This window comes from Scyliorhinus canicula, chromosome 23 (genome assembly GCF_902713615.1).
Source record: "Scyliorhinus canicula chromosome 23, sScyCan1.1, whole genome shotgun sequence".
Classification (NCBI taxonomy): Eukaryota; Metazoa; Chordata; class Chondrichthyes; order Carcharhiniformes; family Scyliorhinidae; genus Scyliorhinus; species Scyliorhinus canicula.
The window spans coordinates 16,869,749-17,013,927 of NC_052168.1; the positions used below are offsets into that span (position 1 = coordinate 16,869,749).

General features: G+C 50.4%; 1 protein-coding gene across 3 annotated transcripts; it reads right to left on the reverse strand.

The window, feature by feature from the left end:
• Positions 1-25,898: 25,898 nt before the first annotated feature.
• On the reverse strand, positions 25,899-87,209 carry LOC119956521 (suppressor of cytokine signaling 1-like). 3 transcript variants are annotated; one of them, XM_038783806.1, is made up of 3 exons: positions 86,935-87,209; positions 65,306-65,379; positions 25,899-27,472 (listed from the first exon to the last, which is right to left on the reverse strand). In XM_038783806.1, the coding sequence occupies exon 3, from the start codon at positions 27,410-27,412 to the stop codon at positions 26,828-26,830; it is 585 nt and encodes a 194-aa protein (XP_038639734.1). In that variant the 5' UTR covers positions 27,413-27,472; positions 65,306-65,379; positions 86,935-87,209; the 3' UTR covers positions 25,899-26,827. The 3 variants fall into 3 exon arrangements, with proteins under 3 accessions (XP_038639734.1, XP_038639735.1, XP_038639732.1); XM_038783807.1 differs by lacking the exons at positions 65,306-65,379; positions 86,935-87,209 and adding an exon at positions 42,421-42,689; XM_038783804.1 differs by lacking the exon at positions 65,306-65,379 and having other exon boundaries at positions 25,900-27,472; positions 86,935-87,205.
• Positions 87,210-144,179: the final 56,970 nt, after the last annotated feature.

Below are 144,179 nucleotides of genomic sequence, written 5' to 3' on the forward strand. Positions count from 1 at the left end.
GAGAGGCAAGAACCCCCCAACCCATTGAAAAGGTGAGTGGATGTGCACAGCTGAACTGGCATCAGCTGCAGGCCAATTGCTGGAAAGTGGGATTAGGATGGTGGGAGGGGGCACAGCTGGCACAGACGCCATGGGCCGAATGGCCTCTCCCGTGCCGTAAACCTGCTGCGAGTGTGAAGCAAGAAGATGTCAACGTGTAAAATCAGAAATCGGAGTCACTTTGTTTATTTTGCCATCGATATTTTCTTATCAGATCGTCACTTCGATGGAAATGACTTTATCGAGTCAACAGGAATCGATGCGTATTGGCGGCAGATAGGAAATGGCTGTGGTTTTCGATTTCGATTCGCTTAACAGAAATCTGCTCGTTATCAGGTTGGAACAGCAGCAGGTGAGGAGGAGATACTCACATATCAACTACCCCCCCCCCTCAGAGAAACAAACACATTGATTGCAACGAGAGGCAGGGGCAGAGACCGTCCCTTCTTTGCTGGGGGTCCAATTCTTTCCCCTGGTGTAAGCGATCGAGTTAAACCAAAGACTTCCTCTGCCCGCCTGAAATCTAGGTGAAAGGTCAAAGGCTAAATGTCAACGCCAATTAGGAATGCAGCACAGAGTGCAGTAACAGGTTAGCGTCCCAATGGCCTATCACTCCAGTTCCTTCAGAGCTTCGTCCCTCCCCCGTTTCTTCTCCCCCCCCCCCCCCTCCAACCCGGCGTCCCCCTCCTCCCCATCTCAGTAACTTCCTCCAGACCTCCAACCTTCCATAATCGCTTCGCTCCTCCAATCCTGGCCTCCTGCTTTGGGCCAAATTGTTGGCCGACATCCTAAAATCTCCTCCTCGTGTTCAGCGTCACATTCTGGTTGATAACGCACCGCAAGAGTTAGGACGCTGGACAGGTTTTCTTCACTGTGTCAAAAGGTGCCATTTTCCTAGTGCAAGTTGGAGTTTAGAAAGTCTGACAGTTCTAGAGGGTGGGAAGGCGAGAGGAAGAGGGGGAAGGAGGGAGGAAGGGAGGGAGGGCGACAGGGAGAGGGGGAAGGAGGGAGGGAGGGAGGGAGGGAAGTGAATCCCCAGTTGGGAGATGTTGAAGAGTGAGCGATTTTGAGGAAAAGGTGGAACGAATCTCAAAGTTGAGGGAAGGTGAAAGACCACGGACTGGATTCTCTGGTCGCCGACACCGAAATCGTGTTCGGCGATCGGCCGGAGAATCCCTGTTGACGCCGGAATCAGGGGCTTGTGCCATTTTTTTGATGCTCCGCCCCCTCAAAAACGGTATACTTCGGGAATACGTCGCACACCGTATAGGGGCCTCAGGACGTCCCCGAGGACCCTCCCCCGATGCCCCCCCCCCCCCCCCCCGGTGGGCCGAGTCCCCGACGGCGTGGCTTGCGTGTGTTCACGGCGTGGCTTGCGTGTGCTCATGGGGTGGCTTGCGTGTGCTCACGGCGTGGCTTGCACGTGCTCACGGCGTGGCTTGCGTGTGTTCACGGCGTGGCTTGCGTGTGCTCACGGGGTGGCTTGCGTGTGCTCACGGCGTGGCTTGCATGTGCTCACGGGGTAGCTTGCGTGTGCTCACGGCATGGCTTGCGTGTGCTCACGGCGTGGCTCGCGTGTGTTCACGGCGTGGCTTGCGTGTGCTCACGGGGTGGCTTGCGTGTGCTCACGGGGTGGCTTGCGTGTGTTCACGGCGTGGCTTCTGTGTGCTCACGGGGTGGCTTGCGTGTGCTCACGGGGTGGCTTGCGTGTGTTCACGGGGTGGCTTGCATGTGCTCACGGCGTGGCTTGCGTGTGCTCACGGCGTGGCTTGCGTGTGCTCACGGCGTGGCTTGTGTGTGCTCACGGGGTGGCTTGCGTGTGCTCACGGGGTGGCTTGCGTGTGCTCACGGCGTGGCTTGCGTGTGCTCACGCCGCTCGGGGACCTCGGGTTGTGGCTGAGGACTGTGGCCAGTGCCGCCCACGTTTGGGGGGTGGGATCCATTCCGCTAGCAGGGGGACTTCAGCAGGGGCTAGGGGGACTGTTGGGGGCTGGTCCAGGGGTGGCAAGGGTGGTTACAAGGGAGCAGCTTTTGGCAGACCGGGTCCGCGCTCCTTTTTACACGGCGTAGCCGCCACAGGCCACCGCTGAGCACGTGCGCGGCCATTCTGCGGGTAAAGAGGCTTTACGCTGCGCGGGCTGCTAGCCCCCCACCGGGCCGGAACATCGGTGCGTGGCCGGCGCCGACTTTCTGCTCGTAGGACCAGACGGATCCTGAGGACATAGCCGCAGGATCAGGGAATCCAGCCCCACATTTCCGAGGAGCGATCATAGCGAGAAGAAGAATAAGGCAGCTTACATTGGCTAGGAGGAGCTTGGAAAATGATTGCCCGTAAATTGTCAGTCCTTTTGTCATTGCTCTCCAAGTGCCAGCAGGGCGGCTCCCGAGTTCACAGGATGGAGGCGTCGCCAGCTGGACCTGCATGTGTTGCCCGTCCCTAATTTCCCTCAAACTGAGGGGCTTTCTCGGCCATTTTGAGAGGTCATTGCTGTGGGTCTGGAGTCACATGTAGGCCAGACCGGGTAAGGACGGCAGATTTCAATGCCGGCGGAAACAGAGTCCCAACAGCCGGAGAACAGAGTCCCAACGGGGGGAGGGGGGGGATGAAAATCCCGCCTCCCCCAGTCTGGGAATACTCTGAATCAATCCCGAGGGATTAAGAAGAGGTTTCTACCGCCCGCTTCCCAACTCCTTACTCTTCAAACTTGTGCAGCAAAACAAAGATGTATGATCCCTATTCACAGAATCCCTACAGGGCAGGAGGAGGCCATTCAGCCCATCGAGTCTGCAGCGACCCTTTGAAAAGACCACCCTACCCAGGCCCAATCCCCTAACCTACTAGGGCAGCAGGGTAGCATGGTGGTTAGCATAAATGCTTCACAGCTCCAGGGTCCCAGGTTCGATTCCTGGCTGGGTCACTGTCTGTGTGGAGTCTGCACGTCCTCCCCCTGTGTGCGTGGGTTTCCTCCGGGTGCTCCGGTTTCCTCCCACAGTCCAAAGATGTGCGGGTTAGGTGGATTGGCCATGCTAAATTGCCCATAGTGTCCTAATAAAAGTAAGGTTAAGGGGGGGGTTGTTGGGTTACGGGTATAGGGTGGATACGTGGGTTTGAGTAGGGTGATCATGGCTTGGCACAACATTGAGGGCCGAAGGGCCTGTTCTGTGCTGTACTGTTCTATGTTCTATGTACTCTTGCAACTCTACCCTAAGGGACTATTTAGCACGGCCAATCCACCTGACCTGCTCATCTTCAGACTGTGGGAGGAAACCGGAGCACCCGGAGGAAACCCACGCAGACACGGGGAGAACGTGCAAACTCCGCACAGTCACCCGAGGTTGGAATTGAACTTGGGTCCCCGGCGCTGGGAGGCGGCAGTGCTAACCACTGCACCACCCTATCAAACCAGTAAACCAGTACCACAAAGAAGCTGCGCGGAGCCGGCACTAAATTGGCGATTCTTCGATCTGGGAATTGCCTCCGCCATCATTGTCCAAATTGGATGTCTCGTTCTAGAATAAATTCTCACCGGGCCATTCAGAATGGCGTTAATAACGCACCCTCATCAACGAAACGTTGCCCCAGCTCTTTGTATCTGTCATAGCGAGCAAGGGGTTTCTGTAGTTACACCTCCAGCACCACAGCGGACAATAATCCCGTTTCCCTGACTGAACGCGAATCCTGAGAAATGAACTCTTCTGCATGAGGATAAACACCATTTCTCACGTCAATTGTGATTACCTTGACACCTAAATGCCAAGCATTTGAGGTTTAAATTATCGTGCATACTTTAAAGCGCATCAGTCTTTCAGAATTATTCCATTTTTTTCTGATCTCCACAGAGATATGACTAACATATACAATAGCAACGCTTCATTTGCATGTGGTTTCAATGTTCACATTTCATGCAAATAACCTTGCAGTCATGATGAATTCACCCTTAAAACCAATAGTCAATGAATTGAAGAGTGTAAAAATTGAGCCTATTTCAGCTCCCTAGTGAAAGAAGGTAGTGGAAAAAAACAGAAGGGCTTTGTTTATTTTTGTTACGATGTCCTTAATAAAATCATGATGTGGCGGTGCCGGCGTTGGACTGGGGTGGGCACAGTAAGAAGCCTTACAACACCAGGTTAAAGTCCAACAGGTTTGTTTCGAATCACTAGCCTTTGGAGCGTGTGGTGAATTTGTAGCCGCTATAATTCACACTGTACATTACTGTGTCCCTGTGGGCTCCATCTGTGAGCCGTTGCGCGGCTCTGCCCACAGGGGGAGATGAGGAGCATGTACAGGGCTCCACCCTTGGCTCCGCCCCTTCAGGAAGTATAAGTGCTGCGGCCCTGCGAGTCCGTCCTCAGTTCAGCATAGTCGCAGGCGGGCTCAGTTGTAAGCCGATTAAAGCCACAGTTTACCCAACTCGTGTCTCTGTGTGAATTGATGGTCGCATCAGAGGGTGAGGGAAGTGAGGGAAGGAGGAAGGAGCAGTGCTCTGTAAGCTCGAGATTCGAAACAAACCTTGTTGGACTTTAACCTGGTGTTAAAGGGGCTGGTTTAGCTCATCAGGCTAAATCGCTGGCTTTTAAAGCAGACCAAGGCAGGCCAGCAGCACGGTTCGATTCCCGTACCAGCCTCCCCGGACAGGCGCCGGAATGTGGTGACTAGGGGCTTTTCACAGTAACTTCATTGAAGCCTACTCGTGACAATAAGCGATTTTCATTGTAAGACCTCTTACTTTAGAAAATCCACAGTGGTAAACGGTTCGGTTTCAATGTTAAGCTTGTCGTCGTCGTCACAAACTCTGAATTATGAATTTTGCCGGACGATTAGGTTGTAAATGTGGCCCTTTTAGCTCGAGGCACGGCAAAACGTTCTGGAAAGGAGGAAAAGGGGGATTCCCGATAGGTGCTTCAGTTCGGAGAAGCGCCCATGTTGCCATGGGGAGAGAGACTCAAGTGGAAACGCGTTGAAGTGTCAATTGGCAGTTTTAGCACCTTTCGCTGCATCGCATAGAAACAAATAAAATGGACATACACGGCTGGGATTCAGGGAAAATAAAGAAGCTGCTTTTGTCTTCAGGGGCAAAGCTGCTTGTTTGGTTTCTGTTCAACACAGAAGCAGTGCGTGAAGATTTAAGGAATGGCAAGTCATCGAGGTGTGCCTTGCTGATGAAAATCGGACCAATGAAAACTCAGGTGGAGTGGAATGATTATCGAAGGACATGGGAAGTTTTGACCGAGCGTGGTGGGGTGATATGCGCTACTCTGGGGCGCTGTGAGTGGCTTTATACCATAAGACCATGAGAAACAGGAACATGAGGAGGCCATTCAGCCTGCTCCGCCATTCGATAAGATCGTGGCTGATCTAACACTCACTGAGTCCACTATCCTGCCTTATCTCCCAAACCCTCAATTCTCCGACTGATTATTATTATTAATAATAATCTTTCTTATTGGGCTGGTTTAGCACACTGGGCTAAATCGCTGGCTTTTAAAGCAGACAAAGCAGGCCAGCAGCACGGTTCAATTCCCGTACCAGCCTCCCCGGACAGGCGCCGGAATGTGGCGACTCGGGGCTTTTCACAGTAACTTCATTGAAGCCTACTCGTGACAATAAGCGATTTTCATTTCATTTCATTTCAGTAGGCTGACATTAACACTGCAATGAAGTTACTGTGAAAAGCCCCTCATCGCCACACTCCGGCGTCTGGTCGGGTACACGGAGGGAGAATTCAGAATGTCCAATTCACCCAACAAGCGCGTCTTTCGGGGCTTGTGGGAGGAAACCGGAGCACCCGGAGGAAACCCACGCAGCCACAGGGGAGAGAGTGCAGACTCCGACACAGACAGTGACCCAAGATGGGAATCGAACCGGGGACTCTGTCGCTGTGAAGCAACAGTGCTAACCACTGTGCTATTGCGAGACCTCCATGGAGGTTGACTACCTCCAGCCAACAAAGCAACAGTGATAACCACTGTGCTACCCAAATAGCAAGGAAAGGATGATGATTGGCACTTGAAGAAATAGATGATTTCCAAAAGTCATTGAAAGTGTGGCAAGTGCGAGTACAAAACAAAAACTGTTACATGTTCCCCACACAGCTACGGCATGTCGAAGGAAACAGCGTTAGTCAGGGCACTGTCAACAGACTGACTAGCCGTATTCAATCACATCTGGTTGCACTGATCAACAGTTTCTGTGGCTACTTTCCAGATAAGAAGTTTCAGATTTTAAATGAAAACAGGATTAAAAACCTATCGATCGCAGCCTTGAAAATGCTCGAGGACTCGGCCTCCATATCTTCCTGGAGTAAAGAATTCCAAAGATTCACCACTCTTTGAAGGAAGTTATTCTTCCTCAAATCCATCTGAAATCATAGAATTCTTACAATTCTTAGGCCCTTACAAAGAGCACTCCACTCAAGCGCACCCTATCCCCGTAACCCAGTAACCCCCACTTAACCTTTTTTGGACACTAAGGGCAATTTAGCACGGCCAATCCACCTAACCCGCACATCTTTGGACTGTGGGAGGAAACCGGAGCAACCGGACGAAACCCACGCAGACACGGGGAGGATGTGCAGATTCCGCACAGACAGTGACCCAAGCCGGGAATCGAACCTGGGATCCTGGAGCTGTGAAGCGACTGTGCTAACCACTGTGCTACCGTGCTGCCGTGTAGGATGAGCACCCCCTTATTCTGAGACTGTGCTCTCTGGTCCTACATGAGTGGAAACATCCTCCCAACATCTACCCTGTCTGTACGTTTCAGTTCTATCACCTCACATTCTTCTGAGCTCCCAGGAGCACAGAGAAATGAAAAATGAAAATGGAAAATGAAATGAAATGAAAAATGAATGAAATGAAAAATGAAAAAATGAAAAATGAAAATGAAATGAAAATGAGCCAACCTATTTAATCTTTCCTGATATGGCAGTCCCTCCAAACCTGGAACTGTTCCTTCAATGCCACGTATCTGTCATAAGGTTTTGTAACTAATACTTCATTCCATATTTTTTTCATAAAAGATATATAGATATCCTCATTTCTAAAATAAATAAAAAACTGGACAAAAGAATTTTTAAACATTTTTAAAAATAGGAGCCAATATGGCAATATCGTAAAAACCTGCGCCTCGCTATCTCTGAAGAGACACAAACCAGTCCTGTAGGCTGCAGAAACCAATTCAAATGGAACTGTACAAAGACCATCTTTACTTCAAATGGCAGGCCTGGCCAACAGGAGCCTGTCTGTCTGTCTGCTCGGACAAAGTACTCCGCAAACTCTCTTGCAAGTTGGAATATGAACCATCTCAGGAACCCAGACAAAGGGACAGACACCCTGGGCTGGATTCTCTCAGCCCCTGGCCGGGCCGGAGAATCGTCGCGAATCGAGCCACGCCTCCCTGATGCCGTTCCACCGAATCTCCGGGGAGCAGAGAATTGGCGCCATTAGCTCCGACGCGGTCTACGCGCCCCCCCCCCCCCCCCCGGAGATTCTCCGCCCGTGATGGGCTGAATGGCTACACAAAAAAAGCTGAGTTCCGCTGGCACGGTTCACACCTGCTCTTACCCGGTGGGACTTCGGCGTGGATCCATCCGGGGGTGGCCTGTGGGGGGTGGGGGGGGGGGAGCATGTGGTCCCAGGGGGCCTCCGCTGTGGCCTGGCCCGTGATCTGGGCCCACCGATAGGCGGGCCGGCCTCTCGGGCTGGGGGCCTCTTTTGCGCCGCGCCAGCCCCTGTAGCCCTACACCATGTTGCGTCGGGGCCGGCGCGGAGAAGGGAGCCACTGCGCATTCACGCATTGGCGCCGGTCCCACTGCGCATGCGCAGGCCCGTGGCACCCATCTGACGCCGGGGACCGGCGGCTGGAGCGGCGTGGGTCACTCCAGTGCCGTGCTAGCCCCCTGTAGGGGTCAGAATCGCTGCACCTGAGGCCATGTTGACACCGTTGAGAAACGCAACGGCATTTATGACAGCGTCAGGATCAGAGAATCCCGCCCCCCTTTGTCGAAGACAGAGTGGAGATTTGGGAGTCATGTGACATGAACCACTAGCTGGTGGAACTTTTGGTACTGAAAAACCTGTCTGCCATTTTACCATCCCAAAAGCAGCAGCACAGCGAAGGTGCTTTACCCAGGCTGAGTACCTATCTCATCTATATGTTTCTCTGGAACCTCTGCACCATTGTGCATGAGACATTCATATCAACATGCCCACCACCTTGTGTGGTCAAATTGCCCTTTGTATCTAAATTGCCCTTAGTGTTAGGTGGGGTTACTGCGTTATGGGGATAGGGTGGAGGTGTTAACCTTGGGTAGGGTGCTCTTTCCAAGAGCCGGTGCAGACTCGATGGGCTGAATGGCCTCCATCTGCACTGTAAATTCTATGAAATACACATTTACTATTTCTGTAATCAGTGAAGAGTCAACCTGGTTACCATGGTAGCATGTCCCCTTAAGGGTACGAGTTCCCAAAGTGTCATGTGACCCAATTGCCCAATAGAGCCGGAGCACACAAGCTTGTGGAGGAAGGGGGCGGGGGTCTGGGGCTAGCAGAGCGCGAATCCCCCAATCAGTTTGGAGTCTTGGAACATAGTAGCTTTTATCTCACACTCTGTATATAGTATTTTACTTTAATATACCTGCCTTTGTTAATCTACCTGGCAGTCGCACACCTGTTAGGATATTACATTGGCGACGAGGATCAACAGGAGTGCCTTCCTGCTGTTCCAGAAATCAAGAGAGCAGAGCTTGTGTGAAGTGACAGAATGGCCCCCCTTTGGCAAACTACAATGATTCGACCCTAAATGGAGCAACGGGCACTAAACAGTGAATGCCTCTGTTATCTTTTCCAAGGCCAATTAAATAGAGGGGGGGAAGCAATGGGTAATCCTACTAACGACCTGCGGGACTCCCACTTACAACCTGATTAGGAGGCTGACTTCCACCGATGCCCCGCCTCAAAATATTCAAGGAGCTGGTGGAGTTGGCAAGGGACATTATCACCCAAAGTTCTCAATAATAATGCAGCGTTACAAATTTAATTCGATGACAAGGGCCAGAGGAGAGACGATTGCAGAATTTGTGATCTGCCTGAAACAAACGGCTGAATAACACAAGTTCGGATCACCACTAGACGACATGTTGAGAGACAGGCTGGTCTGTGGTGTTAACGACACGGCCATACAAACAGAATTATTAGCTGAGGCAGAGATTACCCTAAAGAAGGCATTAGAGGTCGCCCAGGCTATGGAATTGCAGAGCGCGCAAGCAGGCAAGATCCACCAGGTGTGGCGGATACAGTTGTAGGTGAACAAACATATTGTAGTCTGCAAAGTGGGGTACAGAGGCCGAGGCTAAAGTTCTGGGGACATGGGTTCATATCCCACCAGGGCAGCTGGTGGTATGTTAAAGCCAGTTAGTAAATCTGGAATGTGAAACTGGTCCCAATAATGATGACTATGAAATTATCGTCAGTTGCTCAAAAACCCCATCTGGTTTATTAATGCCCCCTTGGGAAGGAAATCTGCCATCCTTACCCAGCCTGGCCTAAATGTGGCTGTGGCGGTGATGTAGCAATATTGTGACTGGATTAGTGACACAGAGCAAGATCTGAGCACTCGGGTTCAAATCGCGTCATGACAAATGGTGAAATTTTTAATTTAAAAAAAAAAAATCTGGAATTAAAAGTCTGATGATGACCATAAAATCGATTGTCGTAAAAACCCATCTGGTTCACTGACGTCCTTTCAAGGAAGGAAATCTGCCGTCCTTGCCTGCCCTGGCCCACATGGGGGCAGCAGGGTAGCATGGTGGTTAGCATAAATGCTTCACAGCTCCAGGGTCCCAGGTTCGATTCCCAGCTGGGTCACTGTCTGTGCGGAGCCTGCACGTCCTCCCCCTGTGTGCGTGGGTTTCCTCCGGGTGCTCCGGTTTCCTCCCACAGTCCAAAGATGTGCGGGTTAGGTGGATTGGCCATGCTAAATTGCCCGTAGTGTCCTAATAAGGGTAAGGTTAGGGGGGGGGTTGTTGGGTTACGGGTATAGGGTGGATGCGTGGGTTTGAGTGGGGTGATCGTGGCTCGGCACAGCATTGAGGGCCGAGGGGCCTGTTCTGTGCTGTACTGTTCTATGTTCTATGCGACTCCATTTCCATAGTAAAGTACCCAGCTTTTCCTTTTGTTCAAGAACCGTTTAACTCATAATTGTAAAGCTATTTCTTTGATGTTAATGTGGTCAATTCTGTGTGTAAATTAAAGTGTTTTTTAAAGGGCGGCTCGGTGGCGCAGCAGTTAGCACTGCTGCCTCTCGGCTCCGAGGACCCGGGTTCGATCCCGGCCGCGGGTCACTGTCCGTGTGGAGTCTGCATATTCTCCCCGTGTCTGCGTGGGTCTCACTCCCACAACCCAAAGATGTGCAGGTTAGGTGGATTGGCCACGCTAAATTGCCCCTTAATGGGATAGTTTATTTAAATGTTTGTTTTAACATAAAAGATACCGATTGGTCAGGGTCATCACGCCTGGGCTGAAGCATCCTTTCCTCACAGTTTTACATTTAAAAAATTGTTTTCCATTCTCGTCTGGTATCCTAACAAGTGTTGGGATCTAGTCCCTTATCCTAACACTTTTATAAATTCTCAAGATTATAGGAGCAGAATTAGGCCATTCGGAACATTGAGTCTGCCCCGCCATTCTATCTTGGCTGATATGCTCCTCATCTGCCACCTACAATGTTACAGGCCAAGAGCTGGATTGCGAAATCAGCCAGAGCATCTCTTCCCCAGAACACCTAGGAGCAGGAATAGGCAATTTAGCCTCCCAAGCTCTCAATGTCATTAAGGCTAATTCCATCCTGGCTTCAACTCCACTGTCCTGCCCGTTCTGCATAACCCTTCAATCCATTGCCAATTAAAAATGTGTCCAACTCCTTAAATTTACTCACTGCCCCAGCATCCACCGCGATCTGGGTTAGCGAGTTTCACAGTTACACGACCCTTTGGGGAGAAGTAGTTTTTCCTCAAATTTGATTTAAATTTGCTGCATCTTATTCTAAGATTATGGCCTCTTGTTTCAGAATGCCCCAGTTTTCAGTTACTCTCAACTTGGTGTTTGGTAAGTGGTGTAGGTCATTGAAGGTTCGACAAGACTTTAAAGAGGTGCTTCCACTGGAAGAATTTAACAAGAGTGTCCCTTTGGGAATAAGGTGCCACCTGGAAGACAATAAGGTTTCGAAGATAAGGGAGGCTGCCGTAATGGCAGATCGCCACAAGTTGCCTCACAAGGTTTATAAGCTCACATGGGTAACTGGGGGGATACGGAAACTGATTATAATGAGGAAAATGGCCAAGAGAAAGAAACAGGCATTCTCCGAAGTCGTAGCAAAGAGAGCGAGAGTGATTCAAGGAGATGTTGACTGGAATCTCCCCGACATCCACCGCCCTCCCCTCAAGGCATGGTCGGTGAACCATTGAAATCCCCGTTCACATTGGTGGGCCTGGAAGACCCTGTCGGCGTGAAGGGCTGGAAAACTCCAGCCATTATCTTTGTTGTAAAAAGGTCATCTGAAGGCTGAATGTTGGAAGTTAGAAAGCAAAACTGTAGCAATCGTGAAGTTGCACATTGCTTCTCTGGAAAATACTGTCACACTGTAAAGCCCCAAGCTGGTAGGTTCTCAGTGTGCAGGAAATTATGGAAGTTTTCTGCTTAAAGGTGAATGTTTTCACTTTTGTCTACTGAGTCGAGCAAGTCACTGGTATTCCTAGAGATATGGGATCAGCACAGTTCCTGATGTTGGCAGGTAATGGGATTTTCTCTCCAAAACGTTTACTAAACAGAAACATATTGATGGAAATAATTTACCCGTTCCTTTATACAGGGTTAATTTAGAATGGCATTTAATTAGCGGTCCTGTAATTGTCAGTGTTGCTCCTGATTTGTCTATTGATGTTGTGGATTTCTCATTTGGAAATGACTTGGCAGGGGATCAGATGTTGCTGTCGCTGATCGCCCAGCGAAATCCAAGCCATTTAAAAGAATCTATGGGTTCTGCAGGAGTTAATGTGTTCAACAAGAATGCAAAACTCAGTGCGCTCATTTTAAACGGACATTATCTAAATTAAAAATGCAGGAAATGCATCAGCAAGGTGTAGCAAAGCAGATTGCAACAGTACTCAAAGTGAATGAAGAACCAAAAGGAAGGAATGCTTTGAAGGAGGATAGAAAAGCCGAATCTCGTGCCGAGACTGCAGAGCTGTTCGGAAGGATAAGCGTTCTTGAATATAAATTAAAACTTCAAATACTCTCGCTAGAACACAAGTAAACAAAACTTGAATTCAGCAGGAACACAAAAAGCAAAAATAAATTAAGAAAATTTATGAACCTAATTTTAAAAAAAAGAGCATCAGGCTTTCTTAGCAGAGCATTGTAATTTAACCTTAAGAAGGTTCTTAAAGAACGAAGGAGGATTTTACTCAACAGAAAAATGAACTGCTTACACAGAAGGTGGCAGGGTTAAACCTGCATTTCCTGGAAAAGAACACTAAAGGGTTAAATCATGCAAGCGAACTTGAAATTAAAATCGATCCTGAATTTAAATGGCAGGGGGTGAATTCAATCATTGTAAACAATAATTCAGATGTCAGGCTGATTGAAACTTCGTTTGAAGACTTGATCATTAAAAACCTTGCAGGCATGGGGAGGAAATATGGATTTCAGTGTGGTTTGGACAAGCTGAGTGGGAAAATGAATGGCAAATGCAGTATAATTTGGAGAAATGCGAGGTTATCCACGTTGGTAGCATGGTAGCATAGTGGTTAGCACAATTTCTTCACAGCTCCAGAGTCCCAGGTTCGATTCCTGATGTACCATCAATTCGACTCAAGACACATTTAGGATCCGAACTGTGGCTTTAATCAGCTAGTTGTTAGCCCGGTGGTCGACTACAGAGAATGGCTGACCGCCGGGAACTCTGGGTACTTATACCCCGCCTCGGAGGCGGGGCCTACTTGCCTCTCGACCAATTGGAGAGCAGTCACATGACTAGTCCCAACCAATCGGACAAGAGGCACATGACCAGCCAGAGCCAATGAGAAGCCAGTGCTCTGCACCAATGGCAGTGCTCATATCCATACCACCACAATTCCCGACTTGGGTCACGGTATGTGCGGAGTCTGCACGTTCTCCCCGTGGGTTTCCTCCCTCACTCCAAAGATGTGCAGGGTAGGTGGATTGGTCATGCTAAATTTCCCTTAGGGTCCAAAATTGCTCTTAGTGTTGGGTGGGGTTACTGGGTTATGGGGATAGGGTGGAGGTTTGGGCTTGGGTAGGGTGCTCTTTCCAAGAGCCGGTGCAGACTCGATGGACTGAATGGCCTCCTTCTGCACTGTGAATTCTATGATCCTATGGTAAGCAAAAATGAGGAGGCAGACTATTATCTGAATGGCCATAAATTAGGAGGGGGGATTGTGCAACAAGACCTGGATGTCCTCAGACACGAGTCACTGAAGGTAAGCGTGCAGGTGCAGCAAGCTGTAAAGAGGGCAAATGGTATGTTGGCCTTCATAGAGAGAGGATTCGTGCAGTTTTGGTCTCCTTATTTGAGGAGTGATGCTCTTGCTCTAGAGGGAGTGCATCAAAGGTCTACCGGACTGAATCCCGGGATGGCGGGACTGATGTATGAGGAGAGATTGAATCGGTTCGGATTGTATTCGCTGGAGTTCGGGGGGGGGATCTCAAATTAATCTATAAAATTCTAACAGGGTTGGACAGGGTAGATGCAGGAAGGATGTTCCTGATGGCAGAGGGTGTCCGGAAGCAGGGGCCACGGTCTGAGGATTCAGGGTAGACCATGTAGGACAGAGATGAGGATAGATTTCTTCACCAAGAACATAAGAACATAAGAACTAGGAGCAGGAGTAGGCCATCTGGCCCCTCGAGCCTGCTCCGCCATTCAATTAGATCATGGCTGATCTTTTGTGGACTCAGCTCCACTTTCCGGCCCGAACACCATAACCCTTAATCCCTTTATTCTTCAAAAAACTATCTATCTTTACCTTAAAAACATGTAATGAAGGAGCCTCAACTGCTTCACTGGGCAAGGAATTCCATAGATTCACAACCCTTTGGGTGAAGAAGTTCCTCCTAAACTCAGTCCTAAATCTACTTCCCCTTATTTTGTGGTCGGCCTGTGGAATCCGTTACCACAGGAAGCAGTTGAGGCTGAAACATTGTAAGCTTTCAAGAAGCAGTTAGGGGCAGCACGGTAGCATGGTGGTTAGCATAAATGCTTCACAGCTCCAGGGTCCCAGGTTCGATTCCCGGCTGTCTGTGTGGAGTCTGCACGTCCTCCCCGTGTGTGTGTGGGTTTCCTCCGGGTGCTCCGGTTTCCTCCCACAGTCCAAAGATGTGCGGGTTAGGTGGATTGGCTATGCTAAATTGCCCGTAGTGTAAGGTTAATGGGGGGATTGTTGGGTTACGGGTATAGGGTGGATACGTGGGTTTGAGTAGGGTGATCATTGCTCGGCACAACATCGAGGGCCGAAGGGCCTGTTCTGTGCTGTACTGTTCTATGTTCTATGTTGCACTTGGGGCAAAGTGGATCAAAGGATATGGGGGGGGGGGGGGGGGGGAAGCGGGTGAGGCTATTGAGTTGGATGATCAACCATGATAGTGATGAATGGCGGAGCAGGCTCGAATTGCCAAATGGGCCTCCTCCTACTCCTATTTTCTATGTTTCTATAGAATAGAGGTCGGGGGTTAACGGTGAACATTCAGTTTTTAAAAAAAATGAAAACTCTTGATAATTTAGCGTCAGGCTTTCAATACGAACAAAGGAATAGGCCGGATTGAAATTCAGAGCCACCAGACGGGGTGCCAGAAATCAGCAACGTTGTTTTTCACAACAAAAAACTAACCAGACCAAACAATTTGTAAAAACAAAACTGGGCCCATCGTGAATGCCATCCAAGTGCACAATCTAATACAGATTTTAAAAAGCAACATAAAGAAAGCAAAGCCAAAGTTCAATCTATTCACCAAGGACATGAAAACACTGTGTAGACACGCAAAATGAAGAAAGTGGCTTAACCAACGGTAAAACAAACTATAATTCGCAAATTCTTTCAACAGGGAAAGACAGGATAGATAAAGATAAACTATTCCCAATGCTTGGCGATTCTAAACCTGGAGGCTCAGTCGACAAATTAGGGCTCGACTTTTCAGGAGACATGTTCGGAAGAACTTCTTCACTCTTTCTTCACCCTTTCTTCACTCAAAGGGTGGGAGATGTTTGGAACTCTCTCCCACACACAGCAATTGAAGCTAGATCAGTTCATTTTAAATCTGAGATCGATGGATTTTTGTTTAGCAAATATACGAAGGGATTTGGGCCAAAGGCAGGCCTATGGACTTAGGCCACAGATCAGCCTTGATCTCATTGAATGGCGGGACAGGCTCAAGGGGGTGAATGGCCCACTCCTGTTCCTACGTTGGGACTCTGAGAACTCACAAACTGGACTTTAAAGCCCAATTGTCACTTTAGGTTGATTTTTGGTGTGGGTTAAGCCTCTCGGTGTTGCCTTTGTGAGATGGTTAATGGTGAAATGTGACTAAAGAAGAAATAATATGAAATGAAATGAAATGAAAATCGCTTATTGTCACGAGTAGGCTTCAAATGAAGCTACTGTGAAAAGCCCCTAGTCGCCACATTCCGGCGCCTGTTCGGGGAGGCTGTTACGGCTGTTATATAATAATAATAATAATAATAAAGAGCGCAAGGAGAGCGGCGGGGACACAGTGAGAGTGAGGAGAGCGGCGGGGACACAGTGAGAGCGAGGGGAGAGCGGCGGGGACACAGTGAGAGTGAGGAGAGCGGCGGGGACACAGTGAGAGTGAGGAGAGCGGCGGGGACACAGTGAGAGCGAGGGGGGACACAGTGAGAGCGAGGGGAGAGCGGCGGAGACACAGCTGCCAGAGAAGCGGCCTTCAGATTTTCGTCCGGGGCAGTGGCCAGGGGTCTGTCCAGAAGAGTGACATCAGAGCAAAGCAGTGACCTGATTGGCTGGTAAGGAAAGCGCTCCGATTAGCAGTGGCTGGGAGAAATTCAACTCTTTGTGTGTTGGCAAGTAAAATCTTTATCCCTTTCACTTATTCATTATTTGATATTATATTTGTACTCAGCTAAGGTAAAGTGTAAAAATAGCAGGAGGTCCCAGACCCGTGTTATGCTCCTCGTGCTCAATGTGGGAGTTCAGGGACGCGGCCGATGCCCCTGACTCCTTCATGTGCGGGAAGTGTGTCCAGCTGCAGCTCCTGTTGGACCGCATGACGGCTCTGGAGCTGCGGATAGACTCACTTTGGAGTATCTGTGAAGCTGAGGAGGTCGTGGTTAGCACGTTCAATGAGTTGGTCACACCGCAGATTAGGATTTGTGAGGGAGACAGGGAATGGGTGACCAAAAGGCAGAGAAAGAGCAGGAAGGCAGTGCAGGTGTCCCCTGCAGTCCTCTCCCTCCAAAACAGGTATACCGTTTTGGATACTGATGGGAGAGATGTCTCACCAGGGGAAGGCAGTAGTAGCCAGGCTCATGGCACCGTGGCTGGCTCTGCTGCACAGAAGGGCGAGAAAAAGACTGGCAGGGCTATAGTCATAGGGGATTCAATCATAAGGGGAGTAGACAGGCGTTTCTGTGGTCGAAAACGAGACACCCAAATGGTATGTTGCCTCCCAGGTGCACAGGTCAGGGATGTCTCAGATCGACTGCAGGACATACTGAAGGGGGAGGGTGAACAGCCAGTTGTCGTGGTGCATACAGGCACCAACGATATAGGTAAAAAACAGGATGAGGTCCTACAATCAGAATTTAGGGAGTTAGGAGATAAGTTAAAAAGTAGGACCTCAAAGATAGTAATCTCAGGATTGCTACCTGTGCCACGAGAGAGTCAGAGTAGAAATTCAAGAATAGTCAGAATTAATACGTGGCTTGAGAGATGGTGCAGGAGGGAGGGGTTCAGATTTTTGGGACATTGGAACCGGTTCTGGGGGCGGTGGGACCATTGCAAATTGGACGGTCTACACCTGGGCAGGACTGGAACCAATGTCCTAGGGGGTGCTTTTGCTAACACTGTTGGGGAGGTTTTAAACTAATGTGGCATGGGATGGGAACCAGATTAGGAAGTTAGAGGTCAGTAAAGAGGCAGCAACTAAAGCCAGTAAGGTACTAGATAATAAACTCAATGTGACTAAGGGTAACTGTAGACAGGGAAGAGATGGTGAACGCAAATGGACAGATGGTCTGAGGTGCATTTGTTTTAATATGAGAAGTGTAGCAGGTAAGGCAGATGAATTTAGGGCTTAGATTAGTACCTGGGAATATGATGTTATTGGTATTACTGAGACTTGGTTGAGGGAAGGGCAAGACTGGCAACTAAATATCCCAGGGTATAGATGCTTCAGGAGGGAAAGAGAGGGAGGTAAAAGGGGTGGAGGAGTTGCATTACTGGTTAGAGATGATATCACAGCTGTGATTAAGGAGGGCACGATGGAGGATTCGAGCACTGAGGCAATATGGGTAGAGCTAAGAAATAGGAAGGGTTCAGTAACATTGTTGGGACTTTACTACAGGCCTCCCAAAAGCGAGCGTGAAGTAGAGGTACAAATATGTAGACAGATTATTGAAAAATGTAGGAGCAATAGGGTGGTCGTGATGGGAGATTTTAACTTCCCCAAAATTGAATGGGACTCTTGTAGTGTTGGAGGTGTAGATGGAGCAGAGTTTGTAAGGAGCATCCCGGAGAGTTTGTTAGAGCAGTATGTAAATAGTCCAACTCGGGAAGGGGCCATACTGGACCTGGTATTGGGGAATGATCCCGGCCAGGTGTTTAAAGTTTCAGTCGGTGATTACTTTGGGAATAGCGATCACAATTCTGTAAGTTTTAGAATACTCATGGACAAAGATGATAGTGGTCCTAAAGGAAGAGTGCTAAATTGGGGAAAGGCCAACTATAACAAAATTCGGCAGGAGCTCGGGAATGTGAATTGGGAGCAGCTGTTTAAGGGTAAATCCACATTTGAAATGTGGGAGTCTTTTAAGGAAAGGTTGATTAGAGTGCAGGACAGACATGTCCCTGTGAAAAGGAGGGATAGAAATGGCAAGAATAGGGAACCATGGATGACGGGTGAAATTGTGAGACTAGCTAAGATGAAAAAGGAAGCATACATAAGATCAAGGGGACTTAAAACTGATGAAGCTTTGGAGGAATATCGGGAAAGTAGGACAAATCTCAAACGCACAATAAAGATGGCTAAAAGGGGTCATGAAATATCTTTGGCTAACAGGGTTAAGGAAAATCCCAAAGCCTTTTATTCGTATATAAGGAGCAAGAGGGTAAGTAGAGAAAGGATTGGCCCACTCAAAGACAAAAGAGGGAATTTATGCGTGGAGTCAGAGGAAATGGGTGAGATTCTTAATGAGTACTTTGCATCAGTATTCACCAAGGAGAGGGACATGACGGATGTTGAGGCTAGGGATGGATGTTTAAATACTCTAGGTCAAGTCGGCATAAGGAATGGGGAGGTTTTGGGTATTCTAAAAGGCATTAAGGTGGACAAGTCCCCAGGTCCAGATGGGATCCATCCCAGGTTACTGAGGGAAGCGAGGGACGAAATAGCTGGGGCCTTAACAGATATCTTTGCAGCATCCTTGAGCACGGGTGAGGTCCTGGAGGACTGGAGAATTGCTAATGTTGTCCGTCTGTTTAAGAATGGCAGCAGGGATAATCCAGGGAATTATAGACCTGTGAGCTTGACGTCAGTGGTAGGCAAAGTGTTGGAGAAGATACTGAGGGATAGGATCTATTCCCATTTGGAAGAAAGTGGGCTTATCAGTGATAGGCAGCATGGTTTTGTGCAGGGAAGGTCATGTCTTACAAACCTAATAGAATTCTTTGAGGAAGTGACAAAGTTAATTGATGAGGGAAGGGCTGTTGATGTCATATAAATGGACTTCAGTAAGGCGTTTGATAAAGTTTCCCGTGGCAGGTTGATAGAAAAAGTGAAGTTGTATGGGGTTCAGTGTGTACTAGCTAGATGGATAAAGAACTGGCTGGGCATCAGGAGACAGAGAGTAGTGGTGGAAGGGAGTGTCTCAAAATGGAGAAAGGTGACTTATGGTGTTCCACAGGGATCTGTGCTCGGACCACTGTTGTTTGTGATATACATAAATGATCTGGAGGAAGGTATAGGTGGTCTGATTAGCAAGTTTGCAGATGATACTAAGATTGGTGGAGTTGCAGATAGCGAGGAGGACTGTCAGAAAATACAGCAAAATATAGATAGATTGGAGAGTTGGGCAGAGAAATGACAGATGGAGTTCAATCCAGGCAAATGCGAGGTGATGCATTTTGCAAGATCTAATTCAAGAGCAGACTATACGGTCAATGGAAGAGTCCTGGGGAAAATTGATATACAGAGAGATCTGGGAGTTCAGGTCCATTGTACCCTGACGGTGGCAACGCAGGTTGATAGAGTGGTCAAGAAGGCATACAGCATGCTTGCCTTTATTGGACGGGGTATTGAGTACAAGAGTCGGCAGGTCATGTTACAGTTGTATAGGACTTTGGTTAGGCCACATTTGGAATACTGCGTGCAGTTCTGGTCGCCACATTACCAGAATGATGTGGATGCTTTAGAGAGGGTGCAGAGGAGGCGGGCACGATAGCATCATTTAAGATGCATCAAGACAGATATATGAACGGGCGAGGAACAGAAGGAAGTAGATCCTTGGAAAATAGGCGACAGGTTTAGATAAAGGATCTGGATCGGCGCAGGCTGGGAGGGCCGAAGGGACTGATCCTGTGCTGTAATTTTCTTTGTTTGTTCTTTGTTCTTATTATTGTCACAAGTAGGCTTACATTAACACTGCAATGAAGTTACTGTGAAAATCCCCTCGTCGCCACATTCCGGCGCCTGTTCGGGTACACAGAGACAGAATTCAGAATGTCCAATTCACCCAACAAGCACATCTTTCGGGACTTGTGGGAGGAAACCGGAGCACCCGGAGGAAACTCACGCAGACACGGGAAGAATGTACAGACTCACACAAAGTGATTATCTGTATTGTCTGTAATAACCTTAGTTAAAATGTTTATAAATGATGTATTTTGATAGTGTTATGGGAAAAAAAATCATTACGATGGTAATATTATTTTCATTTGTGGGTGAGGAGGGGGTGTGTGATTGTGCTATGAATGCTGAATTTTCCATGGCAATTATATTTGAAAAGTATTTCCTTTAACGTAATAATAATAATAGCTTATTGTCACAAGTAGGCTTCAATTAAGTTATTGTGAAAAAACCCTAGTCTCCACATTCCGGCGCCTGTTCGGGGAGGCCGGTACGGGAATTGAACCCACACTGCTGGTCTTGTTCTGCATTACAAGCCAGCTGTTTAGCCTACTGTGCTAAACCCGCCCAAGGTAAGACAGATTTATTTTTGAAAAGTGAAAGAGGACGAAAAATGCCCATGTGAACTGGAGGGGGGGGGGGGGGGGGTCAAACTCGAATAGAATCTCAAGTGTCAAGTGGTTGTTTGTACACCCCTCGCAGTATCTCACTTTAAAAGGACACAGGGAAAAAGGGAGAAGCTTGTGCGCAGTTGCGGGAAGAACTGTTTTGCGTTCACAGTTGTGCAGGACGCTTTTAGGAGTGTGGTTTCTGTTCAGAAGAAAGGGAACAGAACGGGGCAGGGATTCTTCCAGATGTGAGGAATGAGAAGCAATTGAAAGGTGCCACGCTGGTGATCCTTGCATCAGAAGGACTTGGGCCGAGTGGAACAACTATCGAACGACATCAGAAGTTTCGACCCAGTATGGCAGAGAGAAGTTAACTTCTGTAGAGTTGGGAATGACTTGTTCCTTAAATAGTACATGTTTGCCAGAAGCGTGGGTGCGTTTTGGTTTTGTTATTTAATGTGAAAAGACCTTTTCTTCGGTTTGATATATTCTTTGCCCGTTCATTAATATTCAGTCGATTGGATCGAGCTCATCAGCCATGCAATAACCCATGACCAGTAGAAGGAAGTTTCTTCGGTGGACAGTCTTACTCGTTAATGAGCGATGGCCAAAAAAGATTGCAATTTTGCTCATTTGCTACGGCAAAAGTCTTAAAAAGGGACATTTGTGGCATTCGGTTCTTCCCATCGATTCCCAACATGTATCCGTCCCTATGGGGATCGAAACATGATCAAGAAGGGTGACATTGCTGAATGACAAGAACCTTTGTGTCCTTAAACAGCAATACCAAAGGAATAAGTCGCTTCATCACGTCAAATTTGCCAAGTGCTCCTTTGTCTTCTAGTGGGTGCAGGCCCAAACTGTCCAACCATTCCTCACAAGGCAACCCCTTCATCCCACGAATCAGTCATGGAATTATAGAACCACTACAGTGCAGGAGGAGGCCACACAGACACGGGGAGTTCAGGTGCCCACACTAAATCCCTTTTAAAATGGCACCATGCTAACGAACAACCGTCTGAGGCAATCAATGCTCCGGTAAAGTTAGACGAAGGCAGCGAAAAGTCGACCCTCTTGTAGGAGGTTCGAACCCTGACTTTCTAACTCAGGAGGAGAACGCGTTTCCCACTGAGGAAAACTGACCCGGGTTTTACCTGAATGCAGATGTTTCGAGTCCGTGTGACTCTTCTTCAGAGCTGAAGAGAGGGAGAAACACGGTTGGTTTTGTGCTGTTGATAAAATGGGTGGGGAGCCAAAAACAGGTCAGGGAGAGGTTGGAGACGGGGAGAGTTAAAAGACGATGTTTTCATGGACATAAGACAAAGGGAGTGGCCATGGCAAGTGTTAAAGAGCAAAGCAGGTGTCAATAGCGGCGGAAAAGGTCAGCCCTCCCTGAAAGCAAGAGAGCAGAATGTGTTCGTAGCAGAATAAGAGTCAACACTCTCTGACAACAAAAGGTGAGCACAAGATGCAAACTGGCACCTGGGGGGAAATCAAAATGGAGGATAAGAGTTCATGGTCTGAAGTCAATGCCAAGGCCAGAAGGCTGTAATGTGCCGAATCGGAAGATGAAATGCCTGTGGAACTGGTGTAGACCAATTCACCTTCTTTTAAATTGTCCACCATCCCCTTCAGCTGCCCGAAGTGCGTCTGTACATGGCACAGAAAATAAAAAGCAGCATCACCACATCAGATGAATGTAAATATTTTTATTTTGTTCACGATAAACATTCTGTGCGTGTGTTGAATGATACAGTGAACCTCAGCAGCTAAGGTGAACTTGGTGCAAATGGAAAAGTCAATTTGTCAGGAGTTACAAATAGGTATCAAAGAAACCAAAGTAGGGCATTAAAATGTTCCTGTTGTTGTTTCGAAAAGCAGTGGCTGGTTTACAGGAGAGACTCTTAGTGTCTTTTTTTTCTGGGATATGTGACGGTTCGACTCCGGAAGAGAATGGGATTATGCTCTCATTCACTGTACTAACGAACACACACACACACACACACACACTCGCTAGAGCAATGCGCAGCAATAACGTGCCCGTTTGTGTGTGTAATTATCGGAGATTTGTTCAGGATATTTTCGTACCACATCATCAGTGAACCGGTCACTAGGGGGCATCAGATTAAGCCGAGCTCTTCATCAGCAGAATCACGAGAGGGGTTACGGAAAACCTGATCCCAAAACCAGTTGTTTGTTAGGACTCAGAATGCCTGGTCAGAAATACTGGAGGAAGGAGAGCCTGTAACAGTGGGCAGAAGTGGAGCTGGCTCTGATGAAGAAAGAGAATAAGTCTGGAGAGAGGACAAGGAGAATGGAACTCCCTCCGATAGTTGACATAGACACAATGGTCCAAAGGGCCTCCCTACCCCCCCCCCCCCTCCCCTACCCCCCCCCTCCCCTACCCCCCACCCCCTCCCCTACCCCCCACCCCTCCCCTACCCCCCACCCCCTCACCCTCCCCCCCCACCACCACCTTCTAAGCTTCTTTCTATTTTAGGGTCATTCAGTCCCAATGACTTTCACAGGATCATAGAATCCCTACTTTGCAGGAGGCCATTCGGTCTATCGAGTATTCATAGAATTTTACAATGCAGAATGAGGCCATTCAGCCCATCGAGTCTGCACCGGCCCTTGGAAAGAACACCCTCCTTAAGCCCCCACACCTCCACCCGATGCCCTTTATCCCTGGAACCCCACCTAACCTTTTCTTTTGGACACGAAGAGCAATTGAGAATGGCTACTCCACCTAACCTGTACATCTTTGGACTGTGGGAGGAAACCGGAGCACCCGGAGGAAACCCACGCACACATGGGGAGAACGTGCAGACCCCGCACAGACAGTGATCCAAGACGGGAATCAAACCTGGGACCCTGGAGCAGTGAAGCAACAGTGCTAACCACTATGCTACCGTGCTTCACCGACCCTCTGAAAGAACACCTACCTGGGCCCGTCTCCCCCCCCCCCCCCCCCCCCCCTCCCCCTCCCCCCCCTATCACTGCAACCCCACTTAGCCTGTACATCACTGGACACGAAGGGGCAAATTTATCATGGCCCAACCAACCCACCTTTGGGTAATTTCAACAGTTCTTTCCTGGCTCTTCCCCCACTGTACCGTTGTCCCACTTCTAATGGTCTTCCTGCAATGGCATCAGCAAGCACCATTGGTGAGGTGTTCAAACCAAACCAAAAGCTTCAGAATGACAGCATTGGCGCAGGTCCTAGGCATCGGAGAGAGGTTTTCTTTTTTCCAATTAAGGGGCAATTTAGTGTGACCGATCCACCTACCCTGCCCATCGTTTGAGTTATGGGGGTGAGACCCACACAGCCACGGGGAGAATGTGCAAAATCCACATGGACAGTGACCCAGGGCCGGGATCGAACCCTGGTCCTCAGCGCCGTGAGGCAGCAGTGCTCACCACCGTGTCGCCTCAGGGGAGAGATATTAAGGAAATAGCTGGAGGCCGGCATTGGCTCTCGTGACCAGATTGGTTGGATATCAGAAGGGGCCTTCTGTATTGTAGCTAATCCACTCTGGAGGTGGCCAGCATTGTTGGCTGGAGGTAGCCAAGCTACGTGGAAGTCTCACAATAGCACAGTGGTTAGCACTGTTGCTTCAGACGACAGAGTCCCCGGTTCGATTCCCATCTTGGGTCACTGCCTGTGCGGAGTCTGCACTCTCTCCCCCATGGGTTTCCGCCGGGTGCTCCAGTTTCCTCCCACAAGTCCCAAAAGACGTGCTGGTTAGGTGAATTGGACATTCTGAATTCTCCCTCTGTGTACCCAAGTAGGCGCCAGAGTGTGACGACTGGGGGATTTTCACAGTAACTTCCTTGTGGTGTTAATGTAAGCCTACTTGTGACACTAATAAAGATTATTATTAAAAGGAAAAGAGGAGGGGGGAGGGAACCACTCTGTAAGCCAGACACTGCCCTTAAGATATATAAATCTTTTTAGCCAAGTTGCAATAAATGGGTACGGATGTCTACAGTATCAAAGCACATTGTTGAAGAGAAATCCAACAAGCTTTACTTTTATGCTTTTGTGGAACGTGAACATTGCTGACCAGCCAGAATTGGTCAATAGTTATCCTTGGGCCTTGATCCCAATCGCCTACAGGCGCCAGGCATTCTCTCTTAGGATTGCCGCCTGCTCAGCAGCAAAGCAGAGGCCTTGCGTCTTTGCAGTGTGCCCCCAGTGGTGTAAAAAAGTTTCTCCAAGTTTGAAATAGTTCGTCGGATTCGTTCAATTTAGTCCGGTGGGTTTTTGTTTTTTTTGGAGTCGTGGCAGCCACCGGTTGTTAAGGTTTTGGTGACTTCCCACCCAGGAGACTTTGGGCCCTAAACTCTAGCCCTTTCCCTCCACCCAGATTTTGAAAGTGGAAGAAGTTCGGTAACCCTTATATTCATGGACCAAAGAGTGGAGCATTCCAACGATCTTACGAGTGTCACATGGCCTGCACCCTGGAGCATCACATGACGTAGGCCGTCAGAGGTCAACTTTGTTCCTATTCCGTCCAGGATTCTCCCCCCCTCCCCCAAGGTTGCAATTTGAATTCCCATTAATAACCCTGACGCACAATAAAATGATTTTTCTTCAAAAACTTCATAGAAAACCATCTACTTTCTTTATTGAGAAAACTGCTGATAGCTGATTGGCTACAAGTGGGCTCACCTCCACCTGAAGCGATAGAGCAGAATTTAGCATCAATATTCTGCAAATCTTTGAAAGCAGACCAAGGCAGGCCAGCAGCACGGTTCGATTCCCGTACCAGCCTCCCCGAACAGGCGCCGGAATGTGGCGACTAGGGGCTTTTCACAGTAATTTCATTTAAGCCTACGCGTGACAATAAGCGATTTTCATTTTCATTCAGGATTGACCTCGCCCGAGGATTGAAGATATCGAAATGAGTTGATGTGTAAAACCCAAAAAGGTTCATCACACCGTAATAAATAAACCAGATACGTGGGGCACACAGTAAGTTACAAGGTGGAATCGAACTAGGATGCTCCACCTCTTAACTACGTAACGGAGAGAGTCACAGGCTGGAATCCAATCGAAGAGATTGAATAGTGGTTAAACGATGCTCAGATTGGATTGAACTATTTTTACTTTAGCTGCAAGATCATTGATTCGGCCTTTCTGAATAATGGATCCAGCACCAACTGAACAATGATTTACGTCATTGCCACTACTCCATTTTCAAAAGGGCAGATTCGTGCTGGAGTAGGGGGCAGAGGAAGGGTTACACTTCCTTGCTCAGATCATGAAAATGAAAAATGAAAATCGCTTATTGTCACGAGTAGGCTTCAATGAAGTTACTGTGAAAAGCCCCTAGTCACCACATTCCGGCGCCTGTCCGAGCAGGCTGGTGCGGGAATCGAACCGTGCTGCTGTCCTGCCTTGGTCTGCTTTAAAAGCCAGCGATTTAGCCCAGTGAGCTAAACCAGCCAAATCCTAATGTATGCGATTGAGCGACGGTGGAGGAGGGTTCTTTTGCCAATGGGCAGGCTGCACACCAGGGTGAGCTAATGGAACACCAGACACCGTTCAAGGCGCATCAAGAGCCAAAGAATGGCCGGTCACCCTCCTCCACCCTCAGAAAGACACTTGAAGCCCTCGAAATGCAATTCCACTCCGCCAACTCAATGGGCCATTTTCGCTCTAACCAGCCTGTCCTTGACTAAATGTGTCCGTACCAGGGCTTTGAGCATCGAAAACCCACACCCCAGCCAATCAGTTCGATTTTTATAGTTTTTAAATTATGTATTAAAATAAATGTATATATATATAAAAAATATAAAATAAAAATATTTGATAAAAAATTCACTTTGATACAGTAGTGCTTTTTTTTGTTGCAAAATTAATCTAAATATTTCTTAGTGCTGACTTTGGATGGAAGCACAATTACACAGTCATGCGCAAGAGAATGACAATTATCCCTCCCTGCGTACCCTGCAGAACTCTTGACCAGAAATGTTCTTCCGTCCCGGCCGCCTTGCTCGCCCGGCGAGTACACCGGCGTTGGCGAGCTGGCCGAAATTGCACGCCCTTCCCCGCCTGACCGCAAAACACGACTGGTCAACGACGCCTCCGACGGGGGTCTCGGAGCCCCCCCCCCTTGACCAGGCTGCGTCGCCAATGGCAGGGGGCAGGGAGTGAGGGCGACGATGATGGCTACATCCCAGACTCCTCCTCGCACTTCTTGCCGAGCGGGTGGTCGATTCCAGAGCTGCTGCCCCACCAAAAAAATGAACTGGAAAGACGCAAACGATCCTCGCGGCTGGAGTCACATCTTGAAGGGAAATTCCTCAATGTATGTTTGGAGGCGGGACACTAAGTGGAATCTCCTGACACGTTCTACCCCGTAGTGGCGGATTATGCTCTTTCTGCATAACTGTTGCAGTTTTGGGATGGGCTGCTTCCGCAAGGGTTTGCGAAAGACAACAGATATATTGCAGTCAAACATGAAGGGTTTTATCTGGGTGCTGTCCACGCAGTACTCCAGGAGCTTCACAATGCAGTCAAAGCAAGCATTATTGAACCAGAAGTGTTCCTTGTCAAACAGGATCCGCATGCTGACCGGCCCCTTGTCGGCCCGGACACTCAGGCTGAACAAGTGGTTGGCTTGAGTACTGTCCCGGACGAGGAAAGTGCCCACGGGCTCCGCAGCCAGCTTGGCGTGAGCCTGGTCCACGGGGAGCGGCCCCCAGTAAAATCCACTCTCGTCCAGGAAGTGCAGGGTCCGGTCGACGATCTGCCGCTCCGTGTTCCGGAACGTCCGGTAGTGCGTGGGCTGATCGGGCTGGAGTCTCGGAGGATCAGGGCGTCGCACATCGGCCAGAGCATCCAGCTGCGAGCTCCCTCCAACCATCTCAGAGAGTCCGCCAACTCCAGAAGGACTCCATCTTTAACCTCCGTCTGGATAAAGGCCCTGCAGAGAGAGGGGGAAAGACAAGTGGTTCAATATAAATTGTGCTTGGAACATTGCCAAATAGGCAGACACCAGATCGACAACGAGACATTTCAAAATGCAGACTGATGGTCCGAGGCCAACACCCTGGCTACAAGAGCAGGTCAGCAGCTGAGAATCCTGCCTCAAGTATCTCAGTAACTCACCCCCCCAAAGACCGTCCACCAGCTACATGGGAAAATAGATTAGCTGATCATTGTCTCATTGATTTGGTAAACATTTTGCTGGATCTTGCTGTGCACATGTTAGCATTTCCCATATTACAACGGTGATGTCAGTTCAAAAATACTGTACTGGCTGTTCAGTGTCATAGATGTTTACAGCATGGAAACAGGCCCTTCGGCCCATCTTGTCCATGCCGCCCAGTTTCTATCACTAAGCTAGTCCCACTTGCCCGCAGTTGGCCCATATCCCCCTATGTAACTACTTTTTAAAGGACAAAATTGTACCTGCCTCTACCACTGCCTCTGGCAGCTCGTTCCAATTGCTCACCAGCTCCGTGTGAAGAAATTTCCCCTCTGGTCTCTTTTCTATCTCTCCCCTCTCACTTTAACCTTTGCCCTCTAATTCTAGACTCCTCCACTTTGACTAGCCAAGGTTAGGAGGGGTTATTGGGTTACAGGGATAGGGTGGAAGTGAGGGACAGGGATAGGGTGGAAGTGAGGGCTTAAGTGGGTCGGTGAAGACTCGATGGGCCAAATGGCCTCCTTCTGCCCTGCATGTTCTATATTTATTTTATAGATCTCTACAAGATCATCCCTAAGCCTCCTACGCTCCAGGGAGAAAAGTCCCAGCCTATCCAGCCTCTCCTTATAACTCAGACCATTAAGTCCTGGTAACATCCTCGTAGTGATGTATCAATATCAGGCCTCTATTTAGAACCATGTAACACGAACCACTGTTACGTCGATAGGATATCAACGTGGCAAAACTAACATCGAGTCCTGCTCATTGCCCGTCCTTCCCGAAGGTGTGCCCAATACTTTTTCCTGAATCAGTCTCTCGCGCCCCCAGTTTTCTCTCAACTTGATTAGGAACAGGAATTAACTTCAACAAACCGCTGGCCTTTGCAAGGTCTCGGGCCCAGTTCCTCCCCTTCCAACCGCGCTCTCCCCCTCTCCAGTTCAGTTACAACATTCATTCCAAGGTCTATCTCAAGGCCCACTGATTGCACGTTTCCCAACGACATCGGCCAGTAAAATGATTCCCCATTCCGGGCTTCCTGAATTTTTAACCTTGTATTCCCCGTTTTTTTCAAAATCTTCACAATGAAGTGCTGCCCAGCTCTTCTTTATGAATCCTTTTGAAAGGGTCCCCGTTTCGGGCAGCACAAGTGGATAGCACTGTGGCTTCACAGCGCCTGGGTCCCAGGTTCGATTCCCCGCTGGGCGACTGTCTGTGAGGAGTCTGCACATTCTCCCCGTGTCTGCGTGGGTTTCCTCCGGGTGCTCCGGTTTCCTCCCACAGTCCAAAGATGTGCAGGTTAGGTGGATTGGCCGTGCTAAATTGCCCTTAGTGACCAAAAAAGGTTTTGGGGGGGGTTATTAGGTTATGGGGATAGGATGGAAATAAGGGCTTAAGTGGGTCAGTGCAGGCTCGATGGGCCGAATGGTCTCCTTCTGCACTGTATGTACTATGCTGTACGTTTTAAATGGAAAACAAGTCCCCCATTCCGCCATTATAACTGAAAAAGATACTTCCTGAATACACCGGTGTTGAGAGATCTTTCTTATTTGAAAATGAAATGAAAAATGAAAATCGCTTTACTGTCACGAGTAGGCTTCAATGAAGTTACTGTGAAAAGCCCCTAGTCACCACATTTCGGCACCTGTCCGGGGAGGCTGGTACGGGAATGAACCGTGCTGCTGGCCTGCTTTAAAAGCCAGCGATTTAGCCTAGTGAGCTAAACCAGCCCCTGACAATATGACCAGAATTGCTCTCTTCAGTCCGATCAACAGAGAAGGTTCACGAGGTTGACCCTGGGTGTGGAGGGATTTTGTCATGAGGGGAAGTTGAGTAGGTTGGGCCTGTCCTCATTGGAGTTTAGAGGAATGAGAGGCGACCTTATTGAGACATACAAGGTTCTCAGGGGGGGTTTGACAGGGTCGATGCTGAGAGGTTGTTTCCCCTTGTGGAAGAGTCCAGGACCAGAGGGCAGAATCTCAGAGCAAAGGGGGTCACCCATTGAAGACAGAGACGAGGAGGAATTTCTTCTCTCGGACGGGAGTGAATCTGTGGAATTCTTTACCGCAGAGAGCTGTAGAGGCTGGGTCGTTAAGTATGTTCAAGGCTGTGGCAAGACGGATTTGAGGGTTATCACATCAGATCAGTCATGATCTCATTGAATGGCACAGCAAACTCGATGGGCTGAATGGCCTTCTTCTGTTCCTACGTCTTATGGTCTTAGGATAGTAAATCTAACAATAAATAAATAAAACAATCTTCATTGTCACAAGTAGGCTTACATTAACACTGCAATGAAGTTACTGTGAAAAGCCCCTAGTCGCCACTTTCCGGCGCCTGTTCGGGTACACGGAGGGAGAATTGAGAATTCTCAGCTGGTACGGGAATTGAACCTGCGCTGCTGTCCTTGTTCTGCATCACAGACCAGCTGTCTAGCCCACTGAGCTAAACCAGCTCCGGGATCCATCTTCACTGCCGCTAGGTCATATGGCACTGTTTAATATATTTCATATGGCTCCAGTTAATATATTTCTTTTGTCCCTTGTGAATAAAAAAATATATATCTCGCCAAATGAAGTATTTAGATGAGCGCTTGAAATGTTATAGAATTTCCAGAGGTCCGACATCAATCTCTGCACCCCACCCTACCCTCCCTCATCGTCCACCCAATCCCCCACAATCCCCCAAATCCCACGTTGAAGCCCCCCCCCCCCTCACGTCCCTCCCAATCCCACATCGAAAAGAGTTGCAGAGGCAGATCCCGATTGTGAATTCATCGGGTCAGCAAAGGAGAAATCAGGACTCCGCCGAATACCCCCCCCCCCTCCACCCTCTTGATCCATTGGAACACAAAACAGGTGACCCCCGGAGCCGCCGATCTGCTCTGGCATCCCGGGGGGGGTGCAGGGGTAGCGCCGGGGCCCTGTGCGTTATACCAAGGTGCAGAATGACAAACACGGAGGCCACTACCAGCCTAGAACAATCTGAAGTGGTTTACCCGGCCACAATATCACAAAGCCGAGGGTTGCCAAAGAGCTGTAATGTAAATAGGCAGCGTGGGGAGCGTGTGGCGGGCGGGTGTGAAATAAACAAGATAAAAGCAAATGATGTCATGTGAAGGTCACCACACGTCATTCAGTATTTCCAAATCCGAACTGATCGACACATTTGGCAAAATTTGTGGGTGTTTCTTGCACATTTCTTGCGCAGCAGTCGCTGGGATCTGGAGGCCGCAGCTCTCTGCGTTCCCTTTGACACTTGTGTTAACGTTCGAAACCCGGACACGGTGAATTTGGGATCTTCGCGGTGCAGAATACCGTCCTTTCCTCGAGGAGTGGGGTGGGCGTCTGTAGTACCCTCAATAACGACACGAGAGAGTGTGGAATGGTAAATGAAGGCTTTGTGGACGGGAGGGGTCCTTTGAAGTCCACGCTTAGTCGCTCAAAGGGCCTCCCCGAGGCCTTTACAAGGCGAGCCTTGTCTGGCCGGTAGAAGCGCGGTTTGCATTCCGCCCAGATCTGGCAAGGCCTGGTCTTGGCCTTGACCTCCTTGGTGGAGTAAGGTAGGTTGCGGGACTTGGTAAAGTGGGCGAGCCGGGTAACCCCCGGGTGACAGAGGTCATCGCGGATAGCCCGCAGGCGATTCTCCTGCGCGTTGGCGCATGTGCCACGGGACAGGGCACCTGGGGGCTCATACCATGACGATACTTGATATCGTACGTGTAGGTGGAGAGTTCAATCCTCCACCTCAAGATTTTATCATTTTTAATTTTGCCCCGTTGTGCGATATCAAACATGAAGGCTACCGACCGTTGGTCAGTAACGAGGGTGAACCTTCTACCGGCTAGGTAGTGCCTCCAGTGCCGCACGGCCTCCACAATGGCTTGTGACTCCTTTTCGACTGCAGAGTGCCGAATCTCGGAGGTGGTGAGGGTCCGGGAGAAGAATGCTACTGGTCTGCCCGCCTGGTTGAGGGTAGCAGCCAGGGCGATGTCTGACGCATCGCTCTCTACCTGGAAAGGGATGGTTTCGTCCACCGCGTGCATAGCAGCCTTGATGATGTCGGCTTGATGCGACTGAAGGCCGACAGGGCCTCAGCCATCAGGGGAAATGTTGTGGTCTTTATGAGTGGGCGGGCTTTGTCCACATATTTGAGGACCCACTGGGCGTAATAGGATAAAAGCCCCAAGCACCGTTTTGAGGTCCTTGAGGCTACGGGGAAGGGGAAATTCCTTAAGGGGTCACATGCGGTCGGGGTCAGGACCTAGGATCCCGTTTTCCACGACGTAGCCGAGGATGGCTAATCGGGTTGTGTGGAAAACACATTTTTCCTTGTTGTAGGTCAGGTTGAGGGCCCCGGGCGGTCTGGAGGAACTTTTCAAGGTTCGCGTCGTGGTCCTGCTGGTCACGGCCGCAGATGGTGACATTGTCCAAGTACGGGTAAGCAGCCCACAGGCCGTACTGATCCACCATTTCGTCCATCACCCTCTGGAAGACGGAGACCCCATTTGTGACGCCGAAGGGGACCCTGAGGAAGTGGAAGAGCCGGTCAGCTACTTCGAAAGCAGTATAGGGGCTGTCTTTCGGTCGGATAGGGAGCTGGTGGTAGGCGGATTTGAGGTCGACAGTAGAGAATTCACGATATTGAGTGATCCGATTGACCCTGCTATGCAGGGAAGGGGGTACGCATCGAGCTGCGTGAAGCAGTTTATGGTCTGGCTGTAGTCCATGACCATCCTTTCTTGTTCCCGGACCGTACTACCACCACTTGTGGTCTCTAGGGGCTGTTGCTAGCCTCGATGACCTCCTCTGCCAGTAAACGCTGGACCTCAGACTTGATAAAAGTCATATCTTGGGCACTGTACCTGGTGGCGACGGGTTACAGTCAGGGGTGAGGTCCGCGAATAGAGAGGGGGGTGCAATTTTCAGTGTTGCAAGGCTGCATACCATGAGGGGGGGAGGGGGCAAGGGTTCGCTGAACTTCAGGGTCAGGCTTCGGTGGCTGCATTGGAAATCCAAGCAGCAGGACGATGCAGAGGTGAGGGAGGATACAGAGCTTGAAATGAGCGTATTCGGTGCCCAGGATCGCGAGATCCACAATAACCCTTGATTTGGACCGAGTGGGACCCGGAGGCGAGGGCTATAATTTGGGACGCGGGAGAGGTGCGCAAGGAGCAGTGCCTTACCGTTTCTGGGTGGATAAAGCTCTCCGTGCTCCTGGAGTCAAAGAGGCAGGGAGTGTCACGCCCGCTGATCTGGACATGATCATGGAATTCTACAGGTGCTTTGGCCGCGATTGGCCGAGGGTGATCGCTCCCAATTGCGGGTAGTCAGAGTCTTCAGCAGAGTAGGATTCACAAAATGGCCGCCGCCGTTGGTCGCACGTGTCGGGTCTAGAAGATGACCGCGGCCAAGATAGCCGCCCCCATGACTTGCACGAGGCCGATGACGCGTCAGAAAGGGGCATGTACGGCCGGTGCGCAGCCGCGTTGCAAGGCCTGCGGGCCTGTGAGCTCGATTTTCGGGCCTGGTGATCTTTTTGTTTCTGGGCCTAGGGCCTGGCCAGGCAGACCCTCGCGAAATGCCCCTTCTTTCCGCAGTCGCTGCAGATGGTGGAGCGGGCTGGGCAGCGTTGACGTGGGTGCTGGCCCTGCCCACAGAAATAGCACAGTATGCCCCCGGTCTGGGGCGGGTCGCCGGGCGGCGCAGGCCCGAGTCTGGGGAAGCCCGAGGGGGGCTCGCAGGGTCCGCGGAGTACTTGCCTAGGTTGTGGCGGGCCACTTCCAGTGAGGTGGCGAGCGTTACCGTGTACTGAAGGTCTTTAGCTCCATTTTCGAGGAGCCGCTGCCTGATGTAGGCCGAACGGATGCCAGACACGAAGGCGTCTCGGATGTGCAGGTTCACGTGGACTTCCCCCGTCACGTCCTGATGGTTGCAGTTCCTGGCGAGCGCGGTGAGCTTTTCCACTAGCGTTTTCATCTAGCGTTTCCCCTGCGCGCTGCCGGCAGGTAGAGAGCAGGTACCGTGCATGTACCTCATTTATGGGTTTGACTCGTAATCGAGTCTCGATTGCCTCGTGGTAAGTGGTCGCCTTCTCGATCATGGCGGAGATTCTGTGGCTCACCTGGGCATGGAGTAGGCGCAGCTTGAGAGGCCCTAGGCCGGGAGTTTCCGAGGATTCCAGGTAGGCCTCGAAGCAGCGGAGCCAGTATTAAAAATGTCTTTGGCCTCCGTGCTTCCAGGTTGAGCCTTTCTGGCTCGAGACCGACGTCCATCCTAACGTAATCTGCTTATTAAATTGCAGCACCCTCAATAACGACACGAGTGTGGAATGGTAAACGAGGGCTTTAATAAGCTGAGTTACCGAGATGTGTGCTTACTGAGTGCCGCCTACAGGGCATCACCTTATATACGGCTCCCTGGTGGGCGGAGTCGGAGGCGGAGTCCCCCAGGGTTCCAAACCCTGTCTTAAAGGGGTATCACCTACATGGTGTTAAGGGTACAGTAACCATTCATCACATCATCATTGTGTTGTAATTTAACGCAAGGCTGACGAAAGCCACGAGGACCCGGGATGGGCCAAGACACAGACAGGACACAGAGGCGAGCAGATGGATAGAATCATGGAATTTACAGTGCAGAACCAGGGGCTGGTTTAGCTCTCTCAGCTAAATCGCTGGCTTATAAAGCCGACCCAGCAGGCCAGCAGCACGATTCGGTTCCCGTACCAGCCTCCCCGGACAGGCGCCGGAATGTGGCGACTAGGGGCTTTTCACAGTAACTTCATTGAAAGCCTACTCGTGACAATAAGTGATTTTCATTTCATTTTTCAGAAGGAAGCCATTCGGCCCATCGAGTCTCCACCAGCCCTTTGAATGAGCACACTACCCAACCCCATACCTAACCCTAACCCCATCCCCACAACCCATTAACCCCACCCAACCCCTTTGGACACCGAGTGCAATTTAGCACGGCTAATCTACCTAACCTGTGCATCTTTGGACTGTGGGAGGAAACCAGAGTACCTGGTGCATGTCAGCAACAAGCCCCCAACCGCCCTCTCCCCTTACCCCCCCCATCCTCCATCAAGGGCAGTAGGGAAGTGATGTATTATCTGTGTTGGGCTAACATCGACTGCAACTGGATGCAGTAAAACGAGAAACAGGCTTCCAGCAGAGGAGATGGTCCAACACTGTTTTATTGAACCTGTTGATTGCTGTACATAATCTGCTGTGGGTTGACACTCTATTAACCTAACTGATAACCTCCTACTGGCTTGACCAGGCTAGCTCTCTCACATGTGATGATATTCACTGGCTTGTGCACTGAGAGTATCTCCTTAGCCGTGTCCTGTGAGAGAGAGAGAGCCTTAATGCCTTGTGGGCTTTATAGTGGTGGTGTCCTGTCTGGTGATTGGTTGTTCTGTGTCGTGTGTGTTCATTGGTTATCCTCTGTGTCAATCGCTGCCTGTCTGCATCGCATGATATACATGAGTGGATATTATGACAGGTAGCACAGTGGTTAGCACAGTTGCTTCACAGCTCCAGAGTCCCAGGTTCGATTCCCGGCTTGGGTCACTGTCTGCGCGGAGTCTGCACGTTGTCCCCGTGTCTGCGTGGGTTTCCTCCGGGTGCTCCGGTTCCCTCCCACAGTCCAAAGACGTGCAGGTTAGGTGGATTGGCCGTGATAAATTGCCTCTTAGTGTCCAAAAAGGTTAGGTGGGGTTACTGGGATAGGGTAGAAGCGTGGGCTTAATAGGGTGCTCTTTCCAAGAGCCGATGCAGACTCGCTGGGCCGAATGGCCTCCTTCTGCACTGTAAATTCTATGAAATGGTCAAACAACCTGCCGACATTCAATGCCTGGCCCTGTGCACCACCTGAACGGCAAGGCCCCAGAAGGTGGAGGGGACCCTAGCTCGATAAAAGCCAGCCAGCAAACTGAACAGATACACAGAAGAGAGGAGCTTCCAAAGACTTGAGCACAGAACCGCTCGCCGTTCCTCATTGTTAAATACATATTTCCCAACGCCGAAGTACGAGCTGAGCAAGGGAGATAGGACTGTGCTCAAGGGGATTAAAACGAGTCTTATCTTATTTTGTTGCTGCACTCGCACATGATCATACCGCCCCGCCCTGACCAGGGGGCTCTGTAGATAGCACGTTCCACCAAAAGCAGTTACGCAATTCAGGAGAATGTGTTTACCCCCTCCCCCCACTGCCCCAAGGCCTCTCCTGGAAAAGCTGTAGGTTCCAAAATATAGCCCTCGATCGAACCATCGCTATTCTTCTTGTGGAGGCTCGCCGCCTTAGTCCAAACGTACCCAGAATTCCGAGCGACAAGAGTTCCTTAAAGCCTCCAGTAGGCCTCGATTGATGTGAGAACATCCTGTGACAAGGACAGCGGCAGAGGCCCCACCCAGCCCGTTCGTCAATATTTATCCCTCAATCACCATCATGAGACATAGATCACCTGCTCATTTATTGTGCGCCATTGAGATGGATCGCACTCCCCCAAGAGACTGTGGGTGCCAGGGTGGGTGGGGCCATTTTTGTAGGGATGCTATTAATACATTTTAATTGGGTAGGGGTGTAATCAACGGATACGAGTCAAAGGCGGGTAAGTACAGTTGTGACGCGGGTCATCCATGATCAGACCTGAACAGCAGAAACATGTGGAAGGGCTGAATGGTCTCTTCCAGTTCTCATTACACACAAGAGTGTGTGGCCATCAAACATGAAGGTGGGGGGTTGGGGGGGGGGGTGGGGGGAGGGGGAGATGTGCAAGTGATATATTCTTACAATAATCTTCTTTATTGTCACAAGTAGGCTTACATTAACACTGCAATGAAGTTACTGTGAAAATCCCCTAGTCGCCACTCTCCGGCGCCTGTTCAGGTACACCGAGGGAGAATTCAGAATGTCCAATTCACCCAACAAGCATGTCTTTCGGGACTTGGGGGAGGAGACCGGAGCACCCGGAGGAACCCACGCAGACACGGGGAGAACGTGCAGACCCCTCACAGGCAGTGACCCAAGCCGGGAATCGAACCTGGCACCCTGGCATTTATTAGAGATATGAAGAGGAGCTTTGTTACACAAAAAGAGAGGGGAAAACGCTGGCAGAGGGTCTGGTCGCGGGTGAGGAAAATTGTGCGCTAGACCTGTTCGAGGGCTCTGGTTTACTGGGCAGAATGCTTCTTTCCAATGAAGAACACAAGGAATTGATGAGTGGCCAATCAGGCCTGATCTGCCACTCAATACCATCATAGCTGACTCCAGTTTCCTGCCCTCTCCCCATATCCATGGACTGTCTCGGTCACAAAGCTGCCCATTTCACCCTTAAATGTATTCAACAATGGAGCGTCCTCTGGAGTAGAGGGTTTCAAATCACAACCCTTTGAGTGAGGGATTTTCTCATCTCAATCTTAAATCCATAGAATCTACAGAATCTCCAGAGTGTAGCAGGCCATTCAGCCCATCGACTCTGCGCCCACCCTCCTGAAAGAATACCCCATCCAGGCTCACGCCCCCGCTCTATCCCCATACCTCGCCTAACCTGCGCATCTTTGGATTGTGGGAGGGAACCGGAGCACCCGACGGGAACCCACGGGGAGAATGTGCAGACTCCACACACAGTCACCCAAGGCTGGAATCAAACCCAGGTCCCTGCGCAGAGTGCTGACCAATGTGCCAACGTGCAGCCCTGATTTAAGCCCACTCTTTGCCTCATGCCCCTTAACCAATCCTCTATCCTCGCTAATATATTACCCCAATTCCAGGCACCCATATTTTGACACATTAGCCTTTTGCGTCGCACTTTATCGAATGTCTGTTTGAAATCCAGGTATATTACATCTACTGGTTCACCATCGTCTACCAATTTACATCCTCAATAAACTCTAATCATTTATCAAACAAGGTTTGCCCTTGGTAAAATCATGTTGATTTGTTCTCATACTATATTTTTCCAAGAACATTGATAAGACTTCCTTAATGAAGAATTGTCGGCAGCATGGTGGCGCAGTGGTTAGCACTGCTGCCCAACAGCATCGAGGTCCCAGGTTCGATCCCAGCTCTGGGTCACTGTCCGTGTGGAGTTTGCACATTCTCCCAGTGTTTGCGTGGGTTTCACCCCCCACAACCCAAAAGATGTGCAGGGTAGGTGGATTGGCCAGGCTAAATTGCCCCTTAATTGGAAAAATGAATTGGGTACTCTAAATTAAAAAATAAATAGATAAATAAATTGCAGCATTTTCCAAATGTGCAAGGTTAGGTAATGAGCCGACAGCTTGTTTTATTTTTTCTTTCTTTCTTGAAAAGCAGTGTTAGATTGGCCAACTTCCAATCTGATGGGACCATTCCCGGATCCAAGGAATTTCGGGAAAAGCATCCAGTAACTCTGTAATGACCTCTTTTACGGTGGAGACTGAGGCCCTGGGGATGTCTCAGGTTTCAGTCCCTCAAGTGTCTCCAATTTTTTCTCTGCTGACATTCATCGTTTTCATTTCCACACTCTATTCTTTGTTCAATGTCTCCGCCCTTTCCTCATACCCCATGTTCATTTCCCCTGTCTCTACTTATTTGAAAAACTTTTACAATCTGTTTTTATATTCCTCACTAGTTTACTCTCCATGGTCCTTTTTTTTTAAAAACTTAAATCAGCTTTATGATGCCCCCAGTTTTCTGAAACATTCCCATCCTCAATCTCTTCACTGTTCTTTGCAATATTATAATCTTCTTTTAATCTAACACTATCATTCACTGCCTTAGGAAGCCATAGATGTACTTTCTGCGATTCTTTGTTTTGTTGAACATTTTGAATTGTTTCTTCAAATGTTTATTTACCACCATATCTGTTAAGTCGATCTACCAAATCAACTTTAGCCAGTTCTTTCCTGAAACCTACGTTGCTCAAGTTGAAGATACGCGTTTGCGATTGGAGTATGACAACATAGAATTCAATGGTATTATGATCACTATTTCCCAGCGAATCTTTTACTACATCATCAATCAACTCTGCCTCATTACACAATACGGACAGCTTTATCCCTGGCCGGTTCCACAACATATTGCTCTGAAAACTGTCAAAAAAAGTCATACAAAGTCATCTGCTAGACCACGCTTGCCAATTTGATTGCCCCAGTCTATAAGATGATTAAAGTTCTCCGCAATTATTCCATTGGTTTTCTTACAATAACTTCTCATTAATGCTCTGTCCAATGGCACCATGACTTATGGGGCCTATAAACTACTCCCAGTGTTTTCTCGCTATTTCGAATTTCCACCCCTACGGATTCAACTTCATGACCTTCAGAGGGCAGATCTTATCTCACTAAAGGCTTTACGTCATCCTTTACTATCAGGGTCATCCCCTCCTTCCTCGTAATTCTCTCCATCTTTCGAGAATATTGTGCACCCTATAGAATATTTATTTCCCACTCTTGAACACTTGGAACCAAATGGCGATTTAATCTAAACTATTTACCTCTATGAACATACAGTGCAGAAAGAGGCCATTCGGCCCATCGAGTCTGCACCAACCCACTTAAGCCCTCACCTCCCCCCCTATCCCCGTAACCCAATAACCCCTCCTAACCTTTTTGGTCACTAACGACAATTTATCATGGTCAATCCACCTAACCCGCACGTCTTTGGACTGTGAGAGGAAACCGGAGCACCCGGAGGAAACCCGGGCAGACACGGGGAGAACGTGCAGATTCCACACAGACAGCCACCGTAGGCCGGTATTGAACCCGGGTCCCTGGCGCTGTGAGGCAGCAGTGCTGACCAGGGCAATAGTGGTGATGTTTTTTTTCTTTTACGACCATCAATGGTTTCATGGTCATCATTGGACTTTTAATTCCAGATGTTTTATTGCATTCAAATTCCACCATCTGCTGAGGTGGGATTCGAACCCGGGTGCCCCAAGCATCAGGCTAGGTCCCTGGATTACAAGTCCAGTGACAATGAGGCAGAGTTAATTAGTAATCAAGTGCATCAAGGGGCAGCTGTGGCTGAAGAACTTGGGCGCTGTTCCCAGTGCCGAGCCTGGTGAAATTAGAAGTAGAACAGTACAGCACAGAACAGGCCCTTCGGCCCTCAATGTTGTGCCGAACAATGATCACCCTACTCAAACCCACGTATCCACCCTATACCCGTAACCCAACAACCCCCCCCTAACCTTTTACTTTTTAGGACACTACGGGCAATTTAGCATGGCCAATCCACCTAACCCGCACATCTTTGGACTGTGGGAGGAAACCGGAGCACCCGGAGGAAACCCACGCACACACGGGGAGGACGTGCAGACTCCGCACAGACAGTGACCCAAGCCGGGAATCGAACCTGGGACCCTGGAGCTGTGAAGCATTTATGCTAACCACCATGCTACCGTGTTGCCCCAAATGGGCCAGTCATTTCTCCCAATCCCAACCTCGTAGCGCACAAGGCAGCAAAAAGTAGTGGATGTTATGTTACTCTTTGGTAATATATCTCGTTACTCTCTGCTTTGTAATCCAGAATGGTCTGATGGTGTGATCTGAAGAACCCAACAATCTTTAACTTAATGTACTGAAAATACTTGTACCGAATGATCTGTTGAGCTGCTTGCAGAAAAATACTTTTCTCTGTACCTCGGTACACGTGACAATAAACAAATCCAATCCAATTTAAAGCAAAACTGAGTTATTGAGTAAAGCTTGATTGAGTAAAGCTTGGTTTTCGTTGGAAAGACGGTGGTTGAGGGGGGAACCTGATTGAGGTCTACAAAATTATGAGAGGTATGGACAGGGTGGACAGCAACAAGCTTTTCCCAAGAGAGGGGGTGTTAGTTACAAGGGGTCACGATTTCAAGGTGAGAGGGGGAAAGTTTAAGGGAGATGTGCGTGGAAAGTTTTTTACGCAGAGGGTGGTGGGTGCCTGGAACGCTTTACCAGCGGAGGTGGTAGAGGCGGGCACGATAGAATCATTTAAGAGGCATCTAGACAGGAATATGAACGGGCGGCAACAGAGGGAAGTAGACCTTGGAAAATAGGAGACAGGTTTAGATAAAGGATCTGGATCGGCGCAGGCTGGGAGGGCCGAAGGGCCTGTTCCTGTGCTGTAATTTTCTTTGTTCTAATATTAAGTTTGCACACTCCACAGAACTATAACTAGTAATCAAGTAATCTATACCGAAGTATTAACTAATTTAAACTATAAATGCCAAACTGTGATCCATCGCTCTTACACTCTACTGTCTAGTCACTCCTGGTTGGAAGAGGCCCAGATCCTCTGAGCTCTCATATTTATAGTGGGATCCAGTGGTGCCCTCTAGTGGTTGCGTTACACTGAGATGCAAGAATTAACCCTTTACTCATCTACATATATACATATGATTACCGTGCAGTCCCAAGTTTCGGAATGAAACTGACATTAGTCCGTTGCACTTGCTCCATGAAAGATTTCCCCCCCAACCCGATTGAGGTTCTCAGTCAGCATTCTAACCTCGTGCTAAACCTGGAGCCAAGAACATTGGCCTGGACCAACATATTCCTCTTCCGAACAATGATGTGGAGATGTCGGCGTTAAGACTGGGGTGAGCACATTAAGAAGTCTTACAACACCAGGTTAAAGTCCAACAGGTTTGTTTCAAATCACTAGCTTTCGAGCGTAGCTCCTTCATCGGACAATTCACCCGAGGAAGGAACGGAGCTCCGAAAGCTAGTGATTCGAAACAAACTTGTTGGACTTTAACCTGGTTGTTGTAAGACGTCTTACTCGTCCGAACAAGATCGGCAAAAGCACGGGAACCCTTCCAGTCCGTAACAACAGAATCAGAAACAAAACCTACCGCCTGATGCGCTCTCGCGATTCGCCCGTGCTTTAGAAACGCAGCCTTATCTAACACGTCTTTTTCTTTTCTACAAAAGCACACAGAAAAACCAAATTCTTCTCTTCCCCCTTGATAAGATCTTCCAGCCGTCAAGCACAAGCTGTCACCACATTCTGCAGACGACAGGAAACTAGTAACTAGTCGCTTGACATCTTAAAGGGACATCATGCCCGCAGTACGCTCCAATCAGTGCCAGATCATCTTGTGCATGGATTCTCGTGTGAATGGCTCCCATAAGCATCCAGCCAAGTAAACCAGTTTTTTTTCAAAAAGCCATGCATCATGTGTCCTGCGCACTCAACTGAAACACTTGGAACTCGCTGGCAGTTGTGAGGGAGAAAGCAATTGCCCAGGCCCTACTGAGGGGCGTGGGCAACACAAACGCAGAGTAGCTCGCCACACAGATCCAGGGGCAGTACATGCCGGGAATCGGAGCTGAAGCTTCTTGACATTGTACCAGCTCCCGGTCTACATAAAACAAAATTCACAGCAGTAAATGCTGCCTCAGGCGAGACGTCAAAAGAGAAGTGGCTCAATTTAACCCCCTCACCATCAGAAATGGTCAGACCAGATCCTGAACGTGCATCTGATGGTAAAATGAACTGCACAGGTCTGGGATTTCACATCTGCTTGCAATCATACTCCCTTTGTGTTTTAAGCATCATTGTCTAATGTCAGGTCTGCCTCTTGCCTGTCTTCACTGCGTTACGGACGGACACACACACACACACACACACACACACACACACACACACACACACACACCTCGGGCGGACGTTTAAATTTAAACACAGTGGCCGCGTTCGCTTTTCTGTTTCATCAACTGTGCAATTTAAACACCAGGCATTACTCACAGTCTCATGATCTGAGCAGGCGGTAAGTGTGAATGGTGAACACGCGGGCAGAAAAGGTGAGCTGTGCCCCCGTGCCAGCGCCGTACGGGTCCGAGTTAGTCTGCGGCGCGGGCACAGTCCCGGCAGACACGCTGCTTTCCCCCCACAGCATGGGCAGCCCACTGTGGCGTTGAACGAGAATCGCACAGCAGTCTGGCACCATGCCAGCTGGATTACTTGACTCTAGGAAGCGCTCGACTGAATTGGCGTGAGTCACACGCTCAGAGCTCCTAGAATAGCAGACAGACCACAACTGTACTGACGACAGAAAGGAGGCGGGGGGGTGGAAGAGTGAGAAATTCCGTTAGCCACAAACTTGGCACGTTGTGCCATGTGTTAATAGGTGGGCACATCGCTGCCCACACTAGCAGTTTGTTTCTTGTAAGTAGCGGATGTTTCTTTTCTAAACATGGGGAGTAATGGACTCCTAAGTTTCGGAATGACAATTTCCCCCTACAGATATTAGTAGACAGGTATACGACAAGTTAATGGCCAGCTAGCTCACTCGGCTAATTCGCTGGCTTTTAAAGCAGACCAAGCAGGCCAGCAGCACGGTTCGATTCCCGTACCAGCCTCCCCGTACAGGCGCCGGAATGTGGCGACTAGGGGCTTTTCACAGTAACTTAATTGAAGCCTACTCGTGACAATAAACGATTTTCATTTCATTTCAAACACTCCCAGTTCGGATTCAGTACAGGTGAACTCTCCCCATTCTGCCAAGATCAGCAAGCTTCATTTCTGGGAAGATTAAATTGAAATAGGAAGAAGCTACGCTAATCGTATTATTATTATTTTTTTTTTAAACTTTCATAGGGCAGCACGGTGGCGCAGTGGGTTAGCCCTGCTGCCTCATGGCGCCGAGGTCCCAGGTTCGATCCCGGCTCTGGGTCACTGTCCGTGTGGAGTTTGCACATTCTCCCCGTGTCTGCGTGGGTTTCGTTCCCACAACCCAAAGATGTGCAGGGTAGGTGGATTGGCCACGCTAAATTGCCCCTTAATTGGAAAAAATGAATTGGGTACTCTAATATTTATTTATTTATTGATTTTTTTTTTTTTTTTTTAATAAACTCTCTCCTGGATCGTCCAGGTCACCATCCCTACTTACTCTCGAGAAAGTGATGGCGAATCACCATCTTGAACGACTGCAGTCCACCTGGTGAGCTGACCATTGCTTGGGAGCACTGTGCACTTTCCGATTCCCACACGGAGGAGAGGGTATGAGAGGCAGTGGAGAGGCAACAGAAAACATTACAGTGGTACTTCCACCCCGACCCCACAGCCCACTACCCCCCTCTCCCGGCGACTCCCCCCTGGCCTTGGCAGAAGATCCTCGGCCAGCAGCACAACTATCAGCAAACTATGGCAATGTTGGACACTTTCCGTACCCCCCCCTCTCTCTCCCTCAGCAGCCATGGGGCCTGTTCCTCTCTCTCTCCCTCAGCAGCCATGGGGCCTGTTCCTCTCTCTCTCCCTCAGCAGCCATGGGGCCTGTTCCTCTCTCTCTCTCCCTCAGCAGCCATGGGGCCTGTTCCTCTCTCTCTCTCAGCAGCCATGGGGCCTGTTCCTCTCGCTCTCCCTCAGCAGCCATGGGGCCTGTTCCTCTCTCTCTCCCTCAGCAGCCATGGGGCCTGTTCCTCTCTCTCTCCCTCAGCAGCCATGGGGTCTGTTCCTCTCTCTCTCCCCCTCAGCAGCCATGCGGCCTGTTCCTCTCTCTCTCCCTCAGCAGCCATGGGGTCTGTTCCTCTCTCTCTCTCCCTCAGCAGCCATGGGGCCTGTTCCTCTCTCTCTCTCAGCAGCCATGGGGCCTGTTCCTCTCTCTCTCTCCCTCAGCAGCCATGGGGCCTGTTCCTCTCTCTCTCTCCCTCAGCAGCCATGGGGCCTGTTCCTCTCTCTCTCCCTCAGCAGCCATGGGGCCTGTTCCTCTCTCTCTCCCTCAGCAGCCATGGGGCCTGTTCCTCTCTCTCTCCCTCAGCAGCCATGGGGCCTGTTCCTCTCTCTCTCCCTCAGCAGCCATGGGGCCTGTTCCTCTCTCTCTCCCTCAGCAGCCATGGGGTCTGTTCCTCTCTCTCTCTCCCTCAGCAGCCATGCGGCCTGTTCCTCTCTCTCTCCCTCAGCAGCCATGGGGCCTGTTCCACGATTTTTAAAAGCACAAGTGAACTGCGCCGTCGGGAACTCGGCCCATGGAGGGGAGAATCCCAGAAACCCTGGAGAATACCGGATCGGGCCCGCTAATGATATTCAAACAGTACGTGCGTTCCGGACCACATTGACGCCGCTGTCGGGGTGGAGAATTACGATTTGGCGTGAAATCAGCGCCCGCCGCGATTTCAGCGTCGGAACCGATTCTCTACCCAATCATTTCCCGGTTCCGCCGTTTGCCGAGTGAGAATCCCGCCCAGGTTGTTTCCACTTTTAGGGGAGATCAAGCCCAGAGACCCTCAATGTAATACATAATCAGCCCATCGCACCACAGGAACTCACCAAGGATCCTTAGGCAGCACCTTCCAAACACATGACCACTGCCATTTGAAACAATGACGGACGTCCCAGGCTGGTGAGTGGGCCGCATGAGAGACCCTCCTTCATCTCAGTAGCCGCAAGAGTGAAATCGGCCCGTTCACTAACCCTGCCCCCCATGAATAAGATTAAATACATTTAATACACGCTGAATATTTCATAATGAGTTAGAGAGAATTCTCAAACATTTATATATTAATAGAACCGTCATCAACTTCAAATGGTCAAAACAAAATAAATATTTACACTTTGGACACCGAGGGAGCGCACAGCTCTCACGGTCAATGTTGTGGGCATTCAGCTCGCTCCTCACTTCACTCGCCCTCGCTTTACGTGCAAATCACTTCAGCCATACCGGCAGGAAAAAAAAACGACACGGACGGAAGTCAGCGGAATGTGGCGACCCCGTGCGTGGGCAACGGTCAACAAAATGTCTTGTAGGCCGCACTCAGAACCCAGATGGGCCGCATGTGGCCCCTGGGCCACAGGTCAGCCACCACTGGTCTAGAGGGACAAGGGCAGCAGGTAGATAGGAATACCACCACCTGGAGATTCCCCCGACTTGGAAATATAGCGGCCGTTCCCTCACTGCCGCTGGGTTAAAGTCCTGGGACTCCCTCCCTAACAGCACTGTGGGTGTATCTACACTTCATGGACTGCAGTGGTCCAAGGCTACAGCTCATCACTACCTTCTCAAGGGGCAATCAGGGACGGGCAGTCAATGCTCGGCTTGGCCAACAATGCCCACGCCTCACGAATGAATGAATGAATGAAACAAAAATCTCAAGGAATAAAATGGCAAATTCACGAGGAATTTCCTTACTCGGAGAATAGTGATGAGATCGTGGAACTCGTTACCCTCGGGAGTGCTGGTATTGAATAATACGGTCAAGATGCATTTGAAGGGAAGTTAGTTAACTATACCAGGAAGAAGGGGATGGAGGGTTATTAGGGGAGGGATTGAACAGGTTGGGCTGTATGACCCATCAGATCGATGAGAGACCCCTTAATCGCGGCCTGCGACTGCCTCAATGCAAGGTTTCCATTCACTGTAACTGTGAATCTAATCGCTCACAACACCACATTGCGACTAATTCATTGCAAATGATGTCTGATTCTAATCCACAATAGCACAGGCTACCCCTCGCCTCCCCCACATTCCCAGCGAGCAATGGAGAGATTGGAGGCCGTGGAACTCGGTGAACCATACTCTCGGTGAACATTGCTCCTCCGTGGTAATGCCGACAAAGCTCAGCCCCAAGGTTTTCTCAACAGGCGTCGCGTAACCTCTGACGACTCCCATCGCTTTAATCCAAATTGTAACGCAACAAATCACACAGCCCCTCTTATGCAACAGGACCTCTGTTTAATCGACATATTGTCCCCCCCACCCCCTCCCCAAGCTCTCCACTCCGCAGCCTGAGGCAATCGGAAACCTGAGGTTTCCGGGGGGGGGGGGGGGGGGGTTAGAATGTGCCAGCAACATCAGCAAGAAATGTTGAACATGTGCACAAGAATTGGAAGGTTGATCAATCTCTGCACTTTCCTTTTCATTCTATGGGATGTGGCTAGGCCCGGCATTCATTGCCCATTCCAAATTGCACTCGAGAAGGTGGGGGTGAGCCGCCTTCTGGAGCCACTGCAGTCCATTTTGTGTACGTACACCCGCTGTGCTGTTAGGGAGTTCCAGGATTTTGACCCAGCCACAGGGAAGGAACGGCCGATATATTTCCAAGTCAGGATGGTTGAGTGACCTCGAGGGGAACCTCCAGGTGGTGGGGGTTCCCAGGTATCTGCTGCTCTTGTCCGTCTAGCGGTCGAGGGTTTGGAGGGTGCCGCCCAAGAATCCTTAGCAAGTTCTTGCAGTGCATCTTGTAGATGGTACACACGGCTGCGACTGTGTATCGGTGGTGGAGGGAGTGAATGTTTGTAGAAGGGAGAACAATCAAGGTGGCTGCTTTGTCCTAGATGGTGTTGAGCTTCAGGTATTGTTGGAGCTGCACTCATCCAGGCAAGTGAAGAATATTCCATTACACTCCTGACTTGTGACTTGTAGATCAGGAGGCGAGTTACTCACTGCAGGATTCCTAGCCTTTGACCTGCTCTGGTAGCCACTGTATTAATATGGTTTGTCCAGTTCAGTTTCTGGTCAATGGTAATCCCCATAGTGGAAGATTCAGCGATGGTAACACCATTGAATGTCAAGGGGTGATGGTTTGATTCTCTCTCATTGAAGATGGTCGTTGTCTGGCACGAATGTTACTTGCCACTTGTCAGCCCAAGCCTGGATATTGTCCAGGTCTACACATGGACTGCTTTAGCATCTGAGGAGTCGTGAATGGTGCTGAACACATCAGCAAACATCCCCACATCGGACTTTATGCTGGAAGAAAAGTAATTGGTGAAGCAGCTAAAGATGGTATCTCCTAGGGCATTACCCTGAGGAACTCCTGAAATGATGTCCTGGGGTTGAAATGACTGACCTCCAACAACCACAAACATCTTCCTTTGTGCCAGGTATGACTCCAACCAGCAGAGTTTTCTCCACCTGATTCCCATTGACTCCAGTTTTGCGAGATGACACACTCGATCAAATGCTGCCTTGGTGTCAAGGGCAGTCACTCTCACCTCTGGCGTTCAGCTCTATTGTCCATGTTTGAACCAAGGCTGTAATGAGGTCAGGAGCCGAGTGTCCCTGGCGGAACCCAAACTGAGCGTCCGTGAGCATGTTATTGCTGAGTAAGTGCTGCTTTGATGACTCCTTCCATCACTTTACTAATGATTCACCCGATGAAGCAACTCTATCCGACATTGAAATTTCCTGACCCGACCAGAACCGTTCGTTTACTTAGAATGAGCAGTTCAACAGGCTCCGTCAAGATAGTGACCAAACAATCACGCCAAGCTGCCGGGGATAATGTACACCAGCAGCAACAGATTCAAGGTTGCAGGGTTTTGCAGTCAATAGTGGCTTTGTGCAGCTTTCATACAATGTAGCTACAAATGGTACAACAAGCTACAGGTTGGAATGTAATCACAGAAAGAGACAGATCATGCCACTTTCAGATCGACAAGGAGGAGCAGTTCTTGCGTCAAACGAGGGTTCAACAAACTTTTCCATTTCATTTACTCTCGGTGCACGTTTCGCTGATACCTCTATTCCTTTTCGCAAAAATGAACTTCATTCATACGGTTAAAGATGGTGCAATGATATCAAAACCATCTACATAGATCATGTGGCACTCCCGAGGCACTTCAATTCTTTAACGCACACACACTTTCTTTTCTCTTTGGGGAAATATATTTCATATTTACTATATACTGGCTGGTTTAGCTCAGCGGGCTGGACGGCTAGTTCGTGATGCGGAGTAAGGCCAACAGCGTGGGTTCAATTCCCCGTACAGGCTGAGTTTAGGGCAGCACGGTAGCATTGTGGATAGCACAATTGCTTCACAGCTCCAGGGTCCCAGGTTCGATTCCGGCTTGGGTCACTGTCTGTGCGGAGTCTGCACGTCCTCCCCGTGTGTGCGTGGGTTTCCTCCGGGTGCTCCGGTTTCCTCCCGCAGTCCAAAGATGTGCAGGTTAGGTGGATTGGCCATGCTACATTGGCCTTAGTGTCCAAAATTGCCCTTAGTGTTGGGTGGGGTTGCTGGGTTAGGGTAGGGTGCTCTTTCCAAGAGCTGGTGCAGACTCGATGGGCTGAATGGCCTCCTTCTGCACTGTAAATTCTATGATTCTATGATTTCAGAGAGGGCAGTTGAGAACTGACCGCATTGCTGTGGGTCTGGAGTCACATGTAGGCCGGACCGGGTAAAGTTGGCAGATTTGGCAGGCAGCACGGTATCATTGTGGATAGCACAATTACATCACAATTAGATCACCCTACTCAAACCCACATATCCACCCTATACCCGTAACCCAACAACCCCCCCCCCCCCCCCCAACCTTACTTTTATTAGGACACTACGGGCAATTTAGCATGGCCAATCCACCTAACCCGCATGTCTTTGGACTGTGGGAGGAAACCGGAGCACCCGGAGGAAACCCACGCACACAGGGGGAGGACGTGCAGACTCCACACAGACAGTGACCCAGCCGGGAATCGAACCTGGGACCCTGGAGCTGTGAAGCATTTATGCTAACCACCATGCTACCCTGCTGCCTCCTTCTGCACTGTAAATTCTATGATAATCATGAAGGCCCCGCCCTCTCACCCTTGCCCCTCGCCTGAGGTGTGGTGATCCTCGGGTTAAATCACCACCAAGTCAGCTCCCCCCCACCCCCCCTCCTAAAAGGGGAAAGCAGCCTGTGGTCATCTGCGACCGTGGTGACTTGACTCACATTGAACGCAAGTCTGTCTCCCCACCTCATCTCCCACCACATCCCCCACCGTCCCCATCCCCTGGCTAGCCTTACGGTCTACGCAACCTTAATTGCCCTCAAGAAGGCGAGGCCTTGGAAATTACAGGAAACTTTGTACTTATGGTTGAAACGCGTGTCGGACTTTTAATTGTTTGTTGGGGTGCCACCCCCAATGAGGGGCCTGGGCACCAATCGGACATTCCTCCCAGATTGGAACGGAAACATTTATAATTGTTCCTGCTGGACGTTCCCACATTTCAATGACACTGGAAAATTTCACACCATTTTTTTTTTTTACCCTCACTTGCTCCAGTTTAATCATTTTCAAGTTCGCACAATGGAAGGGAGAAACACCACAGAAATGCACAAGAGCAGGTCCCATCGATCGGGCACTCTTTCAGACAGCGTAGGATTTGCTCTCGTCATTTATTTATTTATTTAAAATCAACATTTCTGCTTGACCCGCGCGCGATTGGTGAGCTAGCATCTTCGGTTACTCCATTTTCCAAGTCGTCACGAGCTATTTCAGCCTTAATCGTTGCGTGACGCAGACCTTTTTTGTGACCTGCGCCGAACCCTTTGGCGTCCGTCTAGTCTTGCGTCTCGCTTCAACGTTTGCTCTCTCTCATTACCTTTTCCTTTGAGTGATTTCTCTTTGCTAATTTCAGCTTGACCCCAAAGCAGACAAAGCATTGCAGGCCGTCAACAAAATTTTGCAAACTTAGCCTGGCCTGGCAACACTTACATAGATTTACATAGAATTTACAGTGCAGAAGGAGGCCATTCGGCCCATCGAGTCTGCACCGGCCCCTGGAAAGAGCACCCTACCCAAGCCCACACCTCCACCCTATCCCCATAACCCAGTAACCCCACCCAACACTAAGGGCAATTTTGGACACTAAGGGCAATTTATCATGGCCAATCCACCTAACCTGCACATCTTTGGACTGTGGGAGGAAACCGGAGCACCCGGAGGAAACCCACGCACACAGGGGGAGGACGTGCAGACTCCGCACAGACAGTGACCCAAGCCGGAATCGAACCGGGGACCCTGGAGCTGTGAAGCGATTGTGCAATCCACAATGCTACCGTGCTGCCCCACAGCTCGGCAGCACTGGAGCTCAAGAGAGGACTTGACCACTTTTATTTCTCGTGCAAACTTTGCCCCCCCCTCACCGGGGGGGGCGATACCGGGGAGCAGCTTCAGAAATGAGCAAAGAGAAATCAATCGAAGGAAAAAGCAATGAGAGAGAGAACATCCGAGCGAGACGCAAGACAAGACGGACGCCAAAGGGTGGGGCGCAGGTCACAAAAAGGTCACTACCACGCAACGACTAAGCCTGAAATATCTCGTGACGACTTGGAATGTAGGAGTAACCCAAGATACTAGCTCACCGATCACACTCGGCATCGGCACAATGTGGTGATACAACCGAAGGTGTTAAGATGCACAGCCAGAGTCCTGGAATGCACGTCTGTGGAGGTAGCGCTAATACTTTAGAATGCATCAAGGAGGCCAGTGCTGACGCAGCATGGTCCCACAGACCCATAGAACATAGAACATAGAACAGTACAGCACAGAACAGGCCCTTCGGCCCTCAATGTTGCGCCGAGCCATGATCACCCTACTCAAACCCACGTATCCACCCTATACCCGTAACCCAACAACACCCCCTTAACCTTACTTTTTGTAGGACACTACGGGCAATTTAGCATGGCCAATCCACCTAACCCGCACATCTTTGGACTGTGGGAGGAAACCGGAGCACCCGGAGGAAACCCACGCACACAGGGGGAGGATGTGCAGACTCCACACAGACAGTGACCCAGCCGGGAATCGAACCTGGGACCCTGGAGCTGTGAAGCATTTATGCTAACCACCATGCTACCCTGCTGCCCCAGAAAAAGATGGATTGGTACTAAGACAGGCGGAAGAGAAAGGTGACCATGCCAACCGCGAGGCAATCGGCGTTGGCAAGAGGCTCGGAGAGCAAATTCTAAAATCTGTTCAGAGGGGAGCGTCTTCCAGCATATCAAATACTGAAACAATACTTTATTATTTTGGAGAACACGCATGCAATCTCTTCGCTGACAGCATTAAACCCAGACTAATTATGGGGTGTATACAAAGCTATTTCTCACCCAATGTCCACATTATAAATACATAGAAACATGTATCATGTAAACATGCAGCACGGTAGCATTGTGGATAGCACAGATGCTTCACAGCTCCAGGGTCCCAGGTTCGATTCCCGGCTGGGTCACTGTCTGTGCGGAGTCTGCATATCCTCCCCGTGTGTGCGTGGGTTTCCTCCGGGTGCTCCGGTTTCCTCCCACAGTCCAAAGATGTGCAGGTTAGGTGGATTGGCCGTGATAAATTGCCCTTAGTGTCCAAAATTGCCCTTAGTGTTGGGTGGGGTTACTGGGTTATGGGGATAGGGTGGAGGTGTTGACCTTGGGTAGGGTGCTTTTTCCAAGAGCCGGTGCAGACTCAATGGGCCGAATGGCCTCCTTCTGCACTGTAAATTCTATGATCTATATATAATAGGAGTCCATTCGCCCCTCAAGCCTGCTCCACCATTCATTATGATCGTGGCTGATCATCCAACTCAATAGCCTAACCTGCTTTCCCCCCCCATATCCTTTGATCCACTTTGCCCCAAGTGCTATATCTAACAGATTTTTGAAGATATGCAATGTTTGGGCTTCAACTACTTCCGTTGGTAACAGATTCCACAGGCTGAACACTCTCTGGGTGGAAAAAATGTCTCCTAATCTCTGTCCTAAATGGTCTAGCCCGTGTCCTCAGACTGTGACCCCTGGTTCTGGCCACACCCACCTTCGAGAACGTCCTTCCTGCATCGACCCTGTCCAGTCCTGTTAGAATTTTATAGGTTTCTATGAGATACCTCCCTCATTCTTCTGAACTCCAGCGAATATAATCCTAACCGACTCAATCCCGCCTCAAACGTCAGTCCCGCCATCCCTGGAATCAGCCTGGTAAACCTTCGCTGCACTCCCTCGAGAGCAAGGACATCCCTCCTCAGATAAGGAGACCAAAACGGCACACAATACTCCAGGTCTGGCCTCACCAAGGCCCTGAATAATTGCAGCAAGACATCCCTGCTCTTGTACTCAAATCCTCTCACTATGAAGTGAGATGCACAGCCATAGTCCTGGAATACAAGTCTGTGGAGGTAGCTGCACACGCATGCTTTCCTTGAAAGATTGGTGTACGAGAACACCCAGGTTATAATATAATAATCTCTTATTGTCACAAGTAGGCTTCATTGAAGTTACTGCGAAAAGTCCTTGGGTTTCTTTGCACATTCCCTTCTCCTAATTTATGGCAATTCAGATGATAATAATCTCCATTCTCATTTTTGCTACCGAACGAGGAGAAACTCGCAATTGCATAAGGTGTTAGTGAGGCCACACCTGGAGTATTGTGTTCAGTTTTGGTCTCCTTACCTGAGAAAGGACGTACTGGCGCTGGAGGGTGTGCAGAGGAGATTCACTAGGTTAATCCCAGAGCTGAAGGGGTTGGATTATGAGGAGAGGTTGAGTAGACTGGGACTGTACTCGTTGGAATTTAGAAGGATGAGGGGGGGATCTTATAGAAACATTTAAAATTATGAAGGGAATAGATAGGATAGATGCGGGCAGGTTGTTTCCACTGGCGGGTGAAAGCAAAACTAGGGGACATAGCCTCAAAATAAGGGGAAGTAGATTTAGGACTGAGTTTAGGAGGAACTTCTTCACCCAAAGGGTTGTGAATCTATGGAATTCCTTGCCCAGTGAAGCAGTTGAGGCTCCTTCATTACATGTTTTTAAGGTAAAGATAGATAGTTTTTTGAAGAATAAAGGGATTAAGGGTTATGGTGTTCGGGCCGGAAAGTGGAGCTGAGTCCACAAAAAATCAGCCGTGATCTCATTGAATGGCGGAGCAGGCTCGAGGGGCCAGATGGCCTACTCCTGCTCCTAGTTCTTATGTTCTTATGTGCCGTTCATTTGCCACTCACTCAACTTGTCCAAATCACACTGAAGGATCTTTGCATCCTCCTCACAGCTCACCCTCCCACCCAACTTGGCGTCATCTGCAAATTTGGGGATATTTGTTCCCTCATCTAAATCATTAACCTGTATGGGACACGTGATGGAATAGAAACATCAGCTTACTTTTCTTCTTCCTCGCCTTTGGGTGCAGAGGTCAGCCTTTGTTACCTGTGCATTGGAGGGCAATACTCAGGGTTTCACTCGAGCACTCAAAGAAACACTTGGCCCTTTTGAGGATCTATCAATTTGTCAATTAGCTTATTTTGGGTTTAAGAGAGTATTAAGAAACACTTTGGGGGGCTGTGACTCAAGTTTTGATTGCACTTTGACCCCACACTTCTGATCTTTTGACCACTCAATGGGAAGAGGGAGACGGGGTGGTGGTGGAGGAGATCTTATTGTTTGTCTACTGGTCCGGCTAAGATGGACAGGGTCAGGCAGAGGGTGGTGTAAAGAGTTGTTCACCCAGACCCCCTGCCCCTCTACGCCAAGTTTCCCCTCGAGGGAAACATGAGAGGCCCATCGCCATGCCCGGAGCCAGTGGGCGTCACAGGGGTTGGAGTGTACCATCAGCCCCGCAAACATTTTTATTTGATAAATTTAGAGTACCCAATTCACTTTTTTCCAATTAAGGGGCAACTTAGCGTGGCCAATCCACCTCGCTTGCACGTTTTTGGGTTCTGGGGGCGAAACCCACGCAAACACGGGGAGAATGTGCAAACTCCACATGGACAGTGACCCAGAGCCGGGATCGAACCTGGGAGCTCAGCACCGTGAGGCTGCAGGGCTAACCCACTGGGCCACCCTGGAAACAACATTTTAATTGAATGTGTCAAGTTTCCTTTAAAGCTGTGTTTTTTGTTACAGCCTCATAAGCGACTGTTAATTAATTAATTAATTAACTTAACTATCCTACTCATTAAAGGGACTGAGGTGTTGTTAAGTGAGGAGATGTGCGCTTGTAACGATTCACTCTGCAAATAAATGTTAAAGGAAAGTCAAGTCGCCATAGTCCCAGATGAGGATTACCACACCTCAGGCGAGGGGCAAGGTTGAGAAGGCATGAATAACCTCAGCCGGAATGGGAATTGAACCAGTGCTGTTCGACTTTGCTCTGCATCGCAAGCCAGCCAACTGAGCTAAACATTCCCCCGAAATCAACACAAGGCTGAGTAAATATTGGCTCCAGTTTGATCCTTCGGCTAACTTTCTGGAATAGAACACCTGGGTTTCACCGTTCGCGAACGGAGACTGGGATGTCCTGGACCTCACAGCTTAGCACCAGACCAGGAGCTGTATTTACCCTCCGAACCACGAAGACAGCTGCCATCTCCAACTGCAGGTAAATATTTTCCCAGCTCCTTTCCAAAGGGTAACCCGATTCACTGAAACCCGATTGTCACCGTGCCAATTGAAATCTTCGAGACGGAGAGCGATAGGCGATTGTCCAGTGATGCTATCTGGAGATGATGGGGCAAAGCCAGGGGAGTTGAGTATAGATCTGCAGTGCACTAATTGAACAGAAAATTAGACTCTTGGGACTGAATGGCCTCTCCCTGTTTGTGTGTTGACGCTCAAACGACATGACAGCTATGCACCATTTCACTGCATATGTCAGCCAGGGCAAGTGAAGTGAGGCACATGCTGATTGCTCACAACATTGACTGAGAACCATGTGCTCCCTCTGTGCCCAAAGTGTAAATATTCCTTTTGTTTTTATCATTCGAAGACAGTTCTATTAATATATAACTTATTAATCATTTTCTGTAACTTACAAAATATTCGGCGTGTATTAAATTTATTTGATTTTATTAATGGGGTCATGGGGTCATGGTTAAGGTACGACCCCCATTTCAATCTTGCGGCCCCCTGAGATGAAGGAGGGTCACTCGTGCGGCCAATCACCAGCCTCGGTTGCCCACACACGAGGGAGAATATCTACGGCCAGAGGGTGGTGAATCTGTGGAACTCTTTGCCGCAGAAGGCTGTGGAGGCCAAATTACTGAGTGCCTTTAAAACAGAGATTTATAGGTTCTTGATTAATTAATAAGGGGATCGGGAGGGGGGTTATGGGGAGAAGGCAGGAGAATGGGGATGAGAACCATATCAGCCGTGATTGAATGACGGAGCAGACTCAATGGGCCGAATGGCCTAATTCTGCTGCTATGCCTTATTGTCTTGTCACTGGTTTGCGCCATTTCCAGCCGGTCAGCAATGATTACCGTGCAGGATGGTTACCCAAGGCTGCTCGGGAAGCAGCTCAGGAAGAGGGTCCCTGCAAGCTCGATTTTCCCACTTAGTGCCCTTTTTGGGAATACTATGCACAGTATTAATCGCCGTATTTAAGGAAAAATCCAAGTGCGTTGTAAGCAGTTCAGAGAAGGTTTACTAGATTGATACCTGGAATGGGCAGGTTGTCCTGTGAGGAAAGGTTGGAGAGGTTTGGTTTGTATCCACGAGAGTTCAGAAGAGTAAGAGGCAACTTGATCAAAACCTTAAGATACTGAGGGATGTTGACAGGGTGGATGTGGAGAGGATGTTTCCTCTTCTCAGAGAATCTAGAATGGGGGTCACTGCTTAAAAATAAGGGGTCGTTCTTTTCAGACAGACATGAGAAGAATGGTTTTCTTTGAGGATTGAGAATCTTTGAACTCTTCCTCAAAAAGGTTCATGCACAGGTTTTAACAACACCTCCTCACTGCACAGGACCTTCAACCGATGCAATACATCGGTGACATTTTTTTCCTTTGGACCCACGGCGAAGAATCACTGAAACGACCACACGATGACATCAATAAGTTCCATCCCACCATCAAACTCACCATGGATTACGCTCCAGAATCGGTTGCATTTTTGGACACACTCATCTCCATCAAGGACGGTCACCTCAACACTTCGCTTTACCGCAAGCCCACGGATAACCTCACGATGCTCCACTTCTCCAGCTTCCACCCTAAAACACATCCCCTATGGGCAAGCCCTCCATTTACACAGGATCTGTTCAGGCAAGAAGGAGCGTAACAAACATCTACAGAAAGATGCCCTCGTACGAATGGGATACAGCACTCGACGCATCAATCGACAGTTCCAACGCGCCACAGCAAAAAACCCACATTCCCTCCTCAGAAGGCAACACAGGACACAACCGACAGAGTACCCTTCGTCGTCCAGTACTTCCCCGGAGCGGAGAAACTACGACATCTTCTTCGCTCGCAGCCTTCAACACGTCATTGATGGAGATGAACATCTTGCCAAGGTCATCCCCATACCCCCACTACTTGCCTTCCAACAACCGCGCAACCTCAAACAAACCATGTGCAAACGCCACATGGACAGTGACCGGGGCCTTTGAGGCAGCAGTGCTAACCACTGTGCCAACGTGCCACCCTCGTTATGACATACTCCCATGGTGGGATTCGAACCCTAGTCCTCAGAGCATTGCTATTATCCCTGGGTCTCTGTATTACCATAAAACAAATGTACAAATGGCTTTGGTTACTTCCACAGTTTGGCACTCATCAAGAATGATTCCTTTGGGAAAATTACTGGAGAACGGGAATCCGTGGGACTGTATCCCAGCAAGAAGAAAAGTATTGGGAAAGAATGTCCGCTCTGAGCAGCGCTGGGTCAGGTGTTGAGACGCTGGATATAAACCCAGCATACGAGAGCTACCACTCCACCCAACCAGCAGCAGACCTCGAAGAACACCACATCCCTGCACACCAATTAGCCTTGTATCTCCTGAATGAAACTAGACTGGGCAGCTGGGCATCAACTTGAGAAGCATGCATCCAGACTCATTTCCCATGGACCCCCCCCAGCCACAAAACACCCTCATCCCGTTTTTCTGTGCTGGAACTGCGTCTGAGGTCAATACCAGTATGGAAAACAGGATGAGGATGCCAGAGGTGAAAGAACATTAGACATAAGAGTGGGAGTGGACCACACTTGCCATCCCCACCATGCCACACGGCCAGGGGCATCTCCACCATGCCACACGGCCGGGGGTAGATCACACTGCCATCTCCACCATGCCACACGGCCGGGGTAGATCACACTGCCATCTCCACCATGCCACACGGCCGGGGGTAGATCACACGGCCATCCCCACCATGCCACACAGCCGGGGGTAGATCACACTGCCATCCTCACCATGCCACACGGCTGGGGGTAGATCACACTGCCATCCCCACTATGCCACACAGCAGGGGGTAGATCACACTGCCATCTCCACCATGCCACACGGCCGGGGTAGATCACACTGCCATCTCCACCATGCCACACGGCCGGGGGTAGATCACACTGCCATCTCCACCATTCATTACAGCCATGGGTGGTCTCAGGTTTCAATTCCATTCTCCCACCAACTTCCCATATCCTTTAATTCCCTTGGAGACCAGAAATGTGTCCATGCCAGCCTGAAATGTATTCCATTGAATGCACAGAATCACTACAGTGCAGGTGGCCATTTGGCCAATCAGGTCTGCACTGACTCTCCGAAAGAGCACTCAACACTCAAACTGGGCCCACTACCCCCACCCAACCCGCAACCCTACTCGTGGTCAATCCACCTAACCTGTGAGGACCCGGAGGAAGCTACGCCGACACGGGGAGAATGTGCAGACTCCGCACAGTCACCCGAGGTCAGAGTCAAACCCGGGTCCCCTGGCACTGTGAGGCAGCAGTGCTAGCCACTAAGCCACCCTCATGCATATTCAACACTGGATGATCCACAACCCTCAGGAGTGGATAATCCCATGAATCACAACCCTCTGAGTGACGACATTTCTCCTCATCTCAGTCCTAAATGATCGGCCCCTTATCTCGAGACTGTGGGTCCCTGGCGCTGTGAGGCAACAGTGCTAACCACTGTGCCGCCAATGTTGCAGATTTAAATTAGACCATCTCTTCTTCTTCCAAACACCAGAGAATAGAAGCTCAATTTACCCAACATCTGATCATAGACCAATCCCACCCCCTCATCCCAGGGACCAATTTAATGAACCTTCGCTGCGCTGTCTCGCAACTAAAGTAAATCCTTACTGGAAATGTGGCGACCAAAACTGCAAACCCCACAAAAGGGATGTTGTTCAAAAAGCAGAGTGTAAATTTTGTAATTCATTCATGGGATGCGAGTTTTGGCAGGCATGCAAATTGCCCTGGAGGAGGTGGTGGCGAGCTGACAAAAACCTGCGGACAGTTCAGAGGTCAATCAAGAGGTCAATCAAGAGGTCAATCAAGAGGTCAATCAAGAGGTCAATCAAGAGGTCAATCAAGAGGTCAATCAAGAGGTCAATCAAGAGGTCAATCAAGAGGTCAATCAAGAGGTCAATCAAGAGGTCAATCAAGAGGTCAATCAAGAGGTCAATCAAGAGGTCAATCAAGAGGTCAATCAAGAGGTCAATCAAGAGGTCAATCAAGAGGTCAATCAAGAGGTCAATCAAGAGGTCAATCAAGAGGTCAATCAAGAGGTCAATCAAGAGGTCAATCAAGAGGTCAATCAAGAGGTCAATCAAGAGGTCAATCAAGAGGTCAATCAAGAGGTCAATCAAGAGGTCAATCAAGAGGTCAATCAAGAGGTCAGCCGCATTGCTAGCATCATGCCTAGGCCAGACCCGTTTAGGGTGGCAGATTTCCTTCCCCGAATGGGGTTAGTAAACCAAATTGGCTTTTCTTTTTGTAAAATCGACAATCAGTGGTTTAATGATCACTAATACTGAAACTAGCTTTTTTCTTCCAGTTTTATATTTAATTCATCGAATTCAAATACTCCAGTTGTTGTGGCAGGATCACAACACATGCAGTAACACAGTGGTTAGCACTGTTGCTTCACAGCGCCAGCGTCCCAGGTTCAATTCCCGGCTTGGGTCACTGTCTGTGCAGAGTCTGCATGTTCTCCCTGTGTCTGCGTGGGTTTCCTCCGGGTGCTCCGGTTTCCTCCCACAGGTCCCGAAAGATTGAGAGAAATACAGCACAGAACAGGCCCTTCGGCCCACAATGTTGCGCCGAACTTTTGTCCTAGGTTAATCATAGAATTTTGGATAATTTTTCATGGCCAATCCACCCAACCTGCACATCTTTGGACTGTGGGCGGAAACCAGAGTACCCGGAGGAAACCCACGCACACACGGGGAGGATGTGCAGACTCCACACAGACAGTGTCCCAAGTCGAAATCGAACTTGGGACCCTGGAGCTGTGAAGCAATTGTGCAATCCACAATGCTACCGTGCTGCCCTTAAGAAGTTAACCTACACTCCATTATTCTACCCTAATCCATGTACCTATCCAATAGCCGCTTGAAGGTCCCTAACGTTTCCGACTCAACTACTTCCACAGGCAGTGCATTCCATGCCCCCACTACTCTCTGGGTAAAGAACCTACCTCTGACATCCCCTCTATATCTTCCACCATTTATCTTAAATTTATGTCCCCTTGTAATGGTGTGTTCCACCTGGGGAAAAAGTCTCTGACTGTCTACTCTATCTATTCCCCTAATCATCTTATAAACCTCTATCAAGTCGCCCCTCATCCTTCTCCGTTCTAATGAGAAAAGGCCTAGCACCCTCAACCTTTCCTCGTATGACCTACTCTCCATTCCAGGCAACATCCTGGTAAATCTCCTTTGCACCTTTTCCAAAGCTTCCACATCCTTCCTAAAATGAGGCGACCAGAACTGCGCACAGTACTCCAAATGTGGCCTGACCAAGGTTTTGTACAGCTGCATCATCACCTCACGGCTCTTAAATTCAATCCCTCTGCTAATGAACGCTAGCACACCATAGGCCTTCTTCACAGCTCTATCCACTCGAGTGGCAACTTTCAAAGATCTATGAACAAGGCGTGCGGTTAGGTAATCTGAACATTCTGAATTCTCCCTCTGTGTACCCGAACAGGCGCCAGAGTGTGGCGACGAGGAGCTTTTCACAGTAACTTCATTGCAGTGTTAACGTAAGCCTACTTGTGACACTAAAGATTATTGTTATTATAAGGATCAATTCAATCCAGGCTTCTGGATTACTATTCCAGTAACAAATCCGCTTTGCTACCGTGCTCATTATCTTGAGCATCATGCTCTGCGACTCAAAGAGCAAGATACACGCAGTCGCCATGTGCCGAACATATTGAACTGATTTCATCAAGTTTCAAATATCACCAAGTCGAGAATGACCACATACTGCTCCCATAAACTCCTTCCCCACTCCGCCCACCTCCATTTCTATTTGGCAACTTGACAGAGTCACACATCATCCCGAGCTTTCCATTTTCCCCAGGCCCGTTTTCAAGGGATAATCACACACCAGAATGACGGAGGAAGTGGGAGGGGGAGGCTCTCCTGGTCAGGGTGTACTGAAATATGAAGCTTAAGTGCACGAGAAGCAGACTCTTCAAAACTGGAAGGAATGCAGGCTGCGTTAGAAACGATCCCTGCAGACGTTAAAGACATAGTGCTTCGCGCCCTGAGGTTCCAAAGGCCTGGATGCGGACACCTCTGACCTCTTACACCTCTGACCTCTTGAGCCATTGCTCCTTCCCTGTTTCACCCTTGACTGGAGATTGGAAGCAAAGGAAGGCACCAGGAGGATTGGCTGAAGAACACGAGTAATAATCGGGACTGTTTAACTTTAACTGCTGCCCTTGAGCATATTGGGAATTGAGGCTAGGCCCTTCCTGTCTGTGTGGCTGAATACTGAAACCCGGCTTTTATTAAGCCTGGAATTAAACCACCCCCTTCTTCTGCCCGGCAGCGGTTGTGACTGAAGGAGTAAATGCGTGCTCGCCAATTTACGAGGGAGCGTGTGTACAAGATGAAAATGAAATGAAAATGAAATGAAAATCGCTTACTGTCACGAGTAGGCTTCAAATGAAGTTACTGTGAAAAGCCCCTAGTCGCCACATTCCGGCGCCTGTTCGGGGAGGCCGGTACGGGAATTGAACCCGCGCTGCTGGCCTGCTTTAAAAGCCAGCTATTTAGCCCAGTGTGCTAAACCAGCTCCTTGAGGCTGAGGCACTGTGGTATTGTCACTGGACTAGTAATCCAGAGACCCCCGGGTTTTGGGACCCAGGTTCGAATCCCACCACCACCGCAGATGGGGGGGGGGGGGGGGGGGGGGGGGGGGGGGGGGGGGGGGGAGAATTTGAATTCAATAAATATTTACCCGTCTGGTTCCCCAATGTCCCTTCAGGGAAGGAAATCTGCCGTCCTTACCCCGTCTGGCCTACACGTGACTCCAGACTCCACAGCAAAGCGGTCGACTTTTAACTGCCCTCTGAAATGAGCTAACAGGGCACTCAGTATAAGGGTAGTTAGGGAGGGGCAATAAAAGCTGGCCTTGCCAATGATGCCCACATCGCATGAATTAATTTAGAAAAAACATCAGCTGATACAGTACGGAGGATTATTTAGCAGCAGACTAACATCCTAACTCCATGTTAAGATGGTTTATCTCATTACAGTGACAGCAGAATCACTGCAATGGCAAATAGAAACAGGAGGAGGCCATTCAGCCCCTCAAGCCTGCTCCACCATTCAAGAATCAAACGGCCAGCGTTTGTTGCCCATCCCTAATTGCCCTTGAACGGAATGGCTTGCGAAGCCATTTCAGAGGCCTCATTCGTGTGTTTGTAATAGATCACGGCTGGTCTACGTCTCAAATCCCAATGCTAGCTTTTGATCCAGTGGTTAGCACTGCTGCCTCTCAGCCCCAGGGACCCGGAGTTCGATTCCGGCCTCGGGTGACTATCTGTGTGGAGTTTGCCCCGTGTCGGCGTGGGTTTCCTCCGGGTACTCTGGTTTCCTCCCACCGTCCAAAGATGCGCAGGTGAGGTGGATTTGCCGTGCTAAATTGCCCCTTAGTGTTGAAAGGTTAAGTGGGGCTACGGGGCTAGCGTGCTCTTTCAGAGGGTCGGTGAAGATTTGATGGGATGAATGACCTCCTTCTGCACTGTAGGAATTCGAAGATAACCCTCCCTACCAAAAACCTTGAAATCTCCAACTGAGCCATATGCAGGGGGGAGCCCCAGGTTATCACCAGCCTCGGAGGTTTATCTGATTAAAAGATTCTTTCAGTATCAGCATAGACGGCCTCCTCTCGAAAATCACTATCCATTGTCCATTTCTGGAATATAACTGGACGGAAGTCAGGCAAAAAAAAAATTATGGTATGCTCCGTCCATTTCCCCGCCACCACAATCCTCAGGCCTGTTGACACACCCGATCCAGAATAACGAGCCAGACACACTAGATGGTGTTTTGTTATGCTCTTGACGTAGCATAAGCTGCTTCCTTGATGTGCACTCTGACAAAGGAAGGTTCAGACTTGGAGATAGCTTTAACACATTTATTAAACTGTTAACCATTCTCCAACTTGGATTCGACTCTACTGTTAATCCTTCTATAGCTACTCAGACTGACAAACCAGTCTGCTACAATCCATGTGATGAGTGTGATGTTCAATCAACCTGGTGTCTGTACTCACCGAGTGTCTCCACTGAAAAGAGGAAGATGTGTGCTGTGTCCTTTTATATGGGTTGGTGTAATGCCCTCCTGTGGTGGTGTCACCTCTTGTGTGTATCGTGAATGCCCATTGGTCGCGTCCTATCTTGCTGACCTATTGGTTGAATGTCTGTGTGCCATGTCTCTGGTGCTCCCTCTAGTGTCTAACTAGTCTACATGTATTTACATTAACCCCTTGCGTATTTACAGTAATGCATATCACCACAGATGGGACCCAGGCTTTGTTTCCCCAAGACAAAAGCAAATTACTGCGGATGCTGGAATCTGAAACAAAAACATAAAATGCTGGGCAATCTCTGCAGGTGTGACAGTGCCTGTGGAGATAGAACGGAGCTAACGTTTCGCGCCTCCTGTGCTGTGTTTGCTGCCCCCATTCCAGACCAGGCCCCAGTCCAGACCAGGCCCCATTCCAGACCAGGCCCCATTCCAGACCAGGCCCCATTCCAGACCAGGCCCCATTCCAGACCAGGCCCCATTCCAGACCAGGCCCCATTCCAGACCAGGCCCCATTCCAGACCAGGCCCCATTCCAGACCAGGCCCCATTCCAGACCAGGCCCCATGCACGCACACGCACACAATTTGGCAACAGAAATTCCATCTTGCATTGGAATAATGCAGTAACACAGCCCCAGACTCTTGTCTTCCTGAAAGGAAACATTCCAAAGCCCGAAGGCCTTCCAGACAAGTCTGTATTGAAGCTCATATCGCTGAGCCCACACGTCTGTGCAACAAAAAAACAAACCTCTGCGCACTGTCTATCTAATCGGCGGTTCGACTAAATCCGCTGGCAAACAATAACTGATCGACCTTTCAGTAACCAGATAACCTCCCAATCTCTCCTCTCAGCCAAAGGTTAAATCATTCCCAGAGCCCAGGCACCTAATGTGCGGAGTGAAGGACAAGCGCACAGTGTTCTACACCCTGAACAGCAATATTGGGGATCTCGGAGCCTGCACTTACAACAGCAACGGAACGTAACCCAAACATCCCAAAGTTCTCAAGGGATGGGAGAGGGTGAAATCCGTCACTCAACCACGCCTGGGCAGGCAACCAAAAACCTCAATCAAAGAGGCAAGTTTTAAAGAGGAAAGAAAAGGTGAGACAGGGGGGTTGGGTTGGGGGGGATTCTGAAGCCACAGCCACCAACAGTGAAACAGTTAAAATCCGGGATGCTCGAGACATAGAATATAGAACAGTACAGCACAGAACAGGCCCTTCGGCCCTCGATGTTGTGCCGAGCAATGATCACCCTACTCAAACCCACGAATCCACCCTATACCCGTAACCCCCCCCCCCCCCCCCCCCCCCCCTTAACCTTACTTTTATTAGGACACTACGGGCAATTTAGCACGGCCAATCCACCTAACCCGCACATCTTTGGACTGTGGGAGGAAACCGGAGCACCCGGAGGAAACCCACGCACACACGGGGAGGACGTGCAGACTCCACACAGACAGTGACCCAGCCGGGGACCGAACCTGGGACCCTGGAGCTGTGAAGCATTTATGCTAACCACCATGCTACCGTGCTGCCCCATGTAGAAACATGGAAAATAGGAGGCCATTCGGCCCTTTGAGCCTGCTCCGCCGTTCATTATCATGGCTGATCATCAATACCCTGATCCTGCCTTTTGCACCCCCCCCCCCCCCCCCCCACCCACCCACCCACCCCCCACCATATCCCTTGATCCCTTTGGCCCCAAGAGCTATATCTAATTCCTTCTTGAAATTACACAATGTTTTGGCTTCAACTAAAAATAATAATTATTATTATTGTCACAAGTAGGCTTCAATGAAGTTACTGTGAAAAGCCCCTAGTCGGCACATTCCGGCGCCTGTTCGGGGAGGCCGGTACGGGAATTGAACCCGCGCTGCTGGCCTTGTTCTGCATTACAAGCCAGCTGTTTAGCCCACTGTGCTTTCTGTGGTCGCGAATTCCACAGATTCACCACTCTCTGGGTGAAGAAACTTCTCCTCACCTCCGTCCGAAAAGGTTTGCCCCTCATCCTCAAAACTCTGCACCCTAGTTCTGCACTCCCACCCCCCCCCCCCCCCCCCCACCCACCGGGAGCGTTCTTTCTGACTCCACCCTGTTAAGAGTTTCCAGGAGATCCCCTCTCACTCTTCTACACTCCCAACGCATATAATCCTAACGGATTTAATCTCTGCTCATAGTACAGTCCCGCCGTCCCAGGAATCAGCCTGGTTAAACCTTCGCTGCGCTCCCTCCACGGCAAGAACGCGAGACGGATGAGCAGGGATATCGCGGAAGGAGAACGGGGAGGGCGGTCAGTGGGGCATGGGGGATAGATTACCGAGATAGGCGGGGAGTGGGGTAAGAGAGCAGGGTTGGAAAACAAAGAGGGTAGATTTTTAAAATCAAGGTGCTTCTTAACTGAGGTAGCGTGGATTCAACAAACCAGGAATGAAAGGCAATAATGCTGGAAACGCTCAGCAGGTCAGACAGCATCTGCGGAGAGAGAAACAGGACAAAGCCTTCAGAGGTATTGACCTTTGAAACCGGTTTGCGAGTTGTGCTGTAGATGCAAATATTCAAAGGGATGTGCAAGAGTTCCTCGAGGAAGGACCCAAAGGTCCTTGAAGGGGCGCAGAGAGAGATTTGCCAGATTAGCTCCAGGGGGATGAGGGATTTTTAGTTGCAAGGTTAGGGTTGGAGAAGCAGAGGTTCTCCTTTGAGAGAAGGAGATTAAGGGGGAAGATCTCGGCACATCTTGGCAGCACGGTAGCATGGTGGTTAGCATCAATGCTTCACAGCTCCGGGGTCCCAGGTTCGATTCCCGGCTGGGTCACTGTCTGCGTGGAGTCTGCACGTCCTCCCCGTGTGAACATAGAACACTACAGCGCAGTACGGGCCCTTCGGCCCTTGATGTTGCGCCGACCTGTGAAACCATCTGAAGCCTATCTGATAGAACATAGAACAATGTGTGCAGCCCGTGTGTGCGTGGGTTTCCTCCGGGTGCTCCGGTTTCCTCCCACAGTCCAAAGATGTGCGGGTTAGGTGGATTGGCCAGGCTAGATTGCCCGTAGTGTCCTAAAAGGTAAGGTTAATGGGGGTTGTTGGGTTACGGGTATAGGGTGGATACGTGGGCTTGAGTAGGGTGATCATTGCTCGGCACAACATCGAGGGCCGAAGGGCCTGTTCTGTGCTGTACTAGAACATAGAACAGTACAGCACAGAACAGGCCCTTCGGCCCTCGATGTTGTGCCGAGCAATGATCACCCTACTCAAACCCACGTATCCACCCTATACCCGTAACCCAACAAACCCCCTCCCCCTTAACCTTACTTTATAGGACACTACGGGCAATTTAGCATGGCCAATCCACCTAACCCGCACATCTTTGGACTGTGGGAGGAAACCGGAGCACCCGGAGGAAACCCACGCACACACGGGGAGGACGTGCAGACTCCGCACAGACAGTGACCCAGCCGGGAACCGAACCTGGGACCCTGGAGCTGTGAAGCATTTACGCTAACCACCATGCTACCGTATCGAGGGCCGGAGGGCCTGTTCGGTGCTGTACTGATCTATAACCGGACACCAACGTGAGCACCGGTTTAAGGCAGAGGCCACAGGCATCGTAACGTTCAGCTTCCCTGAAGCTTGCCGATTGGTACAGGTTAAGGCACCGGCTGCTGACGAACACTGAAGTTTACAGATGCAAGTTAAAGGCTGGTGTTTCTGCCTCGAGGTTGGGAGGGTGGGGGGGGGGGGGGGGGGGGGGGGGGGGGGGTTGTTCTCCACTCGGGACGGGCTGCTGGGTTCGGCAGATTGGACATCTGCCCTGCAGGCTACCTACCATCCAATTACCAAGCACCCATACGGAGTCAGTTTTGTTTTTATAAATCTAAAAGGCAGGCTTTAAAAAGCAGACAAATTAATCGGCTCGCAGAGTTTTTAAACAGCCCAGGAAAGGCCATTCGGCCCATCGTGTCTGGCCCAGCCGTCGAGCGCCTTTCAAATCCAATCCTATTTCCAGCTCTTGATCCATAATCTTGCCTGTTGCTCAAACATCAGAGTTAAAGAAACGCTTGCCATTGTATAGCGCCCGTCACCTCCTCCTCACATCCCTTCCAGCTCAAGCACTTTTGAAGATCAGTTACTGCTCTAACTATTTTGATCAATATAAAATAACCAAGTCAAATAAACGGAGGGACAAATCAAAGGTGCAGTCCCTTAAAGGTAAACTACCCTGAACAAAAAGCGAATCATAAACCTTGGAGCCAATTTTTTTAAGCACATCAAAGATTGCGCAAGCAGCAAGAAGATAGTTTCCAGCTAATTTGTTTTAGTGAGGGTTCATTGAGTGATGAATGTTGGCCAGGGTATCAGGAATACAACCCCCCCCCCCCCCCCTCCTCATCAAATAGCATCACGGATTCGTTTAACATCTACCCAGAACAGACCTCCCTCAAGCACTGCTGTATTAGCTTCAAATGGATGCTCAAGGCGAGGGGCCTGGGAAAACTGTCAATTAAAAGCGTTCGCAAATGAACAGCGGCAGTTCAAAGATACAGGAATGTCCCGTGTATATATATATATGTATATATTTATATATACGGGATATTCCTGTATATATATATATATATTATATATATATATATATATATGTGTGTGCCTCTATTAGGGGATGTACAATAGTACCGGCTATTACAGGTTTGTCGGTAAGCCCCTGCATAGTTTTTCGGTAAGCCCCTGCCGGCTAGCTCCGCCCACAGGAGCAGTATAAATATCCATGAGGTCTCCTGAGCTGCCATTTTACAGCTCCACTTGAGGTAATAACATCTCACGGTAATAAAGCCTCTTTTGTACCGTTTTGTGTTTCTGTCTGCAATTGTTAGCGCAACAGGGAAGAGGGGGGTTACGTTCCCGTGAAACCTCAAACAGCAAAATCGCGAACGGACTTGCTTCACATTCACAACAGGTGTCAATTATATAGCTCCATTCCTTCCGACACGTAAAAACGATCAAAGGCAACAAAATGGCGGCTCATTACACGCAATTCTCCAAAAAGGGAACACGCGGTCTGAACAGGGAACACGCGGTCTGAACAGGGAACACGCGGTCTGAACAGGGAACACGCGGTCTGAACAGGGAACACGCGGTCTGAACAGGGAACACGCGGTCTGAACAGGGAACACGCGGTCTGAACAGGGAACACGCGGTCTGGGCCGCGTCCCGTTTTGTACAGAGAGGAGCTCCGCACACTGGAACTCCCCACTGTAACAAGAGATCGGGATGCCAGAGGCCCCCAAAGCAATCTCCTACCTCTCCCTCCCCACCCAGCCCACACCCAATATGAGGGGGTTGGCACTGCCAGGGAACTCAGGTGGCACCAGCAATGCCAGGGCACCCTTCTGCCCAAAGGGCATGAAGCTGGGTGTCTCTGATCCCCTGGGGAAACCCCCCCCGAGTGCCATGCCGTCTGGTCCCCGTTCGTGGGGAACAGTGCCGAGGCGATGGGGTGGAATCCTCAGGTACCTCAGGAATCTGCACAGTAGAGCGAGGCTTACTGCCTTAATATGCAGATTTGCTAAAAAGTGACAATAATTAATAATCTTTATTGTTTACACTAATCTTTATATGAAATGAAATGAAATGAAATTAAGAGAAATGAAAAGAAATTAAGAAATGCAGTGAAATTAACACTGCAATTAAGTTACCGTGAAAACCCCTAGTCACCACACTTCAGCGCCTGTTCGGGTACACCGAGGGAGAATTCAGAATGCCCAAATTACCCAACAAGCACGTCTTTGGGGACTTGTGGGAGGAAACCGGAGCGCCCGGAGGAAACCCACCCAGACACAGGGAGAACGTGCAGATTCCGCACAGACAGTGACCCAAGCCGGGGGAATCGAACCCGGGACCCTGGCGCTGTGAAGCAACAGTGCTTACCACCGTGCTACCCTGCCGCCCATTGTGGGTGGGATCCACATCTCAACATCTGGCGAGTGGCACTGAATCTCGCGAGGCGTTGCAAGCTGGGTAGATACCGGGAACCGGGTCTCCCGGCTTTCACCGCCCACGCTGCACCGCGAGCTGCTTTTCCCCCGCAGAGTGGCCGTAGGATCGCGTCCCTAATAAACTTCGAGATATTTAGCGGAGTTTTTACAAATGCAAGGACAATGCAAGACCCGTCACACTTGCAGTACTCCACGCGAGAGTGGAGGCGGACTGTGATCGGGAATTAAAACGGCAGCAACAAGAAAATCCGGCAGACAGACAAACGGCAGACGGCTCACCCGCCTCGCACACTGTCTGCTGTACCAAATATACCCCGGACGCGGTGGAAGTTCTGGCTTCCCTAACACGGGCGACCAAGGACTTGTAACAAACAATACATTATTCACGAGCTACGAAGCTACTCCACGCTTGTGCTCTGCCCCGCGCTATGGGGACAGCGCCGGCACTCCCGCCACCTGACCATATCTGTGGCCGCGTCATCACGTGACCACCTGGTCGGAAGACGCCTTCAGTTTTTTTGTTTTAATCAATGAAGACGACCCAATTTTTTTCCCCAATTAAAAAGGTGCAATTTAGCGTGGCCAATCCACCTACCCTGCACATCTTTTGGGGTTGTGGGGGGGGCGAAACCCACACAGACACGGGGGAGAACGTGCAAACTCCACACGGACAGTGACCCGGGGGCCGGGATCGAACCTGGGATCTCAGTGCCGTGAGGCAGCAGTGCTAGCCACTGTGACGCTGTACAGCCTCGCAATCGAGGAAACGCAAGTCCCAAATTAAAGGGCAGGTCTAAGAGCGCCCAAACTCGGCGTCAACGTACGGAGAGTTTCAAACAGTGACTGGAATATTTCGGCAGGATGCGAGGAAGCACAGAGGACCAGTGGGATCTCGGGATTCATGTCCAAAGATCCCAGAAGGCAGCAGGATAGGTGGATAAGGTGGTGAAGGAGGGACATGGGATACTTGCCTTTATTTAGGTGGATTGGCGATGCTAAATTGGCCTTAGTGTCCAAAATTGCCCTTCGTGTTGGGTGGGGTTACTGGGTTATGGGGATAGGGTGGAGGTGTTGACCTTGGGTAGGGTGCTCTTTCCAAGAGCCGGTGCAGACTCGATGGGCCGAATGGCCTCCTTCTGCACTGTAAATTCTATGTCTATTAACCGAGGCACAGAATATAAGAGCAGGGAAGGTTTGATGAAGTTGTGTAAAATGCTGGTTTGGCCACAGCGAGAGTACTGTGTGCTGTTCTGGTAGCCTCACTATAGGAAGGATGTGTTTGCCCTGGAGAGGGTGCAGAGGAGATTCACCAGGATGTTTTAAAAAAAAAAAAAAAAAAAATTGCTTATTGTCACGAGTAGACTTCAATGAAGTTACTGTGAAAAGCCCCTAGTCGCCACATTCCGGTGCCTGTTCGGGGAGGCTGTTACGGGAATCGAACCGTGCTGCTGGCCTGCTTGGTCTGCTTTCGAAGCCAGCGAGTTAGCCCAGTGTGCTAAACAGCCCCTGCCTGTTGCCCTGGGCTAGAGGATTTCAGCTATTAAGAGAGGCTGGTTAGGCTGGGGTTGTTTTCCTTGGGGCAGAGAAGGCTGAAGGGGGGCGTCGGGTGTAAGATTATGAGGTAGATAGGGAGGAACTTCTTCCTATCTGGGGTCAATAAACAGGGGGCAGGATAGAGGGGGTGGTGGGAATCTGGAATCCACTGCCAGAAAGGGAGACAAAGGCGGGAAACCTCAACATTTAAGAAGCATTGAGATGAGCGCTTGATACGCCACAGCACACAAGGTCCAAGTGCTGGTGAATGGGATTAGTATAGATAGGGCAGCACGGTAGCATTGTGGATAGCACAATTACTTCACAGCTCCAGGGTCCCAGGTTCGATTCCGGCTTGGGTCACTGTCTGTGCGGAGTCTGCACGTCCTCCCCGTGTGTGCGTGGGTTTCCTCCGGGTACTCCGGTTTCCTCCCACAGTCCAAAGATGTGCCGGTTAGGTGGATTGGCCGTGATAAATTGCCCTTAGCGATGAAAATTGCCCTTAGTGTTGGGTGGGGTAACTGGGTTATGGGGATAGGGTGGAGGTGTTGACCTTGGGTAGGGTGCTCTTTCCAAGAGCCGGTGCAGACCCGATGGGCCGAATGGCCTCCTTCTGCACTGTAAATTCTATGAGTTTCTGGCTGGACAATGGGCTGTGAAATTCTGTGGCTCTGCGATGGTGTCAGTGACTGATTCTAAACGCGAGTGGGTGTGAGCGCAAAATTGGAACCATATGCGCCTCACAGCGAGAACCCTGACCAAAATTATCCACACCAAGTTTAGAAAATAAAAAGTGCCGTTTCAACGAATTCTCAGAATAGCCTGAACTCAGAAGTTGCCTTTAGAGGTCTGTACCGTCCTTCTGAATCCAGGCCAGCCCCGTCAGAGTCTGCAGAACACCGATTTCGTCCGTGGTCTCCAGGGTTGGACGAACGAGGCGCGAGAGTAGAAGATCGCTTTGCCACGCTGTTTGGATCTTGCACGATGTTGCTATTAATTGTAGAATTTACAGTGCAGAAGGAGGCCATTTGGCCCATCGAGTCTGCACCGGCCCTTGGAAAGTACACCCTACTTAAGCCCCACGCCTCCACCATATCCCCATAACCCAGTAACCCCACCTATCCTTTTTGGACACTAAGGGCAATTGATCATGGTCAATCCACCTAACCTGCGCATCTTTGGACTGTGGGAGGAACCCGGAGCACAAAAGCAGACACCGGCAGAACCTGCAGACTCCGCGCAGACTGTGGTCCAAGCCGGGAATCGAACCCGAGACCCTGGAGCTGTGAAGCGACAGTGCTAACCACTGTGCTACCGTGCCGCCTCGCGGGTTCAGAGTTTCACAGGGCCCGCCCGGTTCCACCGTCATGAGGGTTTCAGCACCCTGTCGGGCAGAGAGTTTCCAGATTTCCACCACCCTCCCAGTGAAAATGTTTCCCTTCCATCCCCTCCCCTCTAAACCTGTGACCGACCCCCCCCCCCCCCCCCCTCCCAGGCTACAGGTGCGAGAAACAGGGCTAGAGTCACGCATACCGAGGTCGTGAACGGCGAATGAGGTCACAGCTTTCAAAGGTCAAGGTGTCGCTCCTCAATCTGGTGTTCAAAGGAAGGGAGTAACACACCGTGACCACCCAAAATCAATCATCGCTCCTCCGCTGCGCCTTCCGCTATTTACCTCACGCAATCAGGGGTTCCAACGCCATGAGACTGAAGTTACTGCCCCTCCGATGACGGACATAGATAGGGTAGATAGGAAGGAACATTTCCTCTTAGTAGAGGGGTCAATAACCAAGGGGCAGAAGATTTGTTGGGTTATGGGGGTAAGGTGGCGAGGTTAAGTGTGGTGCTCTTTACAGGGGCGGGTGCAGCCTCGATGGCCCGAATGGCCTCCTTCTGCACTGTAAATTGTACGCGCTATAATCTTATTGAATGGTGGATCAGGCTCGTGGGGCCCACCCCGCGTCACCCTCCTTCATCCCAGGGGGCCGCAAGATTGAACCCAGGACTCGTTCACTCACCGTGACCCCATGAATAAGATTAAATAAGGAAATGAAATGAAAATTGCTTATTGTCACGAGTAGGCTTCAATGAAGTTACTGTGAAAAGCCCCTAGTCGCCACATTCCGGCGCCTGTTCGGGGAGGCTGGTACGGGAATCGAACCGTGCTGCTGGCCTGCCTCGGTCTGCTTTAAAAGCCAGCGATTTAGCCCAGTGACTTAGACAAAATGCTTAACCATTCGCCATATTGGCTGGTTCCAGGTTGTGTTTCTGTCCATTGTGTTAATGTATGAATACCTCAATAAAAAAAATTTCAAAAAAAGAAGAAAATGCTTGATTATTCTTATATTAATGGAACTGTCATCGACTTCAAATGGTAAAAACAAAATAAATATTGACACTTTGGACACAGAGGGAGCGCACGGCTCTCACGGTCGATGTTGTGGGCAATCAGCAGGCTCCTCACCTCACTCGCCCTGGCTTTACGCGCGAATCACTTCAGCCATACCGGCAGGGAAAAAAAAAACTACCCGGACGGGAAACAGCACAATGTGGCGACCCCGCGCGTGGTCCGTGGTCAATAAAATGTCTCGTGGGGCCGGACTCAGAATCCAGATGGGCCACATCCAGAAACCAACTGTACCAAGCGGTCGCCCCCTGTTTTGTACGAGTCTCTGGGGCAGGATTTACCGTGAAACGCTCTGCGAAGCAAGGTGGCCTGCTATTGGTGGTCGGCGGCGGGATCGTCTGGCCCGGATTTTCCCGCTGAGTGCATCCCTCGCTGCCGGGAAACCTGCGGCGATGGCAGGGGTGGGGGGGGGGTCGGAGGCGACGGCAGGGGTGGGGTGGGAGGGGGGGGGACTCGGCGGCGACGGCAGGATCGGAAGATGCCGTCGGTGGAAAGTCCCGGCTTGTGCGTCATTGGGACAAACATGGATGCAAACTTTTATCGGTTGGGGGCGCAATTGCATCCGGCCTTTTGACCTTCCGTCCCATTATTGAAATGAAAACAGAAAATGCTGGAAAAACTCAGCTGGTCTGGCAGCATCTGCGGAGAGAGAGGAACAGAGTTAACCTTCCAAGTCCGGTTCAACTCTTCTTCAGACTGGGGACGAACAAAATAGGCGGGGTGCATGATGGGTGACCAACACACTGCCCCGCGGAGTGTACCCTCTACATGGATACCGAGGGGTCTGGAGTGTTGCTGATCCATTCTGTCCCTGAACCATGGTCAGCGCAGGCTTGGAGGGCCGAAGGGCCTATTCCTGTGCTTTGTTCCTTGAAACAGGTCGAGAGGGGAGACCCTAATGCGGCACGTGGCTCAAACAGTCCTGGCCATATTGAATAAATCAGCCGCTCCAAGGCGAGGAGAGGAGGAAGCAAGAGCAGACCTATAATCTACAGGCTGTCCCACATGAAAACGTTTGGTTTAAAAACATCTTGCGCTCTTGGATCGGTTCCACTTTTTACTTTTAGTAGCAACGGGAATTCCTGACAATATCGGGAATCCTTCCCAAAAATTGCTTCCTCAGCCAAAAAAAAAAGCCTCACATAAACAGAGTTAATTGTCTTTGAAATATGCGAGCGTTATGGCTCACACAGCGAGTACGGTTTGGAGAGGGCACAGGAGAGGTTTACCGAGACGTGGCCTGGTCTGGAGGGTATTAGCTATGAGGAGAGGTTGGATAAACTCGGCTTGCTTTCACTGGAATGACGGAGGCTGAGGAGGTTGAGAGGTTTACAAAATTATGAAGGGCATGGACAGAGCGGATAGTCAGACGCTTTATCCCCAGGGTAGAAAATTCAATTACGAGGGCGATGTAGGTTGAAGGTGCGAGGGGCAAAGTTTAGAGATGAGCAAGGGAAGATTTTCTTTACACAGAGGGTAGTGGGGGCCTGGAACTCGCTGCTGGAGGAGGGCAGTGGAAGCCGATACGATAGCGGTGTTGAAGAGGCATCTTGGCAAATGGATGGGAAGAGAGGGATACAGACTCCGGAAGCGTAGAAGGTTTTAGATTAGACGGGCATTATGATTAGCGCAGGCTGGGAGGGCCGAAGGGCCTGTTCCTGTGCTGTACTGTTGTGTGGGTGGGGGGGGGGGCAGGTCACAACAGTGCCGGAACAGCTATTGGAGGCTCACTTCTTTTTTGGTGATTCCTTGGTGTATTTTGACAGGTTTCCTGCACATTCTGCAGGTTGTTGGATCTGTACTACCGCTGCCTCCATTAAATACCGTCCAGTGTCAGCTCTGGGTCTCGTATCGAAATGTGGCTTACTCTACAATTAATTACACTCACTGACCTCAACGGTCTTGTTTCGAGGTAATCTCGATCTGCAGCACAGTTGGTATTGTTTAGCTGTTAAAATAGAAGAGTGTTTGATGTGGTCTCTCCCTTTAAGGGCCTTTTCTCTGCAGAGAAACGGTTTAAATAAGAAACTCGTAGGAATCCATCGCAAGATAATTGGGGTGAAAAGCATTCGCAAGTTGGTCAGTTCCATGTAAATGTAGAGAGATCAGATTAACAAAAGCACAATAACCAGCAAAAAAAAAAACAACCTTTTTTTCCCCCCACTTTCTTCAAAAAAAAACACTTTGAAATTAGGGCAGCACGGTAGCATGGTGGTTAGCATAAATGCTTCACAGCTCCAGGGTCCCAGGTTCGATTCCCGGCTGGGTCACTGTCTGTGCGGAGTCTGCACGTCCTCCCCGTGTGTGCGTGGGTTTCCTCCGGGTGCTCCGGTTTCCTCCCACAGTCCAAAGATGTGCAGGTTAGGAGGATTGGCCATGCTAAATTGCCCGTAGTGTCCTAATAGTAAGGCTAAGGGGGGGGGAGTTGTTGGGTTGCGGGTATAGGGTGGATACGTGGGTTTGAGTAGGGTGATCATTGCTCGGCACAACATCGAGGGCCGAAGGGCCTGTTCTGTGCTGTACTGTTCTATGTTCTATGTTCTAAATCCTACAGATAATGCTGACTGAAAGGCAGGTCACATGTGGTTCTACTCAAGGTGGTCTGGGTATGGACGGCCCGTCAAGGCCAATGGTCAAGTATTCCCTGTTGGGTTATCGTTTAAGTGGGAAAATCTGAATAATGTTATCCGTTTAAATACTAGGGTTGGTGGATAGATCAGTGTACCTTCTTGCACATAATTCGAGGATTGAAGAGGTTGGTATCTCATTAATGATCTTGATGTAACCTCCTCTCCGTTAACGTCCCTGCCTCTGACGCTATCGCAATCTTTATGTTTCCTCGGTGTGAATTGAATAGTGGAGTGGGATCGAGGGGCTGAATGGCCGACTACTGCTCCTAGTTCTTGCGCTTTGTGGTTAGTAATGTCATGACTCCATAGAATTCCTACAGTACAGAAGGAGGCCATTTGGCCCATCAGGTCTGCCCTGACCCTCTGTAAGAGCACCCTATCGCAGCCCACTGCCCCACCCTATCCCCGTAACCCCACCTAACCTGCACATCTAACCTGGACACTAAAAGGCCAATTTATCGCGGCCAATCCATCCAACCTGCACATCTTTCGGGACTTGTGGGAAGAAACCGGAGCACCCGGAGGAAACCCACGCAGGCACTGGGGAGAACGTGCAGACTCCAGTCACCCAAAAGGCCGGCTCCCTGGTGTTGTGAGGCAGCAGTGCTAACCACTGTACTGCCGTGCCGCTGATGTATCCCCCCTCTTCCTGTCCCTTGAAGATGCTGACCACGAGTCGGTCACCAGGGGGCTTCCACCTCGAGGGAGGGGGGGGGCCTCAAGCGTGACTGACCAGGGATCTCTCCTGGTCTTACCGCCAGGAAGGACTTTGCAGGCTGACACACTCGACCTGGTTGCCCACATTAGGAACGTGCCTCCCTTGGCCACCTGGTCCTGGGGAAGGACTCAACTCCAGACAGGCTCCCAACTCAGGATGCCACCCACCGCCACTAGGCCTCCAAGAGAGTCAAGTAAAAGACCATGAACCAGTGCACCACAAACCACAATCCATTGTTGCTGGGGTATCAAAGCCCTGCTCATGGGCGAGTGAGAAAATCGCCCTTTCCCATTTCATTCTTTCGGACTGCTGTGCCTTGGAGTAAGCTCTTATGCATTACAGACATTATACAGCATTAACAAAATTCACAGGAAGAGGCCTATTTGTCGATGCGAGGCTTCTTTATCTCACGTCATCAAGATATCTTGCAACTCCTTTCTTCCCCCACGTATTGATCTTGTTCTCCCTTACATGCATTACACTATTTGCCTCACCGGTAAACCATCCAGAGGACCCCGGGCTAATTCTCAGAGGGACATGGGTTCAAACCCCACCAGGGCAGCTAGTGGAAATTTAAATTGAATTGATAAAAACCTGGAATATAACGCTACTCTCAGTAATGGTGACCATAAAACTATCACTGGTTGTTCGTCAGAAACCCATCTGGTTCCCTAATGCCGCTTTGAGGAAGGAAATAGATCATAGAATTATAGAATTTACAGTGCAGGAGGCCATTCGGCCCATCGAGTCTGCACCGGCTCTTGGAAAGAGCACCCTACCCAAAGTCAACACCTCCACCCTATCCCCATAACCCAGTAACCCCACCCAACACGAAGGGCAATTTTGGACACTAAGGGCAATTTATCACGGCCAATCCACCTAACCCGCAAATCTTTGGACTGTGGGAGGAAACCGGAGCACCCGGAGGAAACCCACGCACACACGGGGAGGATGTGCAGACTCCGCACAGACAGTGACCCAAGCCGGAATCGAACCTGGGACCCTGGAGCTGTGAAGCGATTGTGCTATCCACAATGCTACTGTGCTGCCCTAACAATGGCCTAACAAACTGCTCATGTCCAGGGCAATTAGCGATGGGCAACAAATGCCTGCGCAGTCAGCGAGGCCCGCAGCCCATGCATGGATAGAAATAACATTTTTACGATAATCTGTTGGCATTCCGACTATTCGGAGTAAAGATATTTATCCTGAATTGCATGTACGATTTATTAACACCTCTCTTACATAATCTCTACAGTGCAGGAGACCATTCAGCCCATCGAGTCTGCATGTACCCTCTGAAAGAACACCCTACCTAGGTCCACTCCCCCACCCTATTCCTGTAACTCCAGCTAACCTTTGGGACACAAAGGGGCAATTTAGCATGGCCAATCCAGCTAACCTGCACATCTTTGGGCTGTGGGAGGAAACCAGGGCACCCGGATGAAACCCACGCAGACACGGGGAGGACGTGCAAACTCCGCACAGACAGTGACCCGAGGCCGGAATCGAACCGGGGTCCCCGACGCTGTGAGGTCAACTTTGGCCAGACCAGACGACCCCCGCCCGTGGGAAAGATCTTCCATGGGGGTCACCCCTCGGCATCAACGTTCCTCACCCTTGTGAGGAAGGAGAGACAGGAGCTGCTCAACTTGAGACACGAACAGCCAGGGGATAATCAACACGGGCAGCACGGTAGCATTGTGGATAGCACAATTGCTTCACAGCTCCAGAGTCCCAGGTTCGATTCCGGCTTGGGTCACTGCCTGTGCGGAGTCTGCACATCCTCCCCGTGTGTGCGTGGGTTTCCTCCGGGTGCTCCGGTTTCCTCCCACAGTCCAAAGATGTGCAGGTTAGGCGGATTGGCCATGATAAATTACCCTTAGGTGTCCAAAATTGCCCTTTGTGTTGGGTGGGGTTACTGGGTTATGGGTGGAGGTGTTGACCTTGGGTGGGGTGCTCTTTCCAAGAGCCGGTGCAGACTCGATAGGCCGAATGGCCTGCTTCTGTAAATTCTATGTCTATGTCCAACACAAGTGGTCGCGTTGCTGGATTGATAATCCGGGGAACCCAAATTCAGCAACAAAAGCTGAAAATGCCGGACAATGTCAGCAGGTCTGACAGCGTCTGCGGAGAGAGAACGCTCCACCAGCCTCGAAACATCAGCTCCCTTCTCCGTCCACAAATTCTCCGTATTTGTTTTAAGAAACAAAAGAAAGCTTCTTTCCTGAGGTAACTATTTAGTTTGAGTTCAGATCCGACTCAAAATGGCGGAATCAACAAGGCCTAAAACACATCGAGGCTTAAAATACGCAGACCTTGCACCTCACCCATATCAACTTCTTATTTCAGGTAATTTGCTTTTACCTTAAATGTCAATTCAGCTCCCACCCATCGGACTTGGTGAGAACTCAAATGCAGCTTTAAAAACAAATTTAGAGAAAGAAAAAGGCGGGAGCAGTAAAATGTGATCGGGAGCGGCTGATTTCAATTAAAGCTCAAACTGGTTCACGATCGCCGTTTGGCGGGCAACAAATAACCACGGAAAGGTCAATCCCTTGGTGATTTTGGCAGCATTCATTCCTGCGCACCACCTCATAAGAGTTTCAATTCCTCCACTGACCCAGTTCTTCAGGCTGAGGTTAAACACACACACACACATTGTTACCAAATACAAGCTGCAACGATGGCTCCACTCCCAGCCACCGAGCTGTGAAGAGCAATAATCTGACGACATTCCGTCACCTCGAGGGGAAAGGCCCCCAAAAGCATTCAAATTGCCTCCGTCTACCTCTGGGGGGGGTGGAAATTTGGGACGAGTGCCAGGAAACTGTAAACGTTTCCCTGTCGTGCTCGGCTGGACTATTTACACCCTGGGACGGACTGTTACAGCGTGAATGTTTCTCTGGGAATGTGAAGGATTATCTTCCAGCTCTGCTGCACACAACACCGTCCAGGTCTCAGACGGAATCACGCACACCGTTCGCCAGCCACATCAATCTCACGCCGCCTTTGCCACCTGCGCCAAAGTGGTGGTTGGTCAGGCCGCCATCACGCAAGGCAAACGGACAACTTCTTCTCCTCTGACCGCCAATTTTGCTGCCACGTCACAGAGAGCAAAACAAGGGCGACGCGGTGGCACAGTGGTCAGCACTGCCGCCTCCCCACGCCAGGGACCCGGGTTCAATTCCTGCCTCGGGTGACTGTCTGTGTGGAGTTTGCACGTTCTCCCCGTGCCCGCGTGGGTTTCCTCCGGGTGCCACAAGAGTCGCATGTACAGCACAGAAAAGGCCCCTCGGCCCATCGCGTCTGCGCCAACAATGCCTACATCTAATCCCGCGCTAATCCCACTCACCGGCACTTGTTCCAGCTCCTTGAATTCGACAGTGTTTGAAGAGCTTATCCAAGTTCTGTTTAAAGGTTGGTTGGTTTCCAGCCCCCACTATCGTCCCAGGCAGCGCATTCCAGATTCCCACCGCCCTGAGTGGAAAAAGCCTTTCCTCAGAATCTCCTGCCCCTCACCCTAAAACTATGACCCCGTGTGAATGACCCCCTCAACCAAGGGGAACAGCTGCTTCCTATTGACCCTGTCCGAAACCCCTCAATCTTATACACCTCAATCATTCCCCACCTCAGCCCTGGCAGGCTGCTCTTTCAGAGGGTGGGCGCAAACTCATAGAATTTACAGTGCAGAAGGAGGCCATTCGGCCCATCGAGTCTGCACCGGCTCTTGGAAAGAGCACCCTACCCAAGGTCAACACCTCCACCCTATCCCCATAACCCGGTAATCCCACCCAACACTAAGAGCAATTTTGGACACTAAGGGGCAATTTATCATGGCCGATCCACCTAACCTGCACATCTTTGGACTGTGGGAGGAAACCGGAGCACCCGGAGGAAACCCACGCACACACGGGGAGGATGTGCAGACTCCGCACAGACAGTGACCCAAGCCGGAATCGAACCTGGGACCCTGGAGCTGTGAAGCGATTGTGCTATCCACAAGGTTACCACGCTGCCCTTAACTCGATGGGCTGAGTGGCCTCTTTCTGCACTGTAGAAATTCCATGATTATACGATTGCTTATTTATAACAGTGGATTTCATAAAAGTGAGGAACGTTGGGAAATGGGATTTTTCCTGCTTTTTTGCTCCGCAGACGACCCCCCCCCACCCCCCCCCCCCCCCCCCCCCCCCCCAATGTCAATATTTATTTTCACAGTTTCACTCTAGTAAGCGCACCAGATATATGCAGTGGATTATGTCCACCGACAGACCCAGACCCAAGTGACTATTCTATAAAGGTATGTGCCTAGTTAGTGAGCATCAGCATGGGCAACGCCATAACAGCGCCCCCTTGTGATTATCGAGCAGGAGCCGGGATCACGGGAAAAGCAATCCCGGCAGATTCCGTGAACCACAACAATTTGGGTTCTAGGATTGAAATAAACCCAAGGAGCCCTTTCCGGGAACAAAAACCCAGGAACGCCCGATCGTTATGACTCGGTGACAGCATCAGACTGGGGGAGGTGGTGACATGGTAATAATGTCACTGGACTAGTAACCCAGAGACCCAGGGTAAAGCTCTGCGGACCCGGGTTCAAATCCCACCACGGCAGGTGGTGAAATCTGAGTTCAATACAAAGTCTGGAATTAAGAATCTAATGGTGACCATGGATCCATTGTCGGAAAAAACCCATCTGGTTCACTAATGTCCTTTAGGGAGGGAAATCTGCCGTCCTGACCCGGTCTGGCCTACACGTGACTCCAGGCCCTCAGCAATGTGGTCGACTCTTAACTGCCCCCTCTGAAATGGCCAAGCAAGCTCCTCAATTCAAGGGCAATTAGGGACGGGTAACAAATTCTGGCCCATCTGCCTACATCCACGTCCCATGAACAATTTTATTTATTTATTTTTTAATGGTTCATTCTGGGAGATAGGGCTGGAGAAGATTACGAGATCGTACAGAGGATATGATAATTTATCAAACGTTGGCAGAGAGGGGCCGGGCCTGAATTCCAGCCGAGCTACGTCGAGTGGGCTGCGGTTGGTGTAGGGTAGATCTGGAGAACGAAGCAAAGGGAGAAGTGATGGCTGAAGGGGGTATGACCCCCTTTTAAGATTACTGCCATGTCATCATGGATTATGGGACAGATCAGTGCGTCACCAAATTAGCATCAGGTCAGAGGCCCATCGAGAAACTAGTGGGATAAGAGGACACGTGGTTGGGACAAAAGTGCTCCTTTCACGGTGGCAAAATATTGGATCCATCCCCTGGGGTCAGGGGAGGTCAAAGGGGACAGCAAACAGAGGTCAACGGAAAAGTTGGACCCGTGGTTATTCGGCACACAGGCCATTGGGATAATGTGATAGTTGAACTTGACAGCCGCTGGGTTTCGGGTTAAGCTTAAAAGTGCCAAATCATCTCTCTCTCAGGCTGCACGATGCCCGCAAAGCTGCAAGGCAAACAACTGCTCTCAAGTGAATTCATATCAATTCTCACACATCGGTGATGCCATGAGTTCCTGGAACTCGAGACTTGTTTACTTTGCGAGTGCAATTCATGGAACGAGAACGAGCCCCCCCAGTGTTTGATCTTGGCTGTGCCCCCTGCGGTTCGAGATCATCTGCCAGCCCCGAGGGTTTTTATCCCTGATCGGTTGGAGCCATGCGAAGGGATACAACAATTAGCTCTAGCTCCCTGTGCGGAGAGAGGGGGATCAGTCAAAATTCCCTGGGCTCCCTTACTCAAAGTTCCTTCTGGGCAAGCAGTTACGCCAACCTCCTGGCCGTGTGTCAAGCAGCCTGGGTACAAATACCATGCAGCATCGCACATGAATCATAGAATCTACAGTGCAGAAGGAGGCCATTCAGCCCATCGAGTCTGCACCGGCCCTTGGAAAGAGCACCCTACTTAAGCCCACACGTCCACCCTATCCCCATAATCCAGTAACCCCGCCCAATCTTTTTTTTTTTGGACACGATGGGCAATTTAGCATGCCCAATCGCCTAACCTGCACATCTTTGGACTGAGGGAGGAAACCGGAGCACCCGGAGGAAACCCACGCACACACGGGGAGGACGTGCAGACTCCGCACAGGCAGTGAACCAAGCCGGGAATCGAACCTGGGACCCTGTAGCTGTGAAGCAACAGTGCGAACCACTGGGCTACCACGCCGCAGTTGGAAAGTACTCTGGGGCTACCTGGAGGCCAGTGCAGGACAACACCTCCAGGAGGATGAAAAATCACCAGAGTCAGGGAGCCACACAGCCCAGGTACCCGATCGGAGATAAACATGGGAGCAAAGATTCCTAGAATATAATCCCGATCAAAATAAACCGGGGATCACTTTGAATTTGGATGTAAAGTGGCTGAGGTTGTACACATCCCGGTTTTCACTTCTATTGAAGGCTGATCCATTCGCCAACAGTATGTGGCTTTGAACACACGTAACAAAGGAAAATCCTGTTTCATCACTGCGAGAGGAGTTAATTACTTTTGTCTGAAAGAAAATGACTCTTACATCCCAAGCAAACTCTGGCATTACTGATTCAAACCAGCACAAAGCCCAGGGTTTATTAAAGAATTTACAGTGCAGAAGGAGGCCATTCGGCCCATCGAGTCTGCATCAACCCTTGGACAGAGCACCCCACTTACGCCCGTGCTTCCACCCTACCCCCGTAACCCAGTAGCCCCACCTAAACTTTTTGGACACTAGGGGCAGGCAAGTTATCATAGCCAATCCACCTAACCTGCACATCTTTGGACTGTGGGAGGAAACCGGAGCACCCGGAGGAAACCCACGCAGACACGGGGAGAACGTGCAGACTCCGCACAGACAGTGACCCAAGCCGCAAAACGCACCAGGGACCCTGGAGCTGTGAAGCAACTGTGCTAATCACTGTGCTACCGTGCTGCCCTCAAGGTACAAGGATCGATTCCTCGCTTAAAACAGAGATAGAAGAATGGCAGTAACTGGGGACGCACTAAACATTATCTCACCCTTCTAAATTTCTTCCGGTGGCTCTTCAAATCTATTAGTGACTGGAATTCTGCCAGTCCACTCACCCCCTCCCCTCTCCTTGTCAGCTCTTTCTAAAAAAAGGTTTAAGATATAGAGTTTTGCCTCAAGATGCCCAGATCCTAACGATTCACAGAGGCAACCGACATCTGTGTGTTTGACACCAAGTGTCTTTTTGTCCCAGGGGCTGGTCAGTATTAACGAGGATCTGGCAGCACTTTCTGGGGATCCAGGAATGGTGGCACGCTAGCACAGTGGTTAGCACTGTTGCTTCACAGCGCCAGGGAACCTAGGTTCGATTCCTGGCTTGGGTCACTGTCTGTGTGGAGTCTGGACGTTCTCCCCGTGTCTGCGTGGGTTTCCTCCGGGTGCTCCGGTTTCCTCCCACAAATCCCAAAAGACGTGCTTGTCAGGTGAATTGGACATTCTGAATTCTCCCTCTGTGTACCCAAACAGGTGCCAGAATGTGGCGACTAGGGGATTTTCACAGTAACTTCATTGCAGTATTAAGTAAGCCTACTTGTGACAATAATAATGATTATTTTAAAACAAATTGTGTTTTTTGTTAATTCATTGATGGGATGTGGGCATTGCTGGCTGTGCCAGCATTCATTGCCCATCCCCAATTGCCCTTGAGGGGGCAGTTAAGAGTCAACCACATTGCCGTGGGTCTGGAGTCACATGTAGGCCAGACCGGGTAAGGACGGCAGATTTCCTTCCCCAAAGGGACATTTGTGAACCAGATGGGTTTTTACAACAATTGACAATGATTTCAAGGTCATCATTAGACTTTTAATTCCAGACTTTTATCATTCAAATTCCACCATCTGCCGTGGTGGGATTTGAACCTAGGATTCAAGAGCAATATCCTGGGTCTCTGGGTTACTAATCCAGTGACAATACCACGACGCCACTGCCTCCACAGAATCCTCAGGTGCAGGGGGCAGCCATTCGGCCCATCGAGACTGCACCGACCCTCAAAAGGAACATCCACGTGCCCCCCCCCCCCCCCCCCCCCCCCCCCCCCCCGTAACCCCACCTAATCTCCTCTAAATAGATTCCTGCTTCGGACAAATAGTTTTCATTCGCACATACAAAATAGTCTTCACAGCACCACGGGATGTGAAAGCTGACAAGGGGAGGCAGACGATACAAGAGCAAAGAGGTTAAGATGAACCTACAGCCTCCGTTGGGGTACTGCATCCAATTCTGGCCACTCTGAGTGACGTGAAGACCTTTAAAGAGGGACGGTAAAGATTAACGAGGAGAGGTTTCAGGGTTGGGGGATTTCAGCCACGTGGAGAGATTAGAGAAGCGGGGAAAGTTTTCCTTGAAGGAGAAGGTTGAGAGGAGCTTTGAGCAAGGTGTTCAAAGCCCTGCAGAATCTCACGGGTCAGCACGGTGGCGCAGTGGGTTAGCCCTGCAGCCTCACGGCGCCGAGGTCCCAGGTTCGATCCCGGCTCTGGGTCACTGTCCATGAGGCGTGTGCACATTCTCCCCGTGTCTGCGTGGGTTTCACCCCCACAACCCAAAGATGTGCAGGCGAGGTGGATTGACCATGCTAAATTGCCCCTTAATTGGGGAAAAAGTGAATTGGGTACTCTAAATTTCTAGAATCTCTAGGATTGGGAGAAGGGTTGAGAACAGTCCCAAAAAGGAGAAACGATCCTATTTCCCAGTTTTAAAACTGTTGCTCCATTTTAAGGTATACAAGGTATTCTGATGTCCCATTATTCTTGGGTGCTTTTCCTTCTGGGTCAGGATTTAAGGTGCATGACAAAAGAACCAAAAGGTGAGGAGACTGGGGGGGCATGAGTGGAATTCCCAGCCCCAGAGGGTGGGGGAGGGGCAGGTTCGATCATCATTTTTGAGGGTATTGGTTCAGTACCGAAATAGGAAGAATATAAAACCGCGTGCGTGTGGGGAAATCCGGGACTGTGCCTAACTCAGTTGGCCTAGCAGAGCAGCCATCATCCGCATGATGGGCCGAAAGGCCTCATTCCTTGCTGGAATCATTCTCCGAAAATGGTGGAAATACAAAGAATACGGGTTTGATTCCCGTCTCCACTGTCTGTGTGGAGTTTGTACGCTCTCCTCGTGTCTCCAGGAGCCGCCCCAGTTTCCTCCCACAATCCAAAGATGTGCGGGTTAGGGGTGGATTGGCCATGCTAAAATTGCCCGTCAAGCGTCCAAACACATGTAGGTTCGGTGCGGTTAGAGGGCGGGTGAGTGAGCCGTGGTAGGATGCTCTTTCAGAGGGTCGGTATAGACATGATGTGCCAAATGGCTGCCTTCTGTGGGGATTCTATGAAAACATTCTATGAAATGCATGTCAGTGTCTACAAAAACAGGAAGGAGGGGTTAACATTTCGGTGGGAGACCCTTTGCCAGAGTTAGAGACTGGAAGGTTAAACTGGACAATGAGGATTCACATATCTTCAAGTTCTGAAGGAGACTACAACAGCACGGTAGCACGGTGGTTAGCATAAATGCTTCACAGCTCCAGGGTCCCAGGTTCGAATCCCGGCTGGGTCACTGTCTGTGCGGAGTCTGCACGTCCTCCCCGTGTGTGCGTGGGTTTCCTCCGGGTGCTCCGGTTTCCTCCCACAGTCCAAAGATGTGCGGGTTAGGTGGATTGGCCATGCTAAATTGCCTGTAGTGTCCTAATAGTAAGGTTAAGGGGGCAGTTGTTGGGTTACGGGTATAGGGTGGATATGTGGGTTTGAGTAGGGTGATCATTGCTCGGCACAACATCGAGGGCCGAAGGGCCTGTACTGTTCTATGTTCTATGTGAAGAGTCATGGAAAACGTCTCTACTGCCTACAGTCTCTAACTTCCACACACCCCAGAATTATCTGGGGGGTTTTTTCACTTCTCCGTTTATATTTATTTAACATGTACAAATACATTAACCTGTCCTCTTTATTTCAGGATGCTAAATTGCTGCAGCCAGTATTTGAAGTTTAATCTCCTCATCTGCTCTACCGCACATACAATAGAACATTTTCCCTGGGACTTGTCAAAATAATTAGAGGCTCCTTTAGTTCTGTCTGCTTCATCTAAATAATCAGTTAAATCATCAGTCAGATCATAGCAATTGAAACGGTACCTCTAGTGCACATGAGGTTCCAAGTCTTTCTTTACCAGCCCTGAGCTTTAATGCAAAGGAGGAAAAAAGTATGCGCACCAAATTAAATTCTAGAATTGTTTCACCCTTGTCTAATGTCAGAAACTATGGATAATTCGCAAGAAATGAGTTTGAACTCACACCAGCATATAAAGTTAAAAGCCTTTTTTAAAAAAAACAAAAATGTTTAAACAAAGCAGTTTAACGAAAACGTATTTTAAAGTTTTTTTTAAAGTTTTATAAAAGTTTTTTTTCACCCAAAATAAGTTAACAAAAAGTTTTTTAACCCCTAAAAAAGTTAACAAAAAGTTTTTGAACCCCAAAAAAGTTGAGCTTTTTTTAAACCTAAAAAAGTATTTTTTCAAACAAAGTTTTAACAAAAAGATTTTAACCCAAATAAAGTTTTAACAAAAAGTTTTTTAACCCAAAAAAAGTACTTTTTTCTAACCCAAAAAAGGTTTTCACAGAAAGCTTTTTTAACCCCAAAACGTTTTTTCTAAACAAAACGTTTTTCCAAACAAAGGAATTTTTTAAACAAAAAAAGTTTTTTTTTCCCCCCAATTTTTTTGACGTGTCTGTTTAATTTAAGAGAAGTTTACTCACCCCACTCATGAACTCATGTTGCTCCTTTCTCACACCCCGTCTAGGTTCAGTGCACCAACATGAGAAAAGTTAGATATGGAGGGGGGGTCATTGGAGTGCTGGAAGAGTTGTCTGCACTGCCACCGCGGGGAGTCGAACCTGCAATCGCTTTGTGGCGGTGTTGGAGACGCGCTGGGTTGGCGGAGCATTGCCTCTTGTGTGTGCCCGGCTGGGAGTGCTGGAGCCCGGGCGGTGGGGCTGGGCTGAGCCCAGCAAGTGGGGTGGGGGGCGGGGGAGGGAGGTCGGCCTCTGCGCTCCCCACCCACATTGTGTCAGCCTCTGGTGCACCTCCCCCTCCACTTTGAGCTCTCCCTCATTTCACAGAACCCCGGCCAGCGCCGGGTCTTTCCAGGAAATTTCAACCAGGGTTTCACTTTCATGCGCGTCACTCAGTGTGTGCACAAAATTAACCCTTCAACCCGCGGAGGATTCCTGCACCGAGTGTCTGCGATGAGAACGGTTGTGTGAAATGAACCTGCTTAATTCGGAAATGAAAGGTCCCACAGATCTTTGTGTATCACCAAGGGGCCGATTTCCAGGCTATGTCTGGAGGATCCATGGCATTTTATGTGGGAAAAATCGGCGAGGCCCCAGCACTGATCCTCCGCCCGGTTGGGGGCTAGCCGCCGCCGCCACGTAAAACACACGGCATTCCCGATATAAACGCCTGGAGATTTGCCGGGTCCGTGGCCGCGCATGAGCACGGCAACGACATGCAGCGGTCTCGCTGTACAACATGGCGCCCACCGCGCGCAGACCCATCCTGCCAGATAGTTTCCCCAGGCCATCCCCCCACCAGTTCCCCCCCCCCCCCCCCCAGGCCTCACCGAAGCCCCCCCCCCCCCCCAGCCCCGGCCAGCAGCATAGCTCCCGCCCGACTGTGGGCGGCGCTGGATGCAGTCCGCTGCCACCACGCTGTGTTCCCGCACGGCTGAGACCATGAGTCAACCGCGCCGTCGGGAACTCGGCCCATCGGGGGCGGAGCATCGGGGGGGAGGGCCTTCGGGTGACATCCTGAGGCCGTCCCAACGGCGTGCGGCACGCTCCTCGATGGCGCCATTTTGGAGGGGGCGGAGCATCCTAAAACATGCGCCACCCCCCCTGATCCCATCGTAAAAAGCGATTCTCCGCCCGATCGGCAATTATTTGGGATGGGGGGGGCAGGGAGAATTTGTTGCCATCCCTAATTGCCCTTGGCTTGGTTTGCACGCGCAGGGTACAAACAACAATAAAAGCTGTTGACATCGGCAGAATCTGAAAATCCCGCTGCGGAGCCGGCGGCCAATAGCGAGCCTACCTCTGCCGCTGCAGAACGCACCACGGGGCTGGTTGGGGGCGACGTGGGGAATCCCGCCCAGTTTCTTCCTAGAGAGGACTTTTGAGAGTCAACCCACAATTGCTGTGGGTCTGGAATCACATGTAGGCCAGACCGGGTAACTATAGCAAATGTCCCTCCCCTAAAGAGACAGTAGTGAACCAGATGGGTTTTTACAACAATCGGTGATAGTTTAGTGGGCGCCATTACTGAGCCTAGTTTTATATTCCAGATTTGTGAATTGAATTTAAATTCCACTCGCTGCCGTGGTGGGATTTGAACCCGGATCTCCGGAGCATCAATAGCTACACCGACATCTCCCCGGTATGTAGAACTCCAATATGTAAAAGCCAGGTGTGTAGAGCTCCAGCGGTATGGTGGCACAGTGATTAGTGCTGCTCCTTCGCAGCTCCAGGGACCCGGGTTCGATTCCGGCCTCGGGCGACTGTCTGCGTAGAGTTTGCACGTCTTCCCCCCCCCCCCCCCCCCCCCCGTGTCTGCGTGGGTTCCCTCTGGCTGCTCCGGTTTCCTCCCACAGTCCAAAGATGTGCATGTTAGGTGCATTGTCCATGCTAAACATTGCCCCTGGGTGTCAATGTGCAGGGTTACAGGGATAGGGCGCAAACTCGATGGGCCGAATGGCCTCCTTCTGCACTGTAAGGATTCTGTGAAATACTGGTGCCACCGTTGTTGATTAGTTTTCCTGGGATTTGGCAATCTCAAACTGGGCTTTTTTCCCATATCTTCTACACTTTAAGAGGTTGAAATTAATTTCAGGCACTGACACACAATGGGCGATAGCAGCTGGGCCTCCTATTGGACACAGCGCCCGATATTTATCAAAACAAAAATTGCTGGCACAACTCAGCATTCCTGGCAGCATTGCTTGGGAGGGAAGCTGAGTTATTGTTTTGAGTCCAATAAGATTCCTTTTCAGAACTGACAGTGATTTCCAATCCACCCCGGACCTAATTTGATCCTCTTTAAACTCTCTTCGACCTCAAGGATTACTCTCTGATCTGGAGATTCTCAGGCAGCATTCCCACCGCACTCCACGGCCATGCCAAGCAGCCGAACCTCTCTCTTGGAAAATCTCCCCCCTCGTAAACCTGCTTCTATTTTGTCCAGGATGACATTTTATTTGTCATCTCCTCTCCTCCGATTGGCTTGGGACCGACACCCGCGACTCATTCATTCCACCACAAACATCATGGACACAAACACCGATTTCTTGCATTGTTAGCTTACCTCACACTCATCTCTGCATCGCAGACCTATAACTTTTTAAGAAATGAATGTCCAATTAAAAGCTGAAGGAACAGCAAATCAAGATTTAAGTTTTAACACTTTTACTGTAACAAATGACTAAAAAGTACTCGGCTGAACACTATTTTCTTTTTATAGGTAGCTTATTCTTTAAACTACAGAGAGGAACATTTGCCTTTTCTATCTTTCACCCACTGCACTCTCCATGGAATTGTAATCCTTATAGCCAAGAATCCACGGTTGCTCCCAGCTTCTAACAGGTTTCCATATCCCCTTGACCATCACCAGGCACTTTCTTCAGCTCTTGGATAGTTCTTCAATCCATCACCAGCAGTAAATCCTGATATTGTGACTCTTCTCCCCCCAGCCCATGACAGGAGAACCTCCTGAAATCCAGAAATCCATAGAAAAGCACAGGATGTGCCTCTTTAACTAGAGACTGTTTCCCATCCCCACCCTGTATCCTACTGTGGTAGCCCACAAAGTCAAGCAGACTTTTCTCCCAGCTTACTGCTGTTGTCTGTGATATTGATTGATTTTGTAGGGAAGCCTGTAACCTGATCTCAAAAATGGCTCCCTCTTCCCCACAGCAATGTGAAACACATTAGCCCTGCTTCCAGGTAGAAATTGTTAATGAGCTATCCTTGATCCCAACTAGCAATAATTAGTTTTATCCCAAACCAAAATGGATAGTTTACAACACAAAGTCTAAAGCCGTCTGCGGTAAGAAATTTCACAGATTCCACAGACTCACTAACCTCTGGGAGAAGCAGTTCGTCCTTTTCTCTATCTTAAATGGGTGACCCCTTACTCTGAGATTATGTCCTCTGGTCCTAGACTCTCACACAATGATAAACAATCTATCGGCATCTATCCTGTCAAGCCCCCTGAGAATCCTATATGACTCAATTAGGTCACCTCTCATTCTTCTATACTTCAACAAGTACAGGCCCAACCTACACAACCTCTCCTCATCAGAAAATTGGATCTGATTGGATTGGATTTGTTTATTGTCACGTGTACCGAGGTACAGTGAAAAGTATTTTTCTTCAAGCAGCTCAACAGATCATTCAGTACATGGAAGAAAAGGGAATTAAACAAAATTCAAGAAAATACATGAGAATACATGAGAATACATAATAGGGCAACACAAGCTATACAATGTAACTACATAAGCATTGGCATCGGTTGAAGCATACAGGGTGTAGTGTTAATGAGGTCAGTCAATAAGAGGGTCATTTAGGAGTCTGGTGACAGTGGGGAAGAAGTTCAATCCCTCCATACCCAGGATAAACCTAGTGAACCTTCCCTGGACTGCCTCCAATGGCGGTATATCTTTCTTTTTGGTTCCCTTTTGAATTAGTCTGTGAGCACCTCTGTCCCGGGCGATAATATTTGCCCTCCATTGTCTTTCATAGCTGCAGCTTTTTGGTGTCTAAATCATCAAAAGAAAAATGGTTCAGCTGGGCAAACATCCGGGTTGTCTTCCTCCTGTTTAAATGCAGGATTATGGTTCTCCTCTGCTGATCTGGGAATCTTGTTGAGATTGTGTTTATACTCTAACAAAAATTCTTGATATTCTTTTAGAATGATCTCTCATCGTTTCCTGCGCTCTCCCAGTTTTTATTTCTTAAATCTTCCCGTGCAGTACGAGCTCTTTCTGAGCAAGTAGCACAGCTTCTTCATTTTGGAAGTCAGCACTTTAATGTGGCCTCGTAAATCCATTGCACGGGCGTTCGCTATAAAACAAATCCTTTCACTTCTGTTGGATTCAGCAATTATAGAAGGGGGTCCTTTAAAATATTAGCTAACATGATTCTTGAAAATTACTGCATTTGTAGAAATATGTGTACGTTATAATTGTTTGAATACTGTCCATGGCTGTCTCAAATGTTGCAAATAATGTTCTACAAGTTCTGCTATGATCTGAAATGAAAAGTACATTCAGCAAGATTGAAACAATATCATAGCTGAGACCAGACGTGACAGAGGGAGTTTGAACGTGGGACAAAAGTCATGGGGCAGTTAATTAATTTGGGGTAATTGATTAATGTCTTACAAACCAATCGCCTGTTAAGTGACTGACACTTTCCTGAACGAATCAAGGGGGTCTCAGATGAGAATTAGAACCAATGTAAACTAAGTAAGGGGCTAAACCCAGATAAGGATTCCCTTAAGAATGTGATCCGTCTAACCGATTAAAAATTATTATAGCCACCGGGGAATAAACATTTCAACAAAGGCCTTTGTTGAAATGACTTTTATTTTGTAAATCTGAAGTCACTTTTATAGAACATAGAACAGTACAGCACAGAACAGACCCTTCAGCCCTCGATGTTGTGCCGAACAATGATCACCCTACTCAAACCCACGTATCCACCCTATACCCGTAACCCAACAACCCCCCCCCCCCCCAACCTTACTTTTTAGGACACTACGGGCAATTTAGCATGGCCAATCCACCTAACCCGCACATCTTTGGACTGTGGGAGGAAACCGGAGCACCCGGAGGAAACCCACGCACACACGGGGAGGACGTGCAGACTCCACACAGACAGTGACCCAGCCGGGAATCGAACCTGGGACACTGGAGCTGTGAAGCATTTATGCTAACCACCATGCTACCGTGCTGCCCTAGTTTCTGTTTATACTTGTTGGCGCTTCAAGGACATTTCGAGAGACATGGAAAAGTATTTTCCCATTATTTTCGTGTGAATGTACCAAAACTTGTTTTTAAGAAATAAACTTGCTTGTATTCATTCAACTGAACTGACTTATCTATGTGCAAGAGATAAGACAAATCTTACTACTTCCAAGTTCTCTTTTCTCTGGCGGTCCGCTGCTCTATTCTATTTTATGAAATGAAAAAATGAAAATCGCTTATTGTCACAAGTAGGCTTCAAATGAAGTTACTGTTGAAAGCCCCTAGTCGCAACATTCCGGCACCTGTTCGGGGAGGCCGGTACAGTTGTCTAAATTTCTTGTGACCAATGTAACTTTGTGGCAATTTTATTCAATGGAAGCTAAATATGTTTCAGATCCTTCCTCGCCAAAGCTAGGCACTGGGTAAATATTCCTTGAGAAATGAAGACCAGGAGTTAAATCTTCATTTCAAGATTACCTTTAAATTCCAAATTTGTTAATTGAATTCAAATTTCAACATCATCCACGATGGGATTCGAATCCTTGTCCCCAGTGTTATGGGCCAGGGTTTCGAGAACCCCAAAGTGTATCATGGAGTTTACTGGACCCACAACTTTTAATAGATTTTGGTATGGGGAGCACACGGCCCACTCTACAGGTGTGGTACAGCAGAAATGGAAAAGTATTTTTAAAGAAAAACAATGTTTATTTTATGAACTCAAGTTAACCTTTTTGAAACATACAGTGAACATCTTAGCAATCATCAATTCAAATACAACCCCCCAAAGAATACAACACTAAGTAATCCTTAATAACTTCCCAAACAACATCCAGAAGCCAAAAGAAACACCTTTTAACAGAAGCACATCAGGTTTACATTCACTACTGAGAACATTTATAATTCTGAATTCACCAAATGATCAAGAGATAGTCTTTTCATGGCAGAGAGATTAACAGTACACCTGCCTTGTCTGGCTTCAGCTCCAACACTGAAAACGAAACTAAAACACAGCCTGCAGCAAACAGCCTAAAACGAAAGTAAAAAGCTGACAGACAGCCCAACTCCACCCACACTCTGATATCACTGGTAAACACCCATTTCTTAAAGGTACATTGCTTAAACACCCATTTCTTAAAGGTACACTCACATGACACCAGGGCATTAGCCCAGACCTCAGGGTTGGTATTTATCTGGGATTATCACTGCACACCCAAGGTGTTCCTGTGGGTCCATTTACTCTTACTATCAAATGCTAGCTGGTCACTCAGGGAGAACAAGGGGTTGCCTAGCTGCATGAATGAATGAGCTGCAGTGCTGTAGTGGTATTGCCACTGGACTAGTAATCATCCCAAAAATAAATGGATAGTTTGCAGCACAAATGTTTGCAACCTGAAACCTTCAACACCTTTCTGGGGCTTTGGGAGACTCGTAGCCGCAGTCAAATCAGAGACTGCTGCCATTGTCTCCAAGTGTAAAAACCTTGCACCTTCTTCTCAGTAAAACAATCTAAGCCCCCCTTTGATCTCAGTAAAGCCGCCTAACTTGCTGTCAGACAGACCACAGACCGACTCCATTTGCTCGAAACTTAAAGGCAAAGTCCCAAAAACAATAATCTTATAAACCTCAAAATTGCAACTCCCCCCATCCAAATAATGAAAAGCCATCAGCACAATGGTTAGTTTTCATGAACAGTAGCCAAAATATTACAACTTATAATATTTTATACACTTAACAACGAACTTACACTTAACTTACTACATACAGTATAAGTAACGTCCTCCTCCCCCACCCCTCCCACCCACCACCACCAAATACAGCCATTCTCCATCAAATAGTCCATCTTGACAGCATCATGATGTTCAACCTGTATCAATCCAATACATAGAACATAGAACATTACAGCGCAGTACAGGCCCTTCGGCCCTCGATGTTGAACTGACCTGTGAAGCCCATCTACACTATTCCCTTATCATCCATATGTTTATCCAATGACCATTTAAATTCCCTTAATGTTGGCGAGTCCACTACTGTTGCAGGCAGGGCATTCCACGCCCTTACTACTCTCTGAGTAAAGAACCTACCTCTGACATCTGTCCTATATCTATCTCCCCTCAATTTAAAGCTATGTCCCCTTGTGCTAGCCATCACCATCCGAGGAAAAAGGCTCTCACTGTCCACCCTATCTAATCCTCTGATCATCTTGTATGCCTCAATTAAGTCACCTCTTAACCTTCTTCTCTCTAACAAAAACAGCCTCAAGTCCCTCAACCTTCCCCCATAAGATCTTTCCTCCATACCATGCAACATCCTGGTAAATCTCCTCTGCACCCTTTCCAATGCTTCCATATCCTTCCTATAATGTGGCGACCAGAACTGTACGCAATACTCCAAATGCGGCCGCACCAGAATTTTGCACAGCTGCAACATGACCTCATGGCTCCGAAACTCAATCCCTCTACCAATAAAAGCTAACACACCGTACGCCTTCTTAACAACCCTATCAACCTGGGTGGCAACTTTCAAGGATCTATGTACATGGACACCGAGGTTTCTCTGCTCATCCACACTACCAAGAATCTTACCATAAGCCCAGTACTCTGTCTTCCTGTTACTCCTTCCAAAATGAATCACCTCACACTTTTCTGCATTAAACTCCATTTGCACCTCTCAGCCCAGCTCTGCAGCTTATCTATATCCCTCTGTAATCTGCAACATCCTTCCGCACTGTCCACAACTCCACCGACTTTAGTGTCATCTGAAAATTTACTCATCCATCCTTCTACGCCCTCCTCCAAGTCATTTATAAAAATGACAAACAGCAGTGGCCCCAAAACAGATCCTTGTGGTACACCACTAGTAACTGAACTCCAGGCTGAACATTTCCCATCAACCACCACCCTCTGTCTTCTTCCAGCTATCCAATTTCTGATCCAAACTGCTAAATCACCCTGAATCCCATGCCTCCGTATTTTCTGCAATAGCCTACCGTGGGGAACCTTATCAAACGCTTTAATGAAATCGATATAGACCACATCAACTGCTTTACCCTCGTCCACCTGTTTGGTCACCTTCTCAAAGAACTCAATAAGGTTTGTGAGGCACGACCTACCCTTCACAAAACCGTGTTAACTATCCCTAATCAAATTATTCCTTTCTAGATGATTATCAATCCTATCTCTTATAAACATAGAACATAGAACAGTACAGCACAGAACAGGCCCTTCGGCCCTCAATGTTGTGCCGAGCCATGATCACCCTACTCAAACCCACGTATCCACCCTATACCCGTAACCCAACAACGCCCCCCCCTTAACCTTACTTTTTATTAGGACACTACGGGCAATTTATCATGGCCAATCCACCTAACCCGCACATCTTTGGACTGTGGGAGGAAACCGGAGCACCCGGAGGAAACCCACACACAGGGGGAGGATGTGCAGACTCCACACAGACAGTGACCCAGCCGGGAATCGAACCTGGGACCCTGGAGCTGTGAAGCATTTATGCTAACCCCCATGCTACCCTGCTGCCCTCAAGACTTTCCAACCTTTCCAAGACTTTTCCCACAACAGAAGTAAGGCTCACTGGTCTATAATACCGGGGTTGAGGGACTTCCGGTTGCGGCTATGCAGAGCTAAGCCGCACGTTCGGCAGCTCCCGCTTTAATAGGACTTGTGGGTTCTTTTAAGGGCCCCAAACGGCGCTGATTCGACGATTCACGGTGGATAAAGGGGTCTGGAGCAAAACCCCCCGGGATTTATGGTGCGGACTCGAAGTGGGGCGTGGAGAAAAACGGCAGCAGCTCCCCTGGAAAAGCGGGGGAAGGTGGACAAAATGGCGGCCGGTGGAGCCCCTGAGGAGTGGAAGCAGTGGGCGGAGGAGCAGCAGGCGGCCCTTCTGCGCTATTTTACGGAGCTGAAAGGGGAGTTGTTGGAATCTCTGAAGGTGACGACGAGTAAGCTGCTGGAGACCCAGACAACCCAGGGTGCAGCGATACTTGAGTTGCAGCAGCAGGCCTCTGAGCGCGAGGATGAGGTTCGGCCCTCGTGGGAAAGGTGGAGATGCATGAGGCGCTTCACAAAAAGTGGCAAGATCGGTTCGAGGAGATGGAGTTTCAATCAAGGAGGAAGAACTTGCGGATCCTGGGCCTCGCGGAGGGGCTGGAGGGTCTATGTGGCCGTGATGCTGAACTCGCTGGTGGGGGCAGGATCCTTCCATCTGCCCCTGGAGCTGGAGGGGGCCCACAGAGTACTGGCCAGGCGGCCTAAGGCGAATGAACCCCCGCGGGCGGCGCTGGTGCGGTTCCATCAGTTCAGTGACCGGGAGTGTGTTCTGCGATGGGCCAAGAAGGTGAGGAGTAGCAAGCGGGAGAATTCGGTAGTGCGTATCTACCAGGACTGGAGTGCGGAGGTGGCTAAGCGGAGGGACGAAGGCGGTGCTCCACGGAAAGCAGGTGAAGTTCGGCATGTTGCCGCCTGCGCGCCTGTGGGTCACCTACAAGGACCGACATCACTATTTTGAGTCCCCGGAGGAGGCGTGGGCCTTTGTGCAGGCTGAAAAGTTGGACTCAAACTAGAGATTGGGGGCTGTGGGAGTTTTTTTTGTATCACTGTTTATGCTGTTGCTGGTTATTCTGTTTGTTTTTTTTCTCTCGCTTTCGGATGAAGTTGGTTATGGTTTTGTGTTTTAAGGGGGGTATTGGGGTTTGTGGTTGATCTTTTTTTGTTTGTACGGGGTTGGTGGATGGGTTGGGACTGCTGTTTGGGAGCTGCGTTGGGGGGGGTGGGGTGGGGCAGTGTGAAAGCGCGAGCTTTTCTCTGGTTTCCCGTGCTGCGGGATGAGGGGGGTGGAGCTGGTGGCAAGGGGCGTGGCTATCAGATCCGTTTTCCCGCGCTGAAGCGGTGCCAAGGAGCTGATGCGGGGGGGGGGGGGGGGGGGGGGGGAGGGGTGACCCCATATCGGGAGGGGTCGGAGTTAGGGCGGGAGCTGACGGGGTCAGCAGAAGTCAGCTGGCTCACAGGAGTACTATGGAGGGAGCGTCGCGGCTAGGAAGGGTCCTAGCCTGGGGGGGGGGGGGGGGGGGGGGGGCGGGGGGGGGGGGGGGGGGGGGAGATACCGGGTTGCTGCTGGATTGGCCAGGGAGGAGCTGGTGTGGGTCGGGGGGGTCGGGGTGAGGTTCTATCGCCGTGGGAAACGGGCCGAATGGGTGCTGGCCAGGGGCGAGCAGTCGATGGGCCATGGCTAGTCGACGGGGGAGGGGGGGAGGGGTGCCCCCTGATCAGACTGATCACGTGGAACGTGAGGGGGTTGAATGGGCCGGTTAAGCGGGCCCGGGTGTTTTCGCATCTGAAGGGGCTGAAGGCGGACGTGGCCATGCTCCAGGAGACCCACCTGAAGGTGGCGGACCAGGTTGTCTGTGGAAGGGGTGGGTGGGGCAGGTTTTCCATTCAGGGCTCGACTCGAAGAACCGGGGGGTGGCGATCCTGGTGGGGAAGAGGGTGGCGTTTGAGGCGTCTGAGGTGGTGGCTGATAGTGGCGGCAGATATGTGATGGTGAGCGGTAAGCTGCAGGGGGAGAGGGTGGTGTTGGTAAATGTGTACGCCCCAAATTGGGATGATGCTGGTTTCATGAGGCGTATGTTGGGCCGCATTCCTGACCTGGAGGTGGGGGGCTTGATCATGGGGGGGGACCTCAATACGGTGCTGGGTCCCCTACTGGATCGTTCTAGTTCAAGGACAGGCAGGAGGCCGGCGGCGGCCAAGGCGTTGAGGGGGTTTATGGACCAGATGGGAGGAGTGGATCCCTGGAGGTTTGGGAAGCCGAGGGCTCGGGAGTACTCTTTTTTTTCCCATGTGCACAGGGTTTATTCCCGCATTGATTTCTTTGTCCTGAGTAGGGGACTGGTCCCGAGGGTAGAGGAGGCCGAATATTCGGCTATAGCGATTTCGGTACCACTCCCTGAGAGCCATGGCAAGAGGCTCAATTGCCAACGCAAAAAGCAAGGGGACAGGGAGCACCCCTGCCTCGTCCCACGGTGGAGCCTGAAGTACTCGGACCTCCTCCCATTTGTCTACACTCACCATCGGGGCCTCGTACAGCAACCTCACCCATTTAATAAACCCCACCCCAAACCCGAACCACTCGAACACCTCCCACAAGTACCCCCACTCAACCCTATCAAAGGCCTTCTCCACATCCAATGCCACCACAATCTCCGCCTCTCCTTCTGCCGCCGGCATCATTATCACATTTAGCAGCCTTCGCACGTTAGTGTTCAGCTGCCTCCCCTTCACAAAACCCGTCTGATCTTCATGTACCACCCCCGGCACCCAGTCCTCTATTCTAGTGGCCAAGATCTTCGCCAGCAACTTGGCGTCCACATTCAGCAGTGAAATCGGCCTGTATGATCCGCACTGCAAGGGGTCCTTATCACGCTTCAGGATCAGGGAAATCAGCGCCCGAGACATCGTCAGGGGCAAAACAACCCCCTCCCATGCCTCGTTAAAGGTCCGAACCAACAGGGGGCCCAATATTTCTCATAAAATTCAACCAGGAACCCATCCGGTCCCGGCGCTTTCCCTGACTGCATGTGGCCAATCCCTCTGACCAGCTCCTCCAACTCGATCGGCGCCCCCAGTCCCTCCACCTGCTCCTCCTGCACCCTTGGAAATCGCAGCCTATCCAAAAAGCTCTCAATTCCCCCTCCCACCACCGGCTGCTCCGACCAGTACAGTTCCCTGTAGAAGTCCCTAAAGATCTCATTGACCTCTGCCCCCTGCCGCACCACGTTTCCAACCCTATCCTTCACTCCACCAATCTCCCTAGCCGCGTCCCACTTACGAAGCTGATGCACCAGCATCCTGCTCAGCTTCTCTCCATACTCGTAGACCGCTCCCTGCGCCTTCCTCCACTGTGTCTCCGCCTTTCTGGTGGTCAATAAATCAAACTTGGCCTGCAAGCTATGCCGCTCCCCCAGCAATCCCTCCTCCAGGGCCTCTGCATATCTCCTATCTACACTCAACAGCTCCCCCACCAGTCTCTCCCTCTCCCTCCTCTCCCCCCCTCTCCCTATGGGCTCGGATGGAGATCAGCTCCCCCCTAATCACTGCCTTCAGAGCCTCCACACCATCCCCACCCGGACCTCCCCAGCATCATTGACCTCGAGGTACCTCTCGATACATCCCCGGACCCTCCTACACACCTCCTCATCAGCCAACAACCCCACGTCCAGACGCCAAAGCGGGCGCTGATCCCGCACCTCCCCCATCTCCAGGGAGGAGCACCGAGTGTCACTTTATGCAGATGACTTGTTGCTGTATGTAGCAGACCCGGTGGGGGGAATGCCGGAGGTGATGGAGATTCTTGCTGAGTTTGGGAGTTTCTCGGGTTATAAGTTGAACCTGGGCAAGAGTGAGCTGTTTGTTGTACACCCGGGAGATCAGGAGGAAGGGATTGATAGGCTCCCGCTAAAGAGGGCAGTGAGGAGTTTTAGATACCTGGGGGTTCAGGTGGCTAGGAGTTGGGGGACTCTGCACAAGCTTAAGTTTACTAGATTGGTGGAGCAGATGGAGGAGAAGTTTAAAAGGTGGGACATGCTGCCGTTGTCGTTGGCGGGTAGAGTACAGTCCGTTAAAATGACGGTGCTCCCGAGGTTTTTGTTTTTGTTTCAGTGCCTCCCTATTTTCATTCCGAGGGCCTTTTTTAGGAGGGTGAACAGCAGCATTCTGGGATTTGTTTGGGTGCACGGGACTCCGAGGGTATGGAGGGTCTTTTTGGAGCGGGGCAGGGATAGAGGGGGGCTGGCGTTGTCCAACCTCTCTGGGTACTATTGGGCGGCTAATGTCTCAATGGTACGTAAGTGGGCAATGGATGGGGCGGGGGCAGCATGGAAACGGATGGAGATGGCATCCTGTGGAGGCACGAGCCTGAAGGTACTGGTAACGGCGCCGTTGCCGCTCCCTCCAACGAGGTACACTACGAGCCCGGTGGTGGCGGCCCTCAAAATTTGGGGGCAGTGGAGACGACACAGGGGGGAAGTGGGGGGCTCAGTGGAGGCCCCGCTGCGGGGGAACCACCGGTTTGTCCCAGGGAACATTGATGGCGGGTTCCTGGGGTGGCACAGGGCGGGCTTTAGAAAGTTGGGAGGCCTGTTCATTGACGGGAGGTTTGCGAGCCTGGGTGAACTGGAGGAGAAGTTTGAGCTCCCCCCGGGGAATATGTTCAGGTACCTTCAGGTCAAGGCGTTTGCTAGGCTGCAGGTGGAGGGGTTCCCTTCGCTGCCCCCGCGGGGGGGTAAAAGGGATAGGGTGCTTTCGGGGGTGTGGGTCGGGGATGGGAAGGTGTCTGACATCTACCAGGTGATGCAGGAGGTGGAGGAGGCGTCGGTAGAGGAGCTGAAGGCTAAGTGGGAAGTGGAGCTGGGGGAGCAGATTGAGGAGGGGACATGGGCGGACGCCCAGGAGAGGGTGAACTCCTCCTCTTCATGTGCGAGGCTTAGCCTCATCCAGTTCAAGGTACTGCACAGGGCTCATATGTCCGGGACGAGGATGAGCAGGTTTTTTGGGGGTGAGGACAGGTGCATTAGGTGTTCGGGGAGCCCAGCGAACCATGCCCATATGTTTTGGGCATGCCCGGCACTGGGGGAATTCTGGCAGGGGGTGGCGAGGACGGTGTCGAGGGTGGTAGGGTCCAGGGTCAAGCCAGGCTGGGGACTCGCGATATTTGGGGTTAGGATGGAGCCGGGAGTGCAGGAGGCAAAAGAGGCCGATGTTTTGCCCTTTGCGTCCCTAGTAGCCCGGCGGAGGATCTTGCTGCAGTGGAAAGATGCGAGACCTCCGACCGTGGAGACCTGGATCAATGACATGGCGGGATTCATTCAGCTGGAGAGGGTCAAATTCGCCCTGAGGGGGTCGGTACAAGGGTTCTTTAGGAGGGTGGCAGCCTTTCCTCGACTTTCTGGCTCAACGATAAGGAACTAGGTCAGCAGCAGCAGCAACCCGGGGGGGAGGGGGGGAAAGGGGGGAGGGGGGTCTCAGGGGGGTATTGTTTAAGTTAATTTGCTTATTGTTAATTTATTTTGTTGTTTATTGGGTTGGGGGGGTGGGGGGGGTTCGTTACATGCGGTGTTACAGGTGCCTGGGGGTGTTTATTATTGTTATTATTATTATTGTTCTGTTGCTATATATTTTTCAAAAAATTCCAATAAAAAATTTTTTTTTAAAAAATATAATACCGGGGTTGTCTCTACTCCCCTTCTTGAACAAGGGGACAATATTTGCTATCCTCCAGTCTTCTGGCACTATTCCTGAAGACAATAATGACATAAAGGTTAAAGCCAAAGGCTCGGCAATCCCCTTCCTAGCTTCCCAGGGAATCCTGGGATAAATCCCATCCGGCCCAGGGGACTTATCTATTTTCACACTTTCCAGAACTGCTAACACCTCCTCCTTATGAACCTCAAGCCCTTCTAGTCTAGTAGCCTGTATCTCAGTATTCTCCTCAACAACATTGTCTTTTTCCTGGGTGAATACTGATGAAAAATATTCATTTAGCACTTCTCCTATCTCCTCGGACTCCGCGCACAACTTCCCACTACTGTCCTTGACTGGCCCTACTCTTAGCCTGGTCATTCTTTTATTCCTGACATACCTATAGAAAGTTTTGGGGTTATCCTTGATCCTACCTGCCAAAGACTTCTCATGTCCCCTCCTGGCTCGTCTTAGCTCTCTCTTTAGGTCCTTCCTAGCGAACTTGTAACTCTCGAGCGCTCTAACTGAACCTTCATGACTCATCTTTACATAAGCCTCCTTCTTCCTCTTGACAAGTGATTCAACTACTTTAGTAAACCACGGTTTCCTCGCTCGACCACTTCCTCCCTGCCTGACAGGTACATACTTATCATGGACATGCAGTAGCTGTTCCTTGAACGAGCTCCACATTTCAATTGTGCCCATCCCCTGCAGTTTCCCACGGTAGGCTATAAGTTTTAAAGATTTAAAGTCCTTTTGCTGGTGATTCTTAAAGATCTTCCTCCTGAAAGGACAAGAAAAGATTTCACTGCTAATATTTCCTTTATCACAGCATTAAAGTTCACATTTGTATCCATGAGCGACATGGTGGCACAGTGGTTAGCACTGCTGCCTCACAGCTCCAGGGTCCCAGGTTCGATTCCCGGCTTGGGTCACTGTCTGGGCGGAGTCTGCACGTTCTCCCCGTGTCTGCGTGGGTTTCCTCCGGGTGCTCCGGTTTCCTCTCACAGTCCAAAGATGTGCAGGTTGGGTGAATTGGACATTCTGAACTCTCCCACTGTGTACCTGAACAGGCGCCGGAGTGCGGCGACTAGGGGATTTTCACAGTAGCTTCATTGCAGTGTTAATGTAAGCCTACATGTGACACTAATAAAGATTATTATTATTAAATTACCCTTAGTGTTCAAAAAGCTTAGGTGGGGTTACTGGGTTATGGGGATAGGGTGGAGGTGTGGGCTTAAGTAGGGTGCTCTTTCCAAGGGCAGGTGCAGACTCGATGGGCCGAATGGCCTTCTTCTGCACTGTACATTCTATGAATTTTATGACTCTATGATGATGTTAGAACATAGAACATAGAACAGTACAGCACAGAACAGGCCCTTCGGCCCTCGATGTTGTGCCGAGCCATGATCACCCTACTCAAACCCACGTATCCACCCTATACCTGTAAGCCAACAACCCCCCACCCCTTAACCTTACTTTTTAGGACACTACGGGCAATTTAGCATGGCCAATCCACCTAACCCGCACATCTTTGGACTGTGGGAGGAAACCGGAGCACCCGGAGGAAACCCACGCACACACGGGGAGGACGTGCAGACTCCGCACAGACAGTGACCCAGCCGGGAATCGAACCTGGGACCCTGGAGCTGTGAAGCATTTATGCTAACCACTATGCTACCGTGCTGCTGTGATGTTGTTTTAAAAAATGGCACAATTCATAGAATCATAGAGCCCCTGCAGTGCAGGAGGAGGCCATTTGGCCCATCGAGTCTGCACCGACTCTCTGAAAATGGCAGGCCCATTCCCCCGCCCTCTCCCCACCTAACCTGTCCTAATCTTTTGGACGCTAATGGGCACCTGGAGGAAACCCACGCAGAAACGGGGAGAAACGTGCCAACTCCATACAGACACCCGAGACCGGTATTGAAGCCGGGTCCCTGGCACTGTGAGGCAGTGCTAACCGCTGTGCTGCCTGATTTAGTCAGGGAAGCTTTGCCAAGAACAATATTGCTGACCTCTGAGAGTCCCTCTTGGTTTTTGAATACCAGTGGTGTTAGTTCTAGACTTGGAAGAAATTCTCTCTCAGAATGCTTTTTTAATCTTTGGATTCAGTGTTTCCAGATATGGAAACATTAAAACATGAATTAGGAACAGGAGTAGGCCATTCAGCCCCTTGAGCCTGTCCCACCATTTGACAAGGCCACGGCTTATCTGAATGCAGCCTCAACTCCACTTTCCTGTCCACGACCCATACCCTTTGACCCCCTTCTGTCAATCAAGAATCTATCTAACTCAGCTGAAGACCCTGTTGATGTGTTGGCTTGTGTAGGCTTGAGAGATGAACAGACGTTTCCAACACTGATGAAGGTTCAACTCAATTTTATTAACTACTTCTAACTGACTAACACACGATGACTGTGGATCTAAATGATGCTAACTTGAACTAGAGACCTAAGCCTTGTCCGAACCAGTTGATTCTCTCAGCACGTGGTGTGAGTCTGTGCTGGGCTGGATGAGTTCTTGTTACACTGAGAGGCAGCACCCAGAATGAGCGGGAACCGTGGTGCCCTCTGCCTTTATAGTGTGTGTATTCTAACTGGTGATTGGCTGCGGTGTTTGTGCATGTTGATTGGTCCCTGCGTATGTCCATCAGTGTGTGTCTGCACCATGATATATTGGTGTATATTATGACACCTATCTCCACTGCTCTCTGGGGAAAAACGTTCCGAAGACTCACAACCGTCTGAGAGAAATAAATTCTCCTCAACTCCGTATTAAATTGGAGACCCCTTATTTTTAAACTGTGTCCCCTAAGTTTAGTCTGTCCTACAAGATGAGATATCCTCTCAGTGTCTACCCTGTAAATTCCTCTTAAGATAATTTTTGTTTCGACAAGATTATATTGCGTTCTTCTAACCTCCAAAGGGTGCAGGCTCAAACTGTCCAACCATTCCCCTTCATCCCAGGAATCAGTCATGGAATCATAGAACCCCTACAGTACAGAAGGAGGCCATTCAGCCCATCATGTGTGCACCGAGCCTCTGAAAGAGAACCCTACCCAGGCCCACTACCCCGTCCATCCTGTCCTACTCCCGTCACCCTACAACCTAACCTGCACATCCCTGGACACTTAGGGGCACTTTATCATGGCCAATCCATGTAACCCGCACATCATTGGACTTGTGGGAGGAAACCGGAGCACCCGTTGGAAACCCACGCAGACACGGGGAGAAAGTGCCAACTCCGCACTGTCACCCAAGGCTGGAATTGAACCCGGGTGCCTGGAGCTATGAGACAGCAGTGCTAACCACTGTACCACCGTGCCGTCGAGTGAACCTTCTCTGAACTGCTTAGATCATAAGCTGTAGGAACATGAGTAGGCCATTCGGCCCATTGAGTCTGCTCTGCCATTCAATGAGACCATGACTGATCTGATCTGATAATCCTCAGCCCCACTTTCCCATCATTCCCTCGCTGATTAAACATCTGTCTATCTCAGCCTTGAACATATTTAACGACCCAGCCTCTACCGCTCTCTGCAATAAAGAATTCCACAGATTGACTACCCTCTGAGAGAATAAATCGTCCTTTTCTCTGTCTTAAATTGGCGACCCCTTACTCTTCAATTCAGACCTCTGGCCCTAGACTCTCCCACAAGGGGAAACATCCTCTCAGCATCGACCCTGTCAAACCCCCTGAGAATCCTCTATGTCTCAATAAGGTCGCCTCCCATTCTTCTAAACTCCAACGAGGCAAACACTAGGGTGGATAGTCAGAGGCTTTTTCCAAAGGTGGAAGTGTCAATTAAAAGGGGGCACAAGATCAAGGTTAGAGGGGGGGGATGTTTAAGGGAGATGTGCGGGGTGCCTGGAACGCGCTGCCAGAGAATGTGAGGGAAGCAGCATATTAGCAGCATTTAAGAGGCATCTGGAAGGGTACATGAAGAGGGCAGAAATAGAGGGATATAGAACATAGAACATAGAACAGTACAGCACAGAACAGGCCCTTCGGCCCTCAATGTTGTGCCGAGCCATGATCACCCTACTCAAACCCACGTATCCACCCTATACCCGTAACCCAACAACCCCCCCCTTAACCTTACTTTTATTAGGACACTACGGGCAATTTAGCATGGCCAATCCACCTAACCCGCACATCTTTGGACTGTGGGAGGAAACCGGAGCACCCGGAGGAAACCCACGCACACAGGGGGAGGACGTGCAGACTCCACACAGACAGTGACCCAGCCGGGAATCAAACCTGGGACCCTGGAGCTGTGAAGCATTTATGCTAACCACCATGCTACCCTGCTGCCCCGGATATGGATCGAGTAAGGACAGGAGGCTTCTTTTTAGTTAAGGCATCATGGTCGGCGCAGGCTTGGAGGGCCGGAGGGCCTGTTCCTGTGCTGTACTTTTCTTTGTTCTTTGACTACATGTCCAACCTACCCTCCTCATAAGAAAATCCCTCCATACCCGGGATCAACCGAGTGAACCTTCTCTGGATTGCCTCCAATGCCAGTATATCTTTCTGATGCACTACCAATTACGACGAGACGAGAGTAGAGTGTAATCAAGGCTTTATTAAGCAGAGATGTGTTGCCTCCTACAGCTGCTGCCGAAATGGCTGCAGCCCGGAGAGCACACACATTTATACTCCGCCTACTGGGCGGAGCCAGCAGGCAGGGATCTACCCCCGTACCTGTAGTACAGGAGCCTCACCATATTACTTATCATATATACAATACATACAAACAATGGTGACTACCATACTTTCCTTTTGATTTCCTTTCAAATTAGTCTGTGAGCACATTTGTCCCACGTGGTAACATTGGACCATTGTCTTTCAAAGCTGCAGCTTCTTTGATGGCTAAATCTGCAAAAGAAAATAGTTTGGCTGGGCAAACATCTGGGTTGTCTTCCTCCTGTTTAAATGCAGGATTATGGTTCTCCTCTGCTGATTTGGGAATCTTGTTGAGATTGCGTTTATACTCCAACAAAAATTCTTGATATTCTTTTAGAATGATCTCTCGCAGTTTCCTGCGCTCTCCCTGTTTTTTTTTTAAACATCTTCCCGTGCGGTACGAGCTCTTTCCGAGCAAGTGGCACAGCTTCTTCATTTTGGAGTTTCATTTTGTGGTCAGCACTTTAATGTGGCCTCGTCAATCCATTGCACGGGTGTTTGCTATACACATCATCCTTTCACTTCCACGTTCTCTCTTTCCCTGGTGGTCCATCAGCCTGAGAAACAGCTGCTGCGTTCTGTTCTAGTACAATTGTCCAAATTTCTTTTCACCATTCTAACTTGTTGGCCAATCCTTGCACTGGAAGCAAACTATGTTTCAAATCCTTCCTCGTCGAACTTAGGCACTGGGTGAATATTTCTTTTTTTTTTAATATAATTTTTATTGGAATTTTTTACAGAAAATATAAAACATAACGACAAACAATGAAATGCAACAAAATAACCCATAATAACTGTGACACCCCCAGACCGTATCGGCGCATGTATCACATCCCCCCACCCCCCCAACCCTAATGAACAACAAAAGAACTTTAAAAATATTAAAATTAAATAAACAAACATAGTCATTGTCGGCCCCCCCCCTTCTCCCTCCCCTTTTCCCTCCCCTTTTCCCTCCCCGGGTTGCTGCTGCTGCTGTCCCCGTACCCTATCGTTGAGCCAGAAAGTCGAGAAAAGGCTGCCACCGCCTAAAGAACCCTTGTACCGACCCTCTCAGGGCGAATTTGACCTTCTCTAGCTTAATGAAACCCGCCATGTCACTGATCCAGGTCTCCACGCTTGGGGGCCTCGCATCCTTCCATTGTAGCAAGATCCTTCGCCGGGCTACTAGGGACGCAAAGGCCAGCACACCGGCCTCTTTCGCCTCCTGCACTCCCGGCTCCACCCCAACCCCAAAAATCGCGAGTCCCCATCCTGGCTTGACCCTGGATCCCACCACCCTCGACACCGTCCTCGCCACCCCCTTCCAGAACTCCTCCAGTGCCGGGCATGCCCAGAACATATGGGCATGGTTCGCTGGACTCCCCGAGCACCTGACACACCTGTCCTCACCCCCAAAGAACCTACTCATCCTCGTCCCAGTCATGTGGGCCCGGTGCAGCACCTTGAATTGGATGAGGCTAAGCCGCGCACACGAGGAGGAAGAATTAACCCTCTCCAGGGCATCAGCCCATGTCCCGTCTTCGATCTGTTCCCCCAGTTCCCCCTCCCACTTCGTTTTCAGCTCCTCTACTGACGCCTCCTCCGCCTCCTGCATAACCTTGTAGATATCAGATATCTTCCCCTCTCCGACCCAGACCCCCGAAAGCACCATGTCGCTCACCCCCCTCGCGGGAAGCGAAGGGAATCCCTCCACCTGCCGCCTAGCAAATGCCTTTACCTGCAGATACCTGAACATGTTCCCCGGGGGGAGCCCAAATTTCTCCTCCAACTCCCCCAGGCTCGCAAACCTCCCATCAATAAACAGGTCCCTCAGCTGTCTGATGCCCGCTCTGTGCCAACCCTGAAATCCCCCATCAATGTTCCCCGGGACGAACCTATGGTTCCGCCTTAACGGAGCCTCCATCGAGCCCCCCACTTCTCCCCTATGTCGCCTCCACTGCCCCCAAACCTTGAGGGTAGCCGCCACCACCGGACTCGTGGTATACCTCGTAGGAGGGAACGGCCACGGCGCCGTTACCAGGGCCCCCAGGCTTGTATCGCCACAGGACGCCCTCTCCATCCGTTTCCATGCTGCCCCCTCCCCCTCCATTACCCACTTGCGCACCATCGACACATTGGCCGCCCAATAATACCCCGAGAGATTGGGTAACGCCAGCCCCCCACCATCTCTACCCCGCTCCAAGAAGACCCTCTTCACCCTCGGGGTCCCATGCGCCCAAACAAAGCTCATGATGCTGCTAGTCACCCTTCTAAAAAAGGCCCTAGGGATAAAGATGGGCAAACACTGAAAAAGGAACAAGAACCTCGGCAGAACCGTCATTTTGACGGACTGCACTCTACCCGCCAACGATAGCGGCACCATGTCCCACCTTTTAAATTCCTCTTCCATCTGCTCCACCAGCCTGGGTGAATATTTCTTGGGAACAAAGACCAGGAGTTAAATCTTCATTTCAAGATTACCTTTAATTTCCAAATTTGTTAATTGAACTTAAATTCCAATAGCTGCCGTGACAGGATTTGAACCCTTGACCCTAGGCCTCAGGTCATGTGACATTACTACTGCACCACCGAAATGTTCCTGCGGGTTCATTTACTCTTGCTGTTGAATGTTAGCTGGTCACGTGGGGGGAAGAAGGAGCCGCCAAGATGTATGAGTGAGTCAGAGGCAGCGCTATATGTATTGTGACTGGACTGGTATTCCAAAGACTCAGGGACATGCTCTGGGGACCCCGCGTTCAAATTCCAACACGGCAGATGGTGAAATTTGAATTCAGTAACAATCTGGAATTAAAACTCGAATGATGACCATTGTGGTTTGTTGTAATTAAATCCATCTGCTTCATGAGCTTGATCAAAGAACCATCTGGACTTGAAACTGCGTGGGTTTGCTCCGGGTGCTCTGGTTTCCTCCCACAGTCCAAAGATGTGCAGGTTGGGTGGATTGGCCATGATAAATTTCTCCTTAGTGTCCAAAAAAAAGGTTGGGTGGGGTTACTGGGTTATAGGTATAGGTTGGAAGTGAGAGCTTAAATGGGCCGGTGCAGACTCAATGGGCCGAATGGCCTCCTTCTGCACTGTAAATTCTATATATTTTTTAAAATTCTATCAAAGAAACACTAGCTCCATTCTCGTTACACAGATGCTGTCAGACCTGCTGAGATTGTCCATCATTTTCTGTTTTTGTTCCATCTGGGTCACTAATGTCCTTTAGGGAAGGAAGTCTGCCGTCCTTACCCTGGTCTGGCCTACATGTGACTCCTGACCCCACAGCAATGTGGTTGACTCTTAAATGCCTCCGAAATGGCCTGACAAAGCCACTGAGTTCAAGGGCAACTAGGGATGGGCAACAAATGCCAGTCCAGCCCAGTGAAGCCCCCACCCCATGAAATAATTGGGGAAAAATGAGATTACCGGGTGGCATCGAGGTAGATTCCCTTGCCTGGCAACCACCTCCTCATCCGGGACTGGCACAGGTACTTTCCTAATGTGGTAAACCACTGTTACACTTGTATTAGGTGATGTAAGGTAGGACCTGCACTACAGGTTCACCGGTAGCCCCTGCCTGCTGGCTCCGCCCAGTAGGAGGAGCGTGTCCTCTACTCGGCAACAATTTTGCCAGCTGCTGTGGGAGGCCACACATCTTACTGCAATAAAGACACAGTTGTTTCCAACCTTAGTCTTTGTACAATCGATCGTGCATCACTTAATGTCCGTGGCTATGTTGCTGTCTGATCAAATGGTTGTTAGAAAGTCCGTAAAACACTTGAACATTGAGGGGGAACTCTCTCGCTCAATCGTCCGATCGCTCAGTGAGGGGAAAGCTGACGATGCCGACGGATTGGAGACGTTAAAAGTGTCGCAGGGAGATTTCCCTACACCTGCTGCCTTTTCAATCAGTGCCAAATCCGGTAGCACAACGTGTTTAAGATTTCACTATGAATAAATAGTGAGCAGAGGAAATCTCCCTCATGGAGGATGAGAGCATTAGAGAATGTAAAAGCCAGGGTTTTATTTATTTGTTTAAAAAAAAAATTCCCCTGGGTGTGTGGTTAATTAAGAATATCTGCGCTTTTTCTCTGCTTCTTTTTGAAAGAGAAAGTGGCTCCTGGGTTTACAGATCTCATGCCCGCCGGCTGGGTTAAGCCTGACCCTGACATTACCGCGAAGCAGCTTAGTTCTGTGTTGTTGTACCTGTAAAAGCTCAGCGGCTGCATTCTTCGTTCCTGAGACTGTGTTGACGCCCGGCAGGATTCGTTGACTTCTACGGCAGCAAAGCTGGACCGATTCTGCGACCGATGAGGGGCTAGAACCGGCGCCACGTGGAACACAGTCGATTCCAATGGAAAACGGTGTCAGATTCGCCGGGTCCGTGATTGACACTCGGGAGGCTGACAAGCTACAGCCGCATATAAACACTCCACTCCCCACACACTCATCCCAGCCAACAAGATGGCGCCGGTGGCGCTGGAGGGCGCCCATCCCGCTGATGGGTCAGCTGGGGATGAGGTCACTAGGGGGGTGCCCTGGGTGACACCCATACCACCCGTGGCACTAAGTTCACAGTGGGCAGTCAGCTGCGTGCGCAGTTGCGTGGCTGCCTTGCACGCTGCGGCAATGGTGCCCGTCCACCCCGGCCCCACAGCCCACTTCCTGACCGCCCCCCCGCTACTCCCCCCCGGTCCTGACAGAAGGCCCCCCCCCCCCCCCCCCCCCCCCCCCCCCCCCCCCCCCCCCCGGCCAGCGGCACGACCGTCAGTAAAATATGGCGATGTTGGACACTTTCCATACCCGCTCCCTCCCCCTCAGTGTCTGATTCACCATTTTTAAAAGCACAAAGTGAACCTCGCCACAGTGAATTCGCCCCGGTGGAGGCGGAGAATCACAGAGGCCCCGGAGAATACCGGGTCAGGCCCACTAATGATATGCCAAAGGCGTTTACTGTACGTGCGGAGTGAACCACATTGACGCCGCTGTCAAATTGCAATTTGGCATGAAAACGGCACCCGCCATGTTTTCGGCGTCAAAGCTGATTCTCCGCCCAATCGCATTACCCGATTTTGGCGTTGTTGGAAGCAACAATTCTACGGACACGTGCTTGTAGGATTAGAATAGCGGTTTTAATATACTCACAACAGAGCCAGCCTATTAGCCATTGAACTTTCGGTGAACTGGCCGGCTGACCATGTGGCACTGATCTTTATACAGCAGCTCCAGGGGGAGGAGTCCTGGGCGGAACCAAGGGAGAAGTCCCGTACAACTCGAGCATTCCCAGAGCTACTCCCGCTGGTGGTCAGGTAGTGCAATTGCACTTACAATATAGACACATGTATATACAGATTATAATCCGGTGTGAATCACATTCATCACAGGCGTCAGCCGGCAGAGAATCCCGCCCCAGATATTTCAACCTGTATTTTAATAAAAGTTTTACCTAGGCGTCTTTTAATAGCGAGATCAAAGGACAAACACAAAGTATAAATTGTATTCAACGCACCCATAAATTAAGCCAAAATATATAATACTAGAAGCACCCACGATTCGGTTATATGACCCAGTTTGATTGAACTGTGGGTCCGATTCTTGAGTCCCTCTGCGCCGTCTTCACCGGTGAGTCTCGCTGCCGGATTTGTTTTCCTTCCTTCCTTCCCAGATGACTCGATTACCTCTGCCTGGAGTCTTCGCTGCTGATTTAATCCCTCCTTCTTTTGCGCCCTTTTGCCATTTCCTCTGGCTTTCTGCCAATGAGGCTTTGGGAGGAGGGGTAACAGCACCCCGTGGTCCGGTTGACGACCGTTTGAGAGAACGCCTGAGCCCATCCCTGGTGGTGTGGTCTGCACATAACCTGTTCCCATACAAGGAAACAACAGAAATTCTGTGTGTGGGGGGGGGGAGTCTGACTAAATCTAGGCTGCGGACAATAGACTGGTGCATATCAGTAGAGTGCGATGATTTCTTGATGGGCGATTGACAGGGCCGGCCCAGACAGGCCCAGGAAGCCTGTCTGGGTTTGTCTATTCGAACATGGCCGAATACCCAGCAGGCCATTTTCTGGAGCTGAATGCACTTGAATTTAAAATGTCCAATTCTTTGATTTAGGATATCCATTTTTAATCAGGCTCAAAACTAGGCCCGATAGATTACCACAGTCCCTCCTTTTGATCCAGTGAGCATCAGCGAATCGGATCACACAATCCTAACCAAAACATCTAAATGAGCAGGTGTCCGAATCTTGGGCTTACAACACGATTTGCCTAACCCACAGCACTAACAGCAAACTTGATAAATATTTACACTGGAAACTAAATAACAGAGACAATCGGAACCGGACAACAATACTCATTATATACATGGCGTCAGTAAGGTAAATACGCAGTAGCAATAAAAATAAATTTTTAAAAGAGAAGAAACCGAAACAAGGGGATAGTTCTTCACCATAGAACTTTCCACGACATCGGATTTCGCCTTTCCAATACAAGTGCTGTATGACTGGGGCTGGTTTAGCACACTGGGCTAAATCGCTGGCTTTGAAAGCACACCAAGGCAGGCCAGCAGCACGGTTCGATTCCCGTACCAGCCTCCCCAAACAGGCGCCGGAATGCGGAGACTAGGGGCTTTTCACAGTAACTTCATTGAGGCCTACTCGTGACAATAAGCGATTTTCATTTCATTTTCGACATCTTTCTTCCATTCGGGTGAGTTTTACTGTGAGGATGGTTGGGTAGTAGACTTTTATTGGGGTGTAACCATAGGACACCATCTTCAGACTCGCCTACACCTGGTGGGGTAAAGCACATGTGACTGCGGTGCACCAAACCGATTCCTTGGTCTTCCATCAAAAATCCTTCTGCAGCTCCGGGCTCTTGTGACCATTCCGGGGCGAGGGATCCCACATCCCATACGATGAGTATGTAGTCCATCCTGTACAGAGATCAGGGAAGCACGTGTTATTATCCATCAATGCCTGATCCCTTTATCCTTCCCAACAGATACTGGCTCTCGCTCTTACTGATTCCCTCCCCACCCCTTTTTTTTATATTTTCCTGTTCCCCTCTTCCGCCATGGAAGATCCATCTGCACCAATTTTTAGGGTGTGATGATCTTGGCTGTTTCCTTTGCTCCCCCCTTTTGTTTTTGGCAGAGGGGCCATTTAAATAAATAAATAACCTTCATTGTCACAAGTCGGCTCACATTAACACTGCAATGAAGTTACTGTGAAAAGCCCCTAGTCGCCACACTCCGCCCCCTGTTCGGGTACACGGAGGGAGAATTCAGAATTCTCAGCTGGTGCGGGAATTGAACCCGCGCTGCTGGTCTCGCTGTGCATCACAAACCAGCTGTCTAGCCCACTGAGCTAAACCAGCCTTATTGTGGGGACCTGACATTCGTGGGGCTCCCCTCCGTAGGTTACATAGAACATAGAACAGTACAGCACAGAACAGGCCCTTCGGCCCTCAATGTTGTGCCGAACCATGATCACCCTACTCAAACCCACGTATCCACCCTATACCCGTAACCCAACAACCCCCCCCTTAACCTTACTTTTATTAGGACACTACGGGCAATTTAGCATGGCCAATCCACCTAACCCGCACATCTTTGGACTGTGGGAGGAAACCGGAGCACCCGGAGGAAACCCACGCAGACACGGGGAGGACGTGCAGACTCCACACAGACAGTGACCCAGCCGGGAATCGAACCTGGGACCCTGGAGCTGTGAAGCATTTATGCTAACCACCATGCTACCGTGCTGCCCCTAAGGTTGGTCTGGCTAACCGCCCCGTCGTTGGTCCACCCGTTCAGCAATAATTGTACGGAGGTGTCTCCTCTGAGAATGGTGAGGGGGTTTAAGCCGACAATGTCGCTTGAACGCGGCACTGCCCAGAAACCCGATATCAGGTGTTTCTCCCGTACCGAAAAGCTTTGTTCTTCCAGGGTTAGTATGCGGGGAGCGTAGGCTATTGGGCCAAGTGGCCCATGCTGTTCTTGATGCAGCACAGTAACCACCTCAAGTGCAAAGGGGAGATGGGGGTCAGGCACCTGCAGGTCAGGGGGTTTGTGCGAGGAATTGTTTATGGGGCAGCAGGGTAGCATGGTGGTTAGCATAAATGCTTCACAGCTCCAGGGTCCCAGGTTTGATTCCCGGCTGGGTCACTGTCTGTGTGGAGTCTGCACGTCCTCCGCCTGTGTGCGTGGGTTTCCTCCGGGTGCTCCGGTTTCCTCCCACAGTCCAAAGATGTGCGGGTTAGGTGGATTGGCCATGATAAATTGCCCGTAGTGTCCTAATAAAAAAAGTAAGGTTAAGGGAGGGTTGTTGGGTTACGGGTATAGGGTGGATACGTGGGTTTGAGTAGGCAGGGTGATCATGGCTCGGCACAACATTGAGGGCCGAAGGGCCTGTTCTGTGCTGTACTGTTCTATGTTCTATGTTCTAAGTTCGGAGACTGTGTGTCGTTCGGTCCAGATCCAAAAGGTGTTTTTCCCTAAGAGCTCGGAAAGGGGGGCGGCTTTGGTGGCAAAACCATCGCTGTGGTTTTGGCAGTACCTCACCAAGCCTGGAATGAAGCATAGTGAGCTGATTCCCTCAGTTGGGGGAGGCGTGTTACTGACTCGGCCCGCTTCCCTGCAATCTCACGCTTCCCCTCGGTCACTGCCGTACCCAAGTACGAGACTTGTGGGCCTCATGATTTGGGCTTTCTTGGGGTTTACCTTCAAGCCAGAGGTAGTGAGGAGGTTCAGCAGTTCTTTTAATAGTTTCAGGTGTTTCCCCCCCCCCCGGTCCAAGTCCGCAGGAGGAGACCGTCTAGGTCTTGCACCAGACATTCGGGATTAGGTAATTTCCCCAAGCCTTGGGCTGGTCGCTGGTGGGATATAGAGGGGTTGTGAAGCCTTGTGGCAGATGTGTCCCTGGAATGTAAAGTCAATATTGAACTGACACAGTGGAGATCTCAGGGAATTGAGCAGAAACTTGCTAATGACCAGCAGAGTGAAATACTTGGCCTGGGGGGTGAGGTTGCCTCACCATGGCCTCGGGGCAGGACCCCACCGTGGGGGTCATGACCGGGGTGGTCTAGTTTAGTGCCCGATAGTCGATGGTGGAGTGCCAGGAACCATCCTGTTTTCTCATTGGCCGATGAGGGAGTTGTTAGTGGAGGCAATGTGGCGAGGGACGCAATGCTACGGTAAACCATTCACGATCTTGGCCACTTCCCCTTCGGCTTGCTTAGGGAAGCCGTACTGTCTTTGGGCTTTTGGGTCGGGGCTCTCGATGATTACTTCCCCTGTCATTCAGCCACAATCTTGCTTGTGGTGGGCGAAGGCCTGTGTATTTTTGGCTAATACGCCCCGTGCTCTGGGATCGTCAGTCATCTCTGTGGGTTTGATCCACAATTCCCCGATGGCCGAAATTCCGTCTATTTTCCTGTGGATACCTTGATCGGGGATTCGCGTGTTGGTGGCATTAACATCTTTTTTCCAGGTGTGCAATGTGCAACCGAGGTCGCGGGATGTGTTGAGGGTAGTGCGGGATCCTCCTGTGTCCCATAGGAACTCGACGGGGTGGTCTCCAACCTCGCCTTGCGCCGGGGTCTCCCTGCACTATCCCACTTAATGTTGCACGCCCAAGTCGCTGAGGCCTGGCACTGTCATGCCCCTGGTTCAGAGTCTGGCTGAGTGTACAAGCTGTAGGGAGTGTCGGCCTCGTCCACCGGGGTTATGGTGGCTTGTTGGGCTGCCTGCATTCTGAGTAGGGATCCCCCTCGCTACGTTTTGAGGGTCGGGGAGGACGGAACAGTTGGCGGGGCTCAAACATCGCAAGATGGGCTTGACCTCCTCCGCTTCGTCGAGTCCGTTTAAAATACGGTATCGAGCAACGTTCTCAAAAAGAGCGTTTAGGACCCCTGAGGGTTCGAATGCGCCATTGGCAACGTCCATGCGTCATGTCAAAGTGCAGGGGGTCACATTGGGGTTCCATCCCTCCTGTCAGCGGGTGGTGACCGGAGTCATCGGGACGGGAGCTGGATCGGGGGGGAGCGGTCTGTTCCGTTGCCTGGAACGGAGTTCGAGGTTACCAGTCGGTAGTGGGGCTGGTCCCGCCCCCCTCCCCGAGACATCCTCCTCTACTTCCTCCCGTTCTACCCCTGGGTCACTGTCCCCCAGATTGGGCGGTAAAAGCACATATTACACCCCTTTAAATGGCTAGTTGGGATTTTAGCTTCTCAATCCCGCGCAGGCATTTAGTCTGGTCTACTGCGCGGGTACGATTGTCTTTCCCTACCTGGTGCAGAACCTTTACTGCCGCCCGCAGGCCGCTGCATTTGTGTTTCATTTTTTTCTCATTGTTGCAGTGTGGTGCCCTTGTCCCTGGCTGTGCTTTGCCCTGTTTGGTCAACCTTATCACACAGGGCCTGGAATTGGCTGTTATGAATCATATTGCTATGGTCCCTTTCCTCTCCAATTCCCATTCCCTCCAGCTCCTGTTTCAGTTGGGTTATCTGTGCTTCTCTGTCCCGTTTAACTCAAATCAACTCCGTCTCTTCCCCCTCCCCGACCCCCACCCACCCCCATCGGGCAGCGGGCCCGATGCCCGCGCACTATTTCTCCTTCCGCCGCCCCGCAGTATCCATTCGCGGGGCAGCTGAGGGGCATCCCGGCCCGCGCATGCGCGGGTTTCGCGCAAATACGCGATGACGTCATCCGCGCATGCGCGGGTTGGAGTCTTCCAATCCGCGCATGCGCGGCTGACGTCATATGACGCGTCAGCCGGCGCTAACTCCGGCAAGCGGGCTTAACGAAATTCGTTAAGCCCGTGATGCCGGAGCTTACGGCGTCGGGCTGCTAGCCCCGACCGGGGACCAGAATCTGTTCCTGGTCGGGAAGGGGCGCGCTGGCGTCAAACCCGCCCGGGTTTGACGCCAGCCTTACGATTTCTCCCGTTTTGGGAGAATCGCGCCCTTAGTTCATGGCTCAGTTTACCGGTCGGAATCTGCATTATTCCTTCACTCACTTAAGACTGTCAGTCACATGGGGCATTTGCCCTCTTAATTCAGGCTCAGACAGAGTGTTGGAGAATACGGGGTTGATGGCTCCGGCTTCGGAGCAACGAGGTCACTTCTTATCGAAGTCCCATCTGGCGTTGTATCTGTAAAACCTCAGATACTTCGACCAGTATTTTAATCAAAGTTTTACCTAGGTGTCTTGTAATAGCGAGGAGAACAAGGGATAAACACAAGTATAAATTCAACAATCTGTATTAAACAGTTAACCCATAAAATTGACCCAAAATACATAATACTAGAAACACCTACGATTCCATTATACCACCCACAAAGATGGCATTGATTGAACTGTGGGTCCGATTCTTGGGTCCCTCTGGTACGTCATTGACGAGCCATCAATTGCACGAGAGACGAGTTGCTATACAAAAGTTAGGCTTTAATAAGCTAGAACTTAGCCCTGCGGTTGTCTACAATAAAATGGACGACCGCCGGGCGTTCCGACTATTTATACCTCGGTATGGAGGCGTGGTTAACTCAGCCTCTCGACCAATCGGAGAGCTGTCACATGACTGGTCTCAACCAATCGGTCGAGAGGCACATGACCGACCAGGGCCAATGGTAAGCCGGTGTTCTGCACCAATGGCAGACAGCTATGCAAATCATATCACCACAGTCATCACGAAGGTGAGTCTCGCTGCCAGCTCCATTTTTCCTTCCTTCCTTCTTAGATTCTCGATTGCCTCCGCCTTCCCAGCAGGTAATTTGCTGGAACTCACTGTAATTTAATTTAAAGTGTCCAATTCTTAATTTAGGATTTCTAATTTTGCTCAGGCTCAAAACTAGGCCCGATAGGTTACCACAGTGCGATGGAGAGGCAACAAACCCCATTTTAACTCCAAGGCCGCCTTGTATCACTCCGGCCCTGATTCCCATTCCAATCCACCAGGGACACGAGCCTGGCGTGCACTGGAACTGCAGCGACAGTGAGGTGTAAGTGGTGAGTGAGGGGGGGGGGGGGGCTTTGCCATTGAGGAGGGGATGGATGAGGGGTAGCCTGGGGCAAGGAAGGCCCAAGTGTTTTGTGTGACCCAGTGGAGCACTCCACTGTTCTCTTGCTTAGAGGGCAAGCCACAATGGCATAATTGTATCCCATTGGGTGGTATTATCACCGGACTAGTAACCCAGAGGCCCAGAGTAATGCTCCGAGGACCCAAGTTCGAACCCCACCATAGCAGTTGGCAAAATTTGAATTCGATTTAAAAAATCAGTGGAATACCTGCCCTCACCCCTTCCCCTTGACCAAGGCCTCAAACCCAAGACCTTCATCATATCTTGGTTCACGCCTCCTAATTTTTCCCCTTAGGCCTCAGGGGAGGTGGCACAGTGGTGGCACAGTGGTTAACACTGCTGCCTCACAGCGCCAGGGACCCAGGTTCAGTTCCGGACTCGGGTCACTGCGCGTGTGGAGTTTGCACTTTCTCCCCGGGTCTGCGCGATTCTTCTCCGGGTGCTCCGGTTTCCTCCCACTGTCAGAGACCCATGGCAATGCTCCGGAGTTCTGGGTTCGAATCCCACCACGGCAGATAGTGGGATTGGAATTCAATAAAATCCGGAATTGAAATATCTGCTGAAACCATCATTGCTCAAACCCATCTGACTGCGGAAATCTGCCATCTGTACCTGGCCTGGCCTCCATGTGACTCCAGGCCCACAGCAATGTGGTTGACTCCTAAATGTAAGCCACTCAGCCCAGTCCAATGAATCGTGGCCCTATTGTTGTCACTTGTTGGCAGTGACAGAGAGCCCTAAGGGGAAAGATTCAGTGCAGGAGGGGGCCATTCAGCCTCTCGAGTCTGCACTGATCCTCTGAAAGAGTACTCCACTCAAGCTCACTCCCCCGCCCTATTCCAATAACCCCTTAACCTAATCGACACATCTTTTTTGACCACTAAGGGCCAATTTAGTGTGGCTAATCCACCTAACCTGCACACCTTTGGACTGTGGGAGTGATGGAACCATCAATTCACGAGACACGTGCTTTAAGATATGAACAGTGGTTTTAATCTACTTATTACAGAGCCAGCCTGTTACCCGTTAAACTCTCGATGAACTGCAGGCTGGCTCTGGACACGGTTATTTATACAGCAGTTTAGGGGGAGGAGTCATGGGCGGAGCCAAGGGTGGAGCCCTGTACAAACTCCTGAGCATTCCCAGAGTACTCCCCCTAGTGGTCGGATAACATTACTGCGCTTACAATGGTATTGGTAAATACAGTATGAATTACTACGTTACATTCACCACAGGAAGGAAACCGGAACTCCCGGCGTAAACCTACGCAGACACGGGGAGAATGTGCAGACTCCGCTCGGGCAGTCACCCGAAGTCAGATGAAAACTGTCAAGCTGAGCCCCTTCCATCCAGGAAGTCAGTGGGAAACGCATCCCCGCCTATCCCAGCAGGCTCCACACCATTCCACGCTCTGATGTGAAATTGGCAGAAGGCAGGACCTCCACTCTTCACCACGAGGAAGTCTCGCATTGGAGAGCTGTTGGCCAATCAATCACTCCCGGAACAGCATTGCAGTGGCCAGAAGACGTCACTGGAAGGAACCAGATGCAAAGAGACAGAGGACCATGGTGACATTCAGCACGGCAAGCAAGGCCCATCACTGTGCAGACCAAAGTATCACAGAGTTTCTCCCCTGCACTGGGCCTCCATCATCTCCAGATAGGCTGTCTCTGTTCCTCTGTATACACGATGCTCAAGGTCTTCAATGGTCCTTCTCCTTGACCTTTACACTGCCTGAAGGGGTCGTCCCTCTTGCTGCTTATGCAAAACTCTGGGCGCACAAACGTGCTGCTGCTGCTCCAGGATATGAATCATTTATTGGTGTGGGTGCAATTGCATAGAGTCAGAGAGTTTGAAATTCGATAACTGGAATTGAAAGTTACCCTCAGTAATGGAGACCAGCAATTGCTTTGTTAAAAACCCATCCGGTTCACTAATGCCCTTAAGGGAAGGAAATCTGCCGTCCTTACCCGGTCTGGCCTACATGTGACTCCAGACCCACAGCAATGTGGTTGACTCTTAATTGCCACTCAGTTCAAGGGCAATTAGGGAAGGGAGACAAGTCTCATGAAAGAACTGAAGGAATAAAAAGTACTGTGCACCATTCTAGTCTCCGTATCCAAGGCAGGATCCCTTGAACGCCATACGGTAGATTGTTCCCTGGAAGGAGGGGGGTTTCCTACGCTGAGAGTCTGCATACATTGGCCCTGTGCTCCCCAGAGTTTCGAAGAATGGGAGGTAGATTCTGGAGAATGGTTCCAGGAATGAGGAACTTCAATAAGTGGGAGATGTTGGGATTGTTTTCCTGGGAGAAAAGAAGGCTGAGAGTAAAATTGTTCGAGTCTATCATGAGGGGTGAGGACGGAGCAGCCAGGAAAAGCTGTCCCCACTCATGACAGGCAGAGTGTGAGGACTACGCAGGGAATGCAGGAGGCCCCTGTGGCCTTTCCCCGGCGAAGCATGTAAACTGCTTTGGATACTGTTGGGGGGGAATGGCCTCCCAGGGAAAACCAGCAACGGCCAAATTTGTTGCCCAATGGTTGGTTCTGCTGCAGAGGTGAGGAGTAAAAAGTGCAATAGTTATAGGGAGTTCAACGTAAGAAGAATCGATAGCTTCTATGGCCGCAAACGAGAATGCGATGTTGCCTCCCTGATGCTGGGGCATGGTGACACAGTGGTTAGCACTGCTGCCTCACAGCGCCAGGGTCTCAGGTTCGATTCCCAGCTTGGGTGACTGTATGTGGAGGCTGCACGTTCTCCCCGTGTCTGCGTGGGTTTCCTCCGGGTGCTCCGGTTTCCTCCCACAGTCCATAGATGGGCAGGTTAGGTGGATTGGCCGTGATAAATTGCCCCTCAGTGTCCAAAATATTAGGTTGGATTACGGGGATGGGTTGGAGGAGTGGGCTGAAATAGGGTGCTCTTTCCAAGGGCCGGTGCAGACTCGATGGGCTGAATGGCCTCCTTCTGCACTGGAAATTCGATGATTCTATGTCCCAGAGCAGTTACAGGACATTCTAGAGGTGGAGAGATAATAGTCAGCAGTCGTGGTACACATTGGCACAAACGATGCAGATAAAGAAGGGATGAGTTCCTAAAAAAGCAGAACATAGGGAGTTAGGGAAAAGTTGAAAAGTAGGACCTCAAACGCAGTGGTTTCAGAATGACTACCAGTGCCATGTGCCAGTCAGAGCAGTCAGAGCAGAAATAGGATACATCAGATGAATAGGTGGCTAAAGAAATGGTGCGGGTGGGAGGGTTTCAGATTCCTGGGATATTGGAACCGGTTCTGGGGTAGGTGGGACCAGTACAAACTGGGCGGGTTACACCCAGGTAGGACTGGGACTGATGTCCCAGGGGAAAAAGTTGCTCGAATTGTGGGGGAGGGTTTAAACCAAAATGGCAGGGGGTTGGGAACCTATGCAGGGAGTCACAGGAGGTGAAAACACGGACAAGAACAAAAGAGAGAAAGGGGAACAAGAACATTGATAGGCAGAGAAATCAAAGGACAGATTCAAACTTAGTGAAAAATAGAGGCGACGGGACAAGTGATGTTAGAAAGACAAGCTTAAAGTCTTTGTGCCTTAAAGTGCAGAGCATTCGCAATGAAGGGAAAGAATTAATCACATAAATAGATGTAAACGGGTATAGCTGCAGAGTGACCAGGGATGGGAATTGACCATTCAGAGGTATTCGGTGTTTATAATCAAATTAGTCGCAATCCTGTGGAGGAGGAATTCCTGGAGTGTACACGGGATGGTTTTCTGGGCCAATACACAGAACGTAGAACATACAGTGCAGTAGGAGGCCATTCGGCCCATCCAGTCTGCACCGACCCATTTAAGCCCTTCCACCCTAATCCCGTAACCCTACTAACCTTTTTTGGTCACGAATATCATGGCCAATCCACCTAACCTGCACGTCTTTGGAGGTTGAGGAACCAACTAGAAAACAGGCCAACCTTGTCTTGGTATTGACTTGGTAATGAGAAAGGAATCATTGGTAATCTAGTTGTGCCTTAGGGGTGAGCGACCATAATATGATAGAATCTTTTATCAAGATGGAGAGTGACGTAGCTAATTCTGAGACTAGGGTCTTGAATATTAATAAAGGAAACTAAGATGGTTTGAGGCGCAAGTTGGCTATGATGGATTGGGAAATGGTACTTCAAGGGGTGATTGTGGATAGACAATGGAAAACATTCAAAGAGCGCATGGGTTGAACTGCAACAATTGTTCATTCCTGTCTGGCACACAAATGAGAAAGTTGGCCAAACCATGGAAATTAGAGATAGTATTAGATCCAAGGAAGAGGCATTTGACCGGGGGAAACAACAGACCTGGGGATTGGGAGCAGTTTAGAATTCAGCAAACGAGGGCAAAGGGTTTGATTAAGAAGGGGAAAATAGAGTACGAGAGTAAGCTTGCAGGGAACATAAAAACTGACCGTAAAAGCTTCTGTAGGTACGTGAAGATTAAAAAGATTGGTGAAGATAAATGTAGGTCCCTTAGAGTCAGAAACAGAGAATTTATAATGGGGAACAAAGAAATAATTGACCAACTAAATACATACTTTGGTTCTGTCTTTGATATGCCATCAATGAACACACGACGAGTGGTGAACATAACTGAGGCTTTAATACACTAAACGGAAAGCCTCCTGACCTCTGACCCCGAACTGGATCAGAGGCGGAGACCTGCCACCTTTATACATGAGCCCAAGGGGAGGAGCCACAGGTGGAGCCAGCAGGGACAAGCCCAGGCATGTAACAGTACAATACAAACAATACAGTGGTTTACCACAGTCTTCACAAAGGAGGACACAAAAATTGCCCTTAGTGTTGGGTGGGGTTACTGGGTTTAAGGGGATAGAGTGGAGGTGTTGATCTTGGGTAGGGTGCTCTTTCCAAGAACCGGTGCATACTCAATGGGCCGAATGGCCTCCTTCTGCACCGTAAGTTCTATGAAAATAACACACCAGATATGTTGAGGAACACAAGATTCAGTGAGAAGGAAGAACTGAAGGAAATCAATATTAGTTGAAGGTTGATAAATTCCCAGGGCCTAATAATCTACATCCCAGAGTACTTAAGGAAGTGGCCCTAGAAACGGAGGATCATAGAATTTAGATCATCAAATTTACAGTGCAGAAGGAGGCTATTCAGCCCATCGAGTCTGCACCGGCCCTTGGAAAGAGCACCCTACCTAATCCCACACACCCACCCTATCCCAGTAACCCAACCCAACCCAACCTTTTTTTGGACACTAAGGGCAATTTAGCATGGCCAATCCACCTAACCCGCGCATCTTTAGACTGCGGGAGGAAACCGGAGCACCCGGAGGAAACCCACGCAGACACGGGGAGAACATGCAGACTCCGCACAGACAGTGACCCAAGCCGGGAACCGAACCTGAGATCCTGGAGCTGTGAAGCAACTGTGCTGACCACTATGCTACCGTGCCCCCTGATGCAAAGATGGTCATCGTACAAGATTCTACAGACTCTGTAATTGCTCCTACAGATTGGAGGGGAGCTAACCCCACTATTTAAAAAGTGAGGTAAAGAGAAAACAGGGAATTATAGCCCAGTCAGTCTGACGTCAGGAGTTGGGAAAATTCCAGAGTCCATTATCAACGTTTTTGAAGCAAAGCACTTGGAAAACCGTGGTTGAATCGGACACTCAACATTAATCAACAAAAGGGAAATCGTGCTTGACAAATCTACCGGAATTCTTTGATGATGTAACTAGCAGAGTTGATGAGGGGGGGGGGGGGGGGGGGGGGGCAGTGGGTGCGGTTTGTTTGGGCTTTCAGAAGACTTTCGATAAAGTTTCACATAAGAGATTAGCGTGTAAAAAGAAAGCACATGGGATTGGGGTAGTGTATTGAGATGGATAGGTAACTGGTGGGCAGACAGGAAACAAAGGGCGCAATTCTCCGCACTCACGACGGTGCGGAGAATAACGGGGTTCGTAAATTTTTACGGCCACGCTAGTCTGACGCCCTCCCGCTATTCTCCCCCCCCCCCCCACGCCCGACTCCCGACACGAATCGCTGCCGCCGTTTTTTTACGGCCAGCAGCGATTCTCAGCTGGCCGATGGGCCGAAGTCCAAGCCCTTTACGGCTGTTTTTACGAACGGCAAACACACCTGGTCTGGCCGTTCGTAAAAACGGCCGTAAAGTCCCGATTTTGAAAACCATGGCACCGATTGGCACGGCTGTACCACGGCCGTGCCAAGGGTGCCATGGGCCCGCGATCAGTGGGCACCGATCGCGGGCAGCGGGTCCGATTCCCGCGCACTCTTTATCCTTCCGCCGCCCCACTGTATCACTTTGCGGGGCGGCTGAGGGGCATCCCGGCCCACGCATGCGCGGGTTTCGCGCAATTGCGCGATGACGTCATCCGCGCATGCACGGGTTGGAGTCTCCCAATCTGCACATGCGCGGCTGACGTCATGTGATGCGTCAGCCGGCACAAATTCTGGCAAGCGGGCTTAACGAAATTCGTTAAGCCCGCGATGCCGGAGTTCACGGCCGCGGCATACTAGCCCCGACCGGGGACCAGAATCGGTTCCCGGGCGGGGAGGGGGAGGCTGGCGTCAAACCCGCCCGGATTTGACGCCAGCCTTACGTTTTCTCCCTGTCTGGGAGAATCGCGCCCAAAGAGTGGGAATAAATGGGTCTTTTTCCGAGTGGCAGACTGTGATTAGTGGGTACCAGAGAGATCTGTGCTTAAACCCCAGCTATTCACAATGTATGTTCATGATTTAGATGAGGGAACTAAATGTAATACCTATAAGTTTGCAGATGACACAAAGCTGGGTGGGAGGGTGAGCTGTGAGGAGGATGCAGAGATGCTTCAGTGGGATTTGGACAGGCTGAGTGTGTAGGCAGATGCACGACAGATACAGTATAACCTGGGTAAATGTGAGGTTATCCACTTTGGCAGCAAAAACAGGAAGGCAGGTTATTATCTGATTGGCTATAGATTGGATATAGCCTTTATCAGTAGGGGGATTGTTTTTCGGAGCCACAAGGTCATGCTGCAGCTGTACATAACTCTGGTGCGGCCGCTCCTGGAGTACTACGTGCAGTTCTGGTCACCACATTATAGGAAGGATGTGGAAGCTTTGGAATGGGTTCAGAGATTTTCTAGGATGTTGCCTGGTATGGACGGAAGGTCTTACGAGGAAAGGCTCAGGGACTTGAGGTTGTTTTCGTTAGAGAGGAGAAGGCTGAGAGGTGACTTAATAGAGACATATAAGATAGTCAGAGTTAGATAGGGTGGACAGTGAGAGTCTCTTTCCTCGGATGGTGATGACCAACACGAGGGGACATAGCTTTAAATTGAGGGGTGGTAGATATAGGACAGATGTCAGAGGCAGTTTCTTTACTCAGAGAGTAGTAGGGGTGTGGAACGCCCTGCCTGTAACAGTAGTAGACTCGCCAACTTTAAGAGCATTTAAGTGGTCACTGGATAGACATATGGATGAAAATGGAATAGTGTAGGTCAGATAGGCTTCAGATGGTTTCACAGGTCGGCGCAACATCGAGGGCCGAAGGGCCCGTACTGCGCTGTAATGTTCTATGAGACCTGGGTTTCCTCGTACACAAGTCACTGAAGGTAAGCACGCAGGTGCAGCAGGCAGTAAAGTAGGCAAATGGTATGTTGGCCTTCATAGCGAGAGGATTCGAGTACAGGAGCAGCGATGTTTTGCTGCAATTATACAGGGCGGTTTACAGGTGAGGCCTTGGAATATTGTGTGCAGTTTTGGTCTCCTTTTTTCAGGAAGGATGCTCTTGCTCGAGAGGGGGTGCAGCAAAGGTTTACCAGGCTGATTCCGGGGATGGTGGGACTGACATACGAGGAGAGATTGAATCGGTTAGGATTGCATTCACTGGAATTCAGAATAATGGGGGGTGGGTGGAGAATATCATAAAAACCTACAAAACTCTAACAGGACTGGACACGGTAGATGCAAGAAGGATGTTCCCGATGGCGGAGGGTTTCTATGGATTGAGGTGAGGAGAACTTTCTTGACCCAGAGTGTGGTCGGCCTGTGGAATTGGCTACCACATAGAACATAGAACATAGAACAGTACAGCACAGAACAGGCCCTTCGGCCCTCAATGTTGTGCCGAGCCATGATCACCCTACTCAAACCCACCCTATACCCGTAACCCAACAACCCCTCCCCTTAACCTTACTTTTATTAGAACACTACGGGCAATTTAGCATGGCCAATCCACCTAACCCGCACGTCTTTGGACTGTGGGAGGAAACCGGAGCACCCGGAGGAAACCCACGCACACAGGGGGAGGACGTGCAGACTCCACACAGACAGTGACCCAGCCGGGAATCGAACCTGGGACCCTGGAGCTGTGAAGCATTTATGCTAACCACTATGCTACCCTGCTGCCCCAGAAAGCAGTTGAGGTCAAAACTTGCTTATTGTCAAAAAGGAGTCAGATACAGCTCTTGGGATGAAAGGGATCAAAGGATATGAGGGAAAAGCAAGAACAGGTTAATGAGTTGGATAACCCGTCATGATCACAATGAACGGTGGGGCAGGCTTGAAGGGCCAAATAGCCTTCGCCTGCTCCGATTTTCTACGTGTCTATGTTTCAACGTTCCTATTCTGAGCTGCAAAAATTCTGTGATTCTGTGAGGTGCCCTCATACAAGAGACGTGAAGGGTTCTGACAGGTTTGACATTCCCCTAGTAAGGGAATCACGAACACTGGAACGCAGCTCAACATAAAGGGGCCGATCATTTCGGGCTGAGATGAGAAATTCCTTCACTCAAAGGGTTGTGAATCTTTGGAATTCTCTTCCCCAGAGCGTTGCGGATGCTCCATCGTTGCGCACATTAAAAGATGGGATTGACAGATATTTGAGCTCTCAGGGGATTATGGGATACGGGGAGCTGTCGGGAGAATCCCGAGACCAGCCATGATGGTATTGAGTGGCAGAGCAGACTCGAGGGGCCGAATGCTGTGTTCCTAATTCTTACGTTCCAATGATTTATCACCTGACCAATTTCACCAAAGGATTCTACACCCATCGTACGGTCCCATTTAAATATTATGAGCTTCCTAAATCATTTAGGCACATACCCTACACTCGTAGTATAAAGGATTAATGTTTAATATGTAAATGGACAGTCAACATCATCAACGACATAAGATCACATGACAACAGATAACGCTGAGAGATAGTTCTATGTGAAGCCTCACCAAGGGTGGGACTTTTTTGCGCCCTCCCCAGCCCGTCCATGTTTTGCAGCGACGGTAACAGCCCATCATCGGCTGGCGGTGGCTTCTTTTGGTCCCGGAAGATTCCGACCTAAGTCATAGTTAGTGGACTGTTCAATAAAAGGTCAAATGCATCAACGGCCTGGCCTGACTCGAAGGACAAATTCGTCTAAGACCCGAAGCGCCGAGAGCAGATTAATGGATCAGCCAATCCGACATGACATGACATGGCAAGCAGCAGAGCTCCTGGATAGTGAAGAAGACAGCATATAAGCTGGCAACAGGCTCTTGACCAATTGGGCCAGTGAGCCGATGAATGGCAGATGGAGTTTAATTTGGATAAATGTGAGGTGTTTGGTAGATCAAATCAGGGCAGGACGTCCTCAGTTAATGGTAGGGAGTTGGGGAGAATTACAGAACAAAGAGATCTAGGAATACAGGTTCACAGTTCCTTGAAGGTGGAGTCGCAGGTGGACAGGGTGGTGAAGAAGGCATTCAGCAGGCTCGGTTTTATTGGTCAGAATATTGAATACAGCGGTTGGGACGTCTTGTTGAAGTTGTACAAGACATTAGTAAGACCACACACGGAATACTGTGTTCAGTTCTGGTCACCCTATTACAGAAAGGATATTGTTAAACTAGAAAGAGTGCAGAAGAGATTTATGAGGATGCTACCAGGACTTGATGGTCTGAGTTACAAGGAGAGGCTGGATAGGGCTGGGACTTTTTTCCCTGGAGCGTAGGAAGCTTAGGGGTGATTTTATAGAGGTCTATAAAATAATGAGGGGCATAGATAAGGTAGATAGTCAACATCTTTTCCCAAAGGTCGAGGAGTCTAGAACTAGAGGGCAAAGGTTTAAGGTGAGAGGGGAGAGATACAAAAGAGACCAGAGGGGAAATTTCTTCACACAGAGGGCGGTGAGCATCTGGAACGGGCTGCCAGAGGCAGTGGTAGAGGCAGGTACGATTTTGTCCTTTAAAAAGCAGTTAGACAGTTACATGGGCAGGGCGGGTATAGAGGGATATGAGCCAAATGCGGGCAAGTGGGACTAGCTTAGTGATAGCAACTGGGCGGCATGGACAAGATGGGCCGAAGGGCCTGTTTCAATGCTGTAAACACCTCTGACTCTATGTCCGATCGCTAGGATACCATTTTATACCTGTGGGACAGGTGCGGCTCCAATCGTTTCTAGGCCATTAGTATCATTTCCTCTGCTTGAAGCAATTTTGATTTTCATTTCTGATTACCAGCATTTTGATAGTAACAGGTGGAACGACTCAAAGGAGTTGGGGTAATTCCACAGCGTGGGGGATACAGTAAATTGTATGAATCTTTGTATCTATACTGGCTGATCTCCCAAATCTCTTTGACAAAAAATCATTTGTGTTGCTCTCTCTCTCTTCCTGTAACTGTCTCTTTGATTAACTCCTACTCAGTAAGAGACGATTCTCCTTCCTCTGACTTTGTTCTTATTTTCCCTCCGAGGTGACTCACGCACGCTCTCATCTCTGTATTTCTTTATTTGTCTCCAACTCTCCTCCTTGCAGCCTCTTCCTGTAAGTCCCTCCCTCTCTCCGCCTCCTTTCCCCTTTCTGTCGATCTCCCCTGCCCTCTATTTCAGCCACGCTTCTCTGCAACAACATCAACTTACATTTGTACAGCCCCTTGAACGGAATGAAAGGTCCCAAGACCCCTGCCGGGAACGTTATGAAACAAAGTATGGAGCAGAGGAGCAGAAAGGGGGATGGTCGGGCAGATTTTGCCAAGTGGCTGAAACGAGGAAATCAAGAAGGGGAGGGGGAGATGGAATTTCAGAGCTTGGGGTCGAGACAACTGAAGGACATGGTGGATCAGCTATCATAGAATTTACAGTGCAGAAGGAGGCCATTCGGCCCATCGAGTCTGCACCGGCTCTTGGAAAGAGCACCCTACCCAAGGTCAACACCTCCACCCTATCCCCATAACCCAGTAACCCCACCCAACACTAAGGGCAATTTTGGACACTAAGGGCAATTTATCATGTCCAATCCACCTAACCTGCACATCTTTGGAGTGTGGGAGGAAACCGGAGCACCCGGAGGAAACCCACGCAGACACGGGGAGGATGTGCAGACTCCGCACAGACAGTGACCCAAGCCGGAATCGAACCTGGGACCCTGGAGCTGCGAAGCAATTGTGCTATCCACAATGCTACCGTGCTGCCCTGATTGGGAATGAGCTAGAGGCCAAATTTAGAGGGGCGCAGGGGTCTCCGACATGTGTGGGTTTGGGGCAGAGCACAGAGATAACGAAGGGGTAGGACATGGAGGGACTTGGTAACTAGGCCGAGAATTAAAAAAATCATTGCCTGTCTGGGAGAGAATTTAGGTCAGCGAGCTCAGGGCCGATAGGGACTCGTGAGCCGTGGGCAGCAGGGTGGCACAGTGGTTAGCACTGCTGCCTCATGGCACCAGGGACCCGGGTTCAATTCCAGCCTCGGGTGACTGTGTGGAGTTTGCACGTTCCCCCCCCGTGTCTGCTTGGGTTTCCTCCGGGTGCTCCGGTTTCCTCCCACAGTCCAAAGATGTGCAGGTTAGGTGGATTGGCGTGATTAATTGCCCCAGAAGGTTAGGTGGGGTTACTGGGTTGCAGGGATGGTGTGGGTAAGTAGGGTGCTTTTTTGGTGGGTCGGCGCAGACTCGAAGGGCTGAATGGCCTCCTTCTGAACTGTAGTGATTCTATGACTCTGAGTTGAGGCACAGGCAGCAGAGCTTTGGATGATTTCATGGAGCAGAATATGGGAGAGCAGTCAAGAGTGTGTTGGATGAGTAGAGTCTGGAGATATCGGTGAAGGTTTCAGCAGTCGATGAGTTGAGGCGGGCGATGTTGAGGGGCGTTGACAGATTTACTTGACCCATGCCGTTCGTAACTGGGTTCACGGGACCTTGGCAGACTGGAGACGGCGGCTGGGTCAAGCATTGAGAGGCCATCTTGGAGCAGCTGAAACATTTCCAGAAGAGAAGAAAGATAAAGTCGGGGCTGGGATGGAAACTGGGAGGAGGCCAGCAGCCCAGGCCAAGGCAGACAACCGAGATTGGAAACTGGAAGGAGGCAAGTCCCAATACTTGATGTGGGGGAGGGGAGTGGGTGTTATGAAAATGAATGACAGGACATGGAGGAATGGTGGGGCAGTGGGTTAGCGACCCTGGCCGGGATTCTCCCCAACCCGGCGGGGCGGGGGTTCCCAACGTGTCAGAGTGGCGTGAACCATTCCGGCGTCGGGCCGCCCCAAAGGTGCGGAGAATTCCGCACCTTTAGGGCCCAAGCCCTCAGATTGAGGGGCTAGGCCCCCGCCGGAGTGGTTCCCACTTCGCCGGCTGGCGGGAACGGCCTTTGGCGCAACGCCAGCCGGGGCCGAAAGGACTTCGCCGGCCGGCGTAAGTCCGCGCATGCGCCGGAGCGTCAGCGGCTGCTGACATCATCCCGGCGCATGCGCAGGGAAGGGTGTCTCTTCCGCCTCCGCCGTGGTGAAGACCATGGTGAAGTCGGAAGAAAAAGAGTGCCCCCACGGCACAGGCCCGCCCGCCGATTGGTGGGTCCCAATCGCTGGCCAGACCACCGTGGGGGCACTCCCCGGGGTCAGATCGCCCCCCGCCCCCCTCCCCAGGACCCCGGAGCCCGCCCGCGCCACCAATCCCGCCGGTCAGGTAGGTGGTTTAATCCACGCCGGCGGGAGAGGCCTGTCAGCGGCAGGACTTCGGCCCATCGCGGGCCGGAGATTTGCTGCAGGGGGGCCTGCCGACCGGCGCGGAGCAATTCCCGCCCCCGCCGAATCTCGGGGGGGGGGGGGGGGCGGAGAATTCGGGACACGGCGGGGGCGGGATTGACGCCAGCCCCGGCCGATTCTCCAACCCGGCAGGGGGTCGGAGAATCCCGCCCCCTGTCTCTGAGCCAAAAGCTCCGGGTTCAAATCCCACCCCAGGACATGTTGGCCAACAAAGGCCCGCCCACAAAGCGGCCAAACAAGTTGAGTGTCAACCTGCAAATCCTTCCAAACACGCCATTGGCTGCCGCTAAGACCGGGAGGGGCTCCTGGTCAGCTGCGCTTGATATGGAGCAGCGTCCCTCAGGATATAAGACCCCGGCGACAGACTAGCGAACGGTTCTGGAAATTACTCGCTATGGAAATGCCTGAGCGCCCCACGAGGTGCGGGAAGAGAATTGGAATGGGATGACAGGACATGGCAGATCCCAATGAACCTTTGATGCCTCCGGACTCGAAGGGTGGGGATGGGAGTGGGGGAGGGGAGGGGTTTTCCCAGGTGGTTGGGGACAAGGGGGAGGGGGGGGGCAGTCGCAGAATCTGACCCGACCTCTGGCAGATATCCCCATGGGCAGGATTGAGATAGGGCACCCCTCACTCGCGGGCCTGGGTAAGTAATTTAAACTTTGCTGAGGTTGTCGCGAGGCCGATTAACAGGAGATTTAAGCCTGAACTCTGGATTTTGCAACCACTGAATCTGTTGACCGGGATCTTCTGGCCCTGTCGGAGATGATGCCAGTTTACATTCCTCCCCCCGCGCTGCCGTCTAGGAACCCAAGGTGAGGGTCGACTTTGACGGAACTGGAAGATCCCACCGGGGGGGCGGAGGGGGAATGGAAGATTCCGCCGGGGGGGCGGAGGGGGGAATGGAAGATTCCGCCGGGGGGGCGGAGGGGGGAATGGAAGATACCGCCGGGGGGGGGGGGGCGGAGGGGGGAATGGAAGATCCCGCTGGGGGGGCGGAGGGGGGAATGGAAGATCCCGCCGGGGGGGCGGAGGGGGGAATGGAAGATCCCGCCGGGGGGGCGGAGGGGGGAATGGAAGATCCCACCGGGGGGGCGGAGGGGGGAATGGAAGATTCCACCGGGGGGGGCGGAGGGGGGAATGGAAGATCCCACCGGGGGGCGGAGGGGGGAATGGAAGATCCCGCCGGGGGGGGGCGGAGGGGGGAATGGAAGATCCCGCCGGGGGGGGCGGAGGGGGGAATGGAAGATTCCGCCGGGGGGGCCGGAGGGGGGAATGGAAGACCCCGCTGAGGGGACGCGTGGAGGGCTGGAGAATTTTGCCCTCTGTCTTCAGAGAATAAAGGACTTACTATGAAATCCTGGATATAGATAGTGTAAATAAATCTATCTCTGTCACGGTACAGTGGCACAGTGGTTAGCACTGATGCCGCACAGCGCCAGGGTCCCAGGTTCGATTCCCCGCTGGGTCACTGTCTGTGTGGAGTTTGCATGTTCTCCCCCCGTGTGTGCGTGGGTTTCCTCCGGGTGCTCCGGTTTCCTCCCACAGTCCAAAGATGAGCAGGTTAGGTGGGTTGGCCGTGATCAATTGTTCCTTAGTGTCCATAGATGTACGGGTTAGGTGGGGTTACGGGATAGGGCGAGGGTGTGGGCCTCAATAGGGTGTTCTTTCATGGGGTTCGGTGCAAACTCGATAGGCCGAATGGCCTCCTTCTGCACTGTGGGGATTCACTTCTAGAGTAAGTGAAAACACATCAAGCCAGAGACAATACAGGTAAAGGGCCTTGCAAGAAGATAACGCCTTGCCCAATGTACTAACCAGAAAATAAGGTTGGCTGAACCCTTGTGTTCAGCCCAGCGAGCACTGCATGACGTTTCAAGGCCATTGTGTACAGTGGCTTTAGCATTTAGAACATAGAACAGTACAGCACAGAACAGGCCCTTCGGCCCTCGATGTTGTGCCGAGCAATGATCACCCTACTTAAACCCACGTAACCCGTATACCCGGTAACCCAACAATCCCCCCATTAACCTTACACTACGGGCAATTTATCATGGCCAATCCACCTAACCCGCACATCTTTGGACTGTGGGAGGAAACCGGAGCACCCGGAGGAAACCCACGCACAAACGGGGAGGACGTGCAGACTCCACACAGACAGTGACCCAGCCGGGAATCGAACCTGGGACCACTGGAGCTGTGAAGCATTGATGCTAACCACCATGCTACCGTGAGGCCCCATTTGCAAACTTTATTATCATTAAATTGCCTTGTGACTTGACTGGTAACGAAATGGATGCTTGTAACCAAGACACCGAAGGAGTCAATTCATTTTCTGATTGTTTCAGCCAGTTGAGTAGATGGATGAACAATCTCTTGTTTCATGTTTGAGAAAGACCATCCAGGCAGTATTGTAGATTATGTAACGCAATGCTGGCCATGCTTAAGGGTGGATGGAACATTGCCAGCAACTCAAAAGACTCTTTCATTTCTTCAGAAGTGTTTCTTGTCAGAAATGTTTGATCCATTACAGATGTTTGATTGTGTTTTCGTACGTACCTATACAATAGCTTTTTTGGCGGGCACTTCACGGCCAGGATTCTCCCCTACCTGGCGAGGCGGGGGGTCCCGGCGTGTTGGAGTGGCGTGAACCACTCCGGCGTCGGGCCGCCCCAAAAGGTGCGGAAGTCTCCGCACCTTTAGGGGCCAAGCCCTCACATTGAGGGGCTAGGCTGGCGTGAACGGCCATTGGCGCCCCGCCAGCCGGGGCCGAAAGGACTTCGCCGGCCGGCGTAAGTCCGCGCATGCGCCGGAGCATCAGCTGCTGCTGATGTCATACCGGCGCAAGCGCAGGGAAGGGGGTCTCTTCCGCCTCCGCCGTGGTGAAGACCATGGCGAAGGTGGAAGAAAAAGAGTGCCCCCACGACACAGGACCGCCCGCCGATCGGTGGGCCCCGATCGCGGGCCAGGCTACCGTGGGGGCACCCCCAGGGGTCAGATCGCCCCGCGCCCCCCCCCCAGGACCCCGGCGCCCGCCGGTCAGGTAGGTGTTTTGATTCCCGCCGGCGGGAGAGGCTTGTCAGCGGCGTGACTATGGCCCATCGCGGGACGGAATATCACCGCGGGGGGGCCTGCCGACCGGCGCGTCGTGATTCCCGCCCTCGCCGAATCTCGGGTGGCGGAGAATTCGGGACAAGGCGGGGGCGGGATTGACGCCGGCCCCCCAGTGGGGGGGTCGGAGAATCCCACCCCAGATCTCTGTTTAACTGGACAGAAAAATCTCAATTAATCTGCTGTCTCAAGTCAAGCTTCAGAAGACGTTGTCCAAATATCAATGACCTCAGCCCATCGAGTCTGCACTGACCCTCCGAAGGAGCACCCTACCTAGGCCCACATCCCCGCCCTATCCCTGTAATCCCATAACCGCTCACAACCTGCACACCTTTGGACACTATTCTCAACTGATTCAACTCTTATAAACAAGATTCATAGAATTCACAGGGCAGAAGGAGGCCATTCGGCCCATCAGGTCTGCACCGACCCTTGGAAAGAGCACCCTACTCAAGCCCACGCCTCCACCCTATCCCTGAAACCCAGAAACATCACCTAACCTTTTGGGGCAATTTAGCATGGCCAATCCACCTAACCTGCACATCTTTGGACTGTGGGAGGAAACCGGAGCACCCGGAGGAAACCCACGCACACACGGGGAGAATGTGCAGACTCCGCACAGGCAGTCATCCGAGGCCGGAATGAAACCTTTGACCCTGAAGCTTTGAGGCAGCAGTGCTAACCACTGTGCCACCGCGCTGCCAATAATTATTGTGTAACTTCAAAGTTTTGGCATTCTGATAATGGCGATCATTGGGATTTTTGTTAAACAAGAACTATTTCTGTAAAATATAACCAGGTTGTACCTGTGATGCAATGGTCAGCACGGTAGCATAGTGGTTAGCACAGTTGCTTCACAGCGGCAGGGTCCCAGGTTCGATTCCGGCTTGGGTGACTGTCTGTGCGGAGTCTGCACATCCTCCCCGTGTGTGCGTGGGTTTCCTCTGGGTGCCCCGGTTTCCTCCCACAGCCCAAAGATGTGCAGGTTAGGTGGATTGGCCGTGATAAATTGCCCTTAGTGTCCAAAAAAAGCTTAAGTGGGGGTTACTGGGTTACGGGCCAATTTATTCCACCAGGAGAACAAAAACAGAATGTTCACTCACTATTCACATCCCTCGATTATTTCCCCTCACCCTCAAATGACTGTGCGACTGCCCGTGAAGAATTTCTGATGCTATGAGCTTCAATCGCTCCTTCAGGCAGTCCATTCCAATCAGTCATCCGCCTCTGTGTGAAGTAATTCAAGGAATTCTCCCCCTTCCCACCTGCATGACATGTTTCCTGTTGAAAAGAAAAAGTAGGTTTCTGAATTGTCTCGTCCTCCGCCCACCAGATCAAACACACAAATGCCAAATTTCAAAATGGTTGCAGCAATTAGCGCGACGGGAGAACAAAAGTGCTGATTGTTGACCCTGATTGGATGTTACCATGGCCGCGAGGAATAGGGTACTGCATGATGTGTTGGGTAAGCTGGGTCTACGAGGACTGCGTTTACTGCAGCAGTGAGAGAGACAGGCTTCCAACACTTAAAGAAATGCAACTCGATTTTATTGAACTCTTAACTATCATACATACTTTAACTATGGGTTGACACTATGCTGACTTGACTGGAGACCTGAGGCTAACCTGACCAGACTATCTCACTACCACATGGTGGATGTTCTAGTTGTTGCTCACGGGCTCTGACTGTCTCAGAGGCTGCATCCCGAGAGAGCGGGAAAACTAGTGCCCTCTGGCTTTATAGTGGCCGTGCCCTGTCTGGTGATTGGCTGCTGTGTTCTGTGTGTTCATTGGTCATCCTGTGTGTCAATCACTGCCTGTCTGTCCACCATCATATACTTGTGTGTATATTATGGAACTGTAGGCTTGAGAAAATGGTGCAAGTCTCGAGAATATCGCTTTTGTTTGCAGTGCGGTAGCATAGTGGTTAGCACTACGGCTTCACAGCACCAGGGTCCCAGGTTCGATTCCCAGCTTGGGTCACTGTGCGGAGTCTGCACGTTCTCCCCCGTGTCTGCGTGCGTTTCCCCCGGGTGCTCCGGTTCCCTCCCACAGTCCAAAGATGTGCAGGTTAGGTGGATTGGCCATGATAAATTGCCCTTAGGTTAGAGTGGGTTGCAGGGTGGAGGTGTGGGCTTGGATAGGCTGCTCTTTCCAAGAGCCGGTGCAGACTCGATGGGCCAAATGGCCTCCTTCTGCACTGTAAATTCTATGAAAAAAAAATGTATGTCATTTTGAGCAAGTATAAATGAGGCACGTTACGAGTTTGATTAGTTATCTTAAATTGGTGGTTAGTGTAGCCATTAGCACACACAGGATTGTTCAGAAAGTGCTGTCCAATTGCAGAATCACATCTAATATTGGACATTTTGTTTTGGGCTTTGCAAGCACAGACTGGTTTAATATAGCCTGTGCTCTGCCTATTACAAACAGCTGCAGGAATATTCATACCAGTGAACGGTTGGTACATACAGCTGATATAAGACCATAAGACATAGGAGCAGAATTAGGCCACTTGGCCCATCGAGTCTGCTCCGCCATTCAATCATGGCTGATATTTTTCTCATCCCCATTCTCCTGCCTTCTCCCCATAACCCCTGATCCCGTTATTAATCAAGAACCTATCTTAAAGAGGGCAGCACGGTGGCGCAGTGGGTTAGCCCTGCAGCCTCACAGCGCCGAGGTCCCAGGTTCGATCCCGGATCTGGGTCACTGTCCGTGTGGAGTTTGCACATTCTCCCCGTGTTTGCGTGGGTTTCGCCCCCACAACCTAACGGTGTGCAGGGTAGGTGGATTGGCCACGCTAAATTGCTCCTTAATTGGAAAAAATGAATTGGGTACTCTAAATTTTTTTTTTTTATAAAGAACCTATCTTAAAGAACCTAATCAAGAACTCTGTCTTAAAGACACTCAGTGATTTGGCCTCCACAGCCTTCTGCGGCAAAGAGTTCCACAGATTCACGACTCTCTGGCTGAAGAAATTCCTCCTCATCTCTGTTTTAAAGAATCGTCCCTTTAGTCTGAGATGGTGTCCTCTGGTTCTAGTTTTTCCAACAAGTGGAAACATCCTCTCCACGTCCACTCTATCCAGGCCTCGCTATCCTGTAAGTTTCAATAAGATTCCCCCCCCCCCCTCATCCTTCTAAACTCCAACGAGTACAGACCCGGAGTCCTCAACCGTTCCTCTTACAACAAGTTCTTCATTCCGGGGATCATTCTTGTGAACCTCCTCTGGACCCTAGATGGCAATGCTCCGGCATTCAAGTTTATACATGACGGGGCAGCACGGTAGCCTTGTGGATAGCACAATTACTTCACAGCTCCAGGGTCCCAGGTTCGATTTCCCGCTGGGTCACTGTCTGTGCGGAGTCTGCACATCCTCCCCGTGTGTGCGTGGGTTTTCTCCGGGTGCTCCGGTTTCCTCCCACAGTCCAAAGATGTGCAGGTTAGGTGGATTGGCCATGATAAATTGCCCTTAGTATCCAAATTGCCCTTAGTGTTGGGTTGGGTTATGGGGATAGGGTGGAGGTGTTGACCTTGGGTAGGGTGCTCTTTCCAAGAGCCGGTGCAGACTCGATGGGCCGAATGGCCTCCTTCTGCACTGTAAATTGTGTGTGAGGCAGGGCATCTTTCCAGGTTGACGGTAGCACCGCGTAGGCTGCATAATCTTGGTAAAACCTCTCATCATCCACTGGCCTAGGGGCAAACAGAAACTAACCTTATCAATTATTATTTACTCAAGACTATGAAAACACGGAGGTGGGATTTTCCGGCCCATCCCGTCGGTGTGATCTCCCAGTCCCACCAAAGACCACCACCACTGTCCACCACCGCCCCCCCCCCCCCCTCCCCTCCCTCCAACCCCAATGGCGGGTTGGGGAAGCCACACCAAATGCCTTTGACATCGGCGGGCCTGGAAGATCCCACCGGAGACCAATGGCGAACAGCCTCTGCCGACGGAAGGCTGAAAAATCCCACCCAGACTGTTTATCTCGTTCACAGGAGGAGGGAATTAACCCACAACTTCCCATCAGCTATTGCAGCATCTAAAGAAGATGGAGGAACTTCAGACATGTGCAATGTTTAAACAGAGTTGGGCGGGAGGTTTCTGTTGCCGTCTGAATAATTCAACCAAATTAAATTTTCGATTCAACAATACACTTTATGTCACCCTTGTTATTATCCCCCCAGTGGAGGTATTTCTTTAAACGTACCTCGTTTAAAAAAAGAAACGGAAGATTACACCAAGATTTAATGTAGGCAACGCCTCATTGGTTGAAGAACTGGCGGGCGACCTGCGACCCTTTGCTCTGGGAGCTCGATGACACGGTTCCAATCGGGCACTTGCCTGGGCAGCCTCCCGCCCAAATAAGCCCCCAGTAGGGGAGAAAGCCCATTCCCTGACAGCTGCCAGCCAATCAGAAGCCCTCAGCTCCACAGAACCAGCATCATGACGAAGGAGAAGCGGCCGCTGCCAGTACTACACCGGGGCCTGGGGGAGGGGAGGGTTGCTGATGGATACCTAGAGAGTGGTCAATGTGGGCAAGATGGGAATCACGGGGTGGAGATCACTGGTGAAGGGGGAGGGATCAAAAACAAGGGCAGTGGTTGACTCCTGTGGGCAACCTCCCCCCCGCCCCACCCATTTGCCACTGGAACCCTAGGGTCCAGGCACGGAGTGCCCCGCGAGCGAGGGAGCCCACCTGATCAGCCACTGGCAAAGCCAACAGGTGTATTGTGCAGCCTGGCAGGCAAAGCATCTAACCCCCACCCCCAGGATGAGGTCTAAAAGTGGTCACTTAATTCTCTCTCGATTAGTTTCCAGGTGAGAAGGTCACTCGTAGGCACAGGCGCTTAAATGAAAGGAGGTGGGATGCCAGTGGGACCTCTAACCCACATCCCCCCCCCCCCCCCCCCTCCGGCCCCTCACCCGCCTCGGAACCCACCAGGAGGGGGGAGGGGGAGTCCTCCCACAGAATGAGTTCTCAGCATTGTTTAACCTCTTACAGTGTTGGACTACACTGCGGGTTTCCCTACAAATAACCCCATTATGCTGCGGAGAAATTGGTGCAGGAGACAAGACACAATATTATACCGGGGGGAAAATGTTTGTGGCAGAATTATGGAGTTGAGTAAGATTTACAATGGACCGATTGAAGTATTGGGGTGTTACAGCCTCAGTTGTAGGTCGATTAGCACAGTTGCTTCACAGCGCTAGGGATCCGGTACGATTCCCGTCTTGGGTCACTGTCTGTGTGGAGTCTGCACATTCTCCCCGTGTGTGCGTGGGTTTCCTCCGGGTGCTCCGGTTTCCTCCCACAGTCCAAAGATGTGCAGTTACGTGGATTGGTCACGCTAAATTGCCCCGTAGTGTACAAACGTTAGGTGGGGTTGCTGGGTTACCGGGATTGGATAGAGGTGTGGGCTTAAGTAGAGTGCTCTTTCAGTAGCCGGTGTAGACTAGATGGGCCGAATGGCCTCCATCTGTTCTGTAAATTCTATGATTCTATAGTATATTTAACTAGATAGAACATAGAACATAGAACAGTACAGCACAGAACAGGCCCTTCGGCCCTCGATGTTGTGCCGAGCAATGATCACCCTACTCAAACCCACGTATCCACCCTATACCCGTAACCCAACAACCCCCCCTTAACCTTACTTATTTAGGACACTACGGGCAATTTAGCATGGCCAATCCACCTAACCTGCACATCTTTGGACTGTGGGAGGAAACCGGAGCACCCGGAGGAAACCCACGCACACACGGGAAGGACGTGCAGACTCCACACAGACAGTGACCCAGCCGGGAATCGAACCTAGGACCCTGGAGCTGTGAAGCATTTATGCTAACCACCATGCTACCGTGCTGCCCCTGATGCAGTATATGTGGGAATGTATTAGGAGATTGATGTGGGGATTTTAGATTTCATAAAAAGGCTGAGGTAAATGTGATAGAATGATCTGATTCCATGCAATTAAATCTCCAATTTCTATTATTTTCATCAGAAACTGCGTTTAGTGGTCATGGAGGAGTCTGGAAAGGAGTCAAAATACCCCATCCCTCTCTCGAAGGTCTGCACAGCTCCCTTGGCGAGGAAGGGTGATAGGCGACCATGCGGATGTCACGCTCCCCAAAGCGTTGGAGATCGTCATTGGTGTAGGGGGCGCCATTGCGCATGACCAGTACCTCCGGAATTCACTGGGAGCTGAAGGAGAGCCATAGCTCCTCAACCATAGTCTTCGGCATGATGGGCAACACCCAATGGACTTCCGGCCACTTAGAATGGGCGTCTATCACAAGTAAAAACATGGACCCTTGAGAAAAGATCTGACAAAATCGGCGTGCAGGCTCACCCAAGGTCATTGCCATGGATACAAAGGGGCGGCTGACAGGACCTTCTGCTCCTCCTGTCATGTGGTGCATTGTTGGGCCAGTCGTTCGATAGCGACATCCAGGCCCGGCCACCACATATAGCTGCGGGCCAGCATCTTCATTTGCAAATGGGCTAATGGTAAGATTCTTGGTAGTGTGGATGAGCAGAGAGATCTCGGTGTCCATGTACATAGATCCCTGAAAGTTGCCACGCAGGTTGAGAGGGTTGTTAAGAAGGCGTACGGTGTGTTAGCTTTTATTGGTAGAGGAATTGAGTTTCGGAGCCATGAGGTCATGTTGCAGTTGTACAAAACTCTGCGGCCGCATTTGGAGTATTGCGTGCAGTTCTGGTCGCCGCATTATAGGAAGGATGTGGAAGCATTGGAAAGGGTGCAGAGAAGAATTACCAGGATGTTGCCTAGTATGGAGGGAAGATCTTATGAGTAAAGGCTGAGGGACTTGAGGCTGTTTTCATTAGAGAGAAGTCAAGAGGTGACTTAATTGAGGCATACAAGATGATCAGAGGATTAGATAGGGTGGACAGTAAGAGCCTTTTTCCTCGGATGGTGATGTCTAGCACGAGGAGACATAGCTTTAAATTGAGGGGAGATAGATATAGGACAGATGTCAGAGGTAGGTTCTTTACTCAGAGAGTAGTAAGGGCGTGGAATGCCCTGCCTGCAACAGTAGTGGACTCACCAACACTAAACGCATTCAAATGGTCATTGGATAGGCATATGGACGATAAGGGAATAGTGTAGATGGGCTTTAGAGGGGTTTCACAGGTCGGCACAACGTCGAGGGCCGAAGGGCCTGTACTGCGCTGTAATGTTCTATGTTCTATTATAACACCCCTGAGTGTCAGTGCAGATCCTGGAGGATGGCCTGTCTGCTCTGGCTTGGGATCACGATGTGAGCTCCTGCATCCTACCGCCCACAGGTCCTCGGGCACCTTTCCTTGCTGCCCCCACCGTGTACGACAATGTGGCTCACTTTCGCCAATACAGCGTCCTTTCACGGCCAGTCGCGTATCTGGGCGGCAGTGACCAGCAAGGTGGCCATAAGATTAAGTCTCGAAATGACTTCACCAGCTATCGGTGGGGATGAGGGATCTGTTGGCAGCGGGAGCCTGCTCAGCGCGTCCGCATTCATGATTTGCGTCCCTGGGCGATGCTCAAAGGTGGACAGGTACGCTGCTAGCAACAGGGCCCATCGCTATTGGTGGGATAGCCTTGTCCTCTTTAAAAAGCCCCAGCAATGGCTTGTGGTCCGCCAAATGGTGAATCAACGTCCAGACACATACTGGTGAGATTTCTTAACCACGAATATGATGGGCCGCCTTGCTTTTTCTAGCTGGGCGTAATTGCGCTTCGCAGTCGTCAATGTCCTTGACATGAATGCCATCGGCTTTTCCTTTCCATCAGCCATGCGTTGAGACAATACAGCTCGGATGCCAAGACATTGTATATCACCAAAAGGGGCTTGAAGGGGTCGTAATGTGCCAATAACCTGGACGACGTTAGCCGCTGCTTCACCCTGGCCAAGGCTTCCTCCACGTCTTGGTGCTTCTTCAACAATGAGTGTAGCCGGCCGAGGATGGTCACTAGGCCAGGGATATATTTCCCATAATAGTTTCCAAGACCGACCGTAACTCTGTTGCCTTTTCCAGATTGGGGGCTCTCCTTATCGGCCATACCGTCTCCTCAACCGGGTGTAGTCCATCCCGATCCACTTGGTACCCGAAGTATTACATAGATAGAGCAGTACAGCACAGAACAGGCCCTTCGGCCCTCAATGTTGTGCCGAGCCATGATCACCCCACTCAAACCCACGTATCCACCCTATACCCGTAACCCAACAACGCCCCCCCCCCTAACCTTACTTTTATTAGGACACTACGGGCAATTTAGCATGGCCAATCCACCTAACCCGCACATCTTTGGACTGTGGGAGGAAACCGGAGCACCCGGAGGAAACCCACGCACACAGGGGGAGGACGTGCAGACTCCACACAGACAGTGACCCAGCCGGGAATCGAACCTGGGACCATGGAGCTGTGAAGCATTTATGCTAACCACCATACTACCCTGCTGCCCCAAGTATGTAACTTCCTCAGCGTATGCACTTTCCCCTTTTGAGGTGGGCACCCATCTTGGATAACCAGCGGAGAGCTTCCTCCAGGCTGTACAGGGTTCCCTTTCCCTGACTCCGGTGACCAGGACAACGAGCAGGTAGACCGCCACACACAGTAGTCCTCTCAGGATGAAAGAAAAATTGCTGCGGGTGCTGCAATCTCAGGATGTCCTCTTAGGATGTTCTCCATAACGCACTGAAATATTGCGCATGCCGATGGCACTCCAAATGGAACCCACCCCCCCCCCCCCCCCCCCCCCCCCCCCCCCCCCCAGGTTCGATTCCCGGCTTGGGTCACTGTCTGTGCGGAGTCTGCACATCATCCCCGTGTGTGCGTGGGTTTCCTCCGGGTGCTCCGGTTTCCTCCCACAGTCCAATGATGTGCAGGTTAGGTCGATTGGCCATGATAAATTGCCCTTAGTGTCCAAAATTGCCCTTAGTGTTGGGTGGGGTTACTGGGTTATGGGGATAGTGTGGTGTGGGCCTTACATAGAAATTACAGTGCAGAAGGAGGCCATTCGGCCCATCGAGTCTGCACCGGCTCTTGGAAAGAGCACCCTACCCAAGGTCCACACCTCCACCCTATCCCCATAACCCAGTAACCCCACCCAACACTAAGGGCAATTTTTCACGGCCAATCCACCCAACCTGCACATCTTTGGACTGTGGGAGGAAACCGGAGTACCCGGAGGAAACCCACGCACACACGGGGAGGACGTGCAGACTCGGCACAGACAGTGACCCAAGCCGGAATCGAACCTGGGACTCTGGCGCTGTGAAGCAATTGTGCTATCCACAATGTTACCGTGCTGCCTCGGGCCTTGGGTAAGGTGCTCTTTCCAAGAGCCGGTGCGGACTCGATGGGCCGCATGGCCTCCTTCTGCACTGTAAATTCTATGAAATTCTATGATATACACTGCTCTTACGTAACTGGGACCATCGTCATGCCCGCAATGGCTAGGGGTTCCCTTGTATAGGTCGCTAGACTTGCGTCGGAGTCCTGCAAACCCAACTGTTGAACTCCCGTCCTGATTTTCTCGAAAGTCAGCCTCCCCATTACTGAAACTTTGACCCCCGCCTTCAACTCCATCTCTAACGGGTGGCCGTCTACCTGGTCAGTAACCCTGATGGCGACGACTCATGGCGAGGCTATGCAATTGCAAACACTCCTCGTCATCAGGTTCTTCAAAGTGCAGGGTCGGGGCTCTGGGCTGGGTATCTCCCTCGGGTAGAGCGGCAAGCTTGCTGGCTGACCTGTGATTTCTTTACCCTGCAGTTTCACCAGCCACATGTCCCGCACCACCTTGCCCCTTTCTCCATCGGTTCTGGTGAAGTGACCCACCT

Bases quoted from the DNA above. Each gene is read 5' to 3' on its own strand.
- LOC119956521 (XM_038783806.1), bottom strand. From the start codon at position 27,412: ATGGTTGGAGGGAGCTCGCAGCTGGATGCTCTGGCCGATGTGCGACGC.